Source organism: Parasteatoda tepidariorum, chromosome 3 (genome assembly GCF_982258835.1).
Source record: "Parasteatoda tepidariorum strain Cologne lab strain chromosome 3, Ptep-v5.0, whole genome shotgun sequence".
In the NCBI taxonomy this organism is placed as follows: domain Eukaryota; kingdom Metazoa; phylum Arthropoda; class Arachnida; order Araneae; family Theridiidae; genus Parasteatoda; species Parasteatoda tepidariorum.
The window spans coordinates 95,808,165-95,952,343 of NC_141757.1; the positions used below are offsets into that span (position 1 = coordinate 95,808,165).

The 144,179-nt window shown below is 29.0% G+C and overlaps 1 protein-coding gene across 5 annotated transcripts; it reads right to left on the reverse strand.

The window, feature by feature from the left end:
• Positions 1-3,344: 3,344 nt before the first annotated feature.
• Positions 3,345-110,361, reverse strand: LOC107451394 (frizzled-5). Of its 5 annotated transcripts, XM_016067462.4 has the most exons (3): positions 110,227-110,361; positions 50,873-50,944; positions 3,345-17,756 (listed from the first exon to the last, which is right to left on the reverse strand). In XM_016067462.4, the coding sequence occupies exon 3, from the start codon at positions 17,215-17,217 to the stop codon at positions 15,415-15,417; it is 1,803 nt and encodes a 600-aa protein (XP_015922948.1). In that variant the 5' UTR covers positions 17,218-17,756; positions 50,873-50,944; positions 110,227-110,361; the 3' UTR covers positions 3,345-15,414. The 5 variants fall into 5 exon arrangements, with proteins under 5 accessions (XP_015922948.1, XP_015922949.1, XP_042904005.1 ...); XM_016067463.4 differs by lacking the exons at positions 50,873-50,944; positions 110,227-110,361 and adding an exon at positions 48,508-48,677; XM_043048071.3 differs by lacking the exons at positions 50,873-50,944; positions 110,227-110,361 and adding an exon at positions 39,779-39,985.
• Positions 110,362-144,179: the final 33,818 nt, after the last annotated feature.

Sequence of the window (144,179 nt, forward strand, 5' to 3'; positions counted from 1 at the left end):
CATTTTCTCCTGGTTTTGACATATCGTATTCCGTGTAATGGTTATTTCTATTTTGTTTAGTTTGATGGCAGTTTTATTTCATGCATATTATTAGTGCGATGCGAAGAAGAATCTTGATGGAAAAGTGAGAAAGAAAAATAGACGAAGATTGATGTCAAATGCTTTTTTATTTTGTCAAAGAAGAAATGTGAAACAGGCGGTGTTTTGTGCTGTTTAAGATGATTCGTAAATAAATAAAAACCTGAATAAAATATTCGACTGTGTTTATGTGGTCTATGTAAGCTTTGTTTAAAAACATCGTGAGGTGCTTATTTCCAGTTGTAATTTTATATTGTTTTTTTTTTTTTTTTTTTTTTTTTTTTTTTATGTTTTAAGGAATATCAATAATCAATATATAGATTCTAGATTATCCCGGAGTAAGAGCGCTCGTTTCTCAAAGAGGCAGGGTTCATATCCCGACAGTAAATGAGAAACTAGTATCAGGGGTCTGTTTAGAAGAAATTTGGGTCCGCTAACGGACCTTTCACAAAATATCTTTTCATAAAAACGGACCCTTCACAAAATATTTTAACTTAAACAAATTTATGAATGGTCCGTTTTTATCTTCATTATTGTTTGGTTAATCGAATAAACCCTTCCTAGGGGAAAAAAAAAGAATGACAGATGTAAACGAACTAAGTTTTGACTTCGGCAGACGCTTCTTCCTTTATTTGTCCGAAATGAATATTCTGCGTTCAGTAGTATAGGCTAAATACCAAATATTTGCATGTTGCATCTCTAATTTAGTAGCAGCAATTGCTGTTTATTTTTGAAAATTTAATTTTTTTTAATTATAATTTTACAGTGTTGAGCATAATCTTGTATGTCTTTACAATTTAAAAATTCCTTGAAAAAGTTTTTTGCAATAACAAGACCCTATTTGTACAAATTCACAAAAGCAGGACCCTGGCTGAAAGAATGTGACTTAACGTTTATTTTACATTCACAAATAACGAGTAATTTTTTCCTAATATTACAAAAACAGGACCTTTCACAAAATGTCTGGACAGACCCCTGAGTACACTGTTCCCCTCTAGCATCAAACACAGTGCTGACACCAAATGTGAATCATGGGTTAGAGCTCCTTTAACGTCGAGCTAACCAGGGACGGTTTTCGAGATTCTTTTTTCTTCGTGTAACGCAAATGTTTATTTGTATCTATGAAGAAAAGTCTGTCCTAATGCTAGATGAAGGACTTCTTTTATCGTTTGGATTATGTTCAAAATTCTAAGACTAGAAAGTTGAACATTCTGCCACAAATTCGATATGAATCGGGTGTTCCCCGCCTATGATAGAATAAAATAATTAGTATTGGTTAAACAGGGTATTTTTGAATTCTTAATTAGTTCCATTAAGTTAGAAAATGAATATTAAACTGAGGAAATATGTTTTTGGGTGAGATTTTTCAAACTAGCGCCTGCACTGTTTAACTAGTCGATTTAATTTGTTCCTCTTAAACCATTAAATTTGTAACTTAGAACGAGTAAAGTCTATCAGTAATTACAATAATAATTAAGGCCCGGATTTTGATGACATTTGCATTTTTTTTTCATTTTTTGCATTTTTGAACATTTTTTGTCCTTTAGAGCATTTTTTTAGATTTATAGGACATTTTTCTTAAAATTTGTTGGCTTATTTTGCATTTTAAAGCATTTTTTAAATTTTTTGTTAATTTTTTCCAATTTTTATTATTTTTTTATCATTTTTTATTATTACACTGGCTTCCAAACAATGAAGAAACTCTAGGTTATTAACAGGTGAAGCAACATCTTTTCAAATTGAAGAAGAATTGTCAGTAAGTGAGACCGTCTTTTTCAAGAACACGCCAATAACATCAGTAGACGTTGAAAGAAGCTTCTCCAGGTATAAAAATTTACTTTCAGACAAGAGACGCTCGTTTACATTTCGAAATATCAAAAAAAATGTAATAATCCAATGTAATTCTGATATTCAGTAATATTATGAGATGGAAGTTGTTATATTCATTAAAGTTTCTATACAAAATGAAAACGTTTTGGAGTCAATATATTTTCCTCTTTTTTGTTATTTTAGGATGTAAAACATATTTTTCAAACTTTAATGAACGTAGAACAAGTATTGAATTGCTTTATATTTTTTGAAATGACTCATAATAATTTTAAAGAGTAAAACATTGTTTTAGTTTAATATTTTTACTTTATTTAAGTCATGTCATAAGGCATTTTTAGCGCAATTTTCGCATTTTTAATGGCATTTTTCGCATTTAAGGGCATTTTTTGCACTTTTTAAGGGCATTAATTGAGATTTTTTAGGTCATCAAAATCCGGGCTCTAATAATAACATAATAAATCCTTTCATTAGATCAAAAGTTATTAAAAGCGACTTGTTTACATTAGACCTACTGGAGGATATTTGAATTTTGCAGTGGTGAACAAAACACAGCGAAAAACCGTAATCATGATTTCAAAATAGACGACAAACCAAGAATTTTGCCTTTTTTTTCCCCTTTTGATAGGCTCTCAATTAATAGAAAAATATTATAAACTTAAAAGGGAAGTTCAATGTTAAAATTTAAAAAAATCAATTGACCACTGAGGTTAGTTTACGTCAGCATTGCTGCCAGTATGAGCCGGGAGCAAAATACAAACCATCCCTGATGTTCCAACCTTTTTTTTTCTTCCAATGCCCGCTTGGGGAATGACCTATGTCATACAGGCATCTGAGAAGCAGATTTGTAGGCCACTTTTTCAGGGGCACCGTATTAGGTAGGCCAACGTTGCTCACACAGTAAGGACAGATAGTACAGAAAATGAAAGAACGTCCATGCCTTGCCCGGGATTCGAATCCAGAACCTTTCTGGTGCAAGGCCAGTTCTCTGACCCTTACACAGGCCGGTCGGCACCACCCTAGATCAACTCAGATGCTTGATTTTTTTAAAAAAGAAAAAATTTGCAATTGTGATAGATTTAAAAACAAAAATAAACTTTCGGATTTTTTTTCCTGGGTTTTCTTGGTATATGTGTTTATGACACCTTTCATTATACAGGGTTATTCATAATTCCCTCCGGGGTTTCGAATCGTTATAGTAAAAAAAAGAAGACGAATATGCAAAAAAAAAAAACATATGAAATTATTCCGAAAGTATTCAAGTTTTAATTTAAGCAGTTGCCGGTAGATGGCAGCAGCATGTACCACTGAAGCCAGTTGTAGTAAAGAAAAATGGCGCTTACAGGCGGAGGGAATTATGAATAATCCTGTATTATGGTTCCAGAACCGACGAAACGAGCACTGTAAATAAAAGGAAAAGAAATGCAAGAAGACGAAGATAGATGTCAAAATGGTTTTTATTTCACAAAAAAGGGACACGCGTGTAACAGATGGAGTCTCGTCAAAACTGAAAAACGTCGACAAACAGACTTCTGGAGATGATGAAGCCCAAATACCCTGTGTAAGGCCGTTATCCGGAAGATTCACAAAAAGATTCTTCGGGAAACAGTTTTTTGGCGAGATGACCAGTGGAAATTAAGAAACTTCTTCGACACAAAACAACTCTTCATATTTGATTTTTATGCCAATGCATCTGTCAATTTGGAGTAGAGAAGAAAAAAAAAGCTTTGGAATGTAATATATATAGCGCAGGCTAAAATTTTTTACTTTTTGCAATGATTTAATGAAAACATATATTGGTAAGATAAAATTAACTCTATGACTGTTGGAATATTTTAATAAAATGTTATTGATTTTATTGTATGTCTATATAAAAAAATATTAGTTTAAAGTTTTTTTTAATATCTATTTTTGATTTAAGCATTCTCGGTAGAAAAAATAAGTCAGATAGAAAATCGGAAAATAAGTAAATAATGAATGTAAATAGGGAGCCCATTTTCAAATTGGAGCAATACAAATAAGCTCCTTAAATTTGAATTTATTCCATGATTTTTTACGAATGTTGGACAAGCATATTTAAAAAAAAACTGATAACCGTACAGAAACTACTCTTGAAAAACTTTTTTGCTGTAACTTATCAATGTGACAAAACAACCACTTTAAAAAAAAAAATTTTTTTTTTTTCATTAAGCGTAATTCATCACACCAATCATTTAATTTTGTCTCTTAATAATACTTTTTTAAATGCTTATTATTTATTTAAAAAAATACTTTTCATCATGAATTAAAAATAATTAACTTTTTATTATATATCTGACTTGATTAACTGCTTTTTATTAATTACAGTTGTAGCAATTAGGTTGATTTAATCCTTATACATTTTTTTAAATGTTTAATAATTTACTTAGTTTAATAATTTACTAAAATAAAATTTTCCTACATTACTTATTATAAAAGTATGCGTCAAAAACTTTACTGATTCTTTTCAATTACAATATCTAAAAATGTTTTAAAACAGATTTAATTTTGACATAATTTTCCTCAAGTTTTATTTCATTTTTTTTTCCAATTAACAATTGTAAAGTTTCAATCTTCCAATGGTCACTCGCAGTATGTAACAATAATATTTATTCAAGTAAGTACTGAAAAGATTATACCCTGTAATGTAAAATATTGGGAAAGGAACAATAGACTAGTTTACATACAATATTTTACATAATGTAAAGCATTGTGCTTTGATTTTTTTTTGTTTGAAGTGCATCATTATACTGTGAGAAGGTAAATTTCAATACTTCAGTTTTGTAATACGATCATAACTTTTAACAAACAGATATTAAAACTTCATAAAGAAAGTGTTGGAAAGTTTCCATAACATACACCCAGTTTGTGTTATTGATGTTAAATGATGTAGAAATAAACTTGTAATAAAGTTTATAGCTTATATAAACAATAATAACTGCTTTGGACCGATCTTGACAATTTTGTATCATGATGCTTGAAATAAAGCATACATATAAGGTTCAATAACTGATTTGTATAAATTTTCTTAATTTTTTTTCCAAATTTTATTTTTTATTTTATTCATTTACTATGAATGGAAGTAACTAAACATACCCCAATATTTGTAATTGTGTCTATATATATTTCTACATAGTTCTATATATAATTTCGAATGTATAATTACATATTCAAATACATATTATGTTCATATTTATAGTTTCAAACAATTATGGAATTATTCCAGAATTTTCTTATTCATTTTTTTCAGTTTTAAGTAAAAGTATGTATAGATTTAAATTATTTTAAGGAAATAGAGCATGTAGAAATTAATGTTTTGCAGGAAAATAGCCAGATTAAATTTTAATGATAATGAAAAGAAGGTCTCACAGTAAAAATTATTATTTATAATTAAATAAAGTAACTTTCATATCATTCCTTGATAAAAAATTTAATATCTTTAAGTGCTTAAATATTAATACATCTTATTGATGATTATCTATCAGATAATTAAATATTATCTGATAGATAATATTTAATTAGATAATATTTTTAATTGATGGGTACTTTGAGCCTTTTTAGTTGATGGATGTAAATATTTCTAATATTCTTAATTTAAGATGATAATTAATTTTAATGTTATTAAACTATGAATCCTTAAAAAAAATTGCAGAAAGATTTTTCAAACATGCTCCATTTTGCCTACTAGGTAATTATGAGAATAAAACAAACTACTGCGAAAATGATCATGAATCATTGATAGTTTTTTTTATAAATTAATATGTATTTACTTATTTTATTACCTTAAATCAAGAGTTGAAAATTTTTTGTGTTTGAATTGTGTAATACTTTATTTTATTTTTGGAAAATATTGTAAACATGTTGAAACTCTTGATCGCATGATAACATCCTGAAATTGAAAAAGTTAAATAACTCATTACCTGAGATGGATTAAACGAAATTTAATAAAGTGAAAAAAAATTAATCTGTTAACACAAGAGAAATATTTACTTTTGCTAACGAATTAAATTTTTTCAGTTTATCCTCATGTTATTTAAAAAAAAGTTTATAATATACCAATATATATTTAAAAAAAATTGTCATGTGACTATGACTATCACTTTTCAATTATTCCAAGTTAAAGCAAAGTTACATCTATTAAGCTAGGACTATTATTATAAAAGTTTCGTAGTGGTATAAAATTTTAGTTTTGTTGCACCGTAACTTAACTTTTCGATGACTAAAAGATATGAAAAGTATTTATTCATTAAAAAAGTTACATTTAAATAAACAGTTTTTGTTTTTACTTAAAAAAAAACAACAGCTTTTCATATTATCAACTGTTATTTAAAATACAGCTTTCCATATTATATCTTACTTAAAAAAAGTTTTTTAAATTATCCGTTATTTAAAAAGTAGGTTCCCTTATTATTAACTGTTATTCAAAATCAGGTTCTTTTTTCTCAATATCAGATTTCTTTAAAAACAAAAACACAAAAAAGGTTTCATATTCTCAGCAATTATTTAGAATTCAGGTTTCCATATTATTGTCTCTTATTCAAAATAAAGGTTTCCATATTATTATCTCTTATTTGAAATACAGGTTCCCATGATAATCACTTATTTAAAAACCAGGTTTTCATATTATCATTTTATTCAAAAAGCAGGTTATCATGTTGTTAAATGTTATTCAAAAGGCAGGTTATCATATTATTAGATGTTATTTAAAAAGCAGGATTTCACGTAATAAACTGTTATTTAAAATGCAGGTTTGGATATTGTTTGGTTTTAATGATTCTTCTTCTTCTTAGGTATCCTCTTCCACTAACGAGCCTAATTGCTTGGCTTAAACGTCCCTCTATAGCGGATGAATGGGGAGAGAGGTTGATTTAATACGCGTAAAAATCAAGAAGCCACTGCATCCTCTGAAAGCTAATAAAATTTTTATGGCCTCTTAAAATACGCTTTATGGGAAATCTGTCAAACAGTCAACAGATGGCGCGCAAATCGCCAACAATGAATCCAGAGATCATACAGATGGTTAATTTCATCTGTTGTTACATGGAATAAGATATTCTTTCTTATTTCCTATTTTTAATATCTATCATCTGTTCATATCTGTGTCTTTCACAATTTTTTTTTTACAGTCACATATTTTATAGTTCGCTTCACGTGTTTTCGAAAATTATATTTCTGAAAATATGCTTCAGCATTTAGCTGTTTCCGATAGCATGCATTTTATAATACATGTTTTTTATTTTTTAATGAATTTTAACGGAATGTTTCTGTACATTCTTTTTCTGTTTTTTGACATAATTTTTATTTATTTATTATTATTATTTTATTTTATTTGCTGAAAAAAGAAATTTCAGTCACACTGTGCAACGTCACTGATATTGTTTTGAAGAAAGTTGAAAAGATAAAAAGTCTAAAGTTGGTATCTTAGATTAAATATTAGTAACTTGAGAAGCGTATTTAGTTTTTTTAAAACTAAACTTGTTACGTTAAACAATTATAGTATTTCATTTAGTGTTACCTGTATATATTTTAAAGAAAATAGTCAGATTATATCATTCCGCAGAATTTTTAAAATCATAATTTTGCAACCACTAATGCTCGTGTAGTTGGACATTTTCAATAACAAGAACAGCAATATATTTTGACTAATACATAACTTAATTTTTTTTCATGGTTTTGCATTAGTGATCAAATTAAGGTTTCTATTAATTTAAAATCATATCTTAAATCTGATTTAACTCTACATCCATGAAATTTAAAGTTTGTTCTACTACTTTCAAAATCATAAATCAAAATAAGGTTCCCCTGCTTGTTCTAAAGTCACAACTTAAATCTGATTTAACTGCTCCTCTATAAAGTTTGTTGAAATGCTTTCAATCAATAAGCAAAATAAATTTCTTCTTGTTCTAAAATCATGTCATAAATCTGATTTTACTGATTCTAAGTTCTATTGAAAGGCTTTCAATCAGTGACAAAAATAAGGTTTTGATATAAAAACATATTTTACATCAGATCTTGCTGTTCCTCTGTTAAGTATGTTGGAATTCTTTCAATTAGTGAGCAGAATAAATTATCACTTGATCTAAAATCACACCTTAAATCTGACTTTACTGTTCATCCATCAAATCAGTTGAAATACTTTCAAATCATTGATTAAAATAAGGTTCTAAAACCACATCTTAAATCAGATTTCACTGTTTCTCCATTAAAGTTTAAAGGTTTACGAAATGCTTCAAATGTATCATATCTTAAAATATACATTCCAAGCAATATCTATTGTTTATACCTTACAGCGCAACGTCATAAACAGACTATCTTTCCAGAAGCTATTTCTCAAATTTTTAGAGAGATAGCACCTCACATAAAGAAAGAAGATGAGCTGAATACATCAGGCGGAAGTATCAGCTATTAACTTAGTAAAATGGAAACTTAAGCAGTTAGAAACAGTCGTTAAAATCTTTGAAAGCTATTTAGAAAACAAATCAAAACAATTACTCAACTGTGGATGTCGTCCATATTTTTAAATGGCGTCATCACGTTATTTTTGCAAGTGATAGTTGGACTGATGCCATTTTTCCAGAGGTAATTCCTTCAAGACCTCGTTAGCTATTTAAGGCTTTTAGAAAGGACACTCTATCAAGCAAATTATTTGTCCGTAACTGCCTCACTTAATTTCATGCTATCTATTATTGTCTTCCTTCTTTCTTTTTCTTTTATTCTTTTTTTCTTTCTCCTTTTCGTTTATTTCCGAGGCAGTGAGTAAACTTACACTTAATAAATTTATTTGCAAAAATATTGCGGTAGGGTACTTTCAGATTGGATACGAGGAATAAAAAAAAGAAAAAAAAGTCGTTTGCTCTTTTTTCAAACTTCTATGTGATGGATTTTACTATCGCTTCAAAAGTGACTTAAATTGCTCTTGGTGAAGATTTTGACTCTTTTTTATATTTTTATTTTGGAGGGAAATAAATTAAGAATTTTTTTTTTTGAAAAGGGTTATTTCCTTTTTTATGTTTTTGGAAAAATATTTCCTTTATTATGGATCTTAAAAAAAGTAGTATTTAAAAAGCTTCCAAAAAGCTTCTTAGATATACATAATATTAAAGAATAAAGCACATGATTAAGGAGAGAATGATATGTGTTAATAAAAGAATAAAGCACATGTTTATCGAAGAAAAAATGCAAACAAGATCATAGAATATAATTATATTTACTTAACTTTCTTCGTTTTTCTATCATTCATTTCGCTTATGTATTAATTCATAGGTAATTTGTTTAAATTTCTGTTTTTAAAAATATGTTTATCGTGGTCAAAATCTAAGTTATATCATAACTTTATGTTTTTGAAAAAATATTTACTTTGTAGATTAATTTAAAATGAAGCTGTGATAAATTTTATTATGATCTACACTTTTCTTGTATAATATGATTGTATTGATTCTTAGCATAAATTTTGATTGAAATTTTTTTTTTATATCATACTTTTAAAAAAAAATATTTTTGCTGTATTTGCGCAGTTGTTTATTTTTCAAACCAGTTTAATCCAGTTTCAAAAGTTTAAAACAAAAAAAAATGAGAAAATCATGCGGAAAGAAAGATAATGTTTCTGTAAGAAACTGTATTAGATAATTTTTTGGAAAGAAAGTTTTTATTTAAGGGTGGGAAGATAAAAAATTTGAACTAACTTTAAATATTTTGGTACTTCTACTATAATCTATATTGTACCATTAAATAATTTTAGTAGAATTCAATGATGAATTCCTTAAAATCCTTAAATAATAGGTAATTTTAATACCTTAAAATGATGAATAATTTTAATATTTTTAAATAATGCATATATAGATCAAAAAGTTTTGATTTATGAACGTAAAATAACAATAACCCAAACGTGTTATATTAAAGAAACTTTCAGCAGTGTGCATACAAACAATTAAATGCTCATTATCAAACAATTTTTTACATTTATAAATGTGTATTTTGTTGTGTACGTATTTAAATGCCCACACAAAATACGCATTTAATTATCTGTTTAGTTAAGCCAGAACACAACTCCTTTTGCAAACATAAAAACAAAACAAAGATGCATTAAATATATATATTTGAATATATCTTTTCATGACTAAAAAGTACAGGAACAAGCATAAATAATCATCTGACTGTACAACACATAGAATGAATTATAAAACAGCTAACAAGACACGTTGAGACAAAAAGCTCGTACTACAATGAAGTCAACAAAACATAGGTCTCGATACGAAAGCATCGGCAACACATCTGTTCATCCTTTCTTTACAAAATATGGCATCGAAGTTTCATTTTAATTCGGTTGGTTTCTTTGATACATGGTTAAAATAACCTTCTGGACACCCATAGAAACAATCGAAATTAAGTCAATCATTTTGTCAAATTTCAAATTAAATTCACGTAAAAAAAAAGAAATGTTTGCTGTAATTAGAACGAAACCAGTTATTCCTTAACTAAACAGACCACTCCAAATTTTAACTTGAAGTCGTTAAATTAGCGATAATTTTTTCACTTTGAAAAAATTCATTCGAATCAATTTAAAAAAAATTTTTGTCTATTTTTATGATTACGAACAATGTAATTTTGAAATAACTTTGCAAATTTTAAAAATTTTTTATCAACAGCTTTTTATTTTTAATAAAAAAAAATTTTATTCTTCATATTGTACCATTTTCCTAGAAGGCGCTAGCAAGAGAGGGTCAAATTCAGTTATTAACTGAAAAAAAACTTTTAAGTTTTAAAATGAACATTTCATTTTGAATATGTCAAATATATTCCATTGAGTTCTTCTAAAAACCTAGTGTGGTCCAATAAATATCTTTTTTTTTAGAAATCTCAATAGTCAAAACGCAAGGAAATATTTTTAGACAAATATTATTACATACTAATAAGTCTTTTAAATAAGTTTTTTATATACATTTTTTTTTCTTCTAAAAAAAACGAACCTTAGGCACGAAAATATTTATTTCATATCAAAAAAATTTAAATTCTGGACCTTTTGCTCATTCAAACTTTTGACAAAATTAATACTATACTAGATTTTAAACGAATCTCTTTTAAACATAACTTTTTCATAACATTAAGCAAAGCTCTTTTTCTTAATCTTAAATATGGAAAAAAGAAAAAAAAATTACTTTAAGTTTAGTGTTAATCGGAGATTTTCTTATTAAGTAATCAATTTAGTAATGAATTTCAATTTAGTAATGAACAACTAATTTCATTCCTTCAGTTTGCTAGTGTTATTGTATGTATCCAGTGTTATTGTATGCTACTTACATTATGAATGCAAATTAACACCTTTATAAAAATATAATTTATTATAGATCTTAATGATTCGAGTTAACAGATTTAAAAATAATAAAAATTATTAATAAATAAAAAAAAATATCGGGTGCAATTATTTTCATTATTAGAATTCAAATATTAGCATAACTTTCATCAAGAACTTACTTAAAAAATTAGAAATAATACTTTGCGGACATTTTACTAAATTTTATACTTTGTCCCCCCCCCCCCAAAAAAAAAAAAACTAAGGGAATAGTGTATTTTCTTAAAAGAATGAAAAGGATAAGAAAACGAAGCGTGTATTTAGAAAAATAACGATGTAAAAAAGAGCAAAAGTATTTAAAAATGGTTCAAAATTTAAAAATATTTAATATGAGAAGAATAAAATTTCACTTAGTTTCTTGCTACTTAAAAGTCATCAAGACAATATCTTAACGTATTTATTTAATCGTAATACTCTGCGATATATAACTTATAAACGTGGTTACATGCCAATATTTGCGAATATCAGCAATATTGCTGAAAACACCGTGCAAAAAATATGTAATTTTTTTTTAAAACTTATTTTTTTATTTAGTTAATTTAAAAAATCTCAAATTTTACAATAGTTTAAAAAAATTTTAGACTATGGAAAAAATAAATGTGTATTTAAATTGCTAACGCAAAATTCTATAAAACAGTAATTGATATTACTGCTTAAAAACAAGAGGTCTAATGGAGTTAACATAATTTCCCATGTATGGATGTCCAGAAAGTTTGGATCGCAATTGGAGCACCGTTGGAACAGCAAAAAACAAAATGGTGAGCAAACATCTAGTGAATGGACAACATATAGGACGTGATATGTAAAAACACAGCCAACATCACAACACTTTGCTGACTCCAATTTAGCTACTAATTAAGAATACTTGTAGCAAAAAAGACTTTATGTACAACGGTTAACAAAATTCTTTCACGTCTTGAAGCACAAAACGATTAATATACGTATACTATGGTGATTTATCATCTTGCAATGGAACAATTCATGTCCACATGAAAGGTGTATAGAACAGTTATTATTTACAGAAACACGCTTAGAAATGTCTCCTTTGTACAGGTTTGATGAGTGCATTAGAATGAGAATAGTTCTATGGAATTGAGTGTCTTAATGAATTGACAATATTTTTACATTGAGAAAAATTCTATTACATACTAGAATTGATATTAGTATGACAGAATTGAGAAAAGTGAATTCTATTGTCTATGGAATTGCTTGTATTTTTTTAAAAAAAAAATTAACACATAAGGTGATTGAACTTTAAGAAAGATTTTCGAATTTTAAGTAGGGCTTGTACACGGAGATAAAAATTCTGGTAAAATTACCGTATTGTATGGTAATGACACTTAAAAACCTATAATTTTGGTAGTTGATAAAATCAAAATATACGACATTTAAACTATTCATTTGGTGATTGTTCCGTTCATATGTTAACGGTTTATCGGAACTTCTGATTTTCAAAATTTTTACCACATAGTTAGTTAAAAATGTATAACTAAAAAACTAATTTAACCTAAAAAATGGTTTTTATACCATGTTCTAAAGTGGACATGATAAAATTACTAAATTTTACTACTTTTGCCAAATTTCGTCCCAATTGCTTCGGTAAAAAATACCGAGCTTTTTGGCGTTTCCATAAAGCAAGAAACACGGTAAATTTTTCCATATTCTGGTAGTTTTGACCATACTTTTTTCTCTGTGTAAGACTTTCTTACATTTTTTTAAGAATTTATGTTAAATTTTGAATAGTTTAAATCTACTTTTTTAAATAAAAATTTAAAAAAAACTTATTTTATTCGTGTAACTTTTTTTACATTAAGTTTAAAAAAATTATAATAATCATAAAATAAATAACCTACGTAGTGGTTGATTAAGGTGAATTATTTTGTTCAATTATTAAATGTTACTCTAATTTAAAAGCTATCAAATAAATTTCAAAATATAGATAATTTTTTTTTTTTTTTTTTTTGCATAAGAAAAAAAAAATTCTGGTAATGAGCAATTAAGATAAACTAATCGGTACAATTATTAAATGTTATCGTGATTCGAAAATTATCAACTGAATTTTAAAGCATGGAAACATTTTTGAAACAAAAGGAAGAATTAAATTAGAAGCTGATGAACAATGTAATAAAGTTTAACTCTTTTTATTTCATGATTTATTATGCTTTATTTCATGTTGAGCCTAAAATTGTAGTTGCAAACTTTAGTTAAGGGAATCTTATTTTGTATAAATGAAGTATATTGTTGAAATCAGCATAACTTATTGATAATCCAAATTACATATTTGAACATTTTATGACATAACCATTATCATAAAATAAGATTACTTCGTAAATTATACAGTAAATAATTCATTTTGTATTATCTTAAAAATATTATTTTATTTCAAATATTTAACTTTTAAAAAAAAATTCTGTACTATTTCAATTGCATTAGAAATCACTCAATCCAGGTAATAAATAATTAATTTTAATACAAACTACAGCCAATCCTAACCGCAAGATATTTAAAAAACACAACAAATTTGATTATTAATAAAAAATGGATATTATAACTTTTAATTTCACTCTTGAAGATTGATTGGCGATAGTGTACCAACTTTGTTTTCTATCTATGTACAATTTTACAATTATTTACATAATTTTTAAAAAAAAAATGAAAGAGGTCTTTTTAAATAGATCCAAAAAATATCTATTAAATATTTTCGTTCTACATGAGACTTTGAAATATACGTATATTGAGTTAGTTAATAGTTAGTTTAGTTCTAAACGTAAACAGCAAATTGGAAAAAAAAGCTGGAAGATATGTTTAATTTAGAGCAAAAAAAGAATTCCATGAATTTATGGCAACAAATTGAAAAGTTAAAATTTAAACTGTGCAAATATATCGTGACAGATCGATATTTTAAAGCAACAAAATACGTATTTCTTTTAAAAATTTCCTCAAACGTTATACCATTTATAACATGTCAAACAAAAAATACCTAATATATATAATAATGAAATGATAATATCGCGAATATACAACGGTAAATGTCGAATACAATTATAAGACAAATGTTTATAAATTTCAATTGGTAAACGAAAACATTGACCAATGTAAAAACATCTCGACACACAGTGGAATATTGATACTTTTAAAACATTATAGTAGTGATATTTTAAAAAGCAATTTCACGATATGTCACAAATACCGTACTTTACGATTAGTACAGAATGCGATTATATTTATAATGCTAACAAGTTCCTTATGGGCAACGAAAGCATTAACGAATGTAAAAAAAAAAAAAAAAAGGAAAATAACTCGATATATTGCGAAATATTATTCATTTTTAAGGAAATGTAATACGATATTTTAAATATCTCCAAATAGATAATGACTACTGTCTATATAAAATATTTACCGATATAAAAATATCGTAAATAAAGAAAAATAGCGTTATACGAGTATCACGATAGATCAGCACACTAAACAAAAAAAGTTGCAATGGATTTAATTTTGAAACTTTTTGTCTTGTTATGCAAATGTTTCTATTTAAAATAATGACGTGCAAAAAAAATATGACAAACAATGAATTAACATTAAATTTTCCACAACGATATAAAGTGAGATTTGATACAAAATTTAAATAGATAAAATGATTATTTTCAAATTGGTCCAAATGATTTATTTCGGAATAGTTTAAAACAGTTTTATTGCAATATTTACTAAGAGTTTTACTGAATTTTTCGTGATTCATTTCAAATAAATGTTAGCAAAACTATTATTTCATATTTTTGTGCAGTCATTTTGATATTCCAGTGAAGATTAAATTTTTATTAAAAAAAAAATTCTTTTAACTACTAATACATGGAACCAATTTTATCAATAATTTCACTTCTATAAAAAACCAGTTGTAAAAAAAAATAAATAAAATTGAAATATCATGAACCAACAAGTCTTTTTTAAAAAAAAATAAATAAAATTAAGAACCAGCATATTTAGGATGTTTAAATAAAAATTAATTAACAACTTAATGTAATACAAACTTTTATAGCTTTAGATGCTTAAACCTATTTTTATATAGAGTATTTATATTAAAATCTGTTACCTTTTTGAGTCCTATACATAATTTTAGACGCCCAGCGTCTGAATTTGATTTATTTCTAAACATGTGATAGTGGCACCTGTTTACAACTGGATGGTACATGCCCCACGTGGCTTGCGGGGCTCAAGGGCTTGAACGTTCGTGGTCCATAGAGAGCATCAGTACCACCAGGAGTGCCAGTCCTTTGTGACACAGACCCTGGGCCACTTCTGTGTCCACGTCGACTACACAGACGATTTCTCCAAGATTCGATAGTTTTAGTTGAAGTTATCCAACAACCTGATGTTATTCCCACTACGAGACACATGAAATATTTGAGCATAAAAACAGAATAGTCAGGACGGGTAGTGTCCGTCTCGCAAGGACAATTGTGTCGTCTGTCCCAACGCTCTCTATAGTACTGCTCATAGATATGACACCCGATCACAATAGTTGCAGGCACCGTGTAAAGGACGGAGAATACCCCGATTCGAATCATAAGTTTCTCCAGTTTGTCTGCTTTAGCCCGTGCTTGTTGTCGAATCACTTTTCGGATACGGAATAGGGAGACAAATCCAGCAAGCAGAAAAGATGTGCCTAACACTAAGTATGCACACAGGGGGAAAATGACGAACCATCGTAGATGGTCAACATTCTGATTCCCAACTGAGCATACTCCTGCAACGGGATCACCATCAACAGCACCCATGGCTAAGACAGCGATAGATTTTCCTGTTGGCACCAACCACGCAGCGAGATGAAAGTATTGAGAATATCCTGCAATCGCTTCATTTCCCCATTTTAGACCAGCTGCCAGCAGCCAAGTTAAAGTTAGAATGACCCACCATAAAGAACTGGCCATTCCAAAGAAGTACACCAGGAAGAAAACGATAGTGCAAGCAGGTGGGCGACCTGTGGTGTGATAGCGTATGATTTGCCCGTCACAGGCCACTGCCTCGTGGCCGAGACCAAGCCTCACCAGATAGCCCACGGACACCATGAGGTAGCAGCCTGACAGGAAGATGATCGGACGTTCCGGATAACGGAATCGGGATGGATCGATGATGAAAGTCAGTACTGTCAAACTGGCTGAAACACAGCAAATGATGGCCATGAGCCCAATCCAGAAGGAAGCAAAGGTTTGCTCATCTTTGCTGAAAAATGTGCCGCGGCATGGTCTTGCGCAGTACGGTACTCCACCGGTGGAAACGTCGTTGTACACTCGGCGTTCAGCTGGGTCTACAAGAGGTACCATTGGAAATCGGCATTCACAGGTACACTCAGTATCTGGTCCAGGAGTTACTAATCCTGGTTGTCTACCAGTACTGCCTCCAGGAACAATAGAATCGTGACGATCCCGAGCTTTAGAGTTTCGTCCTCTGTAGGATGGTGGTTTTCGAACAGGTTTTGTCTCTTGTTTGGTATTTATTTCACCATTTTCTGGTCCAGCACCTTCTTTAGCATCCATGCACAGGTGTTCTTGATCACCATATCGTGGAAAATCGTCACAATTCATACGTTCAGGCCAAACGAAGCCGTATTTGTGCATAATTGGAGCACAGCCGGCTTTTGCTCGTTCACACACCGAATAACAAGCTGGGAGTTGACCGTGATAATCTTCGATGCAAATTGGTGCATACAATGAGCATAAGAAGAACAATAAATCGTCGGAGCAATGTATTTCAACTAATGGCCAAAACTGATGAACTTCGAGTCCAGCTTCTTCCTGTGTATCATGATGAAATTTGTTTGGCATAGAAGTGTAATTATAACCAATTCCTTTGCACATAGGAATTGTTATTTCTTCACATCGTTCTTGCTGTCCTGTGACAAAAGCCACAAATATGCACAAACTAAGTGTGTGCAGAATAAACGATAACATTGTTGATGTTTTTTCAACAGCAGAAGAAAGGAATCATGGTACCACACCTAATCAACATTGTGCGATGCAGAAAATAAAGTACACATTGGCATAAGTACTTTAACGTGAATTGAAGGCTATTATAAATCCATATTGTTTAGAATTCTGCGTTTTCTAATTTAATAATTAATTTTTTTCTCGCAATTTATTTCTGAAGTTAATTAATTTTGTTAAATATTCACAAGCGTGTGGAAGAAGTGATTATTTTCTGAAATGGTGCACACTTAAAAAGCCATTATGATCGATAGAATATTCCATTCCTGCAGAGAGAATGTTTCCTACTCCTCGTGTATCCAATAAAGATGAGAAACGAGTACGGTAGAGAAATCACTTCAATCACAATAAGAACACAGTCCCCCTACTTGGCACTACGAATTGTGTGGCTAGTAAGACCTCCTCTTTCTGCTTTCTCCGGCTTCATCTACGTCGGCGATGACGTCAGGAAAGATTTGTCGAATGGGGAAGAAGAACTCCCTGCAAGCATCGGAAAGGTGGGACACCTGGTGAGAAAAAGGAGAAACGTGACAAAATGCGTGAACAATATAAGAAAAGGGAGGGAATATAAAAAAGGGGAGAGAAAAAACAGAGTAAAAAAAATGAAGTAGTTTTTAGAGAACCTGGCAAAAGCTTTTCTCTATTTGGTGACGCACAATTATTGCGGTTCGTAGGTGCTAAAGTCGGTTGTAACAAAAGAGATTGCTTTAGGATTCGGCTTTCAGGGATCGGCTACTATTTTAAGGAAGGTTTAATGGGTGTTAATACTGTATTTTTAAGAAATTTGTCTTTGAGGATTAAATAGATTAAAACAATTATTTTGTAAAATTATAAAAACAAATAACATTTTTATTTAATATAAATTTAAAAAACAATTTTTTTTCAAAAAGATGAAAAAACGGAATAAAATTAACATAATTAAAACTATTGCTTTCTCTTAATTATCAACATTACCGATATAAATAATGTGCATAATAGTTGAAATTTTTTGTTAATTTAATGAATCAAATTGGAGAATAATTATTATCTGTAACAAATTTGTCTTATAAAGTATCTAAATTTAGGTGAGTGTAAGAATAATTAAACTTAAAACAATTATTGGCAGAATAATAAAAATTATCATTTGCACTAACATTTTGCACAAAATGTTAGTTAATCCTATTGCATTCTTTAAGAATTTCTAACTTTGGGAATATTTATATAGTTAATTTCGTTAAATGTAACTACAACATCCCAAATGTGTAAAGCTAGAACTGAGTTAAATTTTGTTTTCATTAAAAGTAATCTGGCAAAGCTGTGCCTGCACGAATTGTGCTGCACATAAGTAATTATATGCTGAAAAAGACCTCTCCCTAATGGATTGTATAAATAATAACTCATTAACTTAAATCTAGACATAATAGTCTTTTATTATAATTATAAAAAAACACTGATCATACTTTTTAGAAAATATTATTTATTGCAGACGAAAACTATGCTATTGATAAATGAAAAAATAAAATAATTTAATTACGAGATAATTATTTAAACTGAACTGAAGTTGCTGACGTTTGCTAAAGTAGTATAGTATAATTTCCGTGAGAAATATTGAAAATGAGTCCTCAAATTTTGCACAATTTATAAACTATTAATTTAGGATGCTTTTTAATATCAAAAAGTGTAAAGATATACTCTTTGTTTGATTAAAAATTTATATTTAAAGTTTATAAAAATAACTATTTTTGTGCAAAAGATTTTATAAAAGACGGCAATTAGAATCGTCTTCTAATACTTGGTTTTTAATATTTAGTTTTGAATGTAATAAAATAAAGTAATAGTTTTTCAAGTGACATACTTTGCACTAACTCTTAATATTTAAAGTTGAATTAATTCAAGTTAAATTAATCAATATTCCAAGTTTATAAAAATAAGATTCTTTGTGCGAACGATTTTATAAAGGACTGGAATTTGAATCGTTTACTAATAATCAGTTTTAAACGTCTGCTTTGGAATATAATAAGGTAAATATACTGCGCACTAACTCTTTGTCAAATAAACAAAATTAATTTATAATTAATTCACTTAATAATAAACATGGTAAAGTAATTATACAAATTTTACTTCGCTAAAGCTTAAGAATTTTTTTCTTCTTTTTTGTCAAAAATATCTAAATATATACTATACCTTAGTTGACTTAAAAGTTGACTAAATATTAACGTTTAAAGTGAGGGGGTGAATGCAAATTTTTGTGCAAACAATACCTGCATAAATGATGAGAATTAAAATAATATTCTAATGTTCAATTCTGAACTTATATTTTTAATAGATTAAGATGTATCGACGCACTTGTTAATAAAAATTAAAAGAGCACAGTTTTTCTGTACCTAAATTACAGCAGACTGCTAAGATTAGAACTGTTGAGTTGCCTTAGCAAATGAAGAACAAAAAATTGCATTCAAAATTCAAGGTTTATAGTACATTAGGTTAAAGACACCAATACATTTAAAAGAAAGAATGCCATAAATAATAAAAGAATAGAGCAAAACATCTGTTTCAATAAAGTATCAATTCTTTATACCACATCTTTTGCGTAGAGTACGTTGTATTCGTGATTTAAGATTAATAAGATGTTCTGGTTTAATGCATTAATGGTCTATTGTTGTATTTCATTATCTTTTTTTAGATTAATTCCATTTATATAAGTAATAGATTAATTTTAGTCAACTATCACATAAAATACATTCAATTTACATTTTGTGTACCAAGTTTATATTTTTAAATTGCACATTATAGGATTTCATTAATAACTATTAACTATGAATTAAATTTATAATAACTGAGAATTCCATTCAAACTATTTGTATCAAGCTTGATGATATTTGAAGAGATATTAACATTCGTTTCATTTAATTTAGTACTCCTACGAGTAAAAAGCACAATCTAAATTCGAGCACAATTGTTTCAGATTTAAAAAATTACTTTACGGGTAATATGATGAGTATAAACAAGAATAGTTGTTGGACTTATCGATAATAAAATTAGATATATCTATAACTGGGCATTGGTTTCCAACTATATATTCATTGGTAAAAAGAAGATTATTCTTGTTTAAGGAATTAAGATAAGAAATGTAATTTCAGCGCAATGTATCATATTTAAAAATTACTTTATAGATATGGCAATAAGAATCGGGGTCGCAGATAGAAACGTCAATAATGGCTTAACATTTCTTTTAACCATTATTTTCATCAAGGCTGGATTGCATTGACAATATTAAGTTTAGTTTTGTCAGAATGCATTTAGTTAAAAAGATGCAATTTCAGTCGAAATCGAAGTATCGAATTTAAATCAGAAATTATTTTCATTGAAAAAAATACGATGAATAAGCATTGGAGTTCTAAGCAGAAGCGTTTCCAACAGCTGAACATTTCGCGATTATATTAATTGACGATGTTATCATTTAGAATACGTGTAGTTAAAAATCGTCAAGTTCAAAAATTACTTTTAATTCTCAGACGATATGATGAATGTGATATGAATGGAAAGAGAAATCGAGCGTTCTGTGATGAACAAGGGGACTTTCCGAATCTACAAGCGAATCGCTCGTTTTTATTCCATCTCGATTATCATAGTAGTGTGTTCGCGTCAAAAAGAAGAGATAATCGTCCTTCATCTTCAGCACGCGACTTCAGCTCGGTATTCCTAATTGCTTCATTAAGCAACGCTCAATTGCTCTCTAGTGGGGGATCATCTACATATTTCAACATTGCACTATTCTTTATGGTTCTTTCTAAATAAAAAGATAAATCAGAACTTAACATATTATCCCTATCTCCCTCAAATGATACACCGTATGTGAAATTTTTTTTTACAGATCTTTATTATTTGGGAACTTAAAAACAATGATTGAAATATTATATTAAACATTTATAGAAATATTATATTAAACATTTATGGAAATATTATATTAAACATTTATGGAAATATTATATTAAACATTTATGTAAATATTATATTAAAATAAAATAATTGTATTTCGAATTGTTTGCAATCATTGCAATTAAATCGAATGATGGCGAAAAGATACGATTAATGGGTAACTAGTATCTCTAGACAAACTAAGGTAGACAACGTTAAAGAGCACAAAAAAGTATCGTAAGCAGTATTAGTATCTCTAGAGCTGTTTCTAATGTGTTTTATAACAATATTTGTTTTATATAACTGTATATGTGGTATGTAGCTATGCATATGCTGTATTGTGCAACTATGTTTCATATTCATGTTTGAGATAGTACAAATAATGCGTTAGCTCATAATACGAGGTGGGGGTTTGTGATTTGCATATTTTTGCCAATAAGCGGAGAGGTGGGGTATGAGAAAAGCTTACGTAAGACATTCAAATCCGTCAAAACAAGAAGCATCAAAATCCTCAAAAACAAGAAACGTCCCCCCTTCCTTAAAAATTCTCTTAATCCTCAAGCAGGCTTGCTTATATTGACAAGTGGCATAAGTAGCATCCACCACAGTGCTTACGTAAAATATCCTCAGTGGTAAACGAATCATAACTTAGAATCCCCTTGGCATTAGGTTAACAACGAGAAATTTTCGTGGTTTCCTTCTTGATGTAACGCAAATGCGGGTTAGCTCCATCAAAGAGTCCTCCACAAAGGCAAATTTCTCCCAATACTTGATCCAGGAGTTTCCCTGTCTTCTGGATTGGGTTCAAAATTACAAGGCTACAACGTTGATCATTAGTAGTCTTAAACCCTAAAATTGGGTCGGCTGTTCAACGATGGTTATAAAATATAAAAGTGGCATAAGTAACAGCAGCAGATTACTACAGTGGGAGTCAAAATTAAAGAAAAATCAAGAAGGGTGTTGTGATTTTCTTACGTAAGCAGTGAAAGGAAGTCTGTGATTAGCTTACTTTTGTTGACAAGGGGGGAAGAGAAAATTCAAAATTGCCAAAAATATATTTGCGTACTATTTGCACGGTCATTTTTATAAAGGTTTAAGGAACGTGTGACAGGCAAATTCTTCTTTTAAAACGACTTATTTTAACAATCAGGATAGTGTTTGTGGCATGTGTTTGATTATAATGTTTCTGTAGTCTTCTTTTGTTGAAATGCCATCGATAATTCAATAAAGTACTTTTTAATAAATATAGATATCAAATAATATACTAAAAATATATTAGAAACATAATTATGATACTTATTAAAAGCATAATGATACAAGACAAAATAATCAACCAAAACGGATTAAAAAAAAATTAAGTTACTTTCATTATAAGTTAATACTGATTGTGATAGTTAAAAGTTTGCTAACAAAGTGCGCATTTAAATGAAATTATTAATTTGCTTGAAAAAAAAAATATGAACTGTAAAAAAAAAGCTTTCACATAGACTTCATGTGTGAAGGGATTGTATTTTGCAACCTACTATACGATCAAAAAATCTTATAATATTTTTCTTAACCATAGTAAAAAAGACGAGGCCAATAAAATATTAATTAAAAACCTTTTAAGATACCGACTGACTCATGCATTTATGTAAATTCTTTGTTAATTTCCCCATCCCTTCCGGGCCCCATATATTGAATGGCACGCAAATAACCAATTTCACGTTATAATGAAAACAGAAAAAATCATCAATCATTTTGACCGGTGTCACATCAGCTTTACTTTTTGTTTTTCACCAAATATGAGCTGTCATTACAACTTACTATTCTTAATAACAAGTCGCGTGAGTGCTTTTTATTACACACAACTAAATTTTCTTTTCTTTTCAATATTCTGATAATTTTTATACTATTTCTATCAAATTTTTTTTTAGCTAAATACATTTTTTTATTGTTATTAAATTGAATAAGATTGATTGAAAATCAACAGATGATTCTGAATTGTTCTTACATTTTCAATGCTTTGTAAACCTGCAATTAACCATTATTTTTTTTTTGTACTTTTTTCTTACAATGCGAAGATCTATAATGAACATAAGTTTCATTTTTTATAAAAATTTAATTTTTTTTAAAAAATATATTTATGTATAAAATAAAATCCTTTAATGTATACATAATAAAGAAATCCTTTTTTTAAATTTTCGCTAATTTATGTTAAACTTTTTAAATTACGTTGCTTTCAAAAAATTATACATAATTATATTTTATTTTTTGTTTCATTAAAAACATTTTTTCCCTTCAGTTTTTAATTCCCTTTACATAGGCCTTTTATTTATTTTTCAGAAATATACTTTATGAGCGAAAAGCTCACATATATATATATATATATATATAAGTAAAAGTTTGCGCATGAGCATGAAAACCAGAAGAGAAAACGGAAAAAGATAGTTAGCTGACAAACAGATTTATCATGCTAGTAAAAAAATGAGAGGCATACTTTTTGTTTAAGTTACTGCGTTCGCTGTACCACATAAGGTCAAGCAGATGTATCATTCTAGTGAAGAAAAGAAAAAAAACTAAATAATACATAATTGTTTCGTTTAGAGATCACGAGAATTGTGAAAGTCCTGAAATAAGTATTTATTTTGAATCTTCAATTACATAAATCCTTTTATTATCATTGCTAACTTTTAATAAATAAATATGTAAAAGAAAGTAAGTGTTAGAATTCAAGTTAGTTTAGGCATGTGAACTTATAATAAACTAATATTTCTTAAATTTCAGAACAAAAAAATTTTATAAAGTGCCAAAATAATTAGTTTGAAAACTCAATAATTAATATTTTAGAATGATTAACGATGAATAGTTCAAACTCTTTTTTAATTTATAAAAGTAAAATGTGTTATTATTGCAATTTATAGTGTTAAGAGTGTTTTTCTGTGAGTATATATGTAATTATTTAGTAGAGATAATTATGTGAAAGGATTCAAACCCACCCAACTAAGCATGGCTAAGATGTTTTGCATCCCCTAAAAAGCCTACTGAATGCATAGTTTTGAGAGAAAAAATTTTAGAAAGTACTCTTTTTCGTTCGTCTCCTCGATATTCTTTTTCAGTTGCGTGTAGGAGTTTCGATATAGTTTTTATTTTTTAACTTTTTAAAATAGATAATATTCTTTTGTCTAGGTAATGTAAGACTGTAAAGCATATTTATTCTAAAATACATAAATGTTTTTTGTTTCTGTTTTTATTAATATTATTGTTAGCATTTTTATTAACGTATCAGAAAATTCAGCAAACTTTACATATTTTTTAACATTGTCTACCTGGGACAATACACACCATACACATATGATATATCCGAAAGAACGCATCTGCATGTGATTTTATTTTTATTTAATTGTAAGACAAAAATATTTTTTATAAAGTTTTGCACTTTAAAAAAAAAAAGAAGAATATACATATATGTAAGTACATGCAATAAATATCTAAAATATATAATATGTTTAGGTAATAAAAAAATAATTAAAATTATTCAAAACATAGCAATAATTTTGAATAGGTTTAAAGTATAGGACACTATTTGACCGGAAAGTAAGTTGAAAAAGCTACTTACTAAGCATAAATCAAAATATTACAAAGCGTAAAAAAAAAAAAAAAAAAAACATTTTAAACGAAAATAGTGCATTATAAATCGAAAAGTACATAAACACTTTTAACTGGATATAGCAAGGCGTGCATCATTCTATGCCATAAAATGAATTTCACAAACTGTACCACCCATGTTATTCTAAGGGCTCAAATAATTCAGCTGCATCAATATTATCAACAAAGCCCGAATTCCACTCCTATCCTATCTTTTCAAAGAATATTCGAAAGGTCCAAACGACTTTTGACCTTTCATCTTGACAAATTACCCCGAAACACCCCAGAAATAAAAGATATGAATATTTTCTAACCTGACTGGACTCACCTGCAATCGGGCATTTTTATTCTTTCCTTCACAATATTTTGCCCCTTTCTTTGTTGGAGAAATGGCAGGGAGCCAGCTCCTGCATTTATACACCTGCCAGTTAAATCTTGATTTATTGCTGTTAAGATCCAACTGGAAGACAACCCCCCTCCTTAAAATTGTTAATTTCCAGATCATGCAGATAGGACACCCCCAGACGTTCCTAGAAGTGGAGACGTTCTTGTTTACGTTCATCACGTCCCCGTTGACAGTCACCAAACAGGTTTAGGGAGATTTGATAAAACGATTTTGACTGTTCTTTTCTTAACTCAAAATAACTAACTAACCCTCCTTTTTGTCTGAATTCTTGGTTCAAAAAAAAATTGACAAAGAATAAAAAGTTTTAAGACTGGGAAACTAAAGTGGTTCGCAAAGTTCAATGATTGAGATGCTTTTCAGTACTCTGGAATTCCTTTAATCCAATTTTTATTTATTTAAATTGAACGTTATTTATGATGCGTTATTTAAAATTAGGTTAAATTGTTTTAGTTCAAAAAGTACAAAGATAAACGTAGGTTATCATGAACTAGTTATGTACTAGTTTTTATTATTAGAACAGTAAATTAAATTAAAATTAATTATTTTTCGATATTAAAAAATAAATTAATCGAAATGTTCGATTCCATTTTTTTAAAATTTTCCTTTAGTTATGCAAGTATAAAAATATGAACACATTTAGAGACTTATTTGTGAAAATAGTTCATCGAAAAATATTATTTGTGTAAATATTATAATACAAAAATATTTTAAGTTTTTTAGGTAAATGTTTGAAAGCAATAAGATTACGCCTGCGATACTTTTTATTTTGACAGTTGATTTCCTTTTTTTTTCTCCTTTTTTAAAAGTTTTTTTTAAAAAAAGATATAAAAATGGGGAAAAAATACATATTTCAACGCATAAAATAATTCCTGTAACAATATTTTTTGTAAAAATATAGTTCTTAAGAAATACTTTTATTAATTTAGTAAATATTTGAAACCGGTAAGATTAATTTATATTGCCTCAATCTTACATTAACGACGAGTCATACTTTATAAATTACATGATTAAAGTTATATTTATGCGCTAAAACTGCTCTAAAGTAGTCTAAATAATAAAAATACTTTAGGAGAAAAAACATTTCAGAATCTTTTAGATTACAGTGTGGTTAAATTACATTTAAATAGAAAAGAATGACTAATTTGACGTTAATACATGAGGGACGTTCAAATAACACGTAAGCACATTTTTGGCAATTTTGGACTCTCCTGTATCAGCTAAAATGAGTAAATCACTGATTCCATGCTTACGTAAGAAAGTCAAAATAAACACATTAAGTCACGATTTAGAATTTACGCTTAAATTTTTGTTAAAAATTTTTTAGAAGAATATCTTTATGAATCTATTATGTTTTCCTTTTGTGTTTAAAATTTTGATCTCTGGAAATCTTTGGGAAAAAAAATTTTTTTTCTTACAAATTCAACTTTTTTCCAAATTTAAAATTTTTTCCCGAGTAACCAGTTTTGTTACATTTTTTATTTTGGTTTTTAAAATAGTTTTATTTATTTATTTAAGAAAAAAAGGAAATTGTAATGTGTTACGTTAGTTTATTGCTCATAAACAATCTTCTCTCGTGTCAGCAAAAATGAACTAATCACTACCCTCACCCCTACTAAATGATTACGCTTTGAAAGGGCTTCTCCACACGCAATATAGAGCAGTATTTTTTTGGACAAAAAACCCAGGTTCGAATCCTAGTGGTGGGTGGTTGTTACGAAGTCAGCCCACAACGCTGACGTAAAATATCCTCAGAGGACTAATCCTTACCATCGGAATAATCGTGGGAGGTTTTGGTGATTTTATCTCCATGTAACGCAAATGTGGGCTAATTTTTTTTAAAAAAGTCCACCACGGAGTTCAGTTTATCTCAATGCTTGAACCAGAAGTTCACTTGTCCTCTTGGTTGAGTTCAAAATGACAAGGCCACGGCGTTAAGCATTGATAGTCGTAAACACAGAATTGGGTCGGGTGTCCATCGCCGCATATGAAATAAATAAATGAATACAAAATACGACTTTCGTCAGAAAAATTGTTTTAAAGTTGAAAAATATTTGTCTCTTCCTGTTTCAAGCTTGAACCATGAAATAATCAAAAATTGCTGGAACCTTGTAAGATGTTAATCGTTCATATCGAAATATAATATAGGTACCTTTAATTTCAAAGTTTGAACCATAATATCTCAAAGATTTTCTTTGATCTTAGTAAAGAGTTAAATAAAGCATGTTTTCGTTTAGGTTGAGCAATAGCATCGCGTATTTAAATTTCGGATGGATTACTTTACCTTATAAAATGGTCTAACCGATATGGGGCAGTTCAAATACAACCTAAACACCTTAAGAGGTTAAAGGTTTGTGATATGTCTATTTTTAGCTGAAATGTGAGTGGAGGTGTATAAACAGTGCTCTTTACGCTTGAAAGCAACGTTCTCATATTTTTAATAATAATAAATAAGTAAATGCATCATAAATGTAATCAAAAATTACATTTGGAAAAATTTCTAATTTGAAATAAAAATTAAAGTTCAGGAAAGGAAAAATTCGTCAAAGAGTCTTAAAACTTTATAGAATGAATTACTTTAAAAAAAAAAAATGTTGGCGCAGATTTTGTTTAATGCAAAAATTGCATCATCTATTCTAGAAATAAATTAATAAAGTAAAAGTCGAAATGCTTACGTAATATTTGAATGGCCCCCTATGAAAGTTGCAGAAAATGAGCAGTTTTTTTCCCCAACATGGGCTAAAATTTTACAAGGTAATTTTTATTTCTAAACGGATGAATTTGCATTTTTTCCATAGATCTTTGAAAATGTTAAGAGATATGTTTATGATATGTTGTATGAAAAGTCTATGCTTTTATCAATATTTTTTGATACAAAATCAATCTCTTGAATAATTTATTTACCAGATTCTGGGACATTGAAAATAATTTTTTCTTATACCGATTATCGTGACAGTGATAAGCCTAAATTAACTAAGATAAATAGTTTAAACACGACATTTCGTAGACATTAGATCAAGATGATACTCAATCACGCATTTGGACAGATTCTAAGATTGATCAGGAATTTCAGAGGTGGTCACTGAACAAATAGTAAACACTTGACACATCAGAAAATAAACATCCTCTTCACTTGAAACAGTTTAGATAGGGAGTTGGAAAAGCGTGTGACAATCAAATACTGATAAATTGACAACCATGAACAACTGACACTTCAGAGATTTCGTTGATTGTATCTTCATTTCAGATTTTGTCTTATGAATTATTATTATTGTTTATACTTTTAAGTAAATAAATAAGAGATTAAATCATATTTATATTTTAAATACTTTTCCATTATCCCACGGTACAATGATTTAAATACTTTTCATTAATTTAATAATTTACAATGTAAATTTTTATTTGAATTGTAAACTTTACAATTGTCTCAATGCAAGTTGACATTGATTTAATTTGCGTTATAAATTTGACAGTATGCAGTTGGATCAGTGCAAATTGAAATCGATTTAACTTGAATTATCAATTTGATATCGAATTGAAGTTATAAGCCATTTTTATGATCAGCATCGATTATTTGCTGATTAAAGAAAGGCTAAACTTGGCCTAACAGCCATGAATAAATCGAGCAAATTCATAACAGTTATGAAAGTAGATTATTATTCGTAAAAAAAGAGTTAGTTCATCTGATGATAAAGCCTTCGAAAAGCAGTTTTAAAATCAACGAATTATTCCAAATTTTTGCATTTGAGTCCTAACAATACAGCATTGGAGTAACTTTTAGAATATTAAAAGATTAGCTCACAGCCACTTTTCATTTTCTAAACAGTATGGTTATTCTTCTGATTGATATTTTTTGTTATTTTCATAGTTCATTGATCAGCGGTTCCCAAATGGTGTTCCGCGGAACCCTAGGGATCCTTGTTTCATTCACTAAATATTTTCAAAATACTTAATAAAATCTGAATGATTACATGTTTTCAAAATAATTAATAGTATTTCGTTAATTAATACATTCATAATTGCTGATGAATTTTATCGATTAAGTCTCGGAGTTCTGCCAGAAGAAGGTCAACTTAGGGTTCCGCAACCGAAAAAAATTGGGAACAGCTGTTATAGATGGTCATGATATTGATTATGTTATTCTTAGATAAATACGTTATTCCAAACAAATAAATAAATAAAAATAAATAAATAAATAATAAACTAATAATAATAAGGAAAAACTCAGAATTAAAATGAATAAAGAAAAATTCTTAATAATAAAGAAGTTAAAAAGGATCACTGACCTATTAATTGATTTTCTGAATAATGTCTAAAAAAATAAAACGAAAAAAAAAACATTAATCAATATTTTCCTTTATTCTTTTCTGCAAAAAAATACTTAGGAACATTCTAACAATCAAACCGATACTACGATCTCTCTTTCTGTAAGGCACATATTTCATGGAAATATATATAAAAGAAAACAAGGCGGCGGAACGATGATGTATCGGCCCGATTAATGAGAGATCTGACACTCTGCGCCTGAATTGCGAATAATCCATCGGCCCATGCTTGGCAGGATACTAGAAGATGGTATAAAAGAAAGAAAATGCTGCCAGTTTTCACTCCTCAACGACCCTCAATGCTCGCCAGCATGGAACAAAAGTCCTGTTATCAGTTTTCTGTAATATTACCCGTCAAAATACGTGGCCTATACTTGGCTGCCTTCTTTAGAAATAGAGCCAGTTCTAAGGATTGGAATTTTCGTTTTAAAATTTCTCTTCTTTTTTCTGGGTGAAAATAAAAATGTCAGTAAAGGGATACATAAATTTTTTTTCGTTTTTTTTTACATTGTATTTTTATTTGATTTAATAGTTTCGTAATATTAAAGTAGCTACTTTTTTATAAGACTAAGCAGTTAAGTTCGTTTATTGATAATGTCTATTATAACCGACTATTTGTTTTTATGAAATGGAAGTTAGCAGCTTAATTATCTTATAAAATTTATTGATTGTATGATAAATACAGATAACTGAAGAGTAAATAAAAGTAAAGCATTCCAGCAACAGCCTATTGTGGGCCAGGGGTTCACGAAAGTTAAGACGCTACAACTTTGTGACCAATAGCATGATGGGGATAATGTGGTCGGCATTGCATCATTTTTATTTCTCGGGCAAGTTGGTTCCCATCGATATGAATAGGTTTCAAGCGGCCGCTCTTGGTCGAACCCTAGTTCTTCACACTGACAACTCAGTTCCTAAACCACTTTGCTCTTGCGGCTCCACGAGTTGTATACATTTCAAAAAATTCGATTTCGTATTAAACCGTAATATCGGTACCCTGAGCAATAAAACTGTGCATGTTTAATGCAACCTAAAAGAGGGGATAAATTCATTTTGGTTCAAACTGAGCTATGGTATTGTTTTGTCTAATTTAGGAAGTACGATAATATGGTTTAAATTAGTGCCATATTAAGGTAACCAAAATTTTAAACTCCATTGAGCGTTCACACGTTTCAAAATATCTAAGTTGGGGTAAAAACTTGTTCATTAACTTCTGAAAAACCATAATTTTTCAGATCCAAAAGTCATAGAACATTTTTAAGTAAAATGAATTCTTTAAATTTTGCAATTGCAATTTCCCATCGAGAAAAATAAAGTTTCTCAAGCGCTTTATGCTTTTCTTACACATTAATTTTACTGAAATGCTTTTTACTGCTTTTTTTAAAATTCAGCTCTCTAATTACGCTGAAGTAAATAACAATTATGCATAATAATAAATTTGAAATGAAATATAATTAAATTTTGTAATTTATTCTGTTCGCCTAAAAAGAAAGGACAAAATCAATGAATCATCTTTGTATATGCGCGCTGAACAATGTTTTTAACGTAAGCACAGAATAATTTTTCTTTAGGATTTGTTGGCTATGAAATCAAGGAAGATTCATATTTTAATACCAAGAAATTTCTGCTAAATAAGTATTGAAAAACTTAACAAATTAAAAAATTTGCATTCATTCAGTTCTAAACGTACTAGGTAAAATTGAGTTCTCAGGTTTCAGTATCAGGGTACTATTAGACAGTATATCAAAATTAGACAGTATATCAAAATCAACCCTTTTTATCCTAGTATATTCTTCAACAAAATTAATCAATTTTTAGTATTAGCTGATCATACGAATCAGCCGAGATGCTGATTTCACTGATCCATCAAAAAAGAAAAGAGTAGTTTTCATATGTGACTTATGAAGTTCCAAAGACATTTTACTTTAAAAAGCGCAAAAATCGCATTGAAACGTCTACAAATATATAAACAATGAAATATTTAAACTAAGCACAAAATTAAGATTGATCTTCAAAAAGCTCCACAGAAACTTAATAAACCCAAATTACTGTTGGATAACTAAAAATAGCATTTATCCAGTAAACTATCTAATTTCATCACAACTGAACACAATTTTTTATAAATCAGCTGAAGTGTACGAGTTCGCTGATCCATCAAAAAAGACATTAGTAATTTTCATTTGTGGCTTATCAAGTATGAAGATATTTTATTTTAAAACGAGCAAAAATCACATTGAAACGAATACGAATATATAAACCATAGAATAGTTAAACTAAGCACAAAATCAAGTTCGATCTTCAAAAAGCTCCATAACGACAAAATAAACCCAAATTACTATTGGATAGCTAAAAATAATATTTATCTAGTAAACTGCAAATTACTATTGGATAACTAAAAATAGCATTTATTTAGTAAACTACAAATTACTATTGTATAACTAAAAATAGCATTTATCTAGTAAACTATCTAATTTCATCACAACTGAACACAATTTTTCGTGAATCAGCTGAAGTGCACGAGTTCACTGATCCATCAAAAAAAGACACATGCAGCTAGCAACTTTCATAAGTGGCTGATCACGAAGCATATAATAGTGGCAATAAGTTCCACTCATTTTTTGGTGAAATTGACCCGATGCCTCGCGCCAAAAAATAGTTCTATTGATTCAGCCGGTCCTCCATGGGATCGTAATGGCGTTTTTGGAATGGGCACAGCTGCCCGGCATCTAACTGTGGTGATTCCCTTGAGTGTAGAAACTGACACAAAAGGTGTGCCACAGGTTTTAAAAACCTTTTTTTAGACGTTCTCACCTGAGACAGCTCTACTGCAGAGATCATTTGATTATTCATGAATAGAGGGATGGAATATTCATTGCTTCGTCTTAAATGATGGTTATTATTTGAAAATTAATTTTTGAGTTTTACTGCCACACTTGAAAAAAAAATTCGAGAAAGGGTTACAACAGTTAACTTGAGTTCAGTATTGGGTTAACTGTTGAAAATTGCTTTCATAGTTAACAGGGTTAAGGCAGTTTGCAAGAAACTTAAGTTCGCAAAATACTATGTAACTAAAAAAAAAAAGAAAGAAAATCATTAGTAACCGTAATGAGATGACCATTTTTGATAATGCCTTTTTTTAAATTTTTTACCAGTAATAATTTTAATTGCAGTTGCTTATTTAAAAATTGCGCGGCCATTTCCCATTACTAATTACTTCTTTTTCTATCAATTTGTTTGAGACAATATATATTTACATCAATAGATATTTTATTCATATGTAATTGATACGCTGAGGATTTGTAAGATATTTTTTTTATTTCGGAAAATTTTGAAAAATAAATATTTATTTTTATTTAATTAACTGAAAAGTTAAGGACAGCATAAATTTTTGCAAAATTGTTAGCATTGTTCATCCATCTCTATTTTTATATATAATAAGAATATTGTGATAATTAAATTTGCTTTCTATACATATATATATTTTAAATGTTCGTAGTAATATTTGTCTTTTACTTAAATGTGGCACTATTTTTTATGAGAATTAATAAAAGAAAAGAGAAAGAAACTTAACTTTCCAAACAAAAATATAAGTTGAGAATTTAATGGTATATCTAAATCATGTTAACGTTCTGCCAATTGAATTAATTTAAATATCTCAATGGAAATTATGGTATATACGCTTAAGGTAAAAGTAAATTATATACTTTTTTTTATCAGAACCTATTCGTAATAATTTAATATTTGCAATTAGAGAAGAAATGAAGTGAATATGTGATTTAACTAGATTTAATTGGATATCTGTAAGCGACGTCAAGCTTAAGTGTCGAACTTAATTGGGTTTCTGAACCGACTAACGATAACGTCACTTGCAAGTATCCAATTGAAAAGTTTTCTTATTAAACTGAAGCATATTTTGAAAATTGGCTTAGATCTTTTGAGTGAAATAAATAAAAAAAATTGTCGTTTTAATTATACTTCATATAATAAATAATTCAACAAATAATTGCCAAATCTAGCATAGTGTTTGACAAGAAAGGGAATAATACAGGGAAAAAAACTAATTAATAATATTTTAATTTTTGTCTTCAGATTGGTATGCCAGTAATTTTCTCCAATTATACCTATATATCGCAAATTAAACATGTTGACAAAACTAATAAGAAAATATATACATATTTCATATTTGATTCCTTAATTCTTTGGTGGGGGGTGAGGGAAACTCATGACGACAAATGTTTCCTGACAAAATTCTCCAGTATCCCTTTAAATACTTAAAACAATTTCCTCTGTCACTTAACTTTCACCAACTGAAACTAAAACGACTAGACTTAAAACCAAGTCCCCGAAAGAATATTCGTTTATCTTTCCAAACGCCAACAGGGTTGGCGTCAGATTTTCTGGCCTGCTGAAAATGACGGATTCTTCCATTGCAATGTTTGGACAAGCAGTCTACCATAAAAACAGGCCAACATTTCACGCACTGGGTAAACTTTTACCTTCAGATGAAGTAAACAAATAGTTGGTGGATGAGGGAGGGCTTTGACAGTCCACCCTATTCTCTGAGTGATTTCAAGCCACCCTTGCATCCATTGTGTTCTACAGAGCGCATACTTTAGGGGATGGGAAGTACACAATAGATGCATTTGGCGACAGCTGTCAACTTATAGAAAGAGTAGGGGTGGTTTCTTTTTACAAGGGTACCACAGGAGTCCAGGGCTAGACAAAATGTGGATTCCTATCTGACGCCACCCCCCTCCCCTAGATGAATCAAGAGTTGCGAGGTTTTGATGAAGTGCCTCTCCCTTCATGGTGGCCTTTGCTTTGTTCGAACACAGAACAATTTCAGAGCTGAGAAAGAATTCTATGGAAAAAGAGGATTAGTTCGCCTGTCTCTGATAATCCATTTTCCACTTTTTTTTAAACATTTAATCTTTAGGACTATATTTTTATATAATATGGGGTTGGTTGTGATTAAATTGAGACGTAAAACGAGTTTGATAGTATAGATTATGGGGAAACATATAAGTGGGGTGAAATGTGAACTGAATATTAAAGTAGCATTAGAAATATTGTTAAATAGAAGCTATGTTAAATTTAAATATTCTGTTTTTATTTATTTTTATTTTGAAATGTAATTCTGGTTGTCACTTTTTTTGGTTGAAAATATTTAGAAAATTCTGTAAAGCTTGAACATGCAATTATGTATTGTGATAAAGGGATAAGAATTACAGAACATTAATACATTTTTACTGCTGTGTCTAACAGTGAGTGTAAAAAAATGCTATACCAAATTTTGGTACAAAGTACCAGCACTTTGAGTGCATAATCCGTAAAATCCATTCTAACCGTAAATTTTTATTTAATTGGAGTGATTCAGTGATTTTACGGTAATCATTACTGCAAAAATTACGATTTATCAGATTTTTCTGGTAAACTTTTCTGGTAATTTTTTTCTGGTAAAAATGAATTCTGTGGTAAAATTCTGAAATTTCAAGTAACGGTGTTACCATATATTATATTACTAATATAATTCTCGAAAAAAAATTTCTTTAAAAGAATGGAATTTTTTTTATCTTTGAAAACATTAAAAACTATTTTTTTTTATTTATCTTCATTACAGATTTAACGGCATATGCTCAGAAATATTTTGTTGTCATAAAACTTCGAATGCTGCCAAGGATGTTTTTTTATTTTCATTTCGAGAGCTCAATTTATTCAAATGAAAATTGTATAGCAAACTATTTTAACTGAGTTTTAAAATACACAAAGTTCAAAGATATCAAATTTTTGATTAAAAAAAAAGCTTTTAAATTACAATCTTATGCTAAGAGTAATAATACAGTACATTTCTGAAAAAAATAAACTTTTTTTTGATAGTTCTCCCTTAAAAATGAAACAAACATTTGCCTTTTTTGGTGAAAAAAAAATTCTTAGTGAATGCTTAATCTTATCAGTGAGGGAGGGGGCACCATAAGGGTGCCTTAAGGAAAGGAGGCGGAATCTATAAATCAGTGGCGTGGGAGGTTTATGCGAAGCTGACCAAGTTCTGTTTACACTGTTCTGTACACACTTCACCTTCAGCTAGATTAGATGGAGAGATTATGAGGTTTTTAAGAGGTTGAACTCTCTATTCAACTTACTCAGAAGACTTTTCTTTCTTTTTATCTAATCTGCTGTTTCAACTGACACAAACGGCCAATGTTTTCATAAAAGCGTCCTGTTTGTTGGGTAACGCGATAAAATTGCAAATGAACTGGAAAACCTGTCCTTATAGGTATTATCAGTGTCTCTGTTTTTAGTAGGAATGTTTCGGTTAAAAGAAATGAACAAGCTGTTTAACGGGAACACCTTGGCATACAACAAATAGTTGTTTTTTTTAGAGTTAAATACTTTAGAAAAATAATTACAATTTATTTTTCTGTTGTGTGCTTGTCCCATAAATGTATATTCTCTGTAACAGCAGTATTTTGCAATTGATAAATTGTAGTTTTTGTGTGAGTTACTTTGGAGCATGTTTAGTTAAAAATCTAAGCAAGCTTGTTTATTTATAGATTATGAATCTGTGTTTCAATTGAAATAAATATGAGCGTAATTTGGGAGAGGATGTAACATAGCTTTGCCCGGAAAATGACATATGAACATTAATATGTTTTGTCCAGGGCTTGATTTAGAAATGCGTGGACCCTAGGTTGCACAGAACTGTCAGGGGTCTGGTCGTTACTTTAAACGAAATTTATCCGTTGTTTAATAATGAAGTGCTTATAAATTATTTATAATATGAATAAATTACGATATATTAGTAAATTTGAACTTATATCTATTTCAATCTCCGTTAACTCATAATTCTGATAAACAATTCTTAAGGAAAAACCCAAAAAGAAATTATTTGTAACATTTAGGGGGCCTTCAGACATGAGGGGGGCCCTTGGCCTCACAGGCCTTATGATAAATCAGACACCGTGTTTGTGAAACAAATATAGACAAGTATGTCTGAGCCTTCAGTCGGGGTGGCTAGAAAGCTTACCTCTCTATGATAATGAACCAAGGTTCGAATCCCAGTGATATCTGGTTGACGTAAAATATCTTCATTGAAAGACATATGTTTGGTTAGAGCCTCCATTGTTGAATTTACCACGAGAGGTTTTCATGGTTTTCCTCTTAGTGTAAAGCAAATATTGATAAATTTATGTGTAAAGCAAATACAGATTTCCTCTCTGTGCAAAGCAAATCCAAATAAAAAGTCCTCCACGATGGCTAGTTAATTCGAAGGCTTCATCCAGGAGGTCGCGTCTTCTGGGTTAAGATGAAAATTATTGAAAATTTTATGTTAAAGCGAAAATTTGTAAAGAATTGAAGAAATCTCCATAATGAGTTATATTTCTGTAGTTAAAAACATCACGTTTTAAATATTTAATTTATAAAACATATAGATTTGAAAGACAGATAGAAATATATTTAATTAATATTTTAATATTATAATTTTATTTAATAATAATATTAATAATAATTTCAAACCATTTCTCGCCAGTTTTTTTAATTTAGTTAATAATTTTTATTTATTAAATATACTTGCAAAATGTAGAATTTTGAAGGAATTTTAGAATGTATGACTCAAAAGAATAAAATATTTGTTTATAAGCAATATGTTTATAATTTAATATTTTAGTTTTAGCCTTATTAAACTCAAATTTTTAAGTTTTATATTAAGGTAAAACGAAATAAAGTAACCTCTTACAGAAGACAATGCTTTACTGCAGAAAGGATTAAACTCTTTTAACTTGAATACGTCAGTGAGTTAATAATAATTTCATTTATATTTATTAAAAAACTGAGCAAAATCATTATTTTTAACAGTCTCGCCACTGTTAAATCAACCAAACATACGTAATACGCCAAGATACCATTTACTTCTAAGAAAATTTACTGTAATTTTTGAATTGAAAAACTTGATTCTTAAACACGACAACAAGTTAACTTATTTTAGCAGTTTTGATAGATACTTAATAACTAGTTACATAAATAGGATTTAATATATATAAATGTACATTCATTTTGCAATTTGTTTTATTATTGAAATAATTTACTTACGTATTTTTCTGAACGTAAAATTTTCACCAATCGCTAAAAACTGATTAGAGCATGCCAAAAAATGTTTTTTTCAACGATGCATTAAGAAGTTCAAATTCTTTTGATATTATTTTCTTTTGCAACATGTAGGTAAATAATAAAGTTTTTTTTTTCTAGTTTGAGTTACTAACTTCTTCAAACTGAAATAATAAAAAAAATTTTTCCTTACAGTTACTAAATCATTTTAGCTATTAAAAGTCTCTTACGAAAACAGAAGTTGATGACTCATAGAATAATTTATTCCATTTCGTTGATATAAAAAAGGCAAATTTTACATCAATGTGATTTTTATTTAATTATTCTAGAAACACGAGGCAATCATAAAAAAATTTAATGGAGATGGAAATTTCGAAGATTGTGTAGGACTTTCTTTTAAGAGCTGATGAAAAATGATGTTTAGTCTTGTAAACATTTTTCATTTCTATTATTTAATGGTGTTGAGTTAGCTTATTTCCGTGTTGACATTCACTGCCATCCGAAGGAACATATTTTTAGAATAGCTGTTGAGATTGCATACTCATTTTTTCCATCAGGAAAAAGAAAATTTGAGCTACTTTTAACAACATTACCATCTACAAAATTCTATCATGAAAATGTAGGTTTAGGATAGCCTTGATGCATTGAATTTCTTTTCATATAATGATTTTTCTTCGATGTCTGTGGTATGAAATATGTAATTTGAATCTACTTGACTGTTGAATAAAGAAAAAGGTGAAATGTTACTTTCGCCTAGCCTATATTTTTGTAGTATTATAAATCGGGAAACCTGTATTTCGGTAGAATATTAGTTGGATAACTTCCATGTTAGTAATACGAATACGAAGGATTCGAAGGATACGAATACGTTAGGAATACGAATTTTCGCTATGTGTGATATGGTCAATAGTAGTATTCTGACAAGTTATATTTTAGAATGACTAGTTGAGTAAACTATATTTCGTAAGTATAATTTATTTGAATAATCTATATTTCGGTAGTACCATTAGTTGGTAAACCCATATTTTGGTAGTATTATTAGTTGGTGACCAAAATCTTGGTAATATTATTATTCTGGTAGCTTATATTTTAGTATTATTAGTTAAGTAACCTATATTTTGTTAGTATTATTAGTTAAGTAACCTATTTTTAGTTAGTATTATTAGTTAAGTAACCTATATTTCGTTAGTATAACTAACTGGGTAACTTGTACATTGCTGTAATTATAAGTTTAGTAATCTATATTTTGTTTGTATTATTAGTTGGATAGTAGTCTGGTTATTTCGTCAGTATTATTACAAGGATAATAGCCTGGAAGTTTCATTAATATTATTAGTTGAGTAACAATTATTTTGTTAGCATTTTCAATTAATGTAAACTGTAATTACTTCTTTTTATGCTCAATTTATATAATTTTCTTACACAAGTAATTATAGTACATTTATCGAAATACTCACAACATAAAAATTACTCAACTTATAATACTACCAAAATATAGGTTACCCAATTAATAATACTAATGTAATATAGATTTCGTGACCCATAATAATAAAATATATACTACCAGAATAATAATACTCGTACTATCAAAATTTAGGTTACCCAATTAATAATACTATCAAAATATAGACTTTCCAACTAATAGTACAACCGATATAAGGATTACTCAAAGAATAACTCTAACGAAATACGGGTTATTCAACTAATACTATATAGGTTGCCAGAATAATAATACTACTGACATATAGGTTACCCAACTAATAACGCTACCGAAATACAAGACAATTTTTTAAAAATAAGTTTGAATTATTTTCGCAACATTAGCGCTTGGTCTGCTACCTTATAAGATTTTAAATAATTTGCTTTAAACCTTCACCGCATCACAGCCAGACGAATAACAGATTTTCCTTTTAGTAATTATGTACCAATATCAAAACAGCTTATTTTGGAAAGTTTTTATTCAGACTATTACTTTTAAACTTTTATAAAAAGGCATAAATTTTAAATCTAACCCGACAAAGCATCTGATATTTTCCGATTCTCAGCAATTTTTTCACATTTTTGCTTAATGAAAGGAATAAAATCTCTCAAATAATCTTAGGAATAAAGGAAAATTTATGCTTAAGGATTTTCTCAAGAGAACTATAATAACTAAAAAATTTTGAAAACTTACTCATGTTCTTTACTTTAATCTGGAGTTGGTCATAAATTCGAACAAAATCATGGTACAGATGAAGTGGTTTTTCTATTACATTTTATTCAGACATTCCTTTTCTGTTCTTATTACATCCGAAATACCGGAAAAACCGCCAGGAGGCGTTTGTGTACCAGACGATTTTGTTCGTTTGCCACGCACTATCATTATCGAAATAAATTCCGCCTACAGAATCACCATTTTGGGGGTAGGACGCGACGCAAATGGGGCATTTGTCAGATGAAATGTCTATCGGCGACCACTTCCTTGCTTTATACACACCGATCTTTTCGAATGTTTCAGACGATAATGAGAAGACTTGGAACAGATATAGAGAGTTAGCGTATACAGAATATTAAGAAATAATTAAGTTAAAAATGAAAGAAGAAAAGGACAATATATATTGCTGAAGGAAATCTTTTTATAAAAATAATAATGTTTAGCATATCAACAATTTAATATGGGAGCACTTTTGGGTTGATTAAATATTAAATCAGATCGACTACAAAAGTCAGGTGCTAAAAATAATGCACGTAATAATGCAGAATATGTTACTAAATAATAAATTAAACATAAAAGAGAAATAGATAATAATGTATGTAATATTTTTTATAGAAATAATCATGCTTACTAAATTGTTTAGCTTGTAAACAATTCAATATGATAAAATAAATTAACAACTATAAATGCTGAATCAAGTCACCGAATGAGCAAGATCGGTGCTAAAAATAATGCACGCAATAATGTAGAATGTTACTAAATAATAAATTAAAAATGAAATGTTAAAAAAAAAAGAGAAACGAATTATAATGAATATCATCAAATGAATAAGTCAGGTACTGATAATATTTTTTTGTCGAAATAATTAGGTTTAGCTAGTAAAAATTTCTATATGATAGTATAAGTTAACTGTTATAGATGCTAAATCACAGAACATCGATTGAGAAAATCAAGCAAATAATATTGTAGAATGTTACGAAATAAAAGTTAAAAATTAAATAAAGAGAAACGATAATGGATATTACTGTAAGTAATATATTTTTATTTAAATAAATATGTTTAGAGCTTCAACATTTAAGTATAATAGCACATGTCGGTTGTTATCAATATTGAATCAAGTCAGTAGGTCAGGTATTAAAATTAGTACAAATAATAATGCAGAATATTACGAAACTATTGCGTTCGAAATGAAAGGGAGAAAAATGATAACGCCTGTTACTTTGAATAATTTTTTTTAATTAAAAAAATTATATTTTTTGCTTAGCTCATCACATTTAAATATGATAGTATATATAAGTTGCTATAAATACTGTAAATGATTATCAGAGAAATTAGTCAGATGCTAAAATAAGTACAAATAATAATGCAGAATGCTATGAAATAGTAAGTTAAAAAGGAAAGAGGAGCTGGATATTACGGCATGTAATATTAACTGCGAAATGTTACTTTGATTAAAGACTCTTTACCTTTTAATCGAAAACTTTGAAAACGGAACTCAAAAGAACTTAATTAAAAGCTAAAATTGAAAGATAAAAATTCTATTGTTTTGACTTTTCATTTTCATTTTACGTTACTTTTTTATTTTACACAAAGTGCAAAGAGCAAAAAACGAAAAAGAAATATAAAAACGAAATAATCTGAATAACTTTCACATATAAAGACTCACTCTTAATGGTTCAGGGGGGTGGCCTCAAATATGTAATTAATTAGTGCAGACGATATTTTAAGTTACGAAATCAGACACAAAAAAAGTACTTTATCTGAATAAACATACATTTTTTCCAACGGTTTTGGATTCATTACTGGATTTGGATTCGCAATCTGGGAAAAATGGTCCTAATAGTTTGGTCAGGAGAGCGGTTGAAAGTTCGAACCCCTAAATTTGCTTTTTTCGTATTTCGTCATATCTCGAAAACTTCTTAAGCGAATAGAAAAGTTTTATCACGGTATCATGAACTAAATTTATCCAAAGATAATTCCATTGGAAAAATAATTTTTAATAATAATTTATTATTTTATTTAATAATAGTCGGGAATTTTTTGAAGTGCAAGGTAAATAAATTTTTAAATTTTAAAGAATGCAATTTTATATGGTAAAATGCAAAATTTTAATGAAATTGGTTGAATAGTTCTTGAGGAGTTGAATTTTAAATATCTGATGTTTTTCTCTTTTTTTTTAAAAAAAGGCTAAAAAATTTGCTTTTTCACATGATATTTTTGCGGTATACTTTTTAATTTAAATTATTATTATTTCGAATTCCAAGTCAGCTTTCTTAATTTTAAAAGGATTTTAAATAAAATTTGTCCATAATTTAATTTTTAATTTTAATATATGTCGTTTAGAAATAAACGTTTATTATCATAATAACTTAGAGAAATTTGCTGAATTTCTGCATACTTTAAAGTAAAATCAAAGTTGGACGACACTTTAGAATAATTTCAAAGTTCGCAACTTAAAGAGTGGATGTTGTTTGGAGAAGTATATGCGCAAAGTTTGACAATATTTTAGGTGAGTGAATGTGAAGTTTACAAGCAGTTAGGCGGGAATTTAAAGTTAGGCGATATTTTAGGAAAACTATTTAGTTATAAAATTGCTTAAAGTAATGTTTTGTTATAATTTAAACCTTCTTCATAATGCGAACACTAATTTAAATAAATTTCTTGCAGAAATGAAAGTTTGATAGGATGACAAGTTAAGTTAGACGATACATCAGAGTCACTGTTGTTGTTGTTATTTTGCTTTATAACCGTACTAGTAGTTGAACTGCCGACCCAATTTTGGGATTTACGACTCCTATTGCGCAAATCCGTAACTTTGTAATTTTTCAGTTTAGGACATTTTTTTTCTTAAATTTCTCAAGAATTACTTAGAAGATTATTTTTTTAACTTTAGAGGTGTTCAGCTCACACGATTTTTCATCCTTAGCAATAATGTTTTAAGCTTTCAGTGGTTTGAGGGATCGACAGTAAATTAAGATAAAAACAAGTATTTTTGAACACCCTAAGCTAGAAAATCAAGCAATAAGCTTGAAATTTTTATTGATAACTTTGGTTGTTATTTGCGCTAACTGCAAAACATTTCGTAAACCCAGCTTAAATATTTATGTAAATATGTACTACATTTTCATAAACTAATTTTTTTGTCTTAGGTTATTTTTGCTATAACTATAAAAATATTTAAATAAATTAAACAAAATTCATGAAAAAATTTAAAATTAATTACAAAATTGCTGTTTTGAAATCAGAAAAAATTTGAAGAAACCGCTTAAGATATGGATATATAAATTAGTTCTTTATACTGCGCATGAGCGGAAAAATTAAAAAAAAAATTCTTTTCTCTCCATTTTGACAACCAATGAAAAAAGTCTGTCTCCTTTTTGTCACTTTTGACTAGCCCTCCTAAGATATAACTAGACATTTTTTTTATTCGCTGCGAGCTTATAAAATAAAGGTTTACAGGAAGAATAATAAATTTTTCCACAACAATGGATAAATATTCAATATTTATCCAAATTTAGTACAAGTTTAACTGATAAACAGTGGTTGACAGTTGTCTATCTATGAACGTCTTTTAGAACATAAAATTTCAAAATTTTAGTTACATTTCTGTGGTTAGTATAGCGATTTGAATGATATTTTTTAAACCAAATTAACAGTTAATAATTATCGATCTAACAAATTTTAAACAAATAGCGACGGCGCTTAATTTTTTTTTTAGTTAAACGAAGTAATTTTGTCACTATTAATATAGCATTGATAAAAATTGAAAAAAGCATAATAAAAAAGCATTGAAATTTAGTTGAAAAAGCACTAAATATTATAATTATTCTTTAAATGAATATTACACGATATCAAATTGTGATGTATTCTAAATATGGTTCTGAAAAAGAAACTACAAAGTACTTTTTTAAAGAAAGTATTTATACTGAATTATATTGAAGAATGAATCGAAACTTACACGGATCTTTTCCCTTCAAAAGGAAGAGCAAAAAGAATTTTAAATTCAAATTTATTTTAAATATATTCGAAAAGTGTTCCTTAACTGATCCGAAGATTCCCTGTTTTCCCGGAATTTTCTTCCAAAGGTCCCCAACGTTCTCTTTGCATGCGAAATGCATATTGATTCAAATTTGGATATGTTTAAATTTAAAAGCAAACTTAAAATATTCAACGCTGTATCGTAGATCTCCCGGAATAAGCATTCATTATTTTACCAACTTATTATTATTAGCATTTTTTTAAGTTTTGTTTTTTTAATATTAAGTGCATAAATATTTTTTCTTCTTCTTTTTAAATCACGGTTGCGAAAAATTGAGTGAAGCGTTTGTTAAAGAAAGATGGGAGAAAAAATAGAGATACGTTAGGAAAAAGTAAAATTGGAAAGATGAAACAAATATATTGGGTGTTCTACACTCATTATTGTCGCATTTGTTTCACTCTAAACCGCATTCTATACATATTATTCCTTTTAATACATTTTCTAAATAAAAACAGGTAGGCAAAAAATATGCACGTCAATACTTAAGTGAGGAAAAATTGAGTGAGGCGTTTGTTGAAGAAAGATAGAAAAAAATAGAGATACGTTTGGAGAAGTAAAATTGGAAAGGTGAAACAAATATATTGGGTGTTCTATACTCATTATTGTCGCATTTGTTTCACTCTAAACCGCATTCTATACATATTATTGCTTTTAATAAATTTTCTAAATAAAAAAAGGTAGGCAAAAAATATGCACGTCAATACTTAAGTGAGGAAAAATTGAGTGAGGCGTTTGTTGAAGAAAGATAGAAAAAAATAGAGATACGTTTGGAGAAGTAAAATTGGAAAGGTGAAACAAATATATTGGGTGTTCTATACTCATTATTGTCGCATTTGTTTCACTCTAAACCGCATTCTATACATATTATTGCTTTTAATAAATTTTCTAAATAAAAAAAAGTAGGCAAAAAATATGCACGTCAATACTTAAGTGAGGAAAAATTGAGTGAGGCGTTTGTTGAAGAAAGATAGAAAAAAATAGAGATACGTTTGGAGAAGTAAAATTGGAAAGGTGAAACAAATATATTGGGTGTTCTATACTCATTATTGTCGCATTTGTTTCACTCTAAACCGCATTCTATACATATTATTGATTTTAATACATTTTCTAAATAAAAACAGGTAGGCAAAAAATATGCACGTCAATACTTAAGTGAGGAAAAATTGAGTGAGGCGTTTGTTGAAGAAAGATAGAAAAAAATAGAGATACGTTTGGAGAAGTAAAATTGGAAAGGTGAAGCAAATATATTGGGTGTTCCACACTTATTATTGTCGCATTTGTTTCACTCTAAACCGCATTCTATACATATTATTGCTTTTAATACATTTTCTAAATAAAAACAGGTAGGCAAAAAATATGCACGTCAATACTTAAGTGAGGAAAAATTGAGTGAGGCGTTTGTTGAAGAAAGATAGAAAAAAATAGAGATACGTTTGGAAAAGTAAAATTGGAAAGATGAAACAAATATATTGGGTGTTCTACACTCATTATTGTCGCATTTGTTTCACTCTAAACCGCATTCTATACATATTATTCCTTTTAATACATTTTCTAAATAAAAACAGGTAGGCAAAAAATATGCACGTCAATACTTAAGTGAGGAAAAATTGAGTGAGGCGTTTGTTGAAGAAAGATAGAAAAAAATAGAGATACGTTTGGAGAAGTAAAATTGGAAAGGTGAAGCAAATATATTGGGTGTTCCACACTTATTATTGTCGCATTTGTTTCACTCTAAACCGCATTCTATACATATTATTCCTTTTAATACATTTTCTAAATAAAAACAGGTAGGCAAAAAATATGCACGTCAATACTTAAGTGAGGAAAAATTGAGTGAGGCGTTTGTTGAAGAAAGATAGAAAAAAATAGAGATACGTTTGGAGAAGTAAAATTGGAAAGATGAAACAAATATATTGGGTGTTCTACACTCATTATTGTCGCATTTGTTTCACTCTAAACCGCATTCTATACATATTATTCCTTTTAATACATTTTCTAAATAAAAACAGGTAGGCAAAAAATATGCACGTCAATACTTAAGTGAGGAAAAATTGAGTGAGGCGTTTGAAGAAAGATAGAAAAAAATAGAGATACGTTTGGAGAAGTAAAATTGGAAAGATGAAACAAATATATTGGGTGTTCTACACTCATTATTGTCGCATTTGTTTCACTCTAAACCGCATTCTATACATATTATTCCTTTTAATACATTTTCTAAATAAAAACAGGTAGGCAAAAAATATGCACGTCAATACTTAAGTGAGGAAAAATTGAGTGAGGCGTTTGTTGAAGAAAGATAGAAAAAAATAGAGATACGTTTGGAGAAGTAAAATTGGAAAGATGAAACAAATATATTGGGTGTTCTACACTCATTATTGTCGCATTTGTTTCACTCTAAACCGCATTCTATACATATTATTCCTTTTAATACATTTTCTAAATAAAAACAGGTAGGCAAAAAATATGCACGTCAATACTTAAGTGAGGAAAAATTGAGTGAGGCGTTTGTTGAAGAAAGATAGAAAAAAATAGAGATACGTTTGGAGAAGTAAAATTGGAAAGATGAAACAAATATATTGGGTGTTCTACACTCATTATTGTCGCATTTGTTTCACTCTAAACCGCATTCTATACATATTATTCCCTTTAATACATTTTCTAAATAAAAACAGGTAGGCAAAAAATATGCACGTCAATACTTAAGTGAGGAAAAATTGAGTGAGGCGTTTGTTGAAGAAAGATAGAAAAAAATAGAGATACGTTTGGAGAAGTAAAATTGGAAAGGTGAAGCAAATATATTGGGTGTTCCACACTTATTATTGTCGCATTTGTTTCACTCTAAACCGCATTCTATACATATTATTCCTTTTAATACATTTTCTAAATAAAAACAGATAGGCAAAAAATATGCACGTCAATACTTAAGTGAGGAAAAATTGAGTGAGGCGTTTGTTGAAGAAAGATAGAAAAAAATAGAGATACGTTTGGAGAAGTAAAATTGGAAAGATGAAACAAATATATTGGGTGTTCTACACTCATTATTGTCGCATTTGTTTCACTCTAAACCGCATTCTATACATATTATTCCTTTTAATACAATTTCTAAATAAAAAAAGGTAGGCAAAAAATATGCACGTCAATACTTAAGTGAGGAAAAATTGAGTGATGCTTTTGTTAAAGAGAGATAGGAGAAAAAATAGAGATACGTTTGGAGAAAGTAAAATTGAAAAGGGGAAACAAATATATTGGGTGTTCTACACACATTATTGTAGCATTTGTTTCACTCTAAACCGCATTTTAATCATATTATTGCTTTTAATACATTTTCTAAATAAAAGAAGTAGACAAAAAATATGTAAGTTAATACTAGGAAAAATTGAAAATAATATTAAAATATGGCGAATTATTATTTAGAGAAACGAGCTTAATAGCGTCAAAACTTGATTGATTCCTGGAGGAAACTGAAAGGTGATTGAAAGGAAATTATTACAAATACCTCAGTATAATATTATAATTATTAAACATATTATTATAATTATCATAAATACCTTATCAAAATTTGACAAATTATTAACTAGGACAATGAGATTAAAAGCATGGAAAAAACTTGATTGTTGTTCAGATTTTGTCCTAAGTTTTGTCAATTTTTAAAAATGTTTTTTATTTCTCCTCGATTAAATATTAATTTGCAATAACTAATATATATATAAAGAGCATTGATTGCAGAACACTTATTGTTAGGATTATGCCAAAAATATTATAAATGATGCATTTTTCAATTATTTAGGTCTGTCTTAATAAATATCTATGATCAAGCCAGGTTTGCTCAAAAGATAAAGCACTCTCCCGGCCAATGTAGCTAACTAGGTTCGAAACTCAGCGTACTTGCTTACTGTTTCCGGTTCACACAGGCAATAGTGCTGCAGAAAAATATCCCAAAAGATTGACAAATTATGTTGGGGTCTTTTCCCAGTCAGGCTAACTATAAGAGGTTTCAATGATTATCATCTCCATAATATGCAAATAAGAGTTAGTTTCCCTCAAAGCGTCCTTTAAGAAGGCGTATTTATCTGATTGCTGGAATAAAGATTTCCCTTGTCCTCTCGGTTAGTTTGAAAATCTCAAGGATAACTTCGAAACGGTTTTTCAAGATTAGTTAAAAAACAAAATAAAATTGACAGCTCAAAATGATTTGTGTACAATGGGTATATACCCTTCAACAACTACGGAATTTCAATAATTTAATAAAAGATGCTTCTTAGCAGGTAGCTAAGATGCTGTCATTTAGAATGCTTTACAGAATTTTGGTCATCAGCACAATCAAGTGATTTAAACAGTTATATATATGGTCAAATGTACACATTTGAAGCTCTGATAAATGTTTTAAAGAAATTCTATTTAAATTGTCTGCTTCAATTCAGTACCATTAAGAACAAGAAAAAAATACTTCAGAGGGTGCATGAAAGATGTGTGCATAAAAAATGTACGCATTTAAATTTTTCTTTTAGCAATCAACCTGCTTCTTAGTTGCTGAACCTCAAGCATTATTTTAATTACACAAACCCTATAACGATTAATCATCTAAATCATATATTCCAAATATATGATATCCCACGAAGTTAAACGAAACAAGAAGAAGAGGGAATAAAGGGGAAATACTTATCCTTACCGTCAGAAGTTAAGAAATGAATTTTGTCCAGAGTTAGGTCAGTGGATGCAATTAATTCACAACCCAAATCCCATTTCATTGGGATTCTACACCAACTGCGCTGAAATGAAACACTTCTTCATTGCAATAGGCCTTGTGATGCTGTTGTGTACGGACTGGCAAATGTAGATATGGGTGAGGGGGAGAGACCTGATAGGCTAAGGAAGAGAAAAATGATTCCTGGGAAGAAGAGGAAAGGGGATGATTTCAAATGCTAGGAAGAAGGGATTAGAGGATGGAGTGGGTGGGAGGTGGACGTGGAAGGGAACTGACAGGTCTTCATTTTTCTTTCAAGAAAGACGCGTCAACTCCGCAATTATTTGTCGCGCTCATTGTCGCATCTGCTTTGCGGAGAGTGAAGTTTCGGTGATGTTTCTGAATTGTAGATTTGGAATGGGAGCGTGTTTTGTGAGGAATCGTACCTCGATGTAACGAATGGATTGTGACTCATAATTTTTTCGTTAAATCGGGGGTTGTTCGAAATATCGGGGACTAAAACTGAAAATGTATGCGCCTTCGCAATGACCCTAAATTTTGACACAGAAATTTTCAGGTTTAGAAATTGCACACTTCTTATTCAGTTGTTCAAAATATAGTGAATTGTGAATGTTTGCATCTGCTTAGTAATCTCGTTTTTTGAGAGCATTTTTCACATGCATTTTTATAAATAGGTGCCTAGATTGTTCCATAAAATATCTAGAGTATCCTAAGCGTTAAAATTGTTTCTTTTCTTTTAATTTTCGTCTAAAAATGCTATTTTATTTTTATTATAACGAATGTTTTTGCCAATCACTTTTTACACAGATATTAATGCTTAATGGAAAGTTTCTCAGTTGTGCAATAGGATAAGAGAAATGCGATTCTAAAGTTTTTAAATTGTGCATACAGTGCGCAAAAAAAAAAAATGGACCTCACTGAATAACTTTTGATCTAATAATCGGTCACGTTCTTGGACTCAAACTTAATAGTTTGGGGGTTTAACCTCAAATATGCTAATTAGTTAGTGCACACGATATTAAAAGTTATGAAATCAAAACACAAAAACGGACTATCTTTAAATAAACATAGCTTTTTTTTCGATGAATTCGGATTTACAACCCCAAAACAATCTTAGAAATATTGTCGCAATATTTTGTTTAGCTGTCCAAATTTTGGACCCCTTAATGTAATTTTACTTTTTTGTGTATTTCACCATATCTCAAGAACTTTTTAAACGAATTGAAACACTTTTGCACACAATTATAAGATTCGTTCATCCAAAGATAATTCTAAGGAAAAAAAATTTATTTCGTGAACATTTATTATTTTATTTTATTTATTATTAATCGTTTAATAATAGTCAAAGAAATTTTGAATCGTAAGGTCTACAATTTTTTATATCATTTTAAAGAATGTAACATTGAAAAATAAAAAATTTGAGAGAAATTGGTAGAATAGTTCGGGAGAAAACCAATTTTTTAAAAATACTATGTTTTTTAGAGAGCGTACGTATTTATATCTGGTTTCATAAGTTAAAATATCGTCTTCACTAACTAATAAGCATATTTGAGGTCACCCCTTCTAAAAAATAAGATTGAGACCTATACGTGAAGATCGGATTATTGGATCAAAAGTTATTCAGGAAGGTCCGTTTATTTCTTAGCGCCTTTCCACATTTGAGGATATGTGGGTCACTGAAAAATAAACACCAATATTTATCTTTTTTTTTTCTTCATAGTTCACCAGAAGAAGTTTTTTCCAACAAATTAAGCAATTCGTAAATTTGAGATCTGTTGTTCGTTAAGTCGAGGTTACCACCGTCATTTTTATCGAGGAATTAAAAAACTTTTTGAAATCACCAAATTCGGTAAATAGGCGTTCGTTAAATTGGAGCCTAACAACATATCCTCATAAGTAATGGACGTGTTAAAATACTATAATCGTTGAGAGTTAATTTTACATTTGAAACTGGAGAACATGTAACGAAGGAAATAAATATCCTAAAAAGTAGTAATCCAGTTTTAGCTATATGATGAGTGCTAATGTTCTTTAAAACTGAAGTGTGTTTAGCTATATTTAAAAAGTAATAATCTTGTTAAATGCTAAATATTGCGTAATACCTGTTACAATAAGGCTCTAAACTTCTACATCTTATCTTACTTATACCAATCCCTTTAAAATGAATCAAATAATAAGAAAATAATTAAAAAAATTAAAAAATATTATTTGCAACAAAGAAATATATTTTTTACTTCATCACATTAATAAGTAATCTAATAACAATAATAACAATTAAAGTAAATCAATAAACAAGCAGCACAGCAATTAAATAAATGGCAAACCTTACCTAAAACCATAGTATTTATAATCGTATCTTCATGTTGCCAACATTAAATTTCAAGTCCTCTTTTTTTGAACCCTTAAAAAGATAAAATAAATAAGTAAAATAAAACATTTGCTGGCCGTATAACAGATACAAACATTTAATTGTTCAGTTAATAATAATTAAATAAACTAAAATTTTTACACCAGGCATCGAGATATCAAAGTAGTAACATACACTAAACAGTATGCACAAGTTTTTAAAACAAATAGCTATATTTCAGTAAGGTGTTTATGTTTGGATAAATTGAAACTGAATTGTTATAAATACATATAAAGCTAATTGAAGTAATAAAAGTATCAGAAGTTCAATATAAATTACGATAGTAGCTCTTGGCTGGCGCATTTTACTGTCTTGAAATTATATCATCATGCTTTACATGATATCTGGATATGAGTGAGAGCATATGAAGCAGAAGGCAGAGTTTAGTTCTTAAACCTAGTTTCTTTTTAAAAATATTTCCTCGTGATCTATTATCTCATTGAGAATTTTTTGACATTATGTTCTATCCGAGGGATACTGAAATTGCTTAATACATCACTGTTTCTTTACATTCTAAAATTGCCCATTAGTTATGATTTTAGTTATTGATATCTATTTGAATGATTGATATCTATCTGTTTATGAATGGTTATCGATTATGTTTAAGTCAACTACTTTGGCTTTGCTATGACTTCAGAAACTATTATTTTTAAAATCTATTTCTTTTTATGAAAATTCACGAAAAAAAGTACCTCTTAAAAATCCCCCAAAGATCTGAAAAAAGCACACAAAAAGAAGAAAAAAAACGCACCGGAAAAAAAGTCGCGGAAAAAGGCACCAGGAAAGAGTCCATGTAAACCACAAAAAACAGAATCATTAAGTTTTGATGCGAAGAATTTAAAAAAAATTTATAACTGTTTAATGACATATGAATTTAAGGACCGATTAATGGTCATGACATGGTCTTACGATCGATATACATGCATTTTTACATTTTTGATTTTAAGTTAGTAAAGGTGAGTAATAAAATTGATTATTTAAACTGTTGTTGCTTTTAAAAATAGCAAGTAATAATCAAAATGGAATTGATTTTAACCTAAAATTACAGTCTGAAGTAAATAATCTTAACGTTTTTTATATTTTAATTAATCTTTAGTTCCAATAAATATTAATAAGTAAAGTTCTAATAAGTTTTAAGAATTAACGATTTAAGACTTACTAAGTTTCCGGGGACTTTTTTCTGGATTTTTTTCCGGTGCACTTTTTCCCGCCTACCATTATGTGGATGTTTCAGTAAACTCAAAACTTTACTCGTTACTCCCTATATTAAACCTTACTAATCATTTATTAATTCAGTAACTGTCACCAGTTTATCGATAAAGTAGTCATCAGTTTATCGATGTTTACGTAAACTTAAAACTTCGTTATTACTAATAGTAGGAAATATATTTTAAACTCCTACTTTTATTATCTCCTAATAATTAGTTTAACTTTCTGACATTAGATAGTAATGATTTTCTCATATTAGTGGTTTAAACATTTTCTAGTAAACTCCTTACTTTTGGGAAAGTGTTTGAGCATTTTAATTTAAAGTAACTTTTTATAGCATGTGCTAAAGATTTTATATAAATATTTGAGTTTTGAAATGTTTTTCGCGTGTATAGTCACATAAATTTCCAAAAAATAAATTTCCATTCGATATTTATCTACCTATTGTTATCATTTTTTAAAAAAAGGGTATTAATTTCTTTTGTGTGAATACTTTCAACAATCCTGCATATTTTAACAAACATAAAATGCCAGTATCGTATATCATCTAGCTTTTTTGGTATGCATAAGAGTTTCAAAAAACTGTTTGAAGCTTTTCAAATTAATTCAATCAAGTGTAAAATATTTCAAAGAAAAGCAAATTATTCAACGCACTAAATTAATATGTTATAAAGGAAACTTTAAATAAAAACAAAAAGAACGTAAAGTCTTGTCAATTCCGCCATTGCAAATTTTCTAACAGGATTAAAGTTTCCACCCTTGTCTGAAAAAGAATAGCACTTTAATGCTTCGATGTTACAAGAATAAAAAATTCATTCTACAACAGAATTTATTCAATAAAATTTGCGGCCGTGCCCAAGAAAACTGAAGCCCTCTGGCGGCTTCTGTCGTTTGTTCTAATCCAAACTCTTAACGTAAAGAAAGAAACCTTTGAAGAATGTATTCTAGAAGAGGACGAGAAAAAAAGGAGACTACCTAATAAATGAGATTAGATTGGGATTACTTGATATAAGGTCCTTATATTCCCATAGATGCAAAAAAAGAAAAAAAGGCCACGAAAAATTGCAGAAACCTATTTTAAGCTTCTTTACCGGATTTCTTTGTGTGGATATTCTGAGCCTATAACATGCCTTCAAATCATCAACTAAGTTTTGAGGAAAATTCTTGTAAATTTTGTTTTGTTTTATATCAATCCATTCACAGACAAAATATTGCTTTATGTGTTTAGATTTGTCTGAAGGTGTGAAATCTCATACTACTCATACAATTTTCAGTAAAGAAAAAACATACACTACAACTTCCACTTCCTGTTTTCAGCTACGATGCAAAGAGTCTTAGCGATTTTTTAAACAATTTAGAATAAGATAGCAATAATTATATCAATCGGATAGCAACTTTTCGCTCATTTAATAGATTCATCATCGTTGAACCGCCTACACCACAATATGACGCAAAATTCTTCCAAATTTATTGATGTTTTAAATGTAACAATATTTCCGTTTAATTTTATCATTTCATTTTATAAACAATTTTAAAAAAGTACTATAATTTAAATCATAACAACAATTAATTCAATGGGATAGCAACAATTCTTTCAATAGAAAAAGCCGTTCAACGTCGAACTATGATATTGATGTCCTGCACCATACAGGAGGCAAATTTCCTGTAAATTTAAAGAGGTAATGATAAATTCAGAAATTTTTTCCCTTAATTTTACCATTGTAATAAATAAGCTAGTTGATAAAAGTATGATAGTATGGCTCAACTTCGGTCCATATTAAGATTGCGGTAAATTTTAACGATATAATGGTTATATAAGCTGTAAGTTTTTTTTGACCGTGTGACCAAATACCTTACGTAATATAAAATATTTGTATGATTTTAAGATTGCTTGAATTGCCTGGACTATCTTGTACGCAAAAAATTTGTACCAAAAGCGAAATCACGTCAGATTCATAGAGATTCCTCATTTAAGAATTTGTATGGTGAGATTTGATCACGTAAGATTTGCGAGGCATACCTTATTTAATAATTGCTCCAGCGAGATTTGATCACGCAAGATTTGTGAAAGAATCCTAGCTCAAGAATTTGTCACAGATTTTATCATGTAAGATTTGTGATTCGTCGTTCAAAAATTTGTCCGGCGAGATTTGATAAGGCAAGATTTGTGAGAGATTGCTTTAGAACCGTAGAACTCGAGATTTGTGAGAGAGTTTTTTTGACTTAAAATGATGTTCCTATTTTAAACTTGTCCCACCCGTATTTTTACAGCACTTTACCAATAGTGTTTTTTTTAATGTTATGAGCAACATTTAAGTAAGGTATATATGATGCAAAACAAAAAGTATGAGTCATTGTGCTAGAAACGAACTAAGATATGAGATTAAGTTGAGTTTCCTTAAGTCAAAGTCGTGACTGCAAGAAATTCAAACAACCTCTTAACTTCAGTATCAACTCGAGTATTATTATTATTTATTTTTTTAAAACACAACATTAAAGTATGTAAGAGACATTGAATTTAAAATTTGTATTTTCTTCCTAAAGAATTTCATGGTTAATTTTCAAGATGATGCAAACATTAATGAGGTACCTGCAAGTTACGTCATTGTAACTATATTGTGGAATTTCTCGATTTAGAAGCCAATCGGGTTCGACACACACGCGTGACGTCCTTAAACGTATTAAATTTAATTTAAATCGCAATCACTTATAATCATCTTATTATCACAATCACTTATAATCACAATCAATAATATGGCACAATCACTTCACTTTTTCTTGAGTTGCAAATACCCATTTTTAATTTTTTTTTTTTTTTTGTAGAATTTTTTAAACATAACGATGTTTCTTAGCTTATTCAGTCGAAATATAAATAACTAATTTCAAATGTTAACTTTAACAATTAGCGTTAATTTTAACGAGGTTGTAGAGCTAAGTTTAATTTGTTTAAAATATTACTCGTTTTGAATGTTAACTTCAGCGATTAGCGTTAATTTTGTCAAGGTTTCGAAATTATTTTTCATATTAAAAAAAAAAGTCCTACAGAGATTTTGAAACCAAACAATGTTTTATAGTTTATTCTTCTTTACTAATCCTTTATGTTATCTTTAAGATTCAGGGATTAATTTTGATGAATGTAGATGTTGCTTTTTAATGCTTTGGAACAAAAGAATGCCATACAGATCTATCTTCTGAAATTTGCCCATCAAACAATTAATACCAATTTTAGCTGGTGATGTTTATTCATTAGATAATGATGTGATAGCAACAACGACTGCACAAATCATTATTTGATCCATTAATTATCTCATAACATTTGATTGTGAGCAACTCCTATATATATCTTCATAATTAATGGCTTCCTTCTCATATCAGTCACGTATAGATGCCAGGCAATCGTCGGTAACGTCACACTCCAGTTTCTCCAATGAGGTCGAATGATAAAGCACTATCTGTAGCAGCTGGCTGGCGTTGTGTTCAATAGCCAAAGGCATCGAATATTAGTTTAATTAATAATTCTAGTTGGCTGTTAAAGGAAGCTTGACTCCACTCACTAATCCGATTACGCAATATCTGCTACCCCCTCACGTTTATCTTTTGATGGTAAAGCGTCGAGAATTGAGCATTCTAACTCTGCAAATAGAAATGGGGAAAATAAAAAGAAGTATTGTTCCCTGTAAGCTGTAAGCTCATTAGGCGCCAACGCTTACGTTTACTGACAGTTATTGAAATTAACTCTGCTGATGAAAGGTTTATTTGTTTTATTTTTAAGAGGTTGTTTGTTTAACATAATTAAATATGATGAGTTGCAAGCAAGCAAGATAAGCTTGAAACGCAACTTTTATAATTGTAAAATATATTATTATTAGTCGCTAAGTAAATAATTAGATTAATTAGTTTAAATAAATAACGAAACACGCGCTTTTTTGAGTAAAATTCGTCGTCGTTGTACGCAAAATACTTTTTTTTCTTCTCATCATATCCAAATTATATCATAATGAATGTTAGCATATGTTAAATTAGATAAATATTGAACATGATTATTCCATTTTTCTCTTTTTATTTTAGATAGAAATTTGACTGATGATAATTATTTAAATTTTGAAATTTTTCTTTTTTGTTTTAATTTTTTTCTCTAAATGATAGTTTTGTGTAATAAGTCTAAAACTTAAAGACGTATAGTTTCGTTTTATTATTTGTCATATTTTTGAGCCTTAATAGAAAAAAACTTCAAAGCTCAAATCTAACTTCAAAGTTTAGGCACTTTACAATTAGCTGTAGAGTAATTTTAAAATCCTAATTTTTACACAGCTAATTATTTTAACTACTTAATTAACTTTAAACTTCTAATCGTTTTATTGACACGATAGAACCTGGCAATAACAAGAATTATCAATATTCTCGAATATATTCATTCTTTTTTCGAATTCTTGATAATATTGCGAATATATGTCTAAATATAAATCTTCATAAAATAATAGCAAAAACTTTAAAATCGCGATGATCCATGGCAACGGTAATCATCGAATATGAAATTATCGTGCTCATTATTGTCATGAGTGATATCTATTAACCACGATACTCACGGTCGTAACTTATTCCAATGTCATGGTATTAAAAGACAACGATACTATCACGATTTTCAGTATCGTGTCTAACTAATGCGGCAAATCTTTGTCACATTTTAAAATCTACTGATGTAACTTTAAAAAGCGTTGTGTAAAAGAAAATATTTTAAAACAATTTGTCCTATTTATTTAATGAAAATATAACGCAAAGCAAATATGTTAAATTGAAAATAAAAATCTATCGTAAAAAATCAATATTTTCTAACGACAGATCAACGATAGCATAATTTAGATATCCGCACGCCATGTTTATTATTCATAAAAATAAGTAATCATAATATCTATAAGTATATCATGTTATTATTTGTGATCATTCTAATACAACCACCTGGCTAAAAAGCCAGGTGGTTACTTTGGAAGTAATGGAGTTATATGTAAATCTCATAAACGAAAAAAAAAAGAGAATTATATGCACTATATATGGTCAATTAGTAAAACTGGGGCATAAAGAAAAAGAGATGATAAATTTCAAAACATTAGATATCTGTAAATTTGGAATTAATTATGCGCACAATTTTATGAACAATGCTTTTGCGCAGGATCATATTGTGATGGAAATTTCATAAAAATTTCATGCGCACACCTGCAGTTATATGAGTATATCTTTAGCTAACTAGCACACAATGAGGCAGTAAAATTTAACTCTTGAATGTCTTACAAATTCTACTTGTAAGCAATTTTATGACTTCTATACATATATTTAGTAATTCTATTCTATTTAAGCAAATTTAGAAGATTTTTCTTACATTTATAATTTAAATGAAAGGTTTGGGGTACTAGTAATATAATGATAAGCCACAATTTTCAAACAGCTCAGAGAGCGTTTTTGCTGAAATTTTCCTGCACACTTCCAGAAAAATTATTTCAAAATTGAACCCTATTAATGGTACCCCTTGATCCATAGTGCTGAGCAAAATCGCTGCATCCTTAAAAAGAATAAAATTATTTGAACCATGGTATCTAGTAATAAAATTTAAGGGGGTTCTATTTGCACTATCATAAATGATTTTTAACTTGGCAGTAGAGAATTCAAAAAATCAGAGAGAGTAGATCAGTAGAGAATCCATAAAATTGTTTAAAATAATCTTTGAAATTTGTAACAGTTCCAACAATAAAATTTTTCTGTGTATAGTGCAATCATTTAGTAGAAATGCAGGTGATTTAAAAATGGGACCATTTAAATATTACGTAAGCGCTTAATGGGTGCGAAGATTAGTGATTAGCTAATTATTTCTGACAAGAGGGGAGGAGGGGGATAAGCGATACTTAAGTAAAATATTAAAATCCAGTTACTTCGATTTCAAAAAAAAATCAAACAAAAACTACGTTTAGGAAAGTTTTAAATTTGGAATTAAGTTCGGGGAAAAACTTCTTTTAAGAATTTCAGAGACCAAGAATTTTAACTACTCACGGAAAACACACAAAAGATTGCTAAAGAAAATTCAACTTAAAATTTTATGAACTTTTTCATTTATTTATTTTCAGATCTTTCATTGTGAATTTCTTTCAGAAGCATGAGGCAGAAGATTTGTGATTCGCTTTTTTTTTCTGGTTAGAAGGGAGGGGACGGGCTTTTAAAAATGCCAAAACATGCTCATGTAATATTTAGACGTTCCCTAACACAGACACAATACTAAGTAACGATTTGAAATGAAAATATCATCTTTGAAAAAGTGTCATGCACTCCATGTTGCCCCAAGTTCTAGAGAAAAGTCAACTCATTGTGAAACTGAAATTACATACGGTTTTATAATTTCGTTTGAATAAAAGAAACAAACAAAAAGTGAAACGCATGTGAAATAAATCATTAAATGAGAAAAATAATAATTTCATCAAATTCTTCGCGGGCAACGAACACTGTCTGGTGACATTTAGCCCGTGGGGTTTTACTTAATGTACAGAACTATTAAAAGATAACTGCCAAATTCTTTTAATGTAGTGTTTCATAAAATTATCTATGAAAATCTCTTTCCTTCTCGCGCTACTAAAAAGATTAATTTTTATTAGCCGTAACGCCATTAGAAACAATGCAGTGGTTTCCGCCGCTACATCCCACAAGAGGTGCAAATTTTCTTTCAAGCCAAAATCGAACAAAAGCTTCGAAAAGTGAAAACACAGATGCCGGAAGACAAGGCAGTCGTGGTCTGACTACTGATGATCCAAGCCCTATTCATTAAACTGGATGATCCAAGCTGATATCATCCGTGGATATCCGTTTTCAGATCCTTTGTAAGAGCCCGATACCAGCCTCGCTTCTTACAATGGCGAAGTGCGACTGCTGTAGTTCGAGCTGTCAGCAGGTATAATGGAAAATCAAAATGCAATTTAATAGCTAACAGATAAGCTTCTGGTTGGTGTTTAAATTGAAAGGAAATCTAAACACCCGAGGCGTCTCAGAGATCTGTCCGCCATTGTTATGTTGTCAGACTGTTTAGTGATTCCTTTAGGAATTCATGTGATTCTATGTGTTAGCAATTTCACCGGTACTAGTAGTCCTGGTGGAAATTGTTAATGAAATCATGAAGTTAGAATTTAAAATTAGGATTTAGGAGTTAGCATATTAATGCGCAATATTTCAATAATATTTGTAAATATGCTCAGAAAAATCGGCTCAAAGTTGAACTATAAAATCGGTACCTTGATCCATAATATAGTGAAAATTTGTTTCAAACTTAATGAGGTGTTAAAGTGAACCCTCTGTCGTAGCATGAAATGACGTTTTTTTTTTGCGAATGATATGCTATTTTCATAACATCTGAGCAGTTGCAACAATTAAACATTAATGTTAGGTCAAGTTTAACCAATTTTTAACCTATACCCTCTATGCAAATTCTAAAAATGGCTCGAAACGTGAATAAGAAAAGTCACTATTTTAAGAATAAAAAAAGATTTTGCGGTCAAATTTTTAAAATACTTAAAAACTTACTCCAACGCTGCATTATCTGGCCGCATAAAAATTTGCAAAAATGTAAATAAGACATAAATTTTGATAATTTTAATCTAGGTGGAATAAGCTTGCCAAATAGGGGATTTTTAAAAAAATTTAATAATTTTTAAATTATTTGTCCGTTTTAAAGCTCAGAATATTCTTTACGGCAAGGTGACATATAGAGTTTAAAATTATAGCAATGTCACAAGTGTAAGACACTCAAAAAATATAAACAATATTATGGTATAACACACTTCAAAATTTCTATCTATGCATTAATTGTTGTAGAATGAGGTGGTAAGCCATAATATCATGCAATCAGGTTTATGAAGTACAAAAATGCAATTAAATTTCGCCCTGTATTAAGGTTTCAAGAAATTCAAATGATAATATGGTATAATATGCTCTAAAAATTTCTAAAACAGTACATTAAATATTGTGAAATCAATTGGAAAAATTCTTGAAAAATCCATTAGATTAAAAGACGCCATGCAAAGTTCCTGAAACTATCAAATTCTGAATTTTTGTAAGATTCACAAAAGGAATCTTAAAATTGTAGCTGCCAAAATATTGGCAGAACTCTGATTAAAAGATGTAATAATAAAACGCGTGTTCTTCCGAACAAAAAGTACTTTTAATCCTGACTAAACAAAAATGACTAAACAAATAATAATGATACGTAATGAGTGTAAGCACTAAAAATATTTGTACTTTTACTTTAAAAGAGACTCAACGAATTTATAAGGTAAATAAAATATCTCAATCACGTGATGTAAATACAAGGTGTTCGACATGCACCACTACTTAATAGACATTTTTAAAATCTTCAATAAAAGTAAAGTTCAAAAATTAACACATTGAGAGCTCAACTTAATACTTAAGAGAGGAGAAAACAATTATTTTATCAGAGTCTGACAAAGCATTATCGAGGCGGATAGGATCAAAAATATCAAAACTAGTTTGATTGTCAAACTAATAATCACTTCCTACTTTCGCTTAATTGCCTTAGGTTTTAGAATTTAATATTTTCACTTTTTCAACGCTATCTTAGATGTTTTTAAAAAAAAATTATGAAAAAACTTCTTTCATATGCATTTAATGAAGTAATTTTAATTTTTGCTTTTATTTCTTACGACATTTTAATGTTAAATTGAAACAAAATCAATACTGTTATTTATTTACTAGGAAAAAAAAAATTGTATACTTATTTTCAAGAAGAGATATTAAATATTCGATGCAATAATACGAATTTAGGAAGCTTAATTGTTATTATAAACATTGCTGAATTATGTTTTTAAGGATCAATTTATCTACTTCACATGCGCAAATGTAAATAAGCATTCCTGTGTAAACATCGTTTTAAAACTTAACTAAGAATTTTCTTGCAATCGACTTCCGAATTGTACGTATATTTTTATTAGCTTAGCAAAAATATCGAAAAGGATAAAGAACTGCAGAAGATGGCGATATTGGCAAAGAAAAATCGTGTACAAACATGCAAGTCTTCCAAATTCTCTATCACAGAATACAATCATCCATGTTTTTCTCGACCGAACAGCCAGTGGTTTGGCAAATCTTCTTCTTCGTCTGGCAGCCATTGGAATGGAGGACACGTACCAGGACAAGACAAATCGCTCCTCTGGGGACATGACAGACGCCAGATAAAACCTGGAATTATTTGAACGGAAGTTATGAGTCCAGTACAAGAGTCTTGTGGTAACGGGACGTGTTTGGATACGGTTGCCTTTTTTTTATTATTATGTTTTTCGCTGAAATCATTGCTTCATTGTTATTTACACAGATTCGATGATATCCTCCAGGTATTCGATCAGTTTGATAGGATGTGAGTGTTATGTACTAGGGCGTGGTAATGACATGTACTTTAGTTGGGATCATATTTATTTTGATTAAAATAAATTGCACTTATAACAAATATATTGAACAGAAATGAACGCGTTTGTAATTAAATTTATCCAGCGAATTATACAACACCCACAACAAAAGAAAAAAAAATAGTATCAATTGAATACTTAAAACGCTAATTTACACTACAAAGATATTTTCTAATGTAAGATGGTATATTCTCGATTACAAAACGTATATTTTTACTTATGCCATAAGATATTCTGAAAAAGAAAGATATTTTCCTCTATAAAATGATAAAAACCTACATTTTTTTGTATGGATGTCCAGTGCAAGATACTTTTTTTACTCTATAACCGTCGTTGAACCGACCCAATTATTGGGTTTACGACTACTACTGTTCAACTCCGTAGCATTGTAATTTTGAACCCAATCCAGAAGACAAGGGAACTCCTGGATCAGGTATTGGGAGACATTTAACCTTCGTGGAGGACTTTTTGATGGAACTATCAGGCATTTGCGTTACATTGAGAGGAAGACCACGAGAACCTCCCACTGTTAGCCTGACGGCAAGGGGACTCCAACCCATGCTCCGTCTACCTCTGAGGATATTTCATATCAGACTGTGGTCGGTGCAAGCCGGATGCGGAATTCGTATCAACCAGCCATCGCCGGGATCGAACCCCGGTTCACCTCATTGAAAGGCGAACGTTCTATTCCCGGATGTGTAATACGGGACTCACGAAAACTAATGAACCGGAAAAAAAACACGGCAAAAAAGCCCGAAAAAAATAGCTCAGGAAAAAAGTACCGGAAAAAAGCACTAGAAAAAAATGCATGTAAAACCATAAAAAATCAATACGTTTTGATGTGAAGAATTTTAAAAACTTTACCACCGTTTAAAGATACGTGAATTTAATGACCGATTAATGTTCGTAACATGACCTTACGATTTTAATTATTTCAACTATTTTTTTTTTTAAGCTGAGCAAATATTTAAGTCAAACTCAGAAGGAACCGATTTTTACAAAATATAAATCAAATAAGTTAGGCTTTACATTCAGATGTAAATAATCTCAACATTTTATTTTCATTTTAATTAATGTAACGTTTGAATACGTATTAATTTATAATTAACAAGTAAACTTGAATTTTTTTTTAAATAATGAGGGCAATTTGAAAATTTTTTAGAAAAAAATTATTTTATTTATTATTTAAGTCGAATTAAATTTTTATTTTATAAATTATATTTGGTAAATTAATATTTAATATCATATTTAATGTCAGTGTTGACACATTAGTTTCCAGTGAATTTCCCGTTTTACAAGCATTAACTCAAATTATTAATGAAAGTATGGAAAAAGATTACAAAGCTATTCTATGCTTAAACAAAATTAATCCATTGAGTAAATGATATGCCCTAAGAAGTGATTTTCAGGTGCTTTTTTATCCGGGTTCTCTTTTACTAGAGCTTTATTTTTCGGGACTTTTCTGGTGCTCTTCTTACTAAGTGCTTTTATTCCGGCCTTTTTCCAGGTGCTCTTTTTTCCGCCTACCAGCCACAGTTGCTTTTTGATATTATGTATTTCGCTAAAATCATTGCTTCACTGTTTTTTACACAGGTTCGATTATATCCTCCAAGTATCCGATCAACTTGATGGGAGTGTATTATTATTACGTTTAGAAATATATATATAGTAGTTATATTTAGCTTCATTAAAATAGGTTGCAAAGAAATGAATGTATATTCTTATAGAATTACATTTATTCTACATTAAAATAAACATTTCAGCATTTTATAATGCTCATAAAAAATTGTATTCTATAAATTCTATTTTATGAAAGAAAATGAGATTTTAATTACAAGATGGATATCTTTTATTTTAAAATTTATGTTCTCTAGGTATTTTCGATAATGGAATGGGATACTTTGTACCAAAGACCTATATTTTCTACTATACAGTTAGATATTGTCCACTATAAGAGAAATATTTTCCACAACAAATTGTGATACCTTCCACTGTTAGGAAGTGTAAATTTTCCACTTAAAATGGAATACTCATTTTAAGATAGGACGTTTACCATATAAACTTGTATGTTCTTCATTATAAGATGGATGCATATTTTCCACTATTTATTTATCACAATCATATGGAAAACATCATATAAACTGAATAAAATTGTTCATGTTAAATTTATAGCACTGAGTATTCAAATTAGATTAACTTTCTATAAATAAATGGTTCGCATATTTGTGAATTTTTTTTAAAATACAATTCGTATTCTGTAAATTATGCATTATTTTAAAAATAATATAAAAAATTGAAGTGAACATTCTAAATGAGCATTGTTCAAGCTTTTAAGTTTTTAATGATAAAAATCTTGAAGTTCGAAATGTAGATTTTTATTTTTAATCCAATTTTTATTTATTTATTTTTTAAGAAACCAAAAACATAATATTTTCGTTTAACGTGTAGCAAAATGGAACCAATATTAAACAATAAGAAAGTAAAGAAATATTTTTCTTATTTATTCTTGAAGCATTCTTGAAGAAATATTTTTCTTCTAAGAAAAATATTTCTTATTCTTGAAGAAATATTTTTCTTATTAAGATTGGATGCGCTCCATATAAACAATTATGTTCGCCATTATAAAATGGATGCATATTTTTCACTATTTATTTATCACAATCATATGGAAAACATCATATAAACTGAATAAAATTGTTTATGTTAAATTTATAGTACTGAGTATTCAAATTAGATTAACTTCCTATTAAATAGTTCGTATCTTTGTGAAATTTTTTTAAAACAAATTTCGTGTTTTGTAAATTATGCATTATCTTATACATGATATGAAAAATTGAAGTGAACATTCTAAATGAGCATTGTTCAAGCTTTAAAGTTTTTATTGATAAAATCTTAAAGGTCGAAATTTAAATTTTTATTCATTTATTTTTTAAGAAATTAAAAACATAATATTTTCGTTTAACATGTAGCAAAATGGAACCAATATTAAACAATGAGAAAGTAAAGAAATATTTTTCTTATTTATTCTTGAAGCAAGATATCCATACGAATTTCCCCCACAAGAAATAAATGAAGGTGGAAAACACTGTATTTCCTGAGCAGCAGCTCGAGCGTAATTAATCCCTGTGAAATGAGAAAGAAGGGGAAAAAAGTAGGGAATCCCTGGCAGTGACATGAGGAAGCCCAACCTCCCCTTAAGTTGCGTGTGCAAGGGGGAGGGGAGGAGAGAAAAGAAAAGCTGAGAACTATGCACGTGTCTGATGAAAATATTGAAATGAGAAATGCGATATGCCTATCTCCACGATTTATCGCCAGCTTAGAATGAATTGGAGTTGGGATGATCCCCACGAAAATTTTTAATCGTGAAGGTGCGAATTATGAAGAATGAACGATAACCAAAGTTCGATAATTTAATAGAAATTTTTACAATTATATTCTGTAGTTGATCTAAATGTTTGTGATAACAAATTTAGTTCTTATTCGGGAAAAAAATTATTTTTGTTTTAGTGAAATATAAATGTATACGGTCGCGAGTGTAAATTTTGTACTCAAGCTTTTCTTCCATTACCTTTTTCTATTTTTCTTTCTTTCTTTTATTGCTTAATGCATTTCTGTACATTCAGGTTTAAGAGGAGGAATTTTGCCAAATCAATGTATATTGTTCCGATATAAAAAATAAAAAAACAAAAACAAAAAAAAAACCCATTTCTCATAGACATTTAAAATTGAATTGATTTCGAAAATAAATAAATGGCATTCCTTTATTGCCTGCATAAGTATCCTATAAAAAATAATGGATAAATAAGATACTTTTTAAGGGATATTTAGACTTAATGTAAAGCGGAAATGTAAGATAAAAGAAGAAGTATTGAAATTATTAATTTATTCAACAATTTTATTGTATCTCCATTTTTTTTTACCCCTTTCATTAAAGTTTAAAGCGCAATTTTTACTTATTTATTTTAAGGTTAATTTACATTTATTTTTAGAAGATTTTAAGGTTGAAACCAGATTTACCAAACCAATTTAAAACCATATTTTGACGAAAATATAAATTTTAAATTGAACAAATAGTTCAAATAGTAAAATAAAAAAAATAATAAATAAAAAAAAAACGAAAAACGAAATTTTTTTCTTCGTAAAAACAGTTATTAATTTGGCCAGATTTTTCGAAATCTCAAATCCCTCAAATTTTGCATTTTTTTATAAGTTCAAACAATACAGCAATATAGCTTTTTTAAAAATTAAAATTAGCCTGCAAGCGCTTTTCATTTTTGCTTCTTCAAAAGTAATTTTTTTTTCCAAACGTAATTGCACTTTTTCGAAAAAAAATGATCAAAATTCTTATGCAATTATTAAAATCGTGCTCTTTTATACCTTAGTTTTCGTTAAAAAAATTAAAACAAATACTAAAAAAGTGAAATATAATGCTGGGTATGACGATTTGAACATTTACTATTTATATTATTCAACTGTAGTATCTAAATTGAACTTTTTTATTTTATTTATTTATTTTTGCGTGAAAATATTCTTTAACCACTTAGCCAAAACTAAAATATCTAATTAAGTTTGTATTAACTGTTTGTTGGGGGGGGGGGGTGTTCCTATTCTGAATATTAACTCCAGATTTTAAAAATTCTCTGCTCTGTCTACCACTTACTATAAGTGTTCCAAATTTCATTTTACTGAAATTTTAGATAATATCAGATTAATATAAATATTTATAATTTAGAGGATGCATAAGCAATATGTCTCACCGTTAACCGTTTAACATTAATAAGATTGAAATAAAGTTTATAAAGATGGAATATTACATTGGTTGATGCATGTAAAATACCTAAGGTTCAAAAAATTCAATAAAACGCTTAAATTACTCTGAATTCAAAATCTAATTTCTGGTTTAAAATGGGAAAACAACGTTCCGCGCGAAGGAAAATCAGCCTAATTCGATTTAAGTGCGCATTTAATTTTTTAAGAGACTGTAAGATTAAGATTTTTTTAAATATTTTTTTTTCAGAAGAGTGAACTCTATAGGCAAAATAATATATTTAATATTATGTTCATTTAATAACGACAACAAACAAGTTTTGAATTTCCAACTTTACAAACTTTTGTTTATTCTGATTTACTTCTTTTCAAAATTCAATGATCGCAAATTTTAATTTAAAATAAAACCAATATTCTTACAGCTGATTTAACCTTAAGATTAAAATCTCTACAATAGAAAATTTGTATTTTGTTAAGAAGTTCTCCTATGACTGTTTTTCATCTTTATACAGCGCCCTCTATTGTCAATATGATAAGGCACAGTTCGTGAAAATAAAAAGCGTTCCTGATCAAATTTAATAATAATCATAATACGTGAAAAATGTCATCCAATTTGAAATTTTTTGAAAAGTTTAATGTCTTTTTTTAAATATTTAAGCTTTAGTTCCGTTTTAAAATCCAGGCAATTCTTTTTCTTAGTTTTGTTGACCAAGACAATCAAATCAATTTTTTTCGTTTTTATTTTTCCGTGTTTTATTTACAATTTAAGTTATTTCTCTTTTCTTTTAGTGAATTTCTAATTTTCTGCAACTTTTTTCAGTTTCGTACTTTTTCGTAACATTTTTATAATTTTTTTTCCATGGCTTCTTGGGGGTATTTTTAAAAATTTATTATTATTATTATCAGAAGAACAACGAACAATACTCTAAAACAAAATTTTAATAATGTAAAAAGAAAAAAAAACTCATAAAAGTAATGATACTAATGAATTTTAAAATTGTAATTCAAATTAAGGAATTTTTTTTAGTTAATTTAAAAAAATTGTAAGTTTTTAAAAGGCAAGGATAGCCTAGTTGGTAGGGCGTTGGGCCCATCTGCAAGAAGACGTGCTTCGCCGGCCGAAGACTCTCCGTGTAGTCCTTGGCTTTCTGTGGTGACTGGTGCACGTTAAATCTTTAGGGTCACAAAGTCCTCGATGTTCCCATAATAAATCATACGTCTGGGGGTACTGAATTGGAGATTGATCGTTTTCTGGTTCAGGTCAAAATTAATATCTATGGATGAATGAATGTATGAATGGTTTGAACTATGAACGGGTTGTGGCGTGTGTGTGGTTGAAGTCTCATTCTTGACCATGGATGGCGCCACTGAAAAATTAGAAGCGCAAGTTCCACCTTAAATACGCTTGGGTTCACTTAGCAGGCTTGATGGATTGGAAAGTGGCATTTGAAACAACAACATAAGTTCTTGCCCTTTTTTTAATACAAACACAGAGAAAATTTTTTAAAACATTGTATTTCATTAAAAAAAGGGAGAATCACTTCTGTACTCGAAAAATTTTCGAAACCTGCACTAGTCTGTGAGTGACTTATTAGATTGCTTGCATCATCTTTAACTTCCTGAATGCATAAAAAATTGAACATAAAAAATCTTAATCCATAACTTCAGAAAAAATCTTCTGCTCCTTTAAAAAATAAATTCTTCAGTTCCGTAGCCGGACAAAGCTCAAAACAAGCTTTCAATTCTGCAATTTTATTGCCTGTTAATTACAAATTGAAGGTTTTTCAAACTAATAACATGGTTTATTGTTCCCAAAACTTATTTATTTACATATCTGTTTTTATTTCGTTTGGTTAAAAATTTACATCATTATAGTCTTAATTCAGCTAGGATAAATAAGTTTCCGTCATATTTTTATAAGTTATCTTTCGACGCGAATTTTCGTGCAAAAATCAGTTTAATCGCTCGTACTTGAGTACGAGTGATTAAACTCGTAGTTGAGATCAATCTCATCCCTCGCACTTGAGTACGAGTATATCAATTACGAGTGGTTTTTTTTAGCAATGGCATCCTCTCCATACACGGCATAAATTTCACGAGCAGCTTTTGCAACCTTAGACCTTGATTAAAACCAAGAAGGTGACAAAGATGCTTATGTTTTCACTTTGACGTTTTATTTAAATGATTCAAAAAAATTAACTAAATTAATTCGATCAATTAAAAAAAAAACCATAGATAGCGGTAAAGCAAAACAATCCTTTTACAAACGATATATAGCGCAATGATGAAATTATAAAAATCAAGAGCAACTTAGTTGCCAACACAATACGTACAAAGATTTTTATTCATAAAACAATGATTTTAATTATGTAGTATGCTATTATTTTAATTATTTAAAAATCAACATAAATTAATTCGATAAAAAAATTGCTGTAGAACTATTAGAAACAATTCTTTTTGGAACAATTTAAAGAGCAATGCCAAAAAATATATTATATAAGAAAAAGACACCTTAGTTGCCAATCCAATATACACAAAGAATACCGAAAATTTTTTATTCATCACCTTAATAAAACAAAATATTTTATTATATATTGAATTGACTAAATTGATCTTACAATTCATAGTAATGTTTCAAGAGAGTTTTGTTGCTCATTAATTTTGAATAAAAAAATAATAACTCAAGCAAACAACTAAGGTTATTAGGTTATATTACTTTTATGTCTTTTACTGGTCACAAAAAGATGTCTGTTGTATGTGATCTGTCACAGAAAAGATCCAATTTATTAGTTTTTATCCAGAGAAAGAAAATAAATTTAATTTCTTCAGGGGACAATTCAATTTGAAAAAAAAAGGAAAAAGTTTGTTTTTGCTGTAGACTTACTTCATTGTATCTTCTGTTTTTGTTTCCACATATTTTGATAAGAATAACTGCGAAAAAGATCAAGGCAACAATGAAAATATTATTGTTTCGACGGAAAATTGCATTTAAAAAAAAAAAAAGATTTTTTTTTTTTTGTTTTCTTCTAAAACGGAAGTGAACCAATACTTGAGAATCAAATAAAGAACATTTTCAATGTGTTTTTCTTTCTTCATTTTGCGAGACTTATATTTATTTTATTTTACATTGCACAGGTAAAGATTGGATAGTTTAGAACATAATTTTATTACCATTCACGTATTATTTTTATTTGAGTTAAGTATTTTTACACACTCATAAAAATCGATTTAATGTTGAATAATTATAGCGGTACCTCGAAAATCTCACGAATTTGCTTCAAACCTAACAGAAGTTGTTAAATTTTAAGTATTTTTTAGGATAAAAGAAGCAAAAAAAAAATATATATATATTGCTTTTTTTAATAATTGGACCCGATATTTTGTTAGGAACTGAAATGTTGCCCTTTTATGGCAGCTTTTCATCTTTAAATAAATAAATAAAATATTTAAAGATATAAATCTTGCATCAGCTCACACGATTATGTCCGCAAAAAAGAGTGTTTTCTAATATTGTATTCATATAGCCAAAGCAAAATACATCAATACAATAGTGTGAGGAGCACCCGAAAATTTTAAACAAAAGTGAAATATATTAAGCAAGTTTTAATATATGTATAGCTAGTTTTAATATATGTATAGTGGCCACCACCGTATGGACTCGGCATTTGCTGCATATCGGTTCAGAATTTCAAATTTCTATGGGGAACCTATAAAGATTCTTTACTTATTAAAATAGATCAGAGGTTCCCAAATGGTGTTCCGTAGAAACCAAGGGTTCCACGGAAAGGTCACAGGGGATCCAAGAGTTAGGAAATTTTTTTTAACCAGTTACCTGCAATTAAATTTACGCTCAATTAATAATTTATTTTTTATTGAATATTTCCTTTATTTTTATGAAATTATTTATTTGAAATAGGGTAAACCAACCAGTGAAAGAACACTACCCAATGAAGGAACATTTCACATATATTGATTACGAATATTAAAGTTTTTCTTTAGATTGATTGCTAACAATACCTTACTGCCAAACAATAGGAAATCATCTAGCAATGTTTTGGATTACCTGGTCAAATGATTTCTCAGGAAAATTTTTTGAATTTGTTATTATCTCTGCAACATCTTGTTTCTTTGAAAAAATTATAAGGTGACTGTTTGTATTTATATGTTTGAAGTGGAATTAATTGCATGTAATAGTTTTATTTTTCTCACTGCGAAAATGAGAATTCAAAATATAGTTATTGAAGTTACGATTTTTTTTCTTTTTGAGCATCATAGCATAATAAAGTACTGAAATAAAGGGGTGTTTATTCACTGGATCACCAAACGATGAGAAACCAGTGAAGGAACAGGTCTATGCCCAGTGAAGGAACAAGTGTTCCTTTACTGGTTTTTTTCTTCTAAGATAATGAAAACAAAAGATAAACTTTAATTTTCTTGTATCTTTAGTGATGTTCCGCATCAAAAGTATGTTAAAAAAACGAAAAACAACTTCTAACCCGTGAGGGAACAGGCATGTTCCTTTACTGGGCATAGATTTCCCAGTGAATGAACAGTACGTGTTAATATGTTGATACTTTAATTTTCAATTCATGATTACAAAAAAAGAGTTAACATTTTCCAAGTATTTATATGTTATAATTTCAAGAATAGGCTTGTTTTCAAATATTTGTATGGCTTATAAATTCATAAACAGCATTAAAAAATAACCAAAATTAAGTGTTTCTTTACTGGGTGTTCATTTACTGGTAAGAGCTGTTCCTTCACTTGGTCTTCTTACTATTTGTTATTTGAAACTCCAAAACTTTAAAACAATATTATGTAAGTTCTCTACAATTTTTTTACATAATTTGCAATTAGTAACAAATATGTTGACACAGTCCTTTAACTAAAATGACGAATTTTGAAATTAGTATGATTTTTTAAAAGGCAAGCGAAGATTAAGTGTTCCTTCATTGGTTAGTTTACCCTACTTGAAGAAAAATATTTCAAAACAATGTTTTTTTTCCAATAACAATAAAACGAATAAATTATGAAGAAGATAAAAGCATTTCTGAAAAATCTTAGTTTTATTTCGCGTTGAATAAAAATAACTGAATTCAACAGAGAAGAAGTCAGTTACTTTTTTCTGATAACCATTCTCAACGTTTAGTTTATTCCTTTTTCGTTTCTATTGATGAAAACCATACTTCATTTTATTCATTTCAAGTTTAAATATGAACTAAAATTAAATTAAGAATTAGACTAGAAACCGTTTTTGAGCTGTGAATTCAACTGTCTGAGATAAAACCTAATTTTAAGTCTAATACTGACAAAACGATTTGATGAAAAAATTTCATTCTTCATTCATTCCCTTAATATCATCAAAATAATTAAAAAATGTAGATTACTATATATTTGTGTAAATAATTAATATTCTATCGTTAATTAATATGTTTGCAATTGCTAATGAAGTTTTTTCATTAAATCTCAGAGCTCTGCAAAAGAAAGTCGATCATTTGGTCGATCTTCAACAGCTGAGAAATATTGGGAATTACTGGGGTCTTATAATATTCTGGTACATGTATAGAAAGTCCAAGAGAAGTGTATTAAGTGCTTAATATTAAAATCTACTCATGGAACATAATACAGAAAATCATTAAAAAATTAACTATACAAGGATTAATGGTAATATATTTTGTCCCATACATTATATTATGCTTATAAATAAAAGTATAATTTACATATTTCATTACTCTGCAGTCTTTTCAATGCAAGTTAGCTTACTTTTTAAGATTTTAGAAGATTTGGGAGATGAAATAAGAATATAGAAATATTTTACAATCAAATGCACTTCAAGATTCATAGGCTGTACTATTCTAAGTGCGTGCTTAAAATTAACTCTTACGATATATTTTACACCAAAATCATTATAAATTAATTATATATTGATTAATTATATATTTTGTCCTATACATTATATTGCGCTTATAAATAAAACCTTAACTTACATTTTTCATCTCTGTGCTGCCTTTTTAATACAAGTTAACGTATGAAGTTTATTTCTTAAGATTTGAAAAGCTTCAAGTAAATTCTGAAATGCTTTTTCAATGAAATACATTTTCATTTACTCACTTCAATTAGAGGTACTGTTCTAAGTGCTTAAAATTAACTCCTGCTAAAGTATATTTTACAGTAAAATCAGTATAAATTAGTTATATAATGATTAATTATGTACTGGTTAATTATAACATATTTTGTCCTAGATATGCTTATAAATATAAGCTTAATTTATATTTTTCAATTCTGAGCTATCTTTTCTGTATAAGTTAGCTTACTTCTTTAGATTTAAAAGCTTAGGGGATCAAGTAAGTTCAGAAATATTTTTCAATAAAATGCATTTTCATTTACACACTTCAACTTCCACTTCAAGACTCATAAGCGGTATTGTTTGAAGTGCTTAAAATTAAATCCTCCCCTATCTCTCTCAGGATTTGTGATCTTCAGACTATAGCACTCCAATCCTTTCATCAGTATGTGCTTTCAAGTGTGTGAAAGCTTTAATTTACTGCCTGTCGGTTAAAGATAGTGGGTGGAATGTTGGTTCTATTCGACAAATCTCCAAGCCCTGCAATCCCCCCCTCCTTTATAGATCGTTCGTAGTCATAGTAACCAAAATTTCCTCCATGATTAATCGCCATGCTTTCCTAGGGGATATATATGGGAAAGCAGGACAGGGGGACCTTATTTACAGTTTCGCTTTTTGGGCTGTAATCGATTACACCTTTTCGATATTCATATCGATGATTGCCTTGCCTGGAAGACAGAAAAATGCCCAACTACGCACTTCATCCGAAAAGAGCCGTATACGGCTCGGTGATAGATGAACCTACGGTTTAGCAAACTTCTAATGAAGCGTTGGAGCTAAACAAAAAAGAAAATTACGGCATTAAATAACATCTAAAAATTAGTTAAGGCCTTTGGGAGTTCGAGGATATAGAGGGAAAAAAAATGCATGGCCCCGACAGTTTTGATTTTGCTGTCTCGTTAGTGAGTTGCGTATAAAACTTGTTAGCGCGAATGAAAAGTTATCGAGGTAAAGTTATTTCCTAAAAAAATGATAAATTATGCTTGCGATAAAGCAATCCAATTAATTACGTCTTTTATTAGGGTTGATATCGTTGGAAATAATTAATTAATTGCTGGTTGTTTAGAAGTTGGAGGAAATATGTTTCTGAATACTTCATTGGTTTTCCATGGAAAATTCGCCTATCCTCGTTTTACATAATTATTTAAATACAAATAATTATTTCAAGTGACAGAAAATAAACCTTTAATTTCTCTCTTAACTATTTTCATGTTTGATCCATAAAAAAAATTTATAAATGTAAACTTAGTGTAAGGACAAGTTATTATGTAACTTATTTGTTGGGTCGAGGATATTATATATTTGCGGTACGTTTATTATTCCAATCATTGTAGAAAACTTTGTAAGCTTAAAAAAAAAAAAAATCCAGATCAATATTCAATATAATATCTAAAAAATTAATACAATATCGTACTGGGTGAAAGAAACAATAATTGATGTTATCTTTCCTTTTCCCAACATTGAAGAAAAACTTTCTTATTACTTCATGTTTGAATTTTGATGTATTTTTAAAATAATTTATGATTTAAAATAATTGAATTCACCGTGGCTTTGCGCCTATAATGTAAATTAAAAACACAAACAGACACGTATTTTTTTTTTAAAAAAAAGATTTTTTTTGTAACCGTTGATGAGCAGCAGACCCAATTTTTGGGCAAACGACTACTAAAGTTTAACTATATAGCCTTGTAATTTCGACAAGGCAACTCCTGGATCAAGTATTGGGAAATATTTGCCTTCGTGGAGGACTGTTTGATGGAACTAACCCACATTTTCGTTACATGGAAAGGAAAACCGCGAGAGCCTCCCACGGTTAGCCTAACGGCAAGGGGGCTCTAACCCATGATCCGCCTATCACTGTGGATATTGCACGTCAGCATTGTGGTCGGTGCAAGCCGGATGCGGAATTCGTATCGACCAGCCATCGCTGGGATTCGAACTATGTTCACTGCATTGGAAGGAGAATGTTCTATCCCCTGAGCCTTCGCGGCTCGAGTAAGATAAGTGTCACGTTATTTGTCACATTCTCAAAATGATTAGATTCTATTTTATATTTATTGAAAACCCTACTTTATTGTTTATTTAGAAGACGCCAAACCACCGAAGAAACTTTACGTCGCAAATTCGCTTTAACCTTCATAACTAATTTGAAATTTAGAGTAGGGAACAAGTAAATTCAGAAGTTTTAAGTACTGAAAATAAATTTTTAAAATTTCGAATTGAAAATAATTTATGAGAAGATAATTTACCGAATGGAGAAGTTCGCTGCCAATAATTTGTTTGTATTTTGATATTTTGGAATTTTTCTTTCCTGATATTGAAATTTCGCTGCTTACTCTTACTTTTTTTTAAAAAAAAAAAAAATTAAATTAGTAATAAAGGTGAAAGAGAATTGGTGACGAAAATTATCTCTCGTGGTACGATGTCTTCTCAAACAATTGTAATTAAATTATAATTGTTTATTCAACACATTCGAAATTTAATTATTTGCAGTAGTATTTCATTATTTTTAATTAATATAAAAGCGTGGCATTTACTATAGATCTTATAATAAATAATTTATCACAAAAGAAATTTATATTCGAACTTTCCATTTAGTGAGTTATCAATCAAAAATGCAGTTAATGGAACGTTCCCTCATCCCAATCTATATTCTATCCTCCCCCCAATAAAGCCCCTTCATGATAAAAGTGTACTTAGTAGACGACCTCCATTTGCGGAGGAGAGGTGACCACATTAGAGGGAGGGATGTTCGAATCGAACATAATAGAAAACAACCGTGGAACTGAGTGAGGGAAGTGGAATTCGGATGGGAAAGTATTCCATCTCGGATCCGAGAACATTATTTGAAAAGTCGTCCGTCGTACAGGGAAGCGCGATTGCTGGATGTTGTTGATTCTGATTTTTAATGATTGCTTTGGACATTGATTGAAATATTTAAAGGAGGTTTCAATTGATCGAAATTTCGAGCATGAATGGAAGGGATTATTGGAAACTATCCCATTTAATACTTTTGAATTGAATAGAATAGTTTTGAAATAAAAATAGACAAGTTTCTCTCCTGGAGGGATGCGAATAAAATTTAGTGTTTTAATAAAGGTAATATTACTTCCTCTTACCCATACATTTTACTATATTTGTAGAGCTAAAGAAGAAATAGTTTTTATTATACGTAGTTTTGCTAGCTCCAAAGTGGTTTTAAATAACTTTTACTAACATAATATTATTTATTATGTCAGAATATTTTAGGTGACAGAATTCAAAAAGTAGATTGTTTTATAGTACACTGTTTTGCTAGCTCCGGATTGCACTGTTTTACTAGCAATGGATTCAAAGTTTCCTTGCGTCAAATAAATGACTGATCGATGCATTGCTGACTAAGCTTAAAAATTTTTGCCAAATCATGTCTAGCACCAAGTTAACGGACGCGTAATGGACCCATAATTTCCCGTATGATCATCTATCACATTATGAAAAATCACTTTTGAAAGAGAGGGAGGAGTTTTCGAAGTTGTGACAATTTGTATCAAGAGTAAGAGAGATAAAACAAGAAGTGTTGCGTCAAATATATTGGTAAAAATAAAAGATTAAAATCAGCACATTAAATATTTTTATCCTGTTAATTTTCATGTTTTTTCATCAAAATATGTGTGCATGTAATCATTATTATTTTTATGCTTATAATGATATTTTAGCTCATAGATTTCGCAGTTAAAGTTAAAAACTAAAATTTCAAATTAATTTATAACCTACGAAGCTCTTGAAAGGCAAGTAAAAGTTTATATGATTTAGCGTGACACGTGACAAGGTGATAAGGGGTCAGGTGAAATGTAAAACAGTGTGACAAAGCTGAGGAAAAAAAAAATAAAGAAAGAAATTGTGACGTCATTTATGGACGGCTCAAACAAATTTTGTCAGCATTTCATAATTGAATAAATCTAGTAAAACTTTTATAACTGACAATTTTACATTCAAACATTTGAAATAATCATATATTGTTCTTAATTTAAAAAAAAAACAAACAAACATATTTTCGTATTTTTGCTGTCAGTAATAAAAGTATTAAAATTGCAGCGACTATATAACTTTTTTAAACATAAACTTCCCATAACATGCAATTAAAAACATTCGTCTTTCACAAATTAAGCTCTAAGTTTCTTAAAAACTCCGTATTATGATGTTCAAGCTATTAATCTTTATAATCACAACTGTAACGAAATCCCTAAAACAAATTGTGACATCTGGCGTCAAGATTATTTACTCGAAAGAGTTCTTCAAATGTCTTCTCAAGACCTCGATTTTTCAAAAGTAAGCTCAAAATTCCTTTAATCTTTGTCTCGCGCTTTGACAAACAGTGAAGCACATGCTCCTGTCTGTTTTGGCAAAAATTTCTGCCTGATTCAACATCTAATTCTTCATCACGGAAATAATTTATGAAAATAATACAAACACTAATTAGGGCTTAAAACTAAATTATGATGCTTGTGATTTACTGGGAAGCGTATTAGGAAGAAATATTTTTGTTAAATAAATGGATTTGGTGACTGCGCTGAACTAAATCAAGATTAATAATTTTTATATTGTTCTACATTATTAGGAATAAGTATGAAATTGATAAAGTGGTCTAAAATTCATTTGGATAGCTTGTACTTTTTTCTTCCTCTTAAGTTTTGTTAGATTACGATAGGAAAATTAAAATTTTCAGGTTTGTTATGGTCATAAATAATTGCCAAGCTTTTGTCTCTAAGAGTTCTTAAATAGAGCATAGTAATTTCCTTAATAAAAATTTTAACTTCTTAACTATTTTTTGAGGTTTTTATTTCTATAAAAAATAAAAAATTATTCTAAATGAATACTTAACGTATAACTTACTATTCAATACTGATTAAATTATCACTTAAGACAACCTAGCAAAATAATCTAAATACATACTTAACGTATAACTAATTTTTTAACACTGCTTAAATTATTATTTAAGACATCCTTACAAAATGAATAATAACTATAGTGCTGTCAATATATAGAAAAATGTCCAAGTTTATGGTGTCACATGGGAGAAATATATATACATTGATTATCGAATTTTCCGCAGTATTGATTAACAATCCCTTTACCAAATTTTCATAGTGACCAAAATTGAAATGAGAATTCGTAAAACAAGCTTGCAGATCAAGTTGTACAATGGTAATCGAGCAAAATTATTAAGTTTAAACTTTATCCCAATGGAAACGTAAAAACTAAAGTGGAATCAAATTTTTCTCAATACAATAGAAAATTTTGGGATCTTTCAATAGAATAATTTTTAATTTTGATGCAATTTTGTCTAAGAAATACAAATGATTAAGAAGCAATATTGAAAGTTTGTGAGTCCCTGTACTTGTATACAACGCTTGTAGATCTTGAATGATTTATATATCTTGTAAATACAGCATTCATTATTAAGGCAATGGTTTTAAACTACAAATAGAGTCCAGGAGATGAGGTGACCTGCCTCCCAATGAGGTAAGCCGGGTTCGAATTCCTGCTTAAGCTGGTTGATATGAATTCCACACCCGACTCCCACCGACCATAGTGCTGACATTAAATAACCTCAGTGGTAGACGGATCATGGGTTTGAGTCCCTTTGCCGTCTGGCAAACCGTGGGAGGTTTTGGGATTTTACTTTCTATCTAACGCAAATGCCAGTTAGTTTCCTCAAAAAGTCCTCCACGAAGACAAATTTCTCCCAATAATTGATCTAGGAATTCCTTTGTCTTCTGAATAGGATTCAAAATTACAAGGCCACGGAGGTGAACATTGGTAGTCGTGAACTCAAAAGTGAGTTGGCTGTTCAACGACGGTTATAAATTTATTTTAAACAAATGGTTGAAAGAATGTCAATGCAGATATTCGCTTTTATTTTGATAGTCAAAAATCTAAATTCGTCAACCAAAAAAGAAGCGTGTGTATTCAGAGAATGTCTGATTCCATATTTTAGTTAATAATTAGCACCAGTTAATTAGTATACTTTAGATCACTCCTTTGAATAACTTAGATTGGTATTTAATACGTTAAAGTACTGTCATTTGCATATAAGTTATTTCGGTTCAAAACTTATAAAATGGCTTATAAATTAGCTGGATATTTTTTACTTTTGCCTACTGTACCATATAAAATTTTAGTCTCGATTAATCAAAGTAAATATTCTATAATCTCTTTAGTGCGTAAGAAAAAGCTTAAATGAGATTTTATTTTTAATAAGGTACAGTTTAGATTAAAATCGATATAATATCGTGCATTCATTTAGAAAGATTAATCGTCTCGAACAGACCTGCAATTTTCTCGTCTCTAATTTATTAAGTTATTCCTTCCATGTATATTGATAGTTTCTATAGGACTTGCAAGGAAACGCACTTACCACATAATAACGTTTTAAATAAGATGGATCACGTGTCATAGGTGACATTAATGAATGAGTTTTAACTAAGTCGGATGTAATTTAATTTCATTATACAGTATGAAGGTTTGGTTTCCCAGCCTAGTTTAGATTATTTTTCACTTGTTAAGAATTAACAGGTCGTGCTTGACCAGTTTGAATTTCGATTTAAAAATTTTGATTTGAATTTGATGTTCTTGCCGATTTACGTAAAAATTATGCAACTGACGTACAGTGCGCAAAAAAAAAAAGATGAAAAAAAAAAGAGTGGCTACTCTAACTTTTTATCTAATAATCAGATCTTCACGTTCTGTAATTCAATCTTAATGGTTCGAGGGGGCGACTTCAAATATGCTGATTAAGTAGTGCAGACGATACTTAAAGTTATAAAATCAGACAAAAAATTTACTTTCTCTGAATAAACATACTATTTTTTCGATGTATTCGGATTTCTGATCCTCACGATACGATAGCCGCAATCTGGGAAATATCGCTTCTATAGTTTAGTCAAGAGAACGAGTAAAATTTTGGACTCCTTAATGATAATTTTACTTTGTGCGTATTTCACCATATCTACAGAACTTTTTAAATTTAAAAAATTCGTGCACACAATTATGAAATTCATTTATCCAAAAATAATTTCATGCAAAATATAACTTTAAGCAAATATGTATAATTTTATTTAATAATAATCGAAAAAATTTTGAACTTTTAGGTATAAAATTTTTTACAGTATACAATACGTTTTAAGGTATACAATATTAGAACGAAATTGGTCGAATAACTCCAGAGAGGTCGACATTTGAAAAAGTCATATTTTAAGGTATGTTCAGAGAAAGTACGCTTCTGTGTCTGTTTTCGTAAATTAAAATTCTGTTTGTAATTGTTATAATTTTGAAATGATTTCGTAAATTAAAATTAATTAGCATATTTGAGGTCACTCCCTTGAACCTTTAGGATTAAGTCCTCATAGAATGTGAATATCTGATCATTAGATCAAATGTTATTCAAAGTGGTTCGTTTTTTAATTTGCGTACTGTACATTTTATATTTGCTTACTTCTTTTTTAAATAAATATACTGACAATGTGATTTCAAATTTTAAGGAAGCATTCAAGTCAAACAACAACTCATTTTCTGAAAGTGCAGTTAGTACTTTTGATTTAAAAAAAACATATAGTTTGAAGAAAAAAAGCAGATGAACTGTTTAACAATATTTAATCAATTTTCCGAGTGTGCATTATTTAAAAAAAAATACAATATTTCTGTTAAAAAAATATACAAAGTTTAGCCGATTTTTCTGTGGTGTAGTTATGTCTGTAAATTAAATATAGAAGAGAAAAATGCATTTAAATCATACTTAATTAGCCTCCTTACATCACCAGAAAAAACCATATCATTTCAAACTTTAAATAAAATGTTATTACAAAAATTGGAGGTTCCTGTCACATTACGTGTCAGAAGTGATACTAAAACACACCTATACAATAGGGTACCAAAAAACTAAAAAACCTAAGTTTGAGCATAAAAATAAAGTCATTTCGTATCCGATGTATTGAGAAATAGAGTGAATTTTCAGCAAAAATGCATTCCGCTCTAACGCTCGCTAAATAAACAAAACGAAAGCAAGGAAAAAATCTCAGAAGCGAAGAAAGAGTTTATGGGCGATAAATTTCACCGCCAACGTGTAATGAAATCTACAGCCTTTTTCGAGTAGTAATTTTTTTTTTTTTTTTTTTAAATGATGACAAGTATATCTATATGAATTTGCATTTTTTTTTAAGAAATCCAAAAAGAAAGCAGGGAGCGGTTGAAGTTGAATGCAACATCGATAAAAAACAAATAGTTTTGAATTTTTTCTCGCGATATTCATAATTGCTTTTTGGCGAAAAAAGATATGAATGTACGTTTCCTATAAATGTTAAGTTTTTAAACGGCCATTTTACGAAAGATTTCAACCGTTACAAGTGTGCGGACGAAATGGGGAAATGTTAAATATGCTTTAATTTTCAAAAGTAAATTAATTATGAATATCAAATCTATTTAGCTTGATTGATATCTTAATTATTTTTGCTTTTGTACATTAAAAATTTTTACAAATTTTGATGCTTTAATTTAAGCTAATAAGCCATCAATGTTTTGATTAAAAAAAAAAAAAAAAAAAGGAACTCTGAGACAATCGTGTACTGAATTGTATACTGAATTATAATTGTATACTGAAAGAACATCTGTGAATTTGTTAACTGAAAGAACATCTGTGAAATTGTTAACTGACAGAAAATATGACATTGTAAACTGAAAGAAAATATGACACTGTTAACTGAAAGAACATCTGTGAAATCGTACATTGAAAGAAAATATGACATTGTAAACTGAAAGAACATCTGTGAAATCGTACATTGAAAGAAAATATGACATTGTAAACTGAAAGAACATCTGTGAAATCGTACATTGAAAGAAAATATGACATTGTAAACTGAAAGAACATCTGTGAAATCGTACATTGAAAGAAAATATGACATTGTAAACTGAAAGAACATATCTGAAATCGTACATTGAAAGAATATCTGACATTGTGAACTGAAAGAACATCTGTAAAATTGTAAACTGAAAGAAAATCAGACATTATGAACTGAAAGAAAATCAGACATTATGAACTGAAAGAAAATCAGACATTATGAACTGAAAGAAAATCTGATTGTATTGTAAACTGAAAGAACATCTGACACTGTAAGCTGAAAGAATATCTGTGAAATTGAAATAACTTTGACTTTTGGTATTTCCTATTTATTTATTTGCTTGTTTTTAAATATACTTTTTGACTTTTTCAATTTGTTATTAAGAATTACACTAATTCCTACCTTTAATACACTTTTCCCACTTTTTTTTAAAGTTCTCCCCCTGTTTTTCATGCCTAGATATAATATCCAGCACCGTTTTATTTTCTTACCTTAAAAGCATTTTACTGTCAGTTTTAGCTTTTAGCTTGGCCTTAAAATTCAACAGACTAGTAACATTTTTAAGACTAAATAAAGAAATTACATAAAAACAATCACAAGCCTGAATTAATTGTGTCAGAACACTGTCAACTAATAAAATCCACCCACAACGCAAAACCCCTAATCTTTATGCTTGGTTTTTCCATCTGGCTAATAGCTATTCACACCTTTTTAAAAAAGGGGTTTTTCCAGGGCAAAGCCATTCAAAACATACGGCAGGAATTAAATCCCGGCACACCCCTCTCCTAATAAAACTGCAATATAAAGAGCATCTTCTGGTGCCAGGATTCTCTCACCATGGTGAAAGTTCCAGAAACTGGAGAAGGGGGTTGTTGGGATTCGGCAGCAACCCCTTCCATAGCTCCTTTGTGTCATTCTATATCATTAGATGAAAACTGAAGGATATAAAAGCGTATGGGGGCGTCGTATAAGGGGTGATCTATCTTCCCCTTCGCCTCTGGAGCCAAATATGAAGGGGGGAGGATGGAAAATGAATTACACTACTGCCCTTCAGCCACGTTCCCTGTCAAACGACAAGGCAGAAAACAAGAGGCTTGATTGAAAAATCGATTTCAAACGTTTTCGAAATTTACAAATGGAAGCGATGTACAAGGGTCTAGAACCATCCTTCTCCTTTTCTTCGTTCATTTTATGTATGTACCATTTTGGCATTTAATCCAGCTGGCGTTAAATAAATTGAACATTGGCAAGTTACCAATGGGCACTGTTACGGAGCGCCTTCGGGTTTTGTTTTCATATTTTCTGCCGAAAACGAGCCGAAAATTGATAGTTTCTGTTTCTATGGTTCGATAAATTCTTATAATAAACCGCATCCAGAAACAGTGTAGCGATATGGAATCCGAGAATTCTTTTAAGATTCTCGTTTTCTGAAATAATAGTCCCTGGTGGGTATTATTCACTCTTTCTTAATGGTCGGCTGATTTTTCAAAACATAGCACTGAAATCTGTTCCATAAGGGATGGAGGAATAAAAAGAAAATATTTTCGATGTGCTTAAAGGAATTATGAAAGGGGAAGACCGAGATTAAAGTATGCTTCGTGCTCCAGAACAATTGCCAAAGTTTCGTCTGGAGCTGGAATAAAAGTTTCTGAATAACTTGATGGAGCTTTATCTGAGTTTGTATTAAATGGGAAGAGAATTCCAAACACATTAAGAATATTTCATGATTATGTTAGTAGGCGAACGAAAAAGTATTTGCAATTTAATTTACTCAACAAGCATGCAGTTTATTTATTTTAATTACATAATTTAGTGAATTAAAAAAAAATAGACGTTTAGCTCAAACATTAAGTTCTATAAGATGCAGCTACGTTTTCATAATTATAAATTTTTCTATCAAAACTATGTTCTGCCACAGATATGTAGAGAATAATAATTTCAATGCAAATACAGTAAAAACTAGATTATTCGATTCAATTTCATCGTGAATTCTCTTTTAAATAAAATATATTTTCTGTTCATTATTTTCTTCTAACTAAATCTTGGAACTTATTGAGTATTTCAGAGAGCAGATATTTTTGATCCATAGTCACCAATTATTGCAGAATATGATTCATATTCACCAAAAATTAAAGGGTAATTGATCGATGTCAAGCGAGTACTACCGTATATATGATTCACAAATATTGTACCATTCAACAATTATCGTTAAATATTCCATTAATGTGCATCAAGTATTGCAAGCTATTTTATTTTTATCGATTGCTTTACATTGTTTTAACTTTTATTTATCAAATATTGCAAGGTATTTGATCCAACCACGTCGTTTGATCCCTATTTACTGAATACTTTATATCGCTGGTTGAAATTGTTTATTGATATCTTTCGAGTTCATGTTTGACAATTCTATTTACTTTGTAAATTTTGCCATGATGAAATTAATAATAGTTATATTTTAATGTTAAAAAAGCATGACGGCGGTAGCATAATCCATTTAATAATAAAATAAAATAATGAAATAAAATAATATAAATATAAATAATCTACACAAATAATAAAATAAAATAATAAAATAATATAGAGATAAATAATCTACACAAATAATAAAATAAAATAATATAAAGAGAAAACTATAAATGGGGAAAATCCAATAGTCTTCCTCAAGACACATCTATTGGAATAATTTAATGAGATATTTCTGAATAAAGAATAATTATCCTAAGACAAAAATTATTCTTTATAATGTTTTGATTATTTTCCTCTTATGAGTAACAAAATATTGAGAAACCAAGTGTGGTTCGCTAAATAATCTTGCAAATCGAAGAATAAATAGTATGAATAATTTATTTCACGGAATTAGTTCTTTTGTTATATTTTGAGGCACTTTCTTTCTTTCCTTCCCTTGCGCGATATTACCGCTTTTGTCTTCAAATGAGAAAAATATTTTCATTTGTTTGGAAAGCGGCCAAAAAATAAACTAAAAAAATAATTTTCCGACGAAAATTCGCACCTTGCGTGCGTATATCTGACTCTCATTCACGGTTTTATTTCATTTAAGAACGACATCGTTTACTTCAGCATTTTCTAACAAATCATTATGCGAGATTTTATCATGTTTCTGTGTTAACATATCTTTCTTCTGTGAATCAAGTTTTATACATTTTTTTTCTTCTGTTTTTACAGCAGCGAAATACTGTTACATTCTAAAGAAAAAGGTGCTGTTGTCGCAATCAGAGCAACATCTTATTTTCGCGCTCATTTATTTAGTTAAAATGGTCCTTCTTAGAATGATTTTTTAAAAGAAAAACCAATTTATTTTGAGTTTTAAAAGTAATTATTTAAGGTAAATTTGGATAAAAGTTTTTAAAAAAATTTCAGGTTGATCATTTTTTACATCGATATTATTTTTATCATGAATAAAAATTTTTAAAGCAAAATATTTTTTTAAAGTTTTTTTCGCGATGGTAATGTTAAATATATTTGTAATTAAGGATGTTATTAATATTATAAATTGGTAGTTAATAATTGTTGTTAAATAAAATATAATTTGATATAAAAATTAAAATAATACCGCTTACGTTATACCAAAAGAGGATTGTTGAAATGTAATGAAAATCTTTACTAAATGTAAATTGAAATATTATAGATTACTAACTATACAGGCTTCGTAAAATCACTAAAAAAGTTTTTTCCTTAAATTTTAGTTGCAAATATAGATAATTAAAATTTTTATTTCAATTTCCACTCCTTAATTTTTCTAAGAATAGTAGTTTTTCATTTTTTTTTATTTGGAAGCACTTTTTTATTTTCAGATTGGCAACAGTTCAGTATAAACACTTACTCAAATGTTCCCTTTTTTTATGAATGAAACCAATAACTTTTGAATAAATTTAAATATATATCACTATGTCTGGGCAATATATCAAGAAATATTAATATTCTAAGATCACGATATCAGTATTTTAAAGTTCGTTCCCACAATATATCATGAATCCCATGTATTATGATAAATATCGAGTTATAGAGTATGCGATAATTATCAAGAATTGTAACATTAACGATCATTATCGACAGCGATAATAATAGGATAATTATCAACAATCATAATATTACAATCATTATCGTCACCGATAAATATTGAACACGATTATTATCACTAACAACATTGTCGTGAGTGTACTATTTTTTTTTTTTAATGAAGCCAATTTAGTAAAAAAAAATTTTTTTTTTCAAATGGATAATGAAAATTTTGTCCTGCGTAAAAATAATATAAATGAATAAAAGGAGAACATATCACGAAATATCATTAAACATTGATTCTTTCTAACTATATCCATAACGGTATTTAAATTCTGTTTTCTCTGAAAGCACTATTTATCAGAAATGTTTCTGTTAGACTAAGGAAGAAAATGAAAATTTTTCGTTCAACTTTTCTCGCCAACTGGCAGTAGAGATGTTATGCAATTATTTACAGAAAGTTTTGTGAGAAATGACGTCGAGAGAGAAAGAAAGTATAAATAAAAGGAATTACTGATAACATTTTCGAGCTAATCTCTGATTTAATGGTCCGAAACACGCGATTTCTGTGTCCAGTAGCTGTGCGTGATGAAGTTACTTAAAGCAGATAGCTTGAATCAGCACATTTGGTGGCTAAACTATTTGAATTACATCATTTATCTTCTATCATGTTAAAAAAGGAACATTTATTCACTTATTACTTTTGTGCTGCAACTCCAATGTATGTACATTTTTGTAAATGAAGGATTACAGTTCCTTTCTTTCATTTTTTAAAAGAATATTTAATTAGAACAATTAAAAGATTATGATAAAGCTTTAATATATCTTTATTTTTTAGTTGATTGAGGGTAATTGATATTTGAAGACAGAGGAGGAAAAACGGTTTATATCCATGAAAGGTGATTTTGAGGAAAAGCGAATTCAAAGGTTTGAGATTGTTTAGAAGTTAGTATACGATTGAAATAGTAGAAATCGAAATAGAAATTCACATGCTTTATTTACGCACAAAAAAATTTCAAAACAAAACTTAAAATTTTTGATGTAGAGAGTAAAAATAAAATTTGAAAATTGGACTAGAAGCGTTTTTTCCACAAAATTCCTCTTCAATCAACAATCAATACTTCCTCAGTAGAACTCCCGTTGTCTTCTTCACTTATACTTAGCTGTTTTTTTTTTTTGTTTTTTTGTTTTTTGTTTTTTTTCATCATGGCGGTTCTTTCAAGTGTAATAACTCTCAGGGAGAATCGATTTTCTACGTTATTGATTCGTCAAAACTTAGTAATTCTCAAATTGCAACAAATGGTGATTTACTTGTCATTTTTGTGAAAAATGGACATAAACCGTTCTTTTTCATTGGTCTTAATTTGTTTCAAAATTGAGTTATGATCAAATTTGATGTTCTCATAACATGTATTTCCTTATTTGACAAGTCAACAAACTAGAATATCGAATAGTATAATAGTCTCACAACATATATTTCCTAATTTGACAAACGACTAACTTAATATGAAATAGATCAGTGTTCTCGCAACACATATTTTGTCATTTGGCAAATCAACAGACTTGAATATCAACTAATATAGCATTGTCTAGTGTATTTTATCATATGACAAGTCAACAAACTTCATAACTGAATAATTTAGTATTCTCATAATTTGTATTTTGTCATCTGACAATCAGACGAAATTGAATAGTGGATAGTTTAGTATTCTCATAAGATGCATTTTATCATCTGACAATCAGACGAACTTGAATAGTGAATAGTTTAGTATTCTCATAACATGTATTTTGTCATCTGACAATCAGACGAACTTGAATAGTAAATAGTTTAGTAATCTCATAACATGTATTTTGTCATCTGACAAATCGTAAGTTTTATCGAAAGGTGTAGGAGTTAATAACTACTAAACATACTACAATGCATACATGCATGATTTATAACTAAGAAAATGATGTAAAATTGATTCCTTTATTACAACTTACCAAAAAATGACTTATAAAAACAAGCTTAATGGAATTCTTTTTTTTCCCCCTAGAATTTTTAATTCACATAAAAATGGAATTTCCTTAACAATAATTTTAAGATTAAAGAAATCGTGATCATAGATAATTTTGAATAAAATAAACCATTTTCCTAAATTTAAACAATTGGATAATTTTTTCATCTTTAAAAGCTAGTTTAAATTAAGCTAGTTTAAAAAATTTACACAATGTGTACTTCTGAGTTATTAGACTAGAAGTGTATTTCATAAATTTCTGAATCCTTTCAGATATAATCTTTAGATTTATTTAATTTCTGCGTATAATTTACATTTTTGAACGTTTATATGTGTCAGTAAAAATATTGTTGAAGAAATTAAATGCATTGTTTTTAATAGAATAGTGTATAGTTTATAGAAATTAAAGAAGTGGAGACGTACGATAGTCGACTTCAAATGCCAATTGCGTCAAAATTCTTACCTTAATACTTATAAGGTATGCGCAAAGCTCTAAATTTCTTATAGCAACTGATAAACTCTTGACTTACAATTTGTAATCAAAAATTAAATTAAAACTAACTTGGTAAAAATAACATTATCTTTCTCAAATTTTTAAAATTTATTTATGTAAGAACGATTTTAAAAGTTATTTAAGCTTTCAGTTTTAATCGATTTGTAAGTTTTAAGCTTTCGTTTGTGATAAGAATTACAGATATCAACAAAATTTTTCGAAGGCAAAGTTTGCTGACAGAAATAGATTTGAAAGTAGCACGAAGTTTTAAATATAATTTTAAATTGATTGATTAAATGTCATTGCAAAAAGTTTTCTTTTAATTTAAAACAATGAATGATTTAAAAATTTTCCAAACTTTTAATCTAAAAATTGTCTAAAATTCAGAGTAAGGGAAGTAAGCAATTTTTTATGGGATGAATTTTCAAAATTATATTTGGATTTTATAACGATTATAAAAATTCTGATTGTCGAATTTTAACTCCTAGGATAGAACAAGATATGCTAGTGCAATTTTTGTGATTAAAAATTATTCTGCAACAATGAATAGAAAGTTGAACAAAGTTTTAGAGTAGATTTCAATTAGTTGTTTTTTTTTTTTTTTTTTTTTTTTTTTTTTTTTTTTTTTACAAAATATGTATGTTGAGTTTTTTTATATTTAAAAAAAATTAGGTTATCACAACTTTTTACCAAACTTTTTTTTGGAATATTTATTATGTTAAAAGTGTTTTAATGCTATGTAAATCAATATTAAGTGAGAAAAACGAACAAGTCCCATAAATGATGTATTTTCAGTATTGTTGGCATACAATAATTTAAAAATTCTGATCGTTCACTTTCAAACTTTTGCTTTTGAAAGGAATAAGATAAATTAAGAACACATTTTGTGGCAACAAATTCCGCAAAAATAGATTGAAAATTTTTGAAATTGTGTAAGTAGTACCTTAATTTATTTTAAAAATTTTTAAGCTGAGTTTTTTATTGTGTATTAAGGAAAGATCATAGTTTTTTAATACGCGTTGAACAATTAGTATTATTAAAAGCATCTTGAAAGTATGTGAATCATATAGTGGGGAAAATAGTACAATTGGTTCGAACCCCACCGGCCGAAGACTCCCCGTGTAGTAAATGGTGACTGATGCACGTTAAATCTGACGAGTCGCAAAATCCTCCATGTTCCTATAACAAATCAAAACCTCTGGAGGTACTGGATTGGAGATCGATCGTTCTCTGATTCAGGCCAAAATTACGATCTGTGGATGAATGAATGTATGTATGAATGGGTCCGCCCTATAAACGGGTGTGACGTATGGGTGTGGCAGAAGTCGAATTCTTGGCCATAGATGGCGCCACTGGAAAACAAGAACAATCGCACCCCTCTGCCTAAAATAGGCATACGAAAACAACAACAATAGTACAATTTTTTAAGCAAGCAGTTGTAAGGAATGATTAATAATTTCGAATCTATAGAACGCAGCTTTTAATTTTTAAAATTCTTATTGTTGAATTTTAAATGTTTGTTTTTTAATGTAAAAATATATGCACGAAGTTTACAAATGCACAGAATACACAGAAAATTGTGCAAAATTTGAAAGCATTAATTTAATTATTATCGTCATTTTTTACGAATATGAATTTCCATGTTGTTGCGTGATATTGGAATTTTAGTCGAACGAAAATATCTGTATATTATGATACTTCGCTTTATTTTTAAATTTAAGTAGCTCACAATATTTCCATTATCTAGTTACAGAAGAACATTTTTATTAATTATAATTTAAGAAGAAAACCAATGAGTAATTATTGTTATAATCAATGCCAGATTTTCAAATTCAGTTTGACAATCATAGGATAGTATTGCTGTTGATGTTTATCACAATATTATCATTATCGACAATGAGATGCCTTCCAGTGACGTAGAGTGGGTATCTCGATCCTGACTGGTTGTTGAAACATGGCATTTGTTTACGTTTGCAACTGTTCTTTCCATTCTATTTTGAGTAAGTCAAGCCCGTCAAGTATCAATTCTCTTAAGTGACACATTCTAAATTCTTTCACAAAAATATTTTTTTTCAAAGATTTCAATTTTTTCTCTATATATATTTGCACTAAGACTTAATACAAAGACAGACACGAAGCCATGTGGAACATAAACAATTATGTATCGAAGTTGCCAAGTACACGAAACAAAAATATATCATAGTTACAATGAAATACATAAATAAATAATATATCTAAGTTGAGTAAAAGAAGTAGACGAGAAAGAATTATATTTCAACATATTTGATGTGCTATACCGCTCTGTATTTAATTCACTTATCGTTAATTAGCAGTCTAACTTATGTAGAGAAACTTAGCTCAACTTTAATACGCCATTTTGCTGATAAAGATTAGCTGGCGCTGACGTCCTAGATCACATGTGTGGGTATGAGCGGTCTTCTTCTTCTTGCAAGTGCAAGTCTCCAATTAAAGGTGTTAATAGTTACTTCCTTATTATAGTTAACATTAAGTATTGTTAACTATATAATTACTGTATTATCGTACTCAATAATTCTCATTGTCGATAATGATTATGATATTACCGATGTTGATAATTATTTTATATTCGATATTTATCGTAAGGCATGGTACATCATGAGAATATATTCTGAAATATAGTTATCATGATATTTAAAAACAATCGATGTCTTAATGATATTTCCCTATTAGTAATAGTTGCTTCCATGTTGTAGTTATCATTAAGTATTGTTAACAATATAATCACTGTATTATCGTACTCAGTAATTCTCGTTGTCGATATTGATTATGATATTACCTATGTTGATAATTATTTTATACTCGATATTTATCGTAAGGCATGGTATATCATGAGAATATATTCTAAAATATAGTTATCATGATATTTAAAAACAATCGATGTCTTAATGATACTTCCCTATTAGTAATAGTTGCTTCCATATTATAGTTAACATTAAGCATTGTTAACAATATAATCACTGTATTATCGTATCCAGTAATTATCGTTGTCGATAATGATTATGACATTACCGATGTTGATAATTATTTTATATTCGATATTTATCGTAATGCATGGTATATCATGAGTATATATTCTAAAATATAGTTATCATGATATATAAAAGCAATCGATGTCTTAATGATACTTCCCTATTAGTAATAGTTGCTTCCATATTATAGTTAACATTAAGTATTGTTAACAATATAATCACTGTATTATCGTTGTCGATAATGATTATGACATTACCGATGTTGATACTTATTTTATACTCGATATTTATCGTAAGGCCTGGTATATCCTGAGAATATATTCTAAAACATAGTTATCATGATATATAAAAACAATCGATGTCTTAATGATACATCCAAATATTACCTTCAGATAAATAAATTATCTTCAGAAAATTTTAAGCTTTCAATTTCTTCTAATTTTAAATGGAATTTTTTTTCTTCTTCTTCTAAAGAATAAAATGAAATCTCGTCACAGTTAAGTGTCTTTTTCTCAACCATTCCTTTCCGGTTATAACTCACTGGTTAGATCGTAATGCTTGTCATATTTACAAGTTCGAGATTCACCGAAACACTCGTTTAGTGACACTGATGAGTTCGCAAACGATCTCTCTCGTGCTCAATCCCTTTCGTCGTTTTGGCAAACATCCAAAAACTGCCGTGTTCTTTTCCTGCTACATCTCCCATCGCAGCAGGAAAAGCCATACTCTAATTCACATGAAAGAGAATGTAAAGAGTGCTACTTTTCTTGCAAATGAGATCTTAGGGTTCTATTACTTTGCTCTTCTACACGATTCCTAATTCGAACGAATTTTGAGTTAAAAGAAAATGGCAAAGGGCTTCTTAAAGAATATCGTGATGCGATTAATTTGAGATATGTTCATTTAAACTGAATAAAAAATGATAATTATGGTTGTGTGAAAAATTTAGAATGTTTTTGAAAGAAATGCTGATTAGTACGTATAGTTCTATTCAGTTTTCACGATTCTTAATTTGAAAGAATTTTGAGTTGGAAAAAATGGCAAAGAATCGTAAAGAATATTGTGATGAGAATAATTTATCAGGTGATATGTTTGTTTAGGTTCAATAAAGAGAATAAGAGAATAATTATGATCTTGTGAAAAAATTTTAATGTTTTTGGGAAAAAAATGGAAATTAGGACTTATTGTTCTATTATTTGGTCGATACAATACTAATTGGAAAAATCTTTGCGTTAATAGAAATGGCGAAACAACTTAAAGAATAACGTGATGAGATTAGTTTGTTAGGTGATATAATCATTTAAATTTAAAAAGAATAATTATGCTTGTGTGAAAAAATTTGATTCCTAATTCGGAAGAAATTCGAGTTAGAGGAAATAGCTAAGGATCGTAAAGATTATCGTTATAAGAATAATTTGTTAGGTGATATGTGTATTTAGGTTGAATAAAGAAAATAAGAAATGATAATTATAGTCATGTGAAAAAACTGTTTTTCTAAATGTCTTTTTTTAAAAAAAAAGGAATTAAGCCTTAATTTAATATTATTTGCTCTCTAGATACTTAATTTGAAAAATGTTTGAGTCAATAAAAATTGCGAGGCATCTTAAAGAATAGTGCGATAAGCTTAATTTGTTAGGGGTTATGTTCTTTTAGACAGGATAAAATGAATAGAAAAGGATAATTATGATTAAAGTTATGTGAAAAATTGGAATATTTTTTGTAAAAATAGAAATTAGATTTTATATTTCTATTATTTTCTAACCGCAATTCTTAATTTGAAAAAATTTTGAGTTAGAAGAAATAGCAAAGTATCGTAAAGAATATCGTGATATGATTATTTTGTTAGGTGATACGTTTATTTTGGCTTAATAAAAAGTATAAAAAATGATAATTATAGTTGTGTGAACAAATTGAAAGAGTTTTCGAAAAAAGAATAAAAATTAAGCATTTCAGTTATATTGATAGCCTTCTCAACTTGAATCAATTTTGAGTATTAAGTAATGACTTCGCAGTATAGATATGATTTATTGACTTTGTGATATTTTAATTTAGGATAAATGAAAAGAAAAAAAAGTTTTATGTAGTAGTGTAAACATATCGAAATTTTTTTTTTTTTTTTAAAGATAGAAATCAGGACTTATGGTTCAATTATTTGAGCTTCACGATTCTTAATTTGATTAGAATTTTGCGTTGAAAGAATCCACTTTTGGAAGGAAAAAAAGGATTTAATAGTAAAAGTGAGTAAGCTGTAGATGTCCTTTTTTGATATTTATCAATCATACATTCAATGGTTTGCAATTAAAGTAATAAAAAAATTTAGCTAAAAATGTTATCACAATATTTTTTTAAATTTTTTTTTATACTTTTTGAATGTGAAATAAATTCCTTTCTGACATTCAAATTTAAAACAACTTTCGATTTAGTCTTCAAACTAATTCATGCCTAATTTTAGTCTTCAAACTAATTCAGGCTTGGAAATATGGCCTGTTTGGCAACACTACCTGAGAATAAGTGCCAATGCCAGTATGCAAATTACAAATTATCCATCTTCCGCTCCAATTCATATTTTGTTTAGCATACTTTCTCTAAGTTTGACTGTTTGATTTGTGTTTCCTACACCAGAATGCGTATTATTCAAATGCGTATTATTCAGAATGCGTATTATTCAAATAGGGTAATTGTTATCGAAGAAAATACCCAAAGAAAAAATCAAATTATGAGATCTTTGCAACATTGATACTGTATAAAACGTCAAGAATACCTATAAAAATGATGAGTTTACTAATATGTAATACATACCACCACCCATTTACCATGAATTGTGATTATTAATAAAATTAATCATTCGTGTATTTACATGTCTAAATTTAATTGTTATTTATTAACTCAAAAAGTCCAGTTCAGTAAAGTCAATGTAAAGAAAAATATGGAATTAACTTTCGTTTTGTTTTCCTATGAAATGTTATTGAAAGTGATCGTTTATTATTTTATAATTTTAATTATTATTATTTTATTTCAATATTTAATCCTATCGCAATATTAAAAAGATCACTCAAATTGATTATACTTTTACAATATTTTTAAATTCTTTCAATCTCTAAATCTTAAATATCTCAACACATAATAGGTTTATTCCACTTAAGAAAAAAAACGACTCAAATAATAAAATATCAATTATTTACTTGTTTAGGTATACGTTCTTTATCCGAAAACATTTTATTCTTTATTCTTATGAACTCAATTCCTGACAAATACAGTGTAATAAACCATTTAATAAAGACAATCCTTATAAGCCGTTTGGTGGCGCTGCTACTTGTTGTTACATGGAAATAAAATCTCATAAAAACTCATCATGACGTAGTTTAACTTCAGGCTTCCAGCAAAGCAAGCATGCTAGAATTTTTTTTAAACCAGTGGAGTTGAAAGTTGAGTTATCACTATTTATATAATTACTAATTTTTGGTAATATCAGAACAATTATTTCTCGCATTTATTAACTATGTTTTAAAAAAAGATAATTAATTATATTTTCTACGTATTCGATTATCTACTTTTTCTAATATAAAATTGCAGGGAGATAATTTTGTGGGAAATTAAAGCAATAATAAGCTATCACATATCGAAATAAAGCAAACGTAACGTTTACCAGATCTCATAGCATGCGGGAAAGAATATAAAAACTTCCTTCAGAATGAATCAAAACATTAAAAGAAGTTTCACATTTCTAAATGAACTACTGTTAATTACACCAGTAAAAAAACATTAACAACTCAACTCTCCCTATCAAAACATTTCATTACGAAATACGTGATCGTTTTCTACGCTGCATAACGAATCAACGTAATTACCAAAACAACGTAAATATAGCTACTTTACCGGCAGCTGATAATTGCTAAGTAAATTACAATCACACAGCCTTCATCATAAATCCAAATTGTTTCCACGAGAAAGCTCTCAACTGATTAAAATCTTAATTTCGGCTTTGTCGCCAAAGAGACCTCGAGGTTCATTAGAACTCCAGCATTATCTTATTCTAATTAACAACGTAATGAACCTATCTCGCCAATATGCCATAAACCAGAAAAACAGTTGTTTTTTATCTACTACTTTTTCCTGGTATTTTTTTCCCCTTCGAATCATTACATCTGAAATTTAGAGACGCAATTTTCAGGAAATATTGACTTCTGTTTCTTCTTCGCACAAGAGGGAACTTATGAGGGGAAAAAAATAGAACTTTTTCGTTGGGGGGAGGGGGTATAATGGCGCGTGCCTCATAACCGTACCCGCAGGTACCATAAGCAACACGCCTCAGCGATAAACGCTTCCGACAACGATTTGGGTATTGGATGGGGCCATAAAAATTGAGGAGGGGTGAAACTGAAAAAATAATAATCTCGACACATTCTTATATGGAACTTTGGCGTGGTGCAGTTTCGGAAACAATTTTTCGCCGATTTTTCCCGCCGCTAGTGACGTAAAACGGTTTTTTCTTTCGTTTTTATTGTTGCGTTCTTGCTTGTTCGTTGGAAAGCCTACTTTATAGGTGAGTGCATCAGGAGTTTACGTCTATGAAATGTCTATATTTTTACACCCGAAATCGCTTTTGATGGCTTACTTTGAAGAATCTGCTTTTAACCGTTGTGAAAAATGTGGAGGATGATTTTAGTTTGTAAGCTTGTTGCTTGTTTTTTTGGATACCAAATCTTTCATAATATATAAATATTCAGTTTAAAAAAAAAAAAAAACTGTCTTAAGAAAAAAATATTGAAATAAAATTTTTTTTTTTATTTAGAAAAAATAACTCTGGAGAATTTTTTGTTTGTTTCTGTTGCATGAGATTTTTTAACAGATCTTAGGTTCTGTCGCATTACTGATTTCAAATCTTTAATCGTTTTCTGTCTCCAAGCTACAATTCTTTTTCAAAATGACATTTTTAGTCTATTTTATGTCAAAATGAACAAGTTTAAAAACGTTATAAATAACAAGGAGTTGCGTAAATGTTTCGACCAACTTCTAGGGGAGTTAAGATACATTACCAGGATTAAAATTGCAAAGCAGCCAATGCCTGTAAATGTCGTTATACGCCGCTTCCATTTTATGAATTTTTACTTTTTAGGCTTCTTGATAGGTTATAAAAAGAAAGCACCCTTTTCCTCGTACAACGACATTTTCGGGCATAGGTTCGTGCGCAATTTTAATCCTGATGATGTGCCTAACTCCCTAGGAATTTGTCGAAACATTTACGTGACCACCTGATATATATAACGTTTTCGAACATGCAAATTTCGACAGAAAAAATGGTCTACAAATGCCATTTAAAAAATTTGTAGCTTTAGGAGCGAAACTAATTACAGATTTGAAATCCTCACACCCAAATTTGGCAAGACCAAGTATTTATACAAATTCAACAAAAAATTTATTCTCCAGTGAAATAAAATAAATAAATCAAAAACTTGTCAAAGGTCACGTTTTGATCTAGATACCGTGACTAATTAAGATTAGGACATTTAAATGATTCATTAATTAACATAAAGATTATTTACTTTAATTGTTAAAGTTTATCTTAAGTACGTATCGTAATATTAATACTTAAGATCACAATATTATTCATAAACGTATGTCATGTAATGACCTAAATTTCTGGGAGCCCTTTTATATCATAATAATTGATACTGTCTTACTGCTGTATACTTCTCAAACATTTGGAAATTTCATTCTTTTTGATCTCTCCAGTATCCATTTTAAAATTTTTTCGCTCTTTTAACTGCATATTTATCTGACTCTTTGACGTAACCTCTATCAATTTGTAGTTTTAAACATTGTTTTTAATGAATCATAATTTTATCGTAAGAAATTACTCACATCTACTTATCAAAATAAAAGAGTTTCAGGATTGGAAAAAGTTTCCTACGCGGCCTTGTTTCCTTAAAATATCTGAGGGAAGAGGCGAGTCTGATCATTTAATTTCTTCTCCATTTTTCCCAGATTCTGGGAAACTTTCCAATTGAAAATATTTCACAACTTTCTTTTCATTTTTTTAAACGGTAGACTGGTTTAATTTTCTTCCTTTATTTTTTCCATTTGACAAATATTTTCTCCTGTTTATGATTGACTTTTGACTAACGTTTGCGGTTGAACTTTTAAGTCCTTGCTCTAGGGGATATAAGGCTAAGGAGAATAAGAAAAACAATCAGGATTTTAAAATGCCATCATGACTTTTAAAATTCAATTTGATTTTTTTTATCATCCACTTGGTCTCTTTCATTTAGTAGTTTAAATGAATACGGCCAACACTCCAAAACATATTGCTAATAATAATAATATTATTTCGAAATTAACTTTCGTTTTTAAAGCGATGAAAATGAAATAACTCACCTACGGTTACCGAAACTGCAAATTCATATTTTTTTAAACAAGCATTCGTACATTTTTGTTTTGTTTGTTCTGTTCCCAAAGTTGTACAGTTAGTCAATAAAAAGTATCACACTGTACCTTGTATAACTTTTATTCTAACGATCGAATGTTTAGAATTAAAAATTAATCTTAATGGTTCAGATAGTAAGTTCAAATGTATGCTAATTAATTAATGTCAACTATTAATAAAAGCAATTTGAGAAAACAAATTAATAACAATAAATTGGTATTAACGCAGTTTTGTGCTAATAACCGAGTACATCTTTTATATTTTAGTTATAGCATTTTTAAAAACTATTTTATTTACAAAAATGTTTGTACCAAGCATATATATATTTTTTCGTTTGCTTTTTGCACAAACATATTTTTTAGAAAATTTGATCGTTTTTTGAGTAAACCATAAGGCAAAAATTTGAGATCTTCAAACTATCTCTGTAGTTTACTGCAATAAAAATAAAGTACATTTTCGAATATTGGCCGTAGTATTTAACACTTAAGAAAACACACCATATAATTATGTTTAAATAATACCAGGTCAAAGTTCATACCAAGTTCACTATCTAATTCATTGTTTCCAAGAATTAAAAGAATAAGTAAATAGTAAACAATAACAAAGTAAGGAAAAAAAAAAGATTCAGTAGTCCAGAAAAAGTAAAACCACTTGCGTGTTATATATAATAAAGCTGTGTATTACTTATTAAAATACCTTGATCTACATAATGTATAGAATTTCGAAGTAAAGCTGATGGTTTATTTTGAATCATTAAACAAGGGTAATGGAAAATGTCGATGGTGTCAAAAGTGCAACAATCTCTCAATTCACGCCTATTATCGACAAGAAATTGTTCATCAATAACATGTTCTATCAAGTAGATTAAACAACCATTTCCTCATCTTTATTATCTTAGGCTAGTAATTTAAGTATAATTAGAAGAAATACTTCCTTTTGTAAGTAAACATGTGAGCGTAGGTTGAATAACTTTAGCATTTTAGGTAAGAATGTTAATAAAAATTATATCAGCAGTAACTAAAATTTCATTAGCATTATCACTGATCTCACATGATTTGGAATACTTAAAAACTCTTTAATATCACTAACTTGTAGCATTCTTTTCGCTTGCTTCTGTGATCAGCTAAAATGATCATCGCGTGGTAAATGCACTTTGTAAAGATTAGATCCACTGTATGAAGTGAAAGAAATCCTGTCCATCAACCCAAATGATTTTCACTTTTTTTCACGCACATATATATATATATAGCTCAAAATGTGAGGAAAACTTGGAAAAAATTACTGAATAATGAAAAAAAAAATTATTTTAAAAAAAAAACAATTCAATTAAAATCCGGGGGGGGGGGAGATATAATGTCTTTTTCAGCTCAATGTGCTCAAGGTAATATTATGCTGGATAGTTTAAAGAAGTTTATAATTAATAGGGTTGATATTTAATTACACAATTTTAATGATTTTAGAAAATTAACTTTTAATTAAGAAAAAAAAGAGCGAGAGAGAGAGCGAGAAAGAGCGTGCCTGTTTTGCACATATTTTTAGCCACGGATTTGCACGAAATGGATTTGCACTTGGTAAAAATTATATAAATTAACGAAGAAAATTTTAGTAAATTTATTCATAATAGCATAAAATGAACTCAATGATTTTATGTATAATTTAATTACTTTAGTGGGTTATTCATTGTTTTTTCTATCAAATTTTGAAAGAGTTTGTCTATTTTTTTTTTTTTTTTGATAAATAAACATTTTTACATATTTTTTCTAATTACATTCATTTGATTGAAAATGGTCTTTAAATAGATGTTTTTAGAAACTTTAGAATTCCAAGTAGTTAGTTTATTTATATAAAATTAAAATATTCTTCGTTTTTCTCTTTTACTTTTTGTTCTGTTATTAGTTTTATTCATATAAATGGTGTTAATAGAATTTGAACAGTAAATTTTGAAAAACTAACATGTTATAAAAAAACATATTTCATAGTGATGACCCAAAGTCCATAGCGTGACTTTATTCTTCAAATTTTAAATCATTTGTGGCTAGTGCCCTTTAAGAAAATGGTTCTTTCTTTCCTAAAGGAAAAAAGTGGTATCATGTGGCTTTTATTATTAAGATTTACTTTCAGAACACAAGATAAATCTGTCTACCATACATAGAATAAAAGAATTTGTGTGTGCATCTGTCTGTATACCAGATTGCGGGTAAATCGTAGGCTCTAAGAAATACGACATTCAGCATGAAGTTAAATGAGTATAATTGTAAATAAATTACGAAACCCAATTTTAGAGTACAGAGATATTTAAAAAAATGAAATTTTCTAATTGGTTTATCAAAAGCCATTGTTTTAAAGTAAACTATAAACGATTCAGTTTTGCTAAATATTTTAAAAATAGCATCAATGACGTTTGCTAGCTTGCAGTTTTAATTTAAAAAAAGGTATTTATTACGCATACTGTAAAACTTAATTATTTTTCGTTCGTTATGCCAAGTTATCTGAATGGTCAATGTGATCGTTGTAGCATAGGTGGTTTGTGAGACCAAATTAGTATTTTTAAGGTTACCTAAAACCACGTGTTTATTTTGTTTATAGTTATGCATTTAAAATGCGTCATTATAAAACTGAATAATTAAAAAAATTAATGGTCATTGAGACAAACAAAAATATTGTACTGAAAATCAAAATGAATGGATAATTCGTTGAGAATAAACGTAAAAAAACGTCAATATTATTATTGACGCCAATGATAATTAATGTTGGTAATGATTACTAAATGAAATGAAATAATCAATGTAACACCTAAAAAATCAACAAACCATTATTGACATAAATAATGCTTAATTAATTTTTGTAATAGATACTACTTGAAATAAAAAAATAAGCTATGTACTAAAAAGCAAAATTAATGGAGAAAAGAGTAAATTTTACGGAGAACCGTAGAAAGTCGCCATAACTATTATTGACATCAATGATGTTTAATTTGGTTGTAGGCACTACTGGCCATATGGAAATTGATGCAATTTTAATGTGTGCCAAATATACTCTTATATAGGTGCAACGTATTTGTATGAGTAAATTTGGTGCTTTTAAAATCTGCATCAATGCTGTATGAGAGATGCTGAGGAAATAGTTTTTTACGGCTCCTCGAAATACAGGAGACAGTAGTTGATTATGGTTAAATTTTAAATACTATTGCCTAGAGCAGTGTTTGTCAAAGTGTGGTACGCGTACCCCCAGGGGTACGGGAACAGTTTAACGGGGGTACGTGTTCTTATTCGAAATATCTTGCAACAAACGAAAATTGCAAAGAAATTTGTTTAAAAACAAAGCTAGCCATGAAAATTTACGATTATGTATTTTTCTATTGGCTATTTTTTGCAGAGTTAACAGTTAATAATTAGTAGTGTCAACAGCCAATTGTAATTTTCAACTTTTGTGTGTGTAATAAATTCTACTTATTTTGATTATTTTTATAAAATATAATTTTTATCCTTCTTGAAAAATAAACACGAGGAGTGTTTTTTAACATCATTCTGGCCTCAAATGCAAAATATGTATCCAGTATTAACAGAAAAAGTTGTGAAATATATTTTGCCTTTTCCTACTCATATATATGTGAAGTCGCTTTTTCAACTTTCGTGAACATTAATTCGAAAAAGAAATAGATTATTGTACGTGGAATCGCATCTCAGACTAAAATTGACCACAAGAGAACCAAATTATGATGAACTGTTATCACAGCAAAAAAAATATCATCCTACTCACTGATACAAATAAACTTATTAACAAAACTTTATACCAAAAAATAAAAATAAACATATTTAAAAAAAAAACATTCATTTCTTTATTAGTGTTCCACAGCATTACGAAAAATTTAGAAGGGGTACACAAAAGTCATAAGTTTGGAAAACACTGGCCTAGAGCAACAGCATTATGTTAGATGGCATCTAATGCAATTAATCATTATTTTGATGGAATGAATACTAAGTACGTGTTTCGCTTAATCTAATAACGTAAAGCCATCGGGAAGGACAAAATCTAATAATAAATTTTGAAAAGTGAAATTATTTTAGCTTTATTAATTGTGTAGGCATATGTCTTTCAATTTTGTGCAGGATTTCGTAGCATCGTTCAGTGCTGATTTTAATTCTTTTTTCTTTTCGATCTATAGGAAAAATGAGTAGTCAGCTAGTAATGCAATATTATATTAATAAAATAAATACTTATGTTTTGATTTGAAGTCAACACAGATTGTTTTCTTGAAGCTAAAGTAGTAGCTAGCAGAAACAAGCATCCACTTGGTACAAAAAAATATGTACTCGCTTTTTTAATGCAGGTGTTTGTTGTAAACATATAAATTTTTGTAGCTGGAAATTAATAGGCTAATATAAATGTCGAAATAAAGAAAAAAAACTGTAAATATGATTATTACTATTAAAGATTTCATATTGCTCTGTGATTCTAGTTGTCATTAAAATAATCATTTTAACGCAAGAGACTCATAACTTCCCGAAATGGGTTATAAATTTTGAAACACAGCACACAATAATATTTCGCCATAACAATATGCAAATCGTAGTTATTTCACTGCAATATTTGGCATCTTTCAATAAATCAAATTAGGAAAACGTTCTTTTTAAAAACATCGTTCCAGCGTTGTCTTTCGCGTAAACGTACACACAAATAACATTTTTGTTTTACGTAACTTTTTTTATCCCAAAAACTGGATCGTAGAACGAATTTTAATTAAGCCAGACAGACGGAATGAGGGTGGAATTGTCGCCGCGTGACGGGCTTCCTTGATCCGCTAGAGGTGTAGGGGAACGATACGATCGTTAACGGGGAAACGGAGAACGTATCTGAGAGCTACAAGGATGGGGATCGGTTTCCATGGTTACTCTTCATTCCGAGCATCTCTAGGGAGAAAAGCGTCCATCTAAGAGGAGATCCTTTTTTCTTTTTCTTTTTTTTTTATTCTCATCTATAAAACGGTTTGCCGGTCCCACGCTTTCTAAGAATTATAAGATTTTGTAGAGTTAAGAAATGCTTCTTTTCTTAAAATAAAAAAAGGAAAAAAATTTTTGCCCGAAGGTATTGATAACTTTGAGGGGATTTTCTTGATAATGAACTTTGACCCATTCTGTTTTGTCAGTTTGCGTCTTTTTTATTTTTCGTACGGACATGTTAATGTTATATTGGAAAGACTTGAGGGTCTATAAACGATTTTCATGACTGCTGTTTTGTTCGTTTTTTTCAATTGTTTTAAAGAAACTTTTGTAAGTAGTTTGAAGAGGGAGTAAAAAGGAATTTTGTGGCTTTAAATCCTTTTAACGAAGGCTCTTGTTACAGTTTATATCTGAAATGCGAATAAAATTTTTATACATTGTTTTAATAAATCACTGAGTAAAGGGTATTTTAAAATTTATTATTTTCAACTCAGAATTTGAAGAAAGGGAGAAAATTTTTCTGTTTAGTTTTTAATGAATTTGAATAGAAACAATAAAATTAATAATTTAGAATAGTTTATGAGAGTTTGAAATTTTACATTATTATAATTAATGCCAATTGGACATTCTAATGTGTATTATAATTTATATGCTGCATAAAAACTTTAATTTAAATATGCATTTTTAAAAATTTATTTCATTTACAAAATATTAGCTAGTGTTAAATTTTTTAATAATGATAATGACTAGAAGAAAAGGGAAAAATGTCAATTGATTGTAATATAAATATCTAACTAAACTAAACTCAGCGGCGCGACAACCCATAGAGGGCCAAGGCCTACTGTTCCCATCTAAGTTTTATAGTCCTTGGGCTCTGGGGTGTAGGAGCAGATGTTCCGGTCAGGTGGTCAGCCGTACGCGGAACCCCCAGTGTTTAGTTCCCAAGCATGCTTGGTACTCATTTATCGACCCACTGAAGGAATGAAAGGCTGAGCTAATCTTGCCCGGCCCGAGGATCGAACCAGGGACCTGTGGCAAGACAGCGCTACCGCTCAGCCACCGGGCATCTAAATATCTAACTACTAAGTGTATTAAAAATTGAAGTTTCATGGAAACTATTTCCGATAACCCTATTTAGTTCCTTAAAATTACATCTATATTTTAAATCATTAAATTAGTTCCTATTTTGCTTTATGAAAGTACATCCATATTTTGAATCATAAAATTATTTTCTAATTCGAAACTACATCTACATTTTGAACCATTAAATTATTTCATATTTAGCTCCATGAAACTGCATCTATATTTTGAATCATAAAATTAACTCTTATTTAGTCCCATGAAACTTAATCTATATTTTAAATCATGAAATTATTTTCAATTTAGCTTCATGAAACTCCATCTATATTTTGAAACATTAAAATTTTTTCCTATTTAGCTCTATCAAAGTGCATCCATATTTTGAATCATAAAATTAATTTCTATTTAGCTTCATGAAACTTAATCTATAATTTGAATGATTAGATTATTTCATATTTTGATACATGAAACTGCATCGATATTTTAATACATACAAAAAAAAAAATCGATTTAAATTCATGCAACTGTTATTTAAGTTCATAAAATTATATCCTTTTTTAGTTCTATAAAAGTACTATTTTTAATTCTAAAGCTATTTCCAATTTAGCCCTATGAAAATGTATCTTTTTTAAAATCATAAAACTAAATTAGCTCCATGAAACTATATCATATTTTGAATTATGGAACTATTTTCTTTTTAGCTAAATCAATCTATTTCCTATTTGCTTAGCTCCCTAAAACTGTTTTCTTATTTATATTTATAAAATTCACTTTGTATTAAAAATTTAAAAGACAAACCAAACTTTCTTCAAGCCACTATGAATAAAATTAATTTTAGTTTTTTGTTAAAACTGGCACATTCTAGCATCTATACACATAATTAAATAAAGACTTTGCGTATACATCTGCATACCAGATTGCGGGAATACTGTAAACACTAAAATTACCACATTCAACAGGAAGCTAAGGAGTACAATTGTAAGCAAATTACAAGCCCGATTTTCAATTTTAGTAATTATATTTTTAACTCAGAGAGATTTAAAAAATTGAATTTACTCATTGGCTTAGCGGAAGCCATTGTTTTAAATTAAACCATAGGCGATTCAGTTTTGTTAGAGTTCCTGCTATCTAATTTCGTTAGAGAATTACGATATGCATGTAACAATCTCTGATTGGTCAAGGATCAAAATTTATCGAAATAAAACTATTGTATACCGAAATATAACTATTGTATAAAATTAAATATATCCTGGTATTATGGTTTAAGAGAGCGTACCAAATCGGCAAACTATTCTAATCGGCAAACTAGTAGCTAATTGAAATAAAAAAAATAACTATGTACTAAAAAGCGAAAGTAATGGGGAAATTGTATTTATTGTACCATTCTGTACCATAATTGTGCCATAAAAAGTCGCCACACTGTTATTGGCACAAATGATGCTTAATTTTGGTAATAGGCACTATTGGCTTATGGTCATTGGTGCACTTTTAATAAATGCCGAATATACTTTTATGTATGTACAAAGTAAATTTAATGCGTATTAAAATATTGTACCAATATTGTGCATTTTTATTATTTATTCTATGAAAATAGGCTTTTTACTTCTCTCGAAGATATGAGTACAGAACAAAGCTTCTTGATGGTGTTAAATTTTAAAAATCATGAGTTGCTTCGAGCAACAGCATCATGCCAGATGATACTAAGTACTGTCATTGCTCTTTATTTTGATGGGATGAACTACTAGATACCTGTTTTCCTTAATCCAGGGACTAATATGCCTTTATATCTATGCCTTAATCTAATAAGGCAGTGTTTCCCAAACTTTTGACTTTTGTGTACCCTTTCTAAATTTTTCGTAAAGCTGTGTACTACTAATAAAAGAATGAATGCATTTTTTACTATTAAAAAATTGCAAAAAACTTAAAAATCACAACTGGTTGTTCACACCACTAATTATATTATATTAACCTGTTAACTCTGCAAAAAATAGCCAACCGAAAAATACGTAATCGTAAATTTTCATGGTTAGCTTTGTTTTTAAATAAAAAATTTTGAAATTTTCGTTTGTTGCAAAATATTTCGCATAAGAACGCGAAACCCCGCTAAACTGTTCCCGTACCCCTGGGGGTACGCGTACCACACATTGGGAAACACTGAAATAAGGCAAAATAACAGTGAAGGGCAACAAAAAATAATAAATAAAAAAACATGGAATTGATTTATCTTTATAAGTGGTTTCGGTTTTTGTCTTTCAGTTTTGTGCATGAATTTGTAGTGCTTTTCAGTACTGATTTATTGATTCCTTTTTTGTTTTTTTACTTTGTATGAAGACCGGGTATTCAGATAGTATGAGTATATATACTATCGCTTATTTTAAAATACGACAAACATTTGTCAAAGAAACCTAACAATATAAACAGAGTTCGTTAAATATATTGAAATGCATATAGCTAAAAAATTGAATTAAATTTGATTAAAAAATAATTATTCATTAAATAAATAATTAAATTTTATGTTGTAATTTTTTCGGCATTTTTAGAGATTTAAATGTTTATTTTGTTCGAAGAAAAACAATCGTTTTCGTTTAATTTTTGTCGTAATGGTAATTATTGAAAGGCAAAAAAAATCAAATGTGCTAATACGCGGAAGAATTTAATATAAACAATTAACAATTTATCACCCCCTCAAAATATTTCTTTGAATAAAAATATTTCCTTTAACTAATTTTGATTTTCCGTTAACATAACTCACAGTATCTCTAATTTGAGTAACCTTTTTTGAGTTGTTAATCAGAGCGTTTTGATTGAAAAAACCCCACAATTTCTATTTAGGCAATTAATTATTTCTGTGTATTTTGTTGTTATATATTGAAAATTCCAGATATTTGTAAAGTACCTTTCTTAAAATAGTGCTAAGGAAGAGTTTGATTTGAAACTGTTGCCTTTGGAAGTAATAAAAAAATTGACTGAAGCCCTTCATGTACTGAACGATAGGCTTAGAACAATAGAAGTATCAGTAACATGACAAATTATTCATCTTTTTATTATTTAACATATGTTGCTATCAAATAAAATTCATAATATATTTCATAATTTAATCAGTTTAAATCATTTTAAACAACTAGCTGCGTGAAACTTTCCTTAAAATATCTGCCTATGTAAATGAAACAATACAACAGAAATGCAAACAAAAACGTGATATTCACGGCGAAACTAATGAATCACCTTAAAATATAATAACAGAAATCCCACCTTCAACAGTGAATAAAAAAGTATGGTAGAGAATTCTAATAAGCCGCCATTTCCGTGCGCCATAAATATAATCCCCCTTATTTCCGAACATTTATAGGCGCTGTAGTTTTCCGTTATGCTCAATTCATGTCCATAGCCCATAAATTAAAAATTCTCGGACATTCAATACGCCCCTTGGCGAATATTAATCGCCAACGATTAGCGCCAACATAGTAACGAATTTTATTTTCATTTCATCACCTTTACTCGCACTTAACCCTTTCAGTGATTGGGGGCGCACTGTTAATAACACCCTTTTTTATGGCAGGAGGGAATGGGGTGTTGTCGTATAATCTCAACCACATGGGGTTAGGACCGGGCGGATTATGGGATTTTTATTCAATTGTTTTCTGAGTTCAATATTATTGTCTTGCATTGAGTATTTATTAAAAAGCAGTAAAAAAGATTTAAGTTGTTTCGAACACAATTGTTAAGCCGCAAACGGATTTAATGCGTAGCATTTATGTTCATGAACTGATTCCTTTTTTTTTCAAATTTATTTATATTATAATGACTTATAATATCGTCTATTTATTAGTTTGATGTAGAAATGGGTTCCTCTAAAATAAATAAATAAATAATAATAATTCACGAATTTCTATAAAATATTGAATCTAAATAATAATAAGCATTTAACCTATTACAAAGTAATATCATCAGACATAAAGTAATTTCCACACTGAGAAAAAAATAAGAGCAAAACTGCCAAAATATGGCGAAAATTAACGTGTTTCTGGCTTTATGGGAATACCAAAAAACTCTATAATTTTTATTGAAGCCCTTTGTTAATAGTTTTGGCAAAATTAACAATAAAATATTGTTTAATAATATGTATCAGAAAATTTGCTAAATGTGGTAAAAATTTAATAATTTTACCATGATAGCATGGAATAAAAATTATTTATTCGGTTAAATTTACATTTCAGTTTTGCATTTTTTACTAAATGTGTGGTTATAAGAACTATAATTTTGAAAAATAGAATTTCCGGTAAACCGTTTTCACATGAATGGAAAACTTACCAAGTGAATGGTTGTTTAAATACCGTATATTTGGATTTTATTAACCAGAATTATGTTATTTTTTTCATTTTGTTACTAGAAATTTCATTAGTAAAGAATACGGTAATTTTTATTATCCATTATATTACTTAAAAAATATACGAGAAGAGCAGAGAACAGCATTAGTTCTGACGAACTGGTTTTCCCAATCCTGGACGTAGGAGGTCAAAAACTGGAAAGATTCCAAACTGCCGTAATGGCTGCTTAGAGGCAACATATTCTAATACTTTAATGCGATCGATTTAAGTTAATGCATGATTGGAACTGTAGGAATAATGCATTGTTGCGTGTAACATTGTATTAACATTGTTGAATAAACTCCTTTGTGAACTCGCATTGTTCCTTTTTTGTCAAGGTGTTATAAAAGGTTTTTTGATTAAATTTGTCTTTATGCTTTTCAGCCAAAAATGCTAAAAGGTTGAATAATTTATTTTAGGAACATTGTAAAGTAATGAATAATATACGATATGACTCTTTTTTCATTAAAAATATTTTGGGTAGGTAGAGTTTGTATTTTAAGGTTATTTCATTTTCAATGCATCAAATTTAAGATTCTAGTTCATAACCTCTCCTAAACTATCCTAAATTTAAATCATATTAAAAAACTATAAGCAATTTATGGTTTCTATAAAAGAACTACGTAATTCTGTATAACTATATTATGTAATATAACTATATTATTCAATATAACTCAGTATTTATATAAGTTATTTTTTAAATGTACTTTACAAAAGATAAATGAAAAATACACGAACTCAAGGCTTTTTGATTCTAGCACAGGCATGCTGGAATATACCAACAGACTATCATAATAATAATAATATTTATTTTAAGAAAACTTACATTTAACACTTTAATTTTTATCAAAACATCTATGTATTACATCTAAAATTTACTTCTATTATTAATAATTACTGCTTAAACACATATTTTGTTGATGATAGCAAGCAATTGAACTAAAATCCTTAGCTAAAACTGCCTTAACTTGCAATTTGAAAAATATCACCTTCAACAATTTACTAAATTATCTCCTTACTTATAGATATTTTGGTCGTTACTAAGTTAAATTTATCTTTATTTATATAACGCTTTACAATTTGCAAAATATCGTCAATTTTCGGAAATATTTCAGTCTTAGCAATTCACTAAACTATCGTTTTACTCATAAACATTGTTTGGATACTTAAATCATTGTTGAATAAAATTTATGCTTAATTATAAATCACCTCACAGTCTACAAAATAATATCAATTTTCGAAATTATTTCAGTCTGAAAAATCTACATAATTGCATACAAAAATTGTTGTAGAATAAATTTTATCCTTAATTATAAATCGCTTTACAAGTTACAAAATATCATCAATTTTCGAAATTATTTTACTCTCAGCAGTTTTCTATACTATCGCCTTGCTTATAAATATAGTGGTCGTTGCTGAACAAAATTTCTCCTTAATTATAAATCGTGTCACAGTCATCAAAATATTATTAATTTTAGAAAATATTTCAGTCTGAACAATATACTAAACTACTTATAAACGTTTTTGAACTAATTTTACTTTTAACTATAAATTACATTACAATTTGCAAAACATCATCAACTTCCGGACTTATTTTAGTCTCAATCTTCTATAATATCCCTTTCCTTATAAACATAGTTGTCGTTACTGAATTAAATTTATTTTAATTATAAATCGCTTTACAACTTGCCAAATGTTATTGATTTTCAGAATCGTTTCAGTCTTAATAATTTACTTAACTATTTCCTTACTCATATGCATTGTAATTGTTACTGAATTAAATTTATTCTTACATATAAATCACTTTACAATTTTCAAAATATTATCAATATTTGGAATTATTTCAGTTGCAATAATCTACTTAACTATCTTCTTATTTATAAACACAGTGTCTGTAGCTGAATTAAATTTATCCTTAATTATCAATCAGTTTACAATTTGCAAAATATTATCGTTTTTTAGAATGATTTCAATCTCAGTAATCTATTTAACTATCTCCTTACCTATAAACATTGTGATCGTTGTTGAACTAAATTTATCCTTAATTATAAATCATTTTACAATAGGGAATATATTATCAATTTTCGTAGTTATTGCTTTATAAAGCAAAATCACATACTCTCAACTTACCTGAAGCGCAATGCTAACTGCTGTTGCGGCTTCATTTTACATATTTAGCATTACATTTTTATTTATTTATTTAAATTCAAGCAGCTAAAATTTCGAAAGACAATCCCACAAATATTTTATTGCTTAAATCCATACTAAATTTTGTTGCACAATATCCAACGTTTCAAATCAGCAAATTGTCGGATAACGTGCCGGCAGGTACTTGAACTAGACACCAACAAACAGTAGGTGGCGGAATATAGATATTTCATTCCAAAAATGGGAAGAAAACGACCGCTATTTTATCTTAACACCCTGTCGTGCTGTAACGCCATTACACTTTGTCGAATATCAATGAAATGTCTAAAGTAGTAAGCGACTGTTATTTCACCGACAGATCTAAAAAAAACGTTACTTACCAAACTCACGCTCACAATGATGCGCAAGCTCACACACGAGGAAAACTCGACATGTTAGATGTTCAAGAGCCCCTGTACAAACGCTTTCACCGCTCGTCTTTTGGATCTACGTTCTAGTATACTAGGAACACTAGTAAAACGACTCCCGTCAGAAAATCGATATTCCATTGTATCCATCCGCGCGCGTGGCCTTTTCTCCTTCGTGTCACCATGAAGTGCTATACGGATTGTAGGTTGACGGCTGCGTAATATAGTTCGTCGAAGGGAAGACGGAGGCACACTTAATTCTTTTTCCTGGTCTCTGGAGTTATTAAAAAAGTAGTTTTTTAAAATTTTTGGCCGCTAATGTCACATCTGGACGGGTGTTTAATGGCCGCGTTGTACGTTGGAACACCTCTCATCTTTAATAGGGAATAAAAGCGCGGCTAAATGCTAATGATGAAAGTCATTAAGATTTTAGGAAAATTTACAATCCATAATGACAATCTTGTATGGTTAAAACGCTCAGAAGGAGAAAGTGATTTAAACGAGCAAGAAATTCGCTTCCCGGAGAAATTATCGCATCAGTTTCGTGAGTTGGTGTTTTTTAACTGACTTGTTTGTTTTGCAAATTTCGTTAGTCAGCTTAACTGCGTTATTATATATCTGGCCGTTAATGGAAAAGAACTAGATTACCGCATTCTTTTCATCTTTTATAAAAGTGTTACTGACGCAAATTTCTAGAAGCTTTTAAATGCAACAATCAATTAATTGTTTTTGTGAAATCTTAGAATGCGCTGTTAAAATGATGAGGGTAATTTGAATGAAGTTAAATCAACAATTTGAAGGCAGTATATAAAAAAAAAAAAAGTTTCAAATGATTATTGCGCTTAAAAATTCAATCTGGAAGATAAATAAAGATTAAATTTCCACAAAAATGGAATAAGCAGTTTATTTTTAAAATGTACAATAAACATTTTATTTTTTAAATGTAAACTACTTTTTGTGTCTTTTAACTTTTTACCTCATGTAGATTCTAAGTCTTTCACAAATTTTGAATTCCTCGTGTAATACATATGCATAGTTATGTATAACACAAGCATATAAACAATGAAATTATTGCGTTTATTTTAAGACAAACTTTTCTAGACACAATATAAGTTATCTTTGTCCCATTTATAATCAAACTGACCCATTTGGGGAATCGTAAGGGAATGCCATTTCATTCTAAAATTATTTATAAAGTTATTTTTCTCATTTAGACGCGCGTCGCGCAGTTGACTGATCGTTCCCAGTAGAACACCAAAGTCAAGCATCACTTGATCTGGTCAGTAAGCATGTGGGTGATCACTTTGATCTGCCTGTGTAGGGACCGAGGTTCCGCGGTATCGGTTCTCGTTAAACTGCCTTACCGTAAAGTGCTCGATTTCGCTCTCAGGTCGTCTGGCTATCAAAGCCTTGGGAACCATCCCCTCTGCAGAGGATCAAAATTGAGATGGCATATCTTCAGATCGTCCTCAGGGATGTTTCCCAGACTGTCGCCAATAGCCCATTGGGAAGCCCAAGTGCGATGTAAATAAGTACCTATCTATCTACCTTACTTACACATGCACAATGTTGTGCAGTGAAGGGTTTAGGGTTCCACAAGCAGCCAGAGGGGTTATTCAACCGACGACTAAGAACACTAAAATTTTTTATTTATTTCAATTTAAAAACACAATTAAAATTTCTGACTGGTAAATATGAAGCTTAAGCAAAATATTTTCCCAAGAATAAAATAGTACAATTTTTAGATGCCATGATAATAAATTTTTTGATCAGAACGATTTAAATGTACTTCGCATTAAGGAAAAATTAGGATTTATTTCTTCGAAATAATTAAATAATTACTTGAGAATAATAAAATTTTCCTTAATAGCTTAAAATATGAATTTATTTCTTTATTTCCGATTTTTTTGAAAGTAAATTGCTCCCCTCCCCCCATGTTCCACTCTTCCATTCAGGAGTATCTAACCTTGAATTGAGGAGTTTATCCCGGGTATACAAAAGCCACTGCATGCAAATGTGCGACTTCCGAGTATCAAATCCTAATGTCTAGTTTAATATGGATGATATAAAATATTTTGCCACGAATTAGTAAGGAATCCATTTGACTAGCAATGGTTATTTAATACTCCAGGATTATAATTCTCTTTTAAAACAATCTTTAGACATTAAAAATGTGTGAGTGGTGATGTGTTAACGACGAGTTTTTTATGGATAAAAAGATTGCGGCAAGCCTTTTATCTTTTCAAATATTTCTGTAAATGCATCAGCAATTTAGTAAGGAAGATTTATTTATAGAATTTGATTTCCGTTCAAGCAAAAAAAAAAAAGAAAAAAAAAAGAGAGACATATAATGGTTATTTTTATCGAGAAAAAGATTCAATGTAATACAAATCTGATATTTAAACGCTGTTTTGGCATGATGATAGATTTAATATTGCTTACGCAAACATGCTTTAATGAATAAATTTTTACATACTGCTTTTTGTTCCTTTTTTTTAAATTAAAAAAATTGCTTGAAGTTATTACTACTACATACTTACTTCCAACAATGTCATTTAAAAAAAAAAAAAAAAAATAGAAGACTTTTGCTCGAAATGGAAAACATATATTCGATTGGAATTAAATTCATCCAAACAACCATAAAAATAAGACATTTTTAAAACGTAGAAAGTACTTGAAATATTTAAGCTATAATTTGTTCTAAAAAATATTCTATAGATATTTTTATTGAAAAAAGAAGTAGATGGACTAATAAATGGATTACTTAAAATATTCAAGCCGTAGTTTTATTTTATCTACACTGTCAGAAAACTGTAAGTCATAATATTGAATCATAGACCATGGTACGGTATAAATTTGCTGCCAACTTATTTTAAGGTAATACATTGCACAATTTTTCCATTGAAGATGAACACTAAAGTTGTGGGAAATTATGAATCTGAGGCTTTAATTGTACCATAGTATCATGTAGAGTCATATAGTGTCATAAAAAAATAATAATCACAGGAAACTAAAGCGGTAAGCTATTGCCTGAAAAAAACCTCATTGGCTTAAAAAAAATGTAAATAGAAAATAACTGTCGACATCCGTCTGGCAAATCTGTTTCCTTCTGGCAAGTCTGGGTGCCTGTTTTTGAGCGCTTAAAACGTGTCAACAGTTATTTCCTATTTATATATATATTTGAAGCGAATGAAGTTTTAAATAAGGAGTATGTTATTATCCTCCAACAAAGTCTTTAATATTTAATAAAGGGATTCTGAATGCGAGTGAGATTAAGGCTGACTTCTGATGTACAAAATATCCACTTAATTACATAATAAGTTGTTGAAATCATAGCCTGAAACAGTGGAAAGAAGAAAAACTATTCTTAAAATGTTCAATCTATTAAGAGTTAGTCGATTAAAATTTATGTCTTTTCAAATTTCGCTTTGAACATTTCATCTATAATCTTTGATAAAATCTGTAAATTTACTCTATTTATAATGAGGCTGATACAATAAACATTTCCAAAAGTCGGTAGTGAAGTTAATCATAAAAATAGATCAAAATTGTGTGGTTTTTATAGAATCATGATACTTAATTGATTCTTTGAAAAATGTCAGTGTTAAACATTTATAAAACATGTAATTGCAAGATTTTAAAAAAATGAACTATTATACCTGTCACAATATTTTGAAAGTAAAACGTTTTTTTTTTTAAATTTAAATTTGTTTTTTTTTTGTTTTTTTTTTAAATATAACTCTTATTCATTTGATACACAAAATAAAATACAAAATATATATTTTTTTGAGAGTATAGTTTGAAATCACCCTTCGTATGATTAAAGCATTTCATTTCCCTAATTTTTTTTTTAAAAATAATTCTTTTCTTAAACGTTCAAAAGAAAAAGAATACAAAGTTTACATAATTACCACTCATAATTTTATCATTGAAAAAGGGGAAAAAAATCTTAAAAAGGAAAAAAAAATAAGATCGGATAAAAATTGAACTAATTTGAAGTGCCAAGTTCGTATGTGATCTGCCAACCTTCGATTAATATCTCATAAACACAGAGAGATTAGCATTTTGTGTCACGCGACCTCAGTTAATGAACTATAATTCTCGTAATGGTGGCCACGTTTGTAAAGATCTGTGCGTGATGCAAGTGATTTTTCATTTAAACGTCCGATGGAAAATGATTGGACATGGTACTCTGCAAGAGTTAGTCGCGCTTTACTGCACTCGATGAAATCTAAAAATTCAGTTGTTCAGATCGAATTGATTTTGAAGATCTGTTCAATCGTGTAAGGTCGCCTTCCTTTAACAAACAACTAAAAATAACTCAAGCATGACACTAGTTTTGGAATAATTTTATCAGTCATACTGGTTACCTGATTGCGTTGTTTGCGTTAGGGTAATAAATCAAAACAAACTGGAATGATGATAGGGCAGTTTTAAAGGAATGAATGGAGTTAGACAGAGTTTCTGTATTCTTGATTAAGAAATTTTGTTTTGTAACCAGTGTTGAACAGTCGCCCTGATTCTGAGTTTGCGATTATCTTTATTCAACTCTGTAGTATTATAATTTTTTAACCCAAACTAGAAGACAAGAAAAAAACCCGGATCTAGCATCGGGACAAACTAGCCTTTGAGGAGAATTTTTTGATGGCATTACTTCGCATTTCCGTTACATGGAGAAGAAAACCCCGAGAACCTCCCACGGTCAACCTGTCTGCAGGAACATTCTAACTCATGATACATCCACCACTGAAGATATTTCACGTCAGCACTGTGGTAGGTGCGAGTCGGGAGCAGAATTCGTATCAACACTGGGATTTGAACCTGGGCCACTTCATTGATAGCCGAGTGTTCTATACCCTGAGCCACCACGCTTCGACTAAAACATTTTATTTTATTTTAGAATCGGCGTAAGACAGCTGACCAAATTCCGAGTTTACGACTATTAATGTTCAACTCCGTAACCTAGTAATTTCGCACCCAACCCAGAAGACAAGGCAACTCCTGGGACAGACTAGCCTTCGTGGAAGATTTTTGATACAACTAACTCATATTTGCGTTTCGCGGAGAGGAAAACCTCTCATGGTTAGCTCGACGACAAGGGGTTTTTAACTCATGATCCATCTACGACGTAGGATATTTTACGTCAGCACTGTGGTCGATGCAAACAGTGAGCTGAATTCATATCAACCAGCCAAAACTGGGATTTAAACCTGGGTCATCTCACTAGAAAGGATTAGGAATTTATAATTTTTAATCAATAATGAATAATTTTGTTCTAGTAACATGCCTTTGTTATTAAAATAATTCATTGGGAGTTACGTAATGATTATCTTTCATACATATTTTAACAATACTTATAAAATTGTTATTTAAGACAGGAAGAAACTGAAAAACGCTGTCAAATGTTTTCGAATCACTAGTGAGGGAAGTTTGATAGAAAAGATTAAAACCAGTTTGAATGCTTGAGGAAAATTAGAAATTTTCTAACAATTGAGTTTCAGCTCGTGAGTCTTTTTTTTTTCAGCAATCAAACAGATTTTGATATTTTCAGTCCCACCTTTTTCAGTAATGACATTCGTTGAAATTAGATGGAAGTTTCGTTTCATCCTGGCTTAAATATTATTATTTAGTTCTCTAAGTAAAGAATGTTTTGTTTTTACTTCATTCGTAACAACGATTTTAAAAATTAGAAAATAAACCATTAGAGAAGAAATCATTACTAAATACTATGTATTTTTAAAAATGAATATGAAATATTTAATTTTGGTTTAAAATGTATTTCGATTGTTTTCATGTTTACTAATAGATCAAAGAGAAATAATATGAAAATAAATCTTTACAATTATGAAAATTTAAAATCTCGCTATAATTCATCGCTCTGTGTAGCAGGATTTTGGTTGCAAATGTTATTTTGCAACCAAAGATTTTTAGATTTATAATTTGAACATTATTTTAAAGTAGCGAAATATTCTTCAATTTATCTAATTTCTATAAATATTTAAAGTAAACAAAACATGTTTTTTTTTTCTAATAATTTTTACTTATAATATATACTGGTCATTTTACTTTTCTCATAGTTTAATTTTCCTTTGAAAAATGTTTTTAAGTAAAATAAATCATTATTTTTGTTTTAAAAACCAATTGTTTGGAAAACTTAAAAATTACTTAGCTGGATTATATTAATTAAAATGTTTTAGGGCTTCACTGAATCATTTAATATCAACTGCAACTTTTAAGCAACGAAACTTTAATCGATTCTCCTAATTTGTATGTTTTCTCTTTTTTTTAAAAAGGTATTACTTTGGTTTTGCTTTCTACAAATATTGTAGGGTTTGATTGTAATGATATTATTATAATTCTTTTTTTTTTGATTGTGTCACATTTTACATACATTAGTTTAAATTTTTATCAAGTACCCCTGATTATTTTTCAAATTCAGATGCCCATCAACAATTCTTTTTTTTTCATATATATATATATATATATATATATATATATATATATATATATATATATATATATATATATATATATATATATATATATATATATATATATATATATATATATATATATATATATATTTCAAACTGTGAAGAAAAGCTGGTAAAAAATAACAAAATAATGAAAAAAAAGAAATTCTTTAAAAAAAGAACAATTCAATTAAAATCCGGGGGGGGGGGAGATATAATCTCTTCATCAGCTCAATGTGTTCAAGGTAATATTATACTGGATAATTTAAAGAAGTTTGTAATTATTATGGTTGATATTTAATTATACAATTTTAATTATTTTAGAAAGTTAACTTTTATTTAATGGAAAGAGAGAGAGAGAGAGCGAGAAAGAAATATGAATTGCCTGTTTGGCACATATTTTAAGTCACGGATTCTCCCGAAATGGATTTGCGCATGGTAAAAATTATATAAACTAACAAAGACGTTTTTAGTAAATTTATTTATAATAGCATAAAATAAACTGAATGATTTTATGTAGAATTTAATTACTATAGTGGGACATCCATTGTTTTTTTCTATCAAATTTTGAAAGAGTTTGTCTACTTGTTTTTTTTGGATAAATAAGCATTACTACATATTTTTTTAAAATTATATTCATTTGATTAAATGTATATATATATATATATATATATATATATATATATATATATATATATATATATATATATATATATATATATATATATATATATATATATATATATATATATATATATATATATATATATATATATATATATATATATATATATATATCAATTTAACTAAATAAATAAATTATGTTTTTATGTTAAAGAACTACATTGGCAGTGTTTTTAATGCAACATATTTTAACTTGAATAAGCAAAATATAAATTAACTTACTAAGAACGTAAACAAGGTTTAGATAAAAAAGAGAAAAAGGTGGACTGGTAGTCTTTACCTTTTGCAGATCATGAATATGATTAATTATAAAAGTTAGTTCAGCTCTTTTGAAAAATCTAATCCTTCGGGTTAAGTTTTCCTCTTTACAATGCATAATGAGATGCAAAGATGCTATTTAAAATAAGCTTTCAGGAAGTTTTAAAATTCATGTCTCATTATGCATACTTGCTTAAATGCATTCTCCAACATATTTTTATTTGGAACAACATTAAGAATTATTTCCTTCAGAAAGTTTTGCGCAAGTTGAAAATTACTTTACCTAAACTAATAATACTATTATTCAAAACATGCATACGCAAATAAAAGCTTTGTTCATCAGTTTAATCATGGCAAACCAAGAGCTTGCTCGAAACTGAAGATTTTTCAAAAATTGTGATGAGTCATCAATGCAACCCACTAATACAAACTGTAGAAATAAGTTTATAATTTTGATCGATGCATGGTCTGTGATAAATGACTTTTTTATTGATTTGTTTTAAGGAAAATAAATTACAACATGCTATGTTTATCGCTTCGTGAGATAAGTATTGATTTATCAATCGGGAAAATATTGGTCCAGAAACACGATCATTGAGATATCGCTTTCCTCGCTTTCATAGGGTCAGATAGACTAGTAGACAAGTGATAATTTGTAAAATCTTGGTATCTAAAAAAGTCTTCGCCTAGAATAAATCAATGGTATAATTAAATTCCTTTTAATCCTTTCACGTAGATGGGACACCGGTGTCCATTTAAAAGTGTTAAATTATTTATATATATTCTGACTCTCTAATTACAGTAAAGCGCCGATTATCCGGAAAAATCGGGACCACAACTGATCTGGATAACGAAATTTTCGGATAATTGGATACCTCTAACAAACGTCTACGAGAATGTTTTTAAGTATCGTACCTTTACACTTTTCCCGGGCTTGGGATTGGCAATTTAGTAATGTCTATTATAACACATTTCAAATGACTGGTTTAAAAATTTAATTTTGGAAACCACCCTTTGAGAAACTACTTAAAACATGCATAAAAATTGGGGGAAAGATGTGAATTTCTTTAAAAGTTTACCGAGGGACAAAAGAAACCGTCTCTTGATCTCTTTCAGATATTCAGAAAATGAAAAAAGCATTTTTACTTTTTTTATTTGATTTATTTATTGTTATTATTGAAGAAAGTTGAAAAGACATAGGGTCCTTAAACGACTCGGATAATTGGACATTCCGTAAAATCAGCGTCCGGATTACCGTTGCTCTACTGTACAAGCAATAATGAATTTTGGTATATTTTAATTCTAAAAACAGTTTAGTAGTCACTAAAAAAAATCTGTTAGAATTTTTTAGAACTATTTAGAACAAAACTATTTGTACTGAAATATAAAATCCAAAAAAAAAAAAAAATTTCATTCATATTCAATGATTTATCAACAATTGATTTTTTAAATTTAAGAAATTTTAATAAATTACTGTTTCTCTTAGATCTAAATAACAGCAAATACGTGCAAATTTGAAGAATTATTTTGAAGATTTTACCTTTAATGCAGGAAAAGAAGAGAAGAAATGTTTTAAATCATAAATTATTAAATTGCTAAATGCAATATTTTTCTCTTATTTTGATCTAAATAATACAAAATCTCTGTTTCAAAATTTTTTTTTCTTTTTTTTTTTTTTATAAATTTTTTTTTTTAAAGTTTATTCACTTGGACTTAGAAAAAAGACCAATATATAAGCAATAATGAGCAAAATTTTGGTGTTTTCCTGTAGTCACAGTAGCGTAATTAAACTAATTTCGGCCAATTAACTTTTAAAAATCTTCATTGTCTATAAAGGATAATTTTAAAATATTTAAAAAAAATAAATTCGAGACAGCCTAACTACTTCGTTATCAGTATTAAGAATGTTCAATACATACTTATCAACCAAATACTTTCAATACATACCTATTCAATACATATGATGATTCAATAATCAAATGATTTTAATATTGATAAAAAATTTTAAATCATTTTTGTTTTTGAACTCCACCCGTTATTTTGTTTTCCAAATTAAAGTGATAGCTAACATACGAGACTACTTACTTATAAGTAGTATCTCATTTCTTATTGCTACAATATATCATGCTAGAAATAAATAGGTTAAAAATCTCATTTCCTTATTTTAAATAAAAATTAATATAATATTTTAAACGCACTTAACAAATCTCGTATATTTTGTTTACCTATTTACTAAAAAATAATCTTATCATTTTTCTCTATTTGATTTGTTTTTATTCTTAACTTAATCTCTAAAGTTGGAAGGAAAGAAACATGAAGTACAATTCATTGCTCATACCTCATTACTTGACTATATGAACGCTGAAGCATGTGAAAATTTAGATAAATGAACGCATTTAAACGTTGCTGGAAGTTTGCAAATGATAAAACGCATTGCAAGCTAGGGTTAATTGAGTTAACACGGCCGCGTGTATGCTCATCATTTGTTACAGTTAAAAGGTGACAAACATACAGAGAGGAATTACTGCTACGTCCTCTTTCTAAATAAATTTTCATCCTTTCCAGTTTTAAACATTCGAATCGTGTTGAAATGATGCGAAAATACGAAATGTGCATTTAAAATCGTTTTAGAGTCGAGTTTAGAAACAAATACTTGCAATATTAATTTCTCACATAATAATTATTTCAATTTTATATTTTATTTTTATTTTCATTCCTTTTTATATGTTAACTGCATGATACATTTTGCTGTGGAAGTAGAGGATTAGTTTTAAGCCCATCTAATAAATAAATTCAAAAGATTTAAGTTAAAATTGTACCAATATGATACAATTGACATTCTCTCCAGATTTAAACAGACATTTAAATCTTGTTGAAATGATGTGAAAATAAGAAAAAAAAATTTAAAATTGTTTTAAGTTGAATCTAAAACAAATCGTTTGCAACATTAGTTTTCAATTTCAATTTTATATCTCCTTTCTATTAGTTTTATTTTGTGTATGTAATGCATTATAAGTTTGATTTACACTTTAGAAATTTAGCAGAAAAAATGGTCAAATAACAAATTATTTAAATTGTTATTTCACCATATTCAAACAAAACAGTCAAATGACCATTAATACGATGGCATTCAAATTGTTGACTGTGAGAAAAAACTTTATCAACTGATTTCACCTAATACGGTTAAACAACCAGAATTTTATCGCATGAACTTGGCCCACTTAATGAAGTCATTCAGATCCTTGATGCTGGGTACATATTATAGCCGAGAGGACTGAGCTGTCACTCTTTTTATCAACAGAACGGGGGTTCGTGTCCCAGTGTCGGCACCACAATATTCCCTTCACCCATGAAGAACTTGCATTGTCCTACTCTCTCTATTTTGTGACCATGGGCTGTTAGAATACACTACTCTTATTCACGCACAGATGACTGCCCTATAAAGCTGCTACGCTATCTCCAATGTCTAGTTAAACTTTTTTTTTCTGGTTTTGAAACCATGACAGTTGTAAATGGTTTCAAAACCGTAAAGGTAACCACAATGTTCTTTGCCGTAAACTTAACGGTATAGACATATTACTGCCGGTTATTTTACTGTAATTTCAGAATGAAAATTCTAACAATGCAGAGGTTAATTATTAAATCTAAGCCCATCTAATATATAAATTTTAAATCATTTTCTTGGAAAGATTTAACTTAAAATTGTACCAATGTGATTCACTTTACGTTCCTTCTCGTCTTAAACAGTCGAATATTCGCGAACGGAAAGACCTATAGGGGGCGTTGTCATTTGAGATGAATGACTGCTAACAGAGCAACACAATCATCAGTTGCACTAGAGATTGTAGTATGGTAACTTTCCTTCTTTATTGTGACTTATTAAATAAAATAAAAAAATGTTTGATATTCTTTCTTATGCAAGTAAAAACAAAATGGAATCTCTTATCTTTTAGAGAAGAAACATCCAAAACACATCGTAAAATTTTGTAAAAAATCTTCTTATTAGAATTAATACCTGGTGCCTGAGAAATCATTCTACTAAATTTAATGATCTGATATGAAAAATCTATTTCAACTTCACATTACATACTTTTCTGAATCATATTACTTCAAACATTAAAATATGCAAAAAGTATACAGAAACACATAATGTTATACGATTTAATTTTGCAAAACAAGTTTTTTGACTACAATTTTTACCAAGTAAGTTTAATAAAAACATCATTATTTATAAACTTAAAAACGTTAAATAAAAAAAAGGCTTACGATAAAAAAATAAATAAATAAAAAAAACGATTCTAAAAATTCCTCATATTGAAATAAAAAACTTTCATACTGTTTCTTTTTTTTTAAGTCTTTACGTTCTTAGTCAGACGTAGAAAACCATTCTGTAGAGAACTATCATGAAATTAGAAAAAAATATTATTTACAAGTAAATTTTTTATTATAAAAATCCTAAAAACTTGCCTGTTTTATAAATCCGGAAAATTCCGAACGAAATGTTCTTCTTTTAAAAATTTTATTTTCAAATAATATATACATAGCTTATCCGTTCATTACTTTAAGATGACATACCACACAACAAAATTTTATAATTGAAAGATCTTGATATAAATTTCACTATGTAGCTTAGAAACAGAATAGATGAATTCTAATTTCAAAATTAAAAAATACTTACTAAGAAAACTATAAAAACTTATTAAAAATCAACACAAATGATACTATTTCAAGTAATTCGCATGATTCTTTATTGTAGTTTTCCGAATTATATAGATACAGAAATATATGCTACTCTATAAAGAAGAAGAATATTCTATAACTATTACCGTTCTGCACGTTCTGAAATCATATTTATTCATTGGAATAAAGTAAGTAATGTTGACTTCACTTCAATTTGTAATGAATTGAAGACAAAAAAGAAAAAAGTATTTTACCGTAATACACACATCTATAACAGTATGCTATCACGATATCGGAAGTTATCGTTTGCAAGTTTGTTGATAATAAAAGTTTAAAATTATTAAGAAATTATTCTTCAAATGTTTGGCGTTTTCTGTTTCAGAAAGATTTATCAATGTTCTGGGTAGTTTTTTCAAAGTTCTTCTGCCTTTTCCTTAGGGAAATTTTGCTTCTTATTTGCTGCTAAAATATGGTATCCTACTCTGCTAATGATTCTTATAGAACTAAATGAAAACTTGGTAAATAAAAGCCTGAAAATATACTCTCCGCTAGAGGTCGTATTCACGCGTTGCGATTGCGATTAGTGAAATGATGCGAAAAATATGAAATATACATTTAAAATTGCTCTGAAATTAGTTTTAAAAATAATCGTTAGTTTATTGTTTCTGATGGAATAAACTCATTTTATTAAATCAAAACTTAACTCGAGGCAAACCTAGCCTTTAATGTTTATTTATGATATATTATGTAAGATTCCGCCATACAGAATAGCTCTATAGTGTAAATCTCATTACAGAATAAATTTTATCACAATTAGATAAATCATTTACCAATTTTACATAATTGTGCTTTTACGCCTTGAGAAGAAGTGAAGTAATTACATCAAGCCATGTGATTTAAATCAGTTTTAATTGGATATCTGTAAACGACGTAACGTGCTTGTGTTGAACCTGATTGGCTTCCGAATTGAAAAATGCCACCAGTTACCTACGATGACGTCACTTGCAGGTATCCAATTATTTTGAAAACTGTTAATATTTTCATTTTTTTTTCTTCATCACGTGTCTTGAAGCAGAAGATAAAAGAACAATTGCGTTATTTTTTCTAATGTATTTTATGTAAGGTGCGGTATTTAAGCGATTGTGAAAATTTTCAGATTTGATAAAAATGGGTAATGAGGTGAATCTATTTTTTAAAAGTGACTTATTGTTTAGTATAACATATGCTAACATTAAATTAAATATTACTAATGGACCCAATGACGTTTTTGAAAGATCAATACAAATTATTGTCGTAGTTAAACCAAACTGAGCATTTATTTGCTTTTATCGATTAGTGTTGTGTTGATAATTATAACGTTATTTTTCCATCCATTAACTCTTATTTGTAAGGATTTTTTTCCCTGCCAAGCTGTACCCAACTTTGCAAACTTACACTTTTTTAAGTTAAAAAAATACATAGATCTAAAACGGTAAATAATATACTTTAAAGCGAAATAAATAAATGAATGAAATAAATACATTAATTGACATTAATAAATGAAATAAAATTAATTAATTAATTAACAAATAAATGAAATAAAATAGATGAATTAATTAACAAATAAATAAAATGAAATGAAATAATTTAGTTAATGACACTTTTAAAAAACGAAAAGGCAGAATTAAAAAAAATAATTTTTTTAACAATTTGTTCTTGATAAATATTAACCTTTAAGAGCAACTTTAGTAAATTTTCCTAACATGTGTTTGCTAAATTTTTATTTTCTGCAATTTTATTATACAAAATCGATACTCAGAGTGGTGTAAAATGAAACAACTATCTATAAACTCTCATTTAATAGTAGAACGAAAGTAACTAAAAATAACTCAGTTAAATCTCGGGGGGGGAAAATATGACCATCTACGTCCTTGCACTAAGTAAAAATTAAAGTGTGTTTACAGCAGGGAAAAAAATATAATTATAGTTATCTATCGAAACAGTTGAAGATGTCGTATTTGCCTCCCCCCGGTATTTTTATCGCTACGTGTAAATTGCAGCTATTAAATGCAGGTTTAAGTGCATGGTGTAAGAAACACAATTGGTATTTAAGAGATCTACACTGTAATTACGCATAAAATTTATGGGTTTATGTCCTCATTCCGTGAATTTTATGACACCCTTTAAAATGTAATGAGTGGGTCAATGCATTTATAAATAATTTCATTTTGTTGTGTAATTTCATAGCTCAATACAACACAATGCAGCCTTTTAAATGTAATGTGAATCGAAATGTGAAATATAATTGAGAGGATTTTCAACGTGGATAGTAATATATATATATATATATATATATATATATATATATATATATATATATATATATATATATATATATATATATATATATATATATATATATATATATATATATATATATATATATATATATATATATATATATATATATATATATATATATATATATATATATATATATATATATATATATATATATATATATATATATATATATATATATATAATAATTTAGGAAATGCTATAAAATTAGTTATACATCAAGTATTCATTTGGGCTCATTTGTTATGTTATCTTAAGTATTAATTGAAGATTGAAACAGTGCGGAATAGTTAATAATACGTTAAGTATTTATTTAGAAAAATATTGTGTTCCTAATATTATTAACCTAATTAGTTATAAATTATTCCGATAATTATTAAACCGAACTGTGATGGCTCAGGGGATAGAACGTTCGCCTTCCAATGAAGCGAACCGGGTTCAAATCCCGGCGATGACTGGTTGATACAAATCCGCATCTTGCTTGCACCTACCACAGTGCTGAAGTGAAATATCCTGAGTGGTTGACTGATCATGGCTTAGAGTCCCTTTGCCGTCAGGCTAACCGTGGGAGGTTCTCGTGGTCTTCCTCTCCATGTAACGAAAATGCGGGTTAGTTCTATAAAAAAAGTCCTCCACAAAGGCAAATTTCTCCCAATACTTGATCCAGTAGTTCCTTTGTCTTCTGGATCGGGTTCAAAATTACAAGGCTACGGAGTTGAACACTAGAAGTCGTAAGCCCAAAAATTGTGTCGGCAGTTCAACGACGGTTATAAAAACGAAATATAAGATAATTATTAACCTATTTTATACTTAATCAATCCTAAGAAAGAAAAAAAAATTTAAAAAAAAAAAAACTTTTATCAATTTCTAAAAAAATGGCGGAATGTTACAGTGTACAAAAATATGTGGCATTATATTTGACGAATAAATTATCTTCAGAAATTCAAACTAGCTTGTATCACCAAAAATGAAATCCTCGCCTGAAGTACGAAATCTGAATTAGAGAAAGCCAACTGTGATGTCTCCATTTCATGTGATAATTCAAAAATAGGCGATTATTCTATTAATACGTAATAAAGTAGTTTTTTTTTAAATTGCGTTAAATAATTTTCAAGTAAAAATACGGAACAACATTAAACATACTTAGAAAACTTCAAGATATTATAGTATGTTACAGAATAAAAATACCTATTTGTTTTAAATGTTCTAAGTTGTAATGGAATATATAATAAAACCTTTGATACTTTTTCATCGTTAGGGAGGTATGATGTGTACTTGTTCTTGAATCTATATTTGGGTAAAGCGTTTACAACAATTAAGCTAGTTTTATCTAAGCTATTTGTTATTGTAAAGTTTGTAATAAAAAGTGTTGTGTGAAAATGGTATTATCCTAATGTTATTTTTCAATCAGCTGTATCGGTGAATGACCTGGTGGTGTCATTCAACTCATTCACCCCTGTCTGACCATAAAATGTTATGTCATGGTTAGGCTTAGCTTAAATTAAACCATAAAAGATGAAATTAATATCTAACACTACTACTTACTTCGAGTCTTTTATTTTCATGTAACTATTATCTGAAATCATGCAGTTAAAGTGTACAAAATCAAGTGCACAAAACAAAGTGCACAAAATAAAGGTTTCAACCTATGAAACATTTGTTCTAATGATTGAATTTTCACGAGCTGGACACGTATCCTAATGGTTAAAAGGTTTGGTGTCAAATATGAATAATTAGTGCTAACTATTAAATTAATTTACGGAATCTGACAAACAACATACCCTCTCTGAACAAACATTTAATTTTTTCAATAGATTTGGACATTTAGCTATCAAAATAGAAGGGGGGGGGGAGGGGATACCGCAATCTGTAAAATATGGTAACAATAAATTAAGTCCAAAGAGCGGTTAAAAAGTTGGGCTCATTATGTTAATTTCCCTTTTTTAGTATTTTAATGTTTTAGTATTTCATTATAACTCAGGAATTAATGAAGCATTTCAAACCCGTTCTTGCAAGCAATAATAAAATTTTCTTATTCTAACTTAAATCCATGTAAAAAATAGATTCTAATACTTTTTTATTATTTTATTTTATTTCACACATTGACAACCCGATAGTTAGAACAAACGTTATTGAGGGCGTACTCTTTTTTATTTTCAGCATTGATCTACCATTGTTTTAAACCATTGTTTTTATATGTTGCACACGAGAGTGTTTCTCTGGCACCATTAAATTACCCTAACTCTAAACGTTAAAATATTTACACTTTAATATTTACTGATCCATATGTTATGCTGTGGGTCTTGTCTTGTAAACTCTTAGTGGTTGCGTCCTTTCCTTTTTCAATTGTAGAAAGAACCTTTAGAGCAGAGGGTACACTTTTCTTATTGTTAAAATACATAAAATTGAGCATTGAAGTATGAAACATTTTAGTTATCAGTTTAAATGGAGACAAATTGAGGAGCACATTAAACCATCCCGTGAAACATTTGCTTTAGAGACTATTTTATTCAAAAACATATTTTTATGACCTCATTTTTATCACCAACGAAAACTATTATTCCACAGAATGCAACTAAAATTGAGGAAATCATCATCCATGTGCTTATGTTACCACTTATTATTTGGTTGGAAGAGGACCCAACCAATCAATGGCAGTGCGCCGATCAACTGATGTTGTCCTCTGTGAGTCACTGGGGGGCTCTTCTTGCAAAAGAAGCCGCTCTCTCTCCTGGATCGAACTCCCTGGAATGAAATCTGGATGAGGATGGAAGAGCCCTAAATCTTTCAGAAGATCCCTTGATGAATAAAATAACAGTTCCCTTGATTGAAGCTTTATTCCATTTGCCTCCATTTCTTTTTGCAATAAAAGCTTATGCTTCTTTTCTTTTTTGTTACAGAGTTTAAAATCTTATAGTTTTTTTATTGCCTTTATTTTTTTTATTCGGTGCTTGTTTTCCTTTCTGATGTAAGTATTTATTATTCAATAATGAATATTTATTTTAGTTTAAGTTCAGAGTAAAAGTTAAAAAAAAGAAGAAAAAAAAATGAAAAAGAAAAATTTTGTTTGAAGTAAATCATTGAATGTGGTGTTTCGTTTCTAGTTACTTTTGTGATTAAAAATTCTGATTTATTTCCAAATTTTATTTATGAATAATAAATTGCAAAATATTTATTTATGAATAATGAATTGTTTGTTTTAGTTTAATTTAAGAATAAAAATGTTTTTCTTTCTTTCTTACAAAAAAATTTATAAAAATCGTAATTAGTAAATCATTGAAGATTATTTGTGTTTTCGCTCATTGTTAAACTTTATATCATGATGAAAAACAAACCTGATTTAGTTTCTTTTCAAAAAGAAAATTAGTTAAAAGTAACTAATATCATTCAACCATTTCAAGAGAAAATTAAAACAAATAACATTCAGGTAGTTTTCTTATTTATAATTAAATTTCTCGAGTTTTTTTATATTTAACATCAAAATTATAGCAAAAAATGTATTTACAAGTTTAGCACACTAAATTTTAATTAGAAATTGATTATTTTATAAAATTTTTCATGTTCCTTTAAAAGTTCGTTTATTTAAAATGCCTATCATTGAGTGAAGAGAAATGCCAAAGAAAAATTTATTAATATTTTGTTATTTATAAAATTATAAATAAAATAAGTAATACAATAGTTGTTTGTACCGTCTTTAATTACTTAAATACGAATACATACTTTATGTTCCTTAGCTAGCTTATTTATTTTTTATTTGATAATTACAAGACATACAAACACAGTCAAAAATAAAGCGAAAAAGATCGTTAGTGATTTTCATTGAATCACCTACTTATCTTAATAAAATAAATTGTGACTAATCGAAAAATGTCGCAATGGATAGTCCTGAATTACCTATTATTCGTTTATGTTAATGCTTATGCTACTGAATACCACAGGGTCAAAACGCGGTGCGCATGGTACAAATTCAAAAGTCAGCAGCTGATTAATAATAATTTATAATTGAAGGTTATAAGTTATTTATTTTATTTTGAGCTTAATTTAATAACCAATCTCACTGAGCTCTAAAAATTATTTAAAAACAATCAAACCTTAAGTTTGTACTTTAGTTTTAATTATAATGATTTTTTATTTTATTTTAATCTCCTCATTTAAATTTACACGAAAAAAACCCCCTTTTTTGAGTGACTATTTTCTTGTATGTAAGAAAAATGACTCGTAAAATAAGTCATATCTTTCAGAAAGTGGAATTCTTCCAACACCAAACCGGTGTTTCAGCAGCAAATCACTCTATAGAAATACTTATTTGTAGTATTTAAAGAAATTTTTAAAACAAAGGTTTTTTTTTAATGTATTAACATATAAAATCTTAAAGTAAATTGTTATTATTATCATTTTTTTTCAAGTGAATAAAAACAGATTTTTGATACTTTCTAATATCCAGAAGAATAAATTCATCAGTTTTGCAGCTCATTATACACATTTTTTTGTATGTATTTACAAGGTTTTTTCTATGTATTAAACACATAAAATCTTAAAGTAAATTGATATTATTATCATTTTTTTCAAGTGAAGAAAAACAGAGTTTTGATACTTTCTAATATCCAGAGAAGAATAAATTTATCAGTTTTGCAATTAATTATACCGATTTCATTCTTGAAATTATTCCCATTGTTTGAAATAAACGAGCTTAACCAAGAATTAAGCTTTATTAGCAAAGCATTTTAATTTAGTTGGAAGAGAGTTAGCAATAAAACAAAAGCTGAAGAAGAAATATTAGCTAGACAGAATTAGCAGATTGAATTACTGAACCTTTACACTCGAGGGAGTTCTTATTTTTTTTGTTTTCCTTTGGTTAGTCTGAAAATTTCCTTCATTAAGCAACAAATTCATTTCATTAAAACTAAGTGACTAAATTAACCATCTAACTGTAACCTTTGTCATTCCAAAATGAAATGAGGATTTTTTTTTGTGCTGGTGGTTGCATTTTTTCGTTACAGAATGCGAAGTATTGTTTATTCTTGCTAAGAATTTTTAATTTTATATTCCATTTTCCAAAGGAATTGAATTTATTTCTCACAAAAATTATATTTTCTAATTTATTATTGCTATCATATTTGATAGAAACTATCCTATTCCCTAATAATATCGTTGTTAAAAGAATAACAACAAATTATAATTCTCTCTTTACCGACTGCTATGTATTTATTATTCTTTTTTGCATTTTTTGTTATTTTTGCTGGTGGTTGTATTCTTTTTTATCATTACAGAATGCAAAGTATTCTTAATTTTTACAAACAATTTTAAATTTTTTTTCTCCATTTTCCGAAGGAATCGAACGAAATCTTTATCTTACAAAAATTATAATTTCTAGTTCATTATCGCTATCATATTTCATAGAAACTAGCAAATTCACTAATAATTTCGTTATTAAAAGACGAATTATAACTCTTTCTGTAGATACTGCTAAGTAATCATTATTCTTGATAAAATATTGTCTATTTTTTATACTGGTGGCTGTATTTTCTCGTTACAGAATGCAAAATATTCCTTATTCTAACTAAGAAATTTTATTTTTTTTTCATTTTCAGGAAGAATTAAAGGAATTTATGTATTACAAAAATTATAATATACAATTTATTATTGCTATTTCATTTGATGGAAACTATCAAATTCACTAAGAATTTCGTTGATAAAACAAGTACAACGAATTATAATCCTTTCTTTGCAAACTCAGTATTTCATATTATTCTTTTTTTTTTTTTTGTGCTGGTGATTGTATTTTTTTGTTACAGAATGGAAAGTATTTTTTATTCTTATTAAGAATTAATAATTTTTCTTCCTCATTTCTCTGTGAAATTAGACGAATTTATAGCTAACAAAAATTATATTTTCTAATTACTATTACTGCTATCACATTTGATAGAAACTAACTAATTCACTAATAATTTCGTTATTAAAAGAATTACCACAAATTATAATTCTTACTTCATAGACTACGTATTTATTATTCTTGTTCAGATATTCTCGATATTTTTTCATTCTCTGAAAAAATTAAACAAAATTATATCTTTAAAAAACCCTTCGAGGATTCGATTTCTTTTTTAACTTTTTTGTTTGAATTGTTTCCTAAGAAAAATATGTAGAATATGTAACCAACACTTATATGATTCCATTTAGAACCATTAGCAATTACAAGCACCCGAAAAAAAGTTAACGGGTGCTGTAGTAATAGGAACGGAACGTGATTATAGCTTCGATTTCTGCTAAATAATATTAAGTGTGTTTAAAGAACATTGTGGAATTTTAATTTTAAATGAAATTTGGGGATTTTAATTTTAAATAAAATTTGTGGAATTTAATTTTAAATAATTTTAAAGTAGTAAGCAATAAGGATATGTGGAGATGGCTTATATTTCCACAAGATAACATTACATGTGTTTATCAAATGGTATGGATCTTTTATTTTAAATAAAAATTAGTAACCTATGTGGATCTATCGATATAAAACTACCTTTATTTCTCGTCTATGGTAGTTTGAATAAGACACCACATGTGATCACACTTCTTGCCTATTATATCCTGTAAAACTGATGATTAGTTCCAATCACTATAAGAATTCTCTACACGATCATGTTCAGACAATACTGCTGGGATTGATTTAAGAAACTTAGTGGAGACTTCATTTGGCTCCTACAATTCCCAGATCTTAATGCAATGAGGGACGAAGTTGAAAGAGCCATCCATCTTTTAGTAAGTGCAAATAAGTAAGTGCCTTAAAATTAGTAAGTGCCTTAAATAAGTAAGTGCCTTAAAATTAGTAAGTGCAAATGAACTGGCACAAACGACCTATTAACATCTCGTCGAAACTGCCCCAAGAAAAATCTAAGCTATGATCAAAGGCAAACGAGACAGGCCGGTCCTAATAAGTTTCTGATCATAGCACATTGAAACTAGCAAGCCAGATTATTTTATACACTGCTGCCAACACGCACCGCACTCTTCTAAACTACCGTTAGGCCAACAGTGGGAGGTTTTTATGTAAAAAATTTCGTTTCATCGTAGTTATAAGTTTATTTCGCAATTTTTTTTTTTTTTTGCGTAAAATTGAATTGTCTTAACATTTACATCAGAATTTGTATTGTCTTCAAAATTACAAAGACACAGGGAGAATAAATAAGGCTGTTCAATTAATGGCGATAAAATAAACTTGAAAATAAGTCTAACTATATGAATGATTAAATATTTGTGGGTCTTCTAATTCATTTATTTTGATAGCTTACATTAACCACGACTGTTTTCGACACAAATTAATACTGAACAACTCATTTATTTAATTTTAAGCGCAAAGCAATTGTAGAAAACGAAACGAGGGGTTAAAAAAAAAAGCGAATCGAGTAATATTTACTTCGGTAACTCAAAGGACGTTAGTTTCACGCCTCAGGCATTTCAAATTCAGCACGTAGCGTTCCGTATTCTAAACTTCACCTTCGACATGAGCGCGTTTCGGGAAAGGGGACCACATACCGGAGAAGCTTCCGAAGATGGCTGGAACTAAATCTGGAAAGGAACACCTGTATATTCGAAGAGGGATCGATCCCTCGCACCTCCCTTCGGAAGGGGTTGTCGTGCCGTTTCCATAGTTACTAGAATCTCTTTCTCAAGAAAAGCTACAAGAGAATCATACTTTTAAGCGCATGCTACTTCCGATTTTTTTTTATTCATGAGAATTTGAAGAAAACTTCCGCTTTTCTAAGGGTTCAAGTTCCCCAAAGCGTTCATTTAAGATTGGCGAAAATTGAACCGAAGGCAAAACAAATTTTGTTTTGGTGCTTTTTTTCTTCCTTCCTTTGGCGATAAAACTTCTCGTTAATAAGCGGAATTGCTCTTTTTGTTAGCTTATTGGAATTTTAAGCGTTACATTAATTGGATTTTGCTCCTGACTATTAATGCTAATATTAGGTATAGTTAAAACGAAAAGTCGACTAATTATTGGGCAACTTAAATAAATAGTTTTTAGTGAAGGGAGAATCTTCATTATAAGTTTATGTACGAAAGCAATTAAATATGTAGTTCCAGCATCTAATCTGAATTTCCATTCATTTTAAACTAGGGGACCCCATCCTCAGCTCGCTCTAGCCAGCCCCCGCAACTGCGTTTGGGGTTTTATTGGTTACTTGTATATTATGTTTGTTGTTATACTCGTTTTAAAAGGAAGTTCAAAAATGTTTCTACTTATGACTCCTGTTAATCACTCAATTTATGTACATTACGATTTGATTTAGATAAATTTCAATGCAGCTTGGAAATTACATTTGGAACAAATAATTCATAGAATTTTCCTTTATACACAATTATTAATTTCAGTATTTAAAGCTAAAACATTATGACCTTCATTATTCTTGCATAAACAAGTGAAATTTATAGAAACCAGTGATAAAGATAAGAAAAAAAGAAGAAAAAGATAGTAATCAAATCGAAAAAAATTGAAGGGAGAAAAACAAATTTTGATAAATATTTATTATTTTTTATTATTTTATTTACTAATAATCGAAAAATTTTTAAATTCTAAGGTATGCAATTTCTTACGTCATTTTAAAGTATCTAATTTTACATAGCAAAACATAAAGTAGAGCAAAATTTGTTGAACAGTTACTGAGAAATCAAAATTTCAAAAAGTCATAAATTTAAAAATTCTGTTATAATTAACCGTACTTATTAGGAATGACATATCTGGTTGTTGTTGCAGTAGTCGTAGGCCATTAAAGCAAGGGGTGCGATTGTTCTTGTTTTCTAGTGGCACCATCCATGGTCAAGAATTCGACTTCAGCCGCATCCATACGCCACACTCGTTTATGCGGCAGACCCATTCATGCATTTATTCATTACTCCACATTTCGTAATTTTGACCTGAACCGGAGAATGATTATTTTCCAATCCAGTAACCCAGAGGTATAATTTGTTATGGAAACTTGGAGGACTTTGTGATCAGACAGATTTAACGTACACCAGTCATCATTTAATGCAAGGGAAGTCTTAGGCCGTCTGAATTCAAACTCCCGTTGTCACGAACGTGAGTCCAGCACCCTGCTAACCGGGCTATCCCAGCCCGACAGATCTGGTAAAAAAATAAAAGTAATAAGAACAAAATAATTGTTGTTATAAAAATAAAATATATGGTATTTATGTGCCATTCATTTGGTAATTGGTCCTTTCATATGATAACGGTTTACCAGATAATCTAGTTTTTAAAATTATAGCTCTTATTAGCACACATTTAGTAAAAATTACAAAACTAACAAGTAAATTTAACCGAATAAACGGTTGTTATCCCATGCTCTAAGAAATCACGATAAAATTACTAAATTTGGCTACTTTTATTAAATTTTATTACATCTTATAACACTATATTTTACGGTTAATTTGATTAAACGAAACAATTACCAAAGCTCTCCGGTAAAAATTACCGAACCATTCGGTGTTTCTATAGCTAGAGACACGTTAAATTTAACCATAGTCTGGTAGTTTTCGTAATTCTTTTTATCTTTTTAGGGTAAAAAAAGTTTAATGTATTGGAAAAAGAAAAACATTAATCGAGAACAGCAAAATATTTGATATTAAAATTAAGTTTTGACTAAACAAAATTCTGCTGTTATACATTACTTTTTTATATATTGCAATATTTTGCTTTTATTTTAATCGTTGACTTATATGTGCTTAGTTGCTCAGTTAAAATTTTTTATAAAAAGCATTAGGTAGTTATAAATTCTCAGTTTTTCCATAGAAAAGGAAAACATTGCTATCCAGATTATTTTGATAACCAATGCACCGATTACTTCCACATTTCAACATTTTCATGGAATGCTTCTTGTCTTGACATTTTTCATTCTGGTGTACAACAAATGTCTATTTTTTTGGAAGCAGGGAGACAGATTTTGTTAGAGACATGTTCAGTTTTGTGTAATACACTACGTTTACGGTCAAACGTTTAAAAAAGCAGTCTCAAATGAAGAAGATTTTACTGTATGATGGAATAAAACTATTTGATTTGACCTGTAGAACATACTGAAATCAGAATTTTTTTGCGAAATCATCCAAAATCCTCATCGGCGATAAGTCATGTCTTAAAAAATGTTCTACATGTAAATGGTAAAAACATACTCAATAGGGTATAAACATAGTAGTTTAAAATACTTACACAATATGGAAGCAAAATTGTACTTAGTTTCATTTCAAACAAATTCAAAACGATAATACAATATATTTTTAATAGCAATTGAAGATAACAATGCAAACGCTTGAAAAAAAGTGAAATTTCAATTGAAGTAAAATATTCAAAGAGTCATAATGAAAGTGTTATAATTCTTGTCTTACTTTTTTATTACGAAATACATTTTATTTTGTGATTGTAGTTCAAATCTATTAATAAAAGGCTAACCGTATATATCTAGGCATCGGTGGAACTAGGGGTCATGAGGGTTTCGGGTTACTACTTCAGATTAGTTTTTACGCCAAAGCTTGACATCTAATATTTTTTTATTTGTTGTGTTTACAATATAACGCGTCCTTTCAATTTAACTTTTAACGAAACAAGCAACAAATGAATTCGAAAAACTCCGGAAGCATTTTATGATGCTATCCAAAAAATAACAAACGGTGATATTTTACACAAATATTGCCAAAAAGAAAAAAAAATTAAAGGAGCAACACTCAAAACATTACAAACTTTACGCCCTTTTTAATGTTTGATTATATATTTTCTCAGATTTGCTTACAGCTCACGACCTTTTAGAATTTATAAATTACAGAAAATTCTTATGGATTTTAAAATTACGGGTAAATTTAAACACAAATCAAAATAAGAAAACTTCTTAGAATTTCAAGCCTGTTCACCCGTCGCCTCATAAACATAACATAAACGGAGAGATACACCGGAAGGTTCCTAAAATTTTTTCTGGTTTCAATCAGCTCGGTAGTTTAGTTATTAGTCAGTCCGCCATCCCGGCACTTCGTCGTGAGATGTCATCAAAAAAATACAATTACAAATAATATCATATGCGAAAAAAGCCATGCTTTCGGCATGACATTCATACAGTTGTTTACCATGTTTGCAGTATTTTACAGTTGTTCGCCATGTTTGCTAATTCTGGAAACTCTTTAGTCTCCAAAATGTTGAATTGATGTTCCATATTAATTACTTTTAAATACTCACAAAAATGAAAACAGCGACCAAAATTAATCAAGCATATAACTTTCCTAAAGCCAAATCACTCATTTATTCATAAAATTCTAAAAAGAAATTACTGGAAAGTTTGTTTTTAAACGGATATTCCATTTTGCGACGTCTCGAAAATTCTGGAAGTATTTAAAGCATAAAATTCGAAGATATCACGATGAAAACATTAGCTTCTAGCTTACATAGAGGGATAAACTTAAGGGATTGAAATGGAAGTTGACAAAATAAGAATGCCTAATTGAGTAATGGATGTAATAACAGCGCTAGTTGGAGAGGATGTATGATGAACACCGTCCCAGAAGTTCTTACATTTATTAATAAATGCTAATTAATTAAGAGGTAACAGAAATAAATCAATTTATCTATCACCTCATTAATTGTCATTTCGAGAAGTGGGTATCTTACAGTTGTGTTTCGTGATGTTTAAGGTGCAGTTATTTAAAATTCCTTAGCTCCTTATAATGTAGAACAACAAAATTATATTTTTATACACATTCTTTTCAACTAGTTTCGATGCGAATTCATTGGATAAAATTATTTTTATCATAACACCTACCTTTGTCTCTTCACTTTTTCGCAAATTCAAAAACAAAACAAGCAATTTAAGAAATTCATTCCGCCACTCCGTGCGAAATAAATAGTGGTGAACAAATACGGCCTACGTGTAGAGGCGATCTTATTGGGGTTGAGATAAATAATTCGAAAGAGTAAGACAAAACTGAGCGATTTTTCCTTTTTAGTTTCTCTGAAGAGTCGTAGAAGTGAGACGTTCTTCCCTATTGACCACTTCGAATGTTGTGTTTTGTTTTCAAAAATCCAGTCACGAGTTGGAAAGGGAGCTTTAATCCGGCCACCCTTCAAGGCCTCCAGAGGACCGTTATCTGTTCTCTTACACCACCACCAGAAGGCTGGATAAAAGTAATCAGGACGGAAAGAAAAGAACTTCATTTGAGTTCTTCAATTTTAAATAAAACATTGTTCATTTGCGCAAAATGTTCCATCTGAGGTTGGTTATCTAATCCTAGTTAATGAAAAAAAATATCATATCGAAAGAAAAATAATGTAATTTTGGAACTCTATGATTCTTCGCATTGAAAGCTTAGACTTTAGTAAATGGAATAATGTAATGGAATAAAACTTTAATGAAATTACGAGAATTTCCATATTTCGTCCGAAACTCCTGAGGTTGTGGACTAATTTAAATGAAAGTTGCTGCACAGAAAAGTTTAGATAATTCAAACAAAATAAATGTTCAATATTTAAAAAGAATATACATGCTAGTGTGTAACGACAATTTGAGTCAGAAGGTATGAGACGGGAGTTCATGAAACGAAAAAGAATTAATAACAGGTTTGGTCTCTTTCTAGTTAATATTTACAGCTGTACAGGTATCACATTACGATTTTATGCAGGAAGTAAGAAAATTTAGGCATTCATTAAGCAATTGGAGAGTACTCATTCTGAAATGCTGCTGTAAAGCTTTGGATTGGGCTAGTTAGAGCATCCCAGAGATGCTATATAAGATTAAGTTCTAGAGACTAAGCTGATCAATGTATACAGTGAATATCTCCACAAGCAAAAAAGTAGCTGACCAACTGAAGACAATGAGACACCCATTATCGCTCATAATTTTCCCAGAGGAATTGTGATTGTCTGAGGCACAACTCTCGAAATCGTTCAAAGAATCGTAACTGGTGTAAGAATAAGGGTGAGATCTTAAACCCTATATTCGCCTTTCTAGAGGTGTGTAGTTGACTCTAACATTATTTTAACGGACAGCAACGAGCGGCAACTCAGAGTTTATTTTATCGTCGATTTTTTGGAATGAAAAGATTTTCATTGTGTTAATTGACCAGTCATGTTCTTAGGGCACTCTATGCATACCAATCATAAATTACAGCATCTTTCTGGACTGAAAACTAGAGTTTCTGAACGAGGTGGTTTATTGCCATAGAAATATCTAAACTGTCATTTTCCCCAACATCACAGTTCCAGTATGTCGTTCAAAATCAACCTATTTTTTGTCCTATTCTGTAGCCAAAGTTACACACTTTCCCAATCCGATGAAAGATAACTGTTGACTTGACTTGTTATTATGACGTGTTAAACTATCCTTGTACTAAATTTGATTTATATTGGGTTTTTAGTTCTGAAGTTATTGATGAAATATGAATATTTCCTTCATTTTCAATACCAGTATATTTATGAATAAAATGTTACATTCAAATTACAGCTTTTATGAAAAAGATTTTTTTTTCTTAAAGAAATGCATATACGAATGATTTGTTGATTTTAAGGTTATTAATTTATTTAAGAATAAAATTTTACTTTCAACAAATATGCTTGAATAAATCAATATTTTAGCAGCATAGTACATAAGAATAAATATTTACCTTGATAGTGATGCAGTTATGAATAAAATGTTATATTTATATCTTATTTTGGAACAAAATGATATTCATGCCATTTCTATTGTTTCAGTTGTTAGTTTTCAAAAATCCAATCTTGCGTTGAAAAGCGAGCTTTAATCCGGCCAAACTTCAAGACAATTTCCAGTGATCCATGTTTCTGTTCTTTTCTGTCAATAGTATGAAAGCAATCAGGATCGAAAGAGAGGAACTTCATTTTAGCTCTTCAATATTAAATACAACTTTATTCATCTGCTTCAAATGCCTCTTCTGAGATTGGTTTATTGATGAATACAACAATAACCCAAATCAATATTTTTGATGGATTTTCGTTGATGGACCAACATAATCTTGATGGTTCCCATCAATAATTCCATCATGAACCATTATATTTTTGATGGTAACCAACAAGCAACCCTCACCTCAATGTAGGAATTCAGACTGATTTATGACGGAAACATAAGAATAGCAACTTGTTTCAATGGTTTTTTTTTATATTGAACCATTAGAAACTTCCATTATAGTTTCTTAGAAATCAAATGTTGGAACGAGCATGAACTACCATCACACCAATGTAGGAATTTGGACTGATTTGTAATTAGCCAACATAAAAAAAAATTGATTTGACGGTATATTCCTGCTAAATCAACAAGAATTTCCATTAAATCGTCATGGAAATGTATTGTTGCCCCATTATGGACCATCATGAACTACATGATCGATTTGGTTCATGACCATCATTGGTCCATTCATCGATTTGATTCATTCACTTCGATTTGATTTATGACCATCATGAACCAAATCGAACTTTTCTTGATGGTTAACCATCATAGTATCAGAGTAAACAACAAACTTTTATCATGGATTGATGCAAGTTCGTTGGCATATCCAAAACCATGAAGATATTATGGGAAATGTTGGATGATGGTGAGTATTAAATGATGTTGTACCACTTAAATAAACATAAACCATCGAAATCTTTTGATGGGACCATCAAGAATTTTGACTTGGGAAGGTTAGTAATAAATGAAAATAGCGTAATTTTGGAACTGATTGTATTCTTTGGATTATTGCTTAGTAAATAAGAAAAAATGACATAAAACAATTTTCTAACATGAGATATAATGACATAAAAAAATTTTCAAGTGTAAAATATAAAATGGCATAAAATATCTTTATTTCAGTTACAAGACGAGAACTGCTGCTATATCAAAAAAATAACGTTATATTCTAAAGTAAGTTTAGTATTTACAAATAATATGCTAATTTCCAAGAATTATATTTATGAATTAAATAATAAATTGAAAATGTTGCATTCACGAATAAAACGTTATTTTTAAACGAATTTATTCGCGCAATAAACTGTTATATTTCAAATATTTTAAATTCAAAATAAAGATAAATGTCTACATTTTATTGGGTAATTTAAAAAAAATTGAAATTGCATTTTTATGTCTTCACGCAACTAAAGTATTTCTTTTTAACATTCAGCTTCAACTACTGCATAAGCTCTATGCCGAAACTGCTAATCCAAGTGGAAAAGTAATGAAAGCTGCATGGCAATCTTTAAAAAACGTAAAAGTATTTTTATACAACATTCGCCATCAGTGTATATCAATTCTCAAAATTTGAAAAATTTTATTTGATTTTTGGGACATTTGATTTTTGGGAAACTGAGATGTAGAATTATTTAACAAATATTCCAGACACTCCTCGGTAAATATCGATAGTTGTCAAATATCAATCTTTCACATAAGCCAACGGCCGGAATAGCCTGGTAGGTAGGGCGTCAGGTTCATGTCCAAGAGGTCGCGAGTTCGATCCACACCTGCCGAAAACTCCCCGTGTGGAAAATGGTGACAGGTGCATGATTAATCTGTCGGATTACAACGTCCTCCATTTTCCCATAACAAATCAATACCTCTGGGGAATTGAAGATGGTTCGTTCTCTGGTTCAGGTCAAAATTACGATATGTGGATGAAGGAATGGAAGTACGAATGGGTCCACTCTATAAACGGGCTATGTCGTGTGTGTGCGTGGATAAAAGTTGAATTCTTGGCTAGAGATAGATCCATTAAAAAACGAGAACCGCACCCTTTGCCTTAAATTCGCTTGGTTTTAACAAGCAGGCTTGTTGATATTGGAAAGTAGCGTTAGATTCAACAACAACATAAACAATAGACGAAAATTAATAAAATATGAGAGATTAAAAACAATGATTTTTCAAAATTTCAACTCAGACACATTTTTGGAAGTCTGTGTAAAATGAACTGCAAAAGTACAAAAAGATTTTTTATACTCATTCCGAATTTTAGAATAAATTAAACTCGAGAAAATGTTCCTCGATGCATGCTTAATTTGGGAGGTAATGAAAAAGAAAAACCTACAATGTATCTATCACTTAAGTGGGAATAAAAATAATCTTTCAGTAGCTTTATTTTAAAGGGAAAAAAAGATCGAAAGAAACTTCAACTCTTAGAGTTCTTTATCCTCGGGCAGATATTTCATTAAACAGATAAATGAGAAATTTAACTTTCGAAGAAAAATCATGGAAGAAAACAAAAGAAAAAAGGCACAAAAAGAAGAAGCAGGAATTTGTTATTTTTTATTTATTCTTTTTTCCTCAACTGTTTTGTTAATTTATTTCCTTAAATACTCAAGCTTAAAAATTCTAAATATTTTGTTCCTTTTCTGACAGTCAACTTTTTCTTCACTGTTTTTTAAAATAATCTTCAAAATGATTAGGATTATTCCTTAAATAATCAAAATTATGTAATCAAAATGTTTGATTTCTTTCGTTGCCATTTTTACTTATTTATTTCAACTTCCAAATGTATGATGTTCACCTGATATCAAATGATTTGAATAAAATAACTTTTTTTTCTTTTTTATTTCATCTTTGAAATGTACAGAATCACTATCAGCAAGTATTAAAACCATACCAAATGAAAACAGAGTCAAAATCTTCTCCTAAGTTTCCATTTCCTTAAATTTTTTATTTTTTCCGTACTTGAAATGTATAGAATCATTATTCCAAAATAATTTGAGTAGCATGATCAACATATTATTTATAAATTATCAAAATTTTTTTTCCATTTATGTTTTGTTTCTTGGAAATATGTCAAGTATGAAGTAGGTACTCAAACACTTATACATATAACCAATATTTTTAAAATTCCTCAACTTCAGTGATTTAACTTTATATTTTGGAAGATAAAAACTTTAATGTTAAACTTACACTGTAAGAAAAATTAGTACCGCCAAACCATAATATTATGACAAATTAATTCCAAATCATCCTGCTAAATTAATTCATGCCAAATAAACTTTATACTGCCCCAAGTTGATTCATATAATTGGGGAAATTCATTTCGATTACACGATTTATTTTGGTTACACGATATCAAGTATAACAGTTTAATTTGAACGTAAACAAGGTTTTGAATATCCTATTATAAGTACCACAAAATTGCGCTACATTAATGATACCAATAATTAGGTTCAAAATTTAACCAATTTTTCTGAGACTGCAGTAACAGTCTAGACGTATTGTACACTTGTTTCATATGTAGACTGCATCTTGTGCGCATTTTTAAGCGCAATTTTAATTGCAACGTTTAAAACAGAAACTATTATTCAACATTTACTGACTCTAAACGTTCAAACTATTTGCATACATTCAAATGTTTGATTCACGCAGGTTTGCAGCTTGAAAATATCTGGGTAAAATTTATTCTATGGGCATCTTATTCAGAATTTATAACTAAACTAATATGACAGCCTTTGATTTAATTGCTAACTCGCATATTTATAAAATTACTCCGTAGGCAAAAGAATGCACAAATTAGTTTAAAACGCAAACTTATTAATCATTCTCGGTAAAATGATATAGCGCAGAGAATATTTAATTTGCTTCTCTCGAGGGTGACTGTTAACTGTCCCAACAGCATATCTAACTTTGGAATTGATTAACTAACATTCTGTATCCGTGAATTGCAAAACCAATTAAATTCCAATTATGATAAAATGGTTTTTGGGGGAAAATTACGAGAATTCGTGTATTTTAAAAGCATGTGGCAGTTGCGAATTAGACGCGAGTTGTAATTGGGGTATCAGAATTCTGTCGATTAAAATTATTCTGAAAATTTCTCGAGAAATTAGGGATAATGAATAATGCACGACAACTTAGATATCATTATCCATTCGAAATATAGCGGTAGATCAAGGGAGCTGGCAGAATAATATTAAAGGGCGTGCAACAATCTAACAAATACTAAAATGAGATATAGATATTGTTAAAAGTTTTGGCTTGTGTTGAACAACTATCGTGTGAAAATGTGTTGCTAAATTAATACTGTGTTAAGTTTTCCCATCCCTAAATTTGAACCACTTCATGAATCTAATCCTCTCTAGACTTATTTCACGATAGACTTGAAAGAACACATGGATGAATTTAACACCTTATTAATAAGGGGTCTCTTTTCTCTCGGTTGAACTCCACTATCAAAGAGGTGAACACGGTAAAGAGGGGTGGGGTTCTGAAAACTGATTCACAAATAAACTGATGTCGCGCATTAACTCTACTTAGCAATATCCTTTGGAGCGTGTCCCCCTATCAAAATTTGAGAAATAAAGCGGCAATATTTTAGATTCCCTATTCATTTTTGAGAAAATAATAACGTCCTCTCTTGATTGCAACAGGCTGAACTGTATTAGTTTGTATCCCGTAAAAGAAAATATAAACTGGTTGCAAAACCAGTTCTTATCAACCTTGTTTTTGGGAGAAGTAAAATTTCCCTGACTACCAACCTTTATTAACAGGAATATTTCTTACCTGGAAAAATATAAGAAGTACTGGATAAATTATAGTTAAAAATATTTAATAATTTCCCCTTACTTTTTAAAAAATCTGTAGTGAACCACCAGTGCTTTTTTTCCTTGCCGAGGTACAAACATCACTAATGCAAAACAGCTTGTACCAATCAGAAGACACTATTCTTTCACATTTGCACTTGATAAGTAGACTTTAATAATAAAATTTAGCAACATTGACTTTTAAGAGTAAATTAAATACCTAAAACGGTTAAAGAAAAACTTTTTAGATCTTTATTTTTTCAATAATAAACAGGTTCTTACTAAAGTTCAGAGTTTCTAAGAACCAGCATATTATAGAATAGAAAGTAACCTTTAAAAAATTTGAATCATTTTCGAAATCATTGCAATATATTTTACGATAATGAATATTAGTTGTGCTTTTTAGGGAGCCGCGGCGATTAGGATCTGTAGCTAATAAATGTTTTCAGTGGAGTATGCATATTTATTTTAGCCTTTTGTTGCCCTATCTCAACTAACGCACATAAAATCTTCACTTATTCCTGCTGACTTGCATAGAGTAGAAGATTAAAATTCAGGTTAAAAATAAAATAGCATTTAGAAGAAGTAAAATATATTCCTTGAGAGAAAAACTAAAAGTATCCACAGTATAAATTGTCTACCCATAGTTTTGGTTCTTCTTTTTTTTCTTCAAAAGAAAGAACCATGGTAAGAAAGGGTCAAAACGTCTATCATTGACCTTTCATCCCCGCTGGACGATGGACTTACATTTTCTCTTGAGTCGTTACCTTTTTTTTTCTCCAAGATCAAGAAGAGGAAAAACAGAAGGAGAAAAAGAAAAACAGAAGAAGAAGAAGGCAACTAACTAAGATGCAGTTGCTTCGGCGTCATTAGGTTCGATCGGTAATGGTGGAGAACGATGCGATCGAACCCATTAATGATACCATTTCGCACCGAACAAAGAACAGAACTCCAAAGAAAGAACATGCAGTTTACCAAGAAGTAGATCGCCC

Excerpts from the sequence above, each read along its gene's own strand:
- LOC107451394 (XM_016067462.4), bottom strand. The coding sequence starts at position 17,217 with ATGTTATCGTTTATTCTGCACACACTTAGTTTGTGCATATTTGTGGCT.